General features: G+C 45.1%; 1 protein-coding gene and 1 pseudogene across 1 annotated transcript; one reads left to right on the top strand and one right to left on the bottom strand.

The window, feature by feature from the left end:
* Positions 1–10,197: 10,197 nt before the first annotated feature.
* Positions 10,198–10,315, top strand: LOC126428613 (5S ribosomal RNA; annotated as a pseudogene).
* A 31,695-nt stretch (positions 10,316–42,010) lies between these two features.
* On the bottom strand, positions 42,011–93,694 carry LOC126427931 (basic salivary proline-rich protein 2-like; the record flags this gene model as incomplete). Its single annotated transcript, XM_050089825.1, is given in 5 exon segments — positions 42,011–42,055; positions 49,319–49,492; positions 49,541–50,071; positions 52,727–53,251; positions 93,563–93,694. Coding segments are annotated over 5 exon segments (1,407 nt in total), but the record flags the coding sequence as incomplete, so codon positions are not given.
* Positions 93,695–144,179: the final 50,485 nt, after the last annotated feature.

Genomic DNA, 144,179 nt, shown 5'->3' with positions numbered 1-144,179 from the left:
ACCAGAGAAGTTGGTGATGTTCGACGCTGGAGCTTAGTCGACTTTCTGCCTTACCACAAAGGTGATCCACTGGGTTCAGGCCGGTACTCTGGGTAGGCCAGTCCCTTTCAGGGATGTCACTTGAAAGGGTACAGTACCGCCCGACATTGAAAATAGGTACGAAATACTTCATTATTTTTGTCAGAACAACACATTTTTTTTGTAAAATAACTCAATTTCAATTAATACAGCGAAGCCGGATACCAGTGTGGGAAAGAATGACAATTTATTTATTTAATTGATCACATGTGCACTCCCACAAAGTAAATCCCTACATCCAGTTTGGTGAGATCTGTGAAATGAATGAATGCATGGTCGTCTGCTAACCGCAGATAGTGAATGTGAATATATGATCATCTTTGAGTCGATCCTTTGGCCACCTTTGGTGGGACCAAAGAGATGAAATTTACCAGAGCTTTGAGCGTCTGAAATGTGGCTGACCAATACGGTAAGAAGGTGCTCCCCCCCACTTCGACAGAGGTGCGAGAGCACCTCGAGAACGGCCATATTTCAGCACTCTGCCGCTGGATCTTGTGCTGTTAAGACCTGTTTTAGTTGTGCTCCGTAATGACGAAAGAGTGGAGACATGGTATGCATGTGGAATGTTTAAGAGTAGTTTAAAATAATAATTTCTCTATTTCAGGAACTTTTGTGGGGAGAATTAAATGTCAGGCAGGTAATATTAATGGGATCGTAGTAATCTTCGGAAGTGACCAACGGTCGCAATGAAACCACTTGTAGCAATAAGTTGAAATACTTCCGTGTGCTTAAGTTAAGCTGAATTACTAGCGTGTGTACAATAAGTCGAAATATTTAAGAAATAGCGTGTGTACCATAAGTTGAAATATTTAAGAAATGGCGTGTGCAGGACTTGAAATTAGAGACGAGTACTTCCACGTGGTGAGTACTGTGTGAGTCTCAATCTGTGTATGAGACAAATGATAAAGAGAAGTACTCGTCCATGGTATCAGTTGAGGACTTGCGTGTGTGATGTTCTTAATGTTAAATTGTGTGATATGATTCCGTGTGACGCTGGATTTAAACTCTGAGAGAGAATCAAGGTGAGTCGGCCGTCTATCCAGCAACGCCACTTGGCTTGCATTGCACAGGAAGACGTGCATATATCTTCAGATTCACAGTAGGAAAGTAGAATTACAAAGTGGGGCAGTGTCGTGTGAAACTGGGATAAATATTAATTGAAGTGGGAAAGCTGAAAGTGATAGTGTTGTGACTATTTAGTGTTTTATATTTCTTATTGCAGTGTGATGTATGTCATGCAATTTGGGTATGTGTGGTTTGCATGGGAGAGTAGCAAGATAGTTTCAAAAGATTAGTGGGTTACGCTTGTTCCTTCGGTACCGCTCGGTCTGGAGGAAAGTTTAGTGATGATGATTGTGAGAGTCGAAGTGTGAGGTATAATAGAAGATCCACCATCCTATCCAGAAAGTGCACTGCAGCGTTAAAAATAATTACGAGACCATAATATAGAGATTCACCATTGTAAAGCCATGCCCACTGGGCGGAATTTCTCATGTGTTATTGTTGTAGGTTGTAGAATTTGTGTGTTTAGGTTAGAGAAATTATTGGAATAAATAAGATAGTGAAAAGAAAAAGATTGGTAGACTATTCCTTCGAATTGTGTGTTGTCATAATGTCCCGAATTTATAATGTGTGCGCCATTCATATTCAGTGCGGTGGCCACGTACTGACAAAAGCCGTTAAGTAAAAGACAAAAAGAAAATGTGGTATTGCCAGTGCGTAGTGTACAGTCAGAGTTCTGTAGATTATTGATAGTCAGATGCGTGTTTCCGTTGCGTATTAATCATATAGGAGGATAACTTGTAACTTAAATTGTGAGTACGAGAGTTCATGTTACTCGATAAAATTAAGAATGAATCCACTCGCTTGGCAGACCACTCATCTTGCAGGCCTGACTGCTTGATGCCACAGTATGAGCAAGGCATGTGGGTGCCTCTCACACTGTATGCATGCCACTGCCTCGATGATGCTGCTTTATGACAGGGTGCATTGTCATGCTTACAAAAAATCATAGCCTTCTACCTGGTGCTCTGTTGTACCCAGTGCACAATGATGTAAATTGTGTTCATATCGCCGGCCGGTATGGCCGAGCGGTTCTAGGCGTTTCAGTCTGGAACCGCGCGACCGCTACGGTCAGAGGTTCGAATCCTGCCTTGGGAATGGATGTGTGTGATGCCCTTAGGTTGGTTAGGTTTAAGTAATTCTAAGTTATAGGGGACTGGTGACCTCAGATGTTAAGTCCCATAGTGCTCAGAGCCATTTGAACCATTTTTTGTGTTCATATCCTTCGGCAATTAAGGTTTTCTTAAATACAACAAGGCGATCATACTCCTACCACGAGAAACGCCGTCAACTACATCCTCTGTACTTCACTGTAGGCGCAACAAATGACAGCAGGTAACGCTCTCCAGGCATTTTTCAAACGTGAGCCCTTCTGACTGCCACAGTGTGTAACGTGGTTCATCACTCGAAGTCACTCGTTTTAAATCACTCACTGCCCAGTGGCTTCACTCTTTACGGCATATCATTCGTGGCTTAGAAATGATTACAGAAATGTGGGGTTAACCCGGAGTTGTTCGAAAATGGCACACGATTCTTTTTAACTCCCTACGTACTGACATTGTGCTAGCTGGACGATTGTTGGTAGCATTTTGTAATTTGCGAGTACTTCGTTCCGCTGAATTCGTGTGAGTTTTTACAGCCACCCACCACAGTGCTCGACGTCCCCTGTCCGCTAGTACATAAATTCTGGCCGGTCTTTGTTTATCTGTATTTGTTCCTTCGCGTTTGCAATCACAATCACGTCATCAACAGTCAACCTGCCCAGATTTTAAGACGTGTTGAAATGTCTCTGATGGAGTCGTTACTCAGGTGACACCCAATGACTAGTTGACGTTCGAAGTCACTGAGCTCTCGTGACTAACCCATCTGCTGCTACTGCCTCTTCGCTGAAGACACAATACTGCCCCCTTCTTTTATACTGGCCAGTCCGCCTCCAAATCCGCATTACATAGGTTCATACTTTTGGTTGGATAGTATAGGGCCTGTCATAGGCTGTCATAGTTTCCTGTCGAGGAATAGTCGCACACTAACATCTTATGACGATTTATTACACAATACTACTGGTTTTCTCCGTCATGCATTGTGATCTTTCAACAGGAACCGAAGGAAGACGAAAAGAAAGACGATGGTTTAACGTCTAGCCGACGACGAGGTTGTTACTAGAAATATTGGGGAGGAAACAGGGCGTGACTTTTTCAAAGGAAGCATCGTGGAATTCGCCATAAGTCATTTATATTGGTTTTCTACTGGAGACATAAAGCTGGGTCCGAAACGTTGCTATCTAGAGCAGGGTTTCCCAAACTATGATCCGCGGAGCATTGGTGTTCCACAGGTACTGAATAAGAGCGTTGCTTTTCCTTTTTACCAAATTTTTACGGTTCTAATCACTTTTTTAAAAAGTTCGTTATGATTTTGGGGTTAGATTTAAAACTTAAAGTAATCACTTACTGAAACAAGTTTTTCTCAGTTTTTAAATTTTGTTAACGTTCAAAATAAACAAGTTATTACATCAAAGTATCAGGATTCTAAAGTGTTCATCACAGGTAAAGTGTGAGTATCCGTGCTTTAGATGTCCGTTCGACGCAGAGCTGTTGTGCAATAAACCATTTTCCGTGTTTGAGAGATTCACGTCCGCTTTGGAAAAGATGAGAAGTTTAACCTTCTATCCTGTTACTTCTCTCTGTACTACTACGGGTCAAATCGTGGAATGTCAAGAAAACATTACTCAACAGGCAGAGAAACTGAAATTATCTACTAGTTACTTCTTCTAGCTCGTTCTACCTTCACCCAGTTAGTTATTGCAACACCATTTTCTATGAAGACTCTCAGAGTGTCACACACTTTGTTTTCTAAGTTCGTTGTACAGAGTGTGAATACCGGTGGTCCCTGTGTGGTGCCTTGAGGTAAGACGTTTTTATTTACATGCATGTTCAGCCCTCGTTCACTGAAGCATTCTGATTCGGGCCGGAATCAGAACCTTACCGGTGCACATATACGTGAGAGGGAATTTTGAAACGATGGCAAATGCTAGCAGTGAGTAAAGCAGTTTTAGCAGTTGCGGAATTGTACAGGCACCAGGGTGGCCTGACTGAGTGCGCCAGACGTCAGTTATTAGCACATGCCCTTTCAGAGGAGAAGATGGATTGCTGAGGTGCTGTGGGTGGCACAGAACATGTTAACAGGACCCCAGCTGCGGCCGTGGAGTGGAAACGCGGTCAACACAGATCGCCCCAGGGCGGTGGCCGACCTGTATAATGTGGGCGCGTAGACAGCTCAGTTCTGACCGCAGGTACGCAACTGAGGCGTTTCTGCCACCAGAGCCGGCAGATGTGCTCTTTAACTTATTTATTTGTCTACTGAAGTAAGAGTGAAGAAACAAAAAGAAATGAACAACTGATTCGGTGACTTGAGATACCAATGATAAAGGTGGTAGCTACAATGGCCACAATCGTGGATAATAATGTTGGTGATGATTGAAGGCCTTAGCGCGATCGATAAAGTGATTCCTGTATCGCACCTACAGGAATCAATATTGATTCCTCAAACATCTTGTGAAACTGTTCTTTCTGTTTATCGATGAGATCCAGAGAGCCTAAAAAAAAAAATTGTTCAAATGGCTCTGAGCACTATGGGACTTAACTTCTAAAGTCATCAGTCCCCTAGAACTTAGAACTAAATAAACCTAACTAACCTAAGGACATCACACACATCCATGCCCGAGGCAGGATTCGAACCTGCGACTGTAGCGGTCGCGCAGTTCCAGACTGTAGCGCCTAGAACCGCTCGGCCACCACGGCCGGCCCAGAGGGCCTCAGATGACGATTCTAATACTTATGGGGTTAATTGGTCATTTTCTGACATGAAGTTTGTTTATTAAAAGACATTTATTCCAGCCAAATAACGCGGAATATGGAAACTGTAATGATGTGCAACTCCACTTGTGACAAATACTGCTTCGTGATCACGCCACATCGCTTATTACGAATCCAAACTTGAAGAAATATTCTATCCACTGATATGTGTAATCTTTATGCGTGTCTGACAGTTTTCATGACGTCGTCTTTTAAATCCGAGAAATGCTGATAAGCATCTCTACAGACCAGATGTCTTTTCTGCGAGTCGTCAGGCACATTTCCTTTTGCATTTCGGTAGATATTTGCAATTTAGTTTTTGCTTTGCACAGCAGCAATGAGCAGAAACACCTGCTGCTCCTTATGTCCTTCTTGACGCCCAGTGTCAGCAGAAAGCGTCCGATTGTTTATCACTACAAATATAAACATTTTAAATCGGAATTTTACGTGCCTATGAGGGAGAGTGCTCCCACACTAAGCGATGTGTATTGCCAGGAATAGTAAAACACGAATAATAGCACCAACCCAACAGCGACTGAGTAGCGCTGCTGCATGGCGGTAGCTGTGATATCTCTGCTGCAGTACTATCCCTGTTAACACACATTCCTAAAACAAATATCCGACTAGGCTAATATGGGACCGCTTTATCGAATGAGCAATTAAAATTCCATTTTAAACAACATTTTTTTTTTTTTTTTTTTGTAACGGAGTCGGCATTGGTCCTCGTATAGAAGACTCCAGCTAAACAGTGCAAAAAAGAAAATGCTAATATCTGCTGAAACACCAAATGATATGCGCCGACGGCTCATAGTACAGGCATTTTAGTCAAGTTTCCTTACACATGCAGAATACAGACATGGGCCACTTGTTTTACTCGAGCGTCCTTATGTAGATGTGGAACACTAATATTCCTCCCTTTTTTTGCGAACGATAAACAGCATAGAGCAGGAAGTGAAGGTAAGTGTTTAAGAATGACTTTTCATTCTACGAGGGTCGTTCAGTAAGGAATGCCCCAAATTTTTTTAAAAAGCCGTTAATATACATAGACAAACGTCTTTGTTGGTTCTTCACACTTGATGTTTGTTCTGTGCGCCGGTGAGGTTTCGAACCGCTGTGGAAGATGGCGGAGCTGTAGTACAGCGTCAAAATGGCGTCTACATACGATTCACGTTACAAGCACCGTCCTGTTACTGAATTCTTGTGTGCAGAAAAAGAAACCGGGGTGAATATCCATAAACGTTTGTGTGCAGTGTATGGCGAAGCTGCACTTGAGAGTAGTACAGTTGGGCGACGGATGAAGAAAGTTACGGCGACAGGAAATGCAGAAACAGAGCTCCACGATCAGCCACGCTCTGGACGCCTTGTCACAGCCACTGCTCCAGACACGCTGAATCGTGCGGATGGTATTATTCGTGCTGACCGGCGCATCACAACTCCACAATTTGGTCTACAGTTGGTGGTCAGCATCGGAAGTGGGTCTGCAATGATCGAGACTCTCGGATATTCAAAGCGTTTTGAGACCAACGGAGTGGCATTTCTGACACGGATCATTATGGGGGACGAAAGCTGGGTGCACCACTTTGCGCCGGAAACAAAGAGGCAGTCGATGGAGTGGAATCATGCTCATTCACCTCAAAAGAAGAAGTTCAGGACAACCCCTCTGCTGGAAAAGTCATGGTGACGGTCTGCCGGGACTGTGATGGCCCCATTCTCGTGGATGTGATGCCACGTGTGTAAACCATCAGTTCAGAGGCGTACGTGAAAACCCTGAATAAAATCAAGAACCGTTTGATAGGACAAGAATCCAGCAGAAATCTTGTTCCAACACGATAATGTAGGCCCACACACAAGTCTGTGAACCCAGGAACAAATCGCCAAATTGGGTCGGACACATTTGCCTCATCCATCCTACAGTCCAGATCTGGCACCCTCGGACTCCCATTTCTTTGCGCCGCTCCCACGCCTACCGGAAAAGATCTTTTACCAGCAGGGAATACATGCTCTTCCACAACGTTGGCGTACAGCTATAGAACGTGATGGAGACAACGTAGAAAAATAGGACATGGACAAGACATGTTGATGTATATTGTCACCAAATTATGACTCTTAACAACGAATAGGTACTGAGAAAAAAAAAGTGGAACATTGCTTATCGAACGACCATCGTATACTGAAGCGTTCACTGATTTGGAATTTAAAACTGTGTGTAAAACCAAGACTCGTAGCTGGGACCTTCGCTGGTTCGGGTGCAAGTGCTCTTGCGACGTAACCATTCAAGCACAATACACGACCCAACTCGCAACTCCATTTCCGGCAGTATCTCTCTTCTACCTGGTAGTGAACTGTCGTTGGATAGCTCAGTCGCTGGAGCAATTGCTCGTGGAACGGAAACATCTCACTTTCAAGAGCTGATTTAGCACACATTTTTAAGCAACCAGGAGGTATTAAGGAACTTGTTAGATGGGGAACACCAGTGTGTCCGGCGTTGGGCGCTTACCTGGCAGCCTGTTAGAGAACCGAGTGCGGTATACCGCGGCCCACGGGTCTAATCTGCAGCACCCAGGGCGCGTGAGGTCACACCTATTCGCTCAGTGCGCCAACGCCCGCTCTCCGGCTGGCGTGCGACGCTGCCCACAAAGGAGCACACTGGTTTACGATCCGACCGCGTTATCACGCGCGGGGCTGTCCGTTCTCCGGTCTCGCCACTCGCGAAACAGCTCTCTGGTAGCTTTCACCAGCGGCGAAGCCAGCCGCTGTCGCAGGCTGATAACATGTACAACCAGGCGGCCACTCGCTGTATCCGTTCTAGGGTCACTTGCCGTACAGCGAAGTGTGGTTATCATCATCATCATCATCATCATCGTCAGCCATTCGACATTGTTGGATAAAGGACTCTGTAAAACTTCTCCGTGTCTTATAACAGCTAAGATCACCTTCCAAAATACATTGCTTGACATAAAAAGTGAACCACCCAAAAGGGGAGGTGGGGGGATGAAATGAAACTTCACCGGTTGAGGGGTATGTAATGTTATTCCAGTGGTTACAGAATTGTATCAAATTTTCGAAGAAAGTGCCAGCATGAGCCCACTTATCGGTTAGACGTTGTACACCCTCTGGTAAGAATGAGTGCACTGATTAGGTTGGGAAGGGCGTCAAGAGCCGTTGTACCGTCTCCTGACGAAAGCTTCCCCTCAACTGATGTAATTATTTCAACACCCCTGTATCTTTTCTAGGCTTATTTACCCTACTGCAAAGTGGCGTCGTCAGCATCGTCATCCATTTGACATTCACTTTCGGGTAAACGTTCCCGCACGACTTTTCCGTGCCTTATACTGAGACTGAGTACATGTTCCGTTGTCAACACATAAAGGGATCTTTCTGGTCGATACCTCAAAACCACGCTGACAGTTCGTAGAAAACGTTCTATATGTGGTCGAACACTGTTCTGTTGAAAAATGGCACCACAATGCTGCCACATGAGAATTAACATTCGAGGACGCAGGATGTACATGACGTACTGCTTTGCTACCAGAGTTCCCGCAGTCTGTGGACCGAAGCCGTACTCAACAGCACCACACACCATGACGCCAGGAGTAAAAAACATCAGAAGAAGGGGATCTCTCCCCAAGTTGCTGCCAAACTCGATGATTATCCAAGGCAATGCAAAAACAGCAATTCATCACTCAACATAATGCGGCACCATCCGTTAGCAGTCTGAGCATTCCGATCACAGTACCACTACAAATGCAGACGTTATTTCTGTGGTGGTAAGGGCAGGCTACCCAATACATGTTATGTCGCTAGTTCGGCTGCTGCTAGTCTACGTCCAATAGTGCAGGATGACAGAGTATGCGGAGTCCATTACTTGTTCTCGGATGGTGGTCGCAGACGCGAAGGGTGACGATATGCTTGGTGCACAATGCGGCGATCTTCCATTCTGTTGGTCGGACGTGGTCGCCGTAACCTAGACGACAGGTAGGTCTGCCCTCGCATTTCCAAGCAATTCCCGCTAGGGACACTGTCACAAATCTGGATAGTTCAGAATTCCACCACCCGGCCAAACGGAGACCCATACTGGGACGCCTTTCAAACCCAGGTGCTGATAACGCTGTCTCACACGAGGATGTGACGTCTCCGTGTCTTCCACAGTGATCACACAACGTCTGACGCCTTTGACGTCCCTTATCCGGGTGTTACAAAAACTGTAGCCAATTTTTCACGAAATATTCCTGACGCATAGACGCATTAAATGTCTTATACTGACATGGGTCCGGAAGTGCTTCATTTCGATATTCAGCTCATTTTCTGCTTTTCATAATCACATTAACCATGGGAAACTCAGAAACACACCGTACCGGCATTACATGAAACGTTTCTTACATGAAATGTTCAAAATATCCTTTAGGCTGTTTCTCGCTGCAATGTACAGTAAATTTTAGTTTTTAGGTTCACCGTCAGTGTTTGTTGCTCCAATTGAACCCATGTAATGTTGACATGTGATTCAAGTCATTGCTCTTGTTGACATGATGTAACCTCATTGCTCTACTTGCTTCAAGCACGTAGCATCATCAGTTTAATGTCCACCAAGGACTTGATTGCGGCATAATGTAATGGAAGTTTACCCAAATGCATAGGTGGAAGATGCCCATTTGCTGTACAGATCAGCAAATGGTAATAACCGTGGCACTTAGCGTTTGTATCGGGACAAATTTCCAGAACGCCAGTGTCACCACAGGACGACGTTTACGGCGACTGATCGTCGTCTTAGGAAGCATGGGGCGCTTAAGCCTACTACTGGCTACTGGGGAAGACATAAAAGGATGAGCACGTCTCATCTGGAGGAGAAACTTTTTCGTGCAGTTGAAGTCATCCCTAGTGTCAGCGTAAGTGAAGTAGCTGCAACAATTAACGTCGACCACATAGCTGTCTGGAGAGTGCTACGTGAGAACCTGCTGTATCCCTACCGTGTACAGCGTGTGCAGACACTATCGGCAGCTGATTTTCCTGCAAGGGCACACTTCAGCGGGTACTTCTTTCAGAAACACTTCAGTTCTCACTTAAGGGCAGATGTGCCATTCACGGATGAAGCTTCGTTTCAAAGAGGATGATTGATGTGTTGAAGAGCTGCAGAAACTGAACTCTTAACACGGAAATAAAGTGTTTCCGGACTCACGTCTATATATTTTCTTCCTCTACTTGTGAGGATGCCAGCGGCCTTGCCGCAGTGGTAACACCGGTTCCCGCCAGATCACAGAAGCTAAGCGCTGTCGGGCTGGGCTAGCACTTGGATGGGTGACCATCCGGTCTGCCGAGCGCTGTTGGCAAGCGGGGTGCTCTCAGGCCTTGTGAGGCAAACTGAGGAGCTACTTGACTGACATACGGCCGGGAGAGCCGTGTGCTGACCACATGCCCCTCCATATCCGCATCCAGTGATGTCTGTGGGCTGAGGATGACACGACGGCCGGTCGGTAACGTTGGGACTTCCAAGGCCTGTTCGGACGGAGTTTAATTTAGTACTTATGAGGATGTTTCCTGAAAGTTTAGCCATACATTCTTATTACATCCTGTATTTCCTACCATGTGTGATGACTTGTATAAGCATGAAAAAAAAATGCACTCTGGTGGCCAATCTGTCATAGAAAATTGTAGTTTTAATAATTTATTAAGGGCATTCAAATGAAAACCGTACACTCGCCACAACGGGACCATGTAGTGGTTCCATTCAAAAGTAATCACCACAGGTGTTAAGACATTTATCCCCCTGGGAGGCGAGACAATCAATCATGTTTCGAAGAACACAGTCAGCAGCTGACGGATCCACAACCGCGCCCACTCCAGCACTCCCTCACCCGACTGCAACTGCATGTCTTTCTTCAGGTCGCCAAAACTGTGAAAATGACACGGAGAAAGATCCGCACTGTATGGAGTATGCTGCAGTGTTTCCTTCGTTTTCATTCGACTAACCCTCTTACGTACCTGCCGGTGGTGTGTACATGTATGAAGTTTAATTGACATCCTACCACGTCTTCTTGCTGCTTTATTTTTTTTGTCTGGCAGCGGCTGACAGAATTAGTAAATGTTCGTACACGAAGAAGCGGTTGTTGTTAAGTCATGGTGGACGACGGAACGATTTTCCTGACGTCGTTGTTGTTGTTGCTGCTGTTATGGTCTTCAGTCCGAAGGTCGGTTTCATGCAGTACTCCACTTTAGCCTATCCCGTCCCTCTTCGTCTCAGCTGAACTACTGCATCCTGCCTACTGCATTCAAGTCTTGGTCTCCCTCTCCAATTTTTACGACCTGGGCTTCCCTTCACTGCCAAATTTCTCATTTATGTCAGTTACTTGTAAGATTTGTAGCTTCCAGGTTGTAACATCGGTACACTTTTCATTTGTCCCTAATGGAAAATTCTTATTCCTACCGTATCGAACGGAGCCCGAAGATTGGTTTTACGACGTAACATATAACGAACCAATGTCCCACGCTGCCATATGTACGTAAACACGGTTTTTTTGTTTATTATTACGTCTGGAAAATGACGTGCAGAAAATCTTGACCCTGAACGCTGATACATGCTACAAAGCTATTCCGGACAGACAACACTGCACGTTGAATTTCATCTAGGGCTACCGCAGAACATACGCATGTCATACGACATTTCATTCGGGAGTCATCTATGTTCCCTTGTCGAGTTCTTGCTTCAGTTCCCCTACACATAAAAGTCCTGAGCAGTCAAGCTTGATGAGGTAAAAATATGCACCAATGGTCAGTAGAAAATCCACGCTAGCTGACACAAATGGGTAGGCTTCGAAATTGGTCCGTCAACGTATTGTCCAGGCGTAACAAGAAATGCATCGTTCGAACCTGTGATGTACTGACGGAATCGAGGTTGTAGTCATCAGTCGCCCCTCGATAGCTATGCCGGAAGTGGCCCGCGAAAGGCGACATTTAGGGTTCGAACCCCACTCCGGTACAAACTTGTAATCTGACTGGAAGTTTCAGAACGGCGCTGGACAACGAAAGATTCGTTCTCATTACAGTTATCGAGACTCTGGCTAAGGTACTTCTGTGCGATATCCTCTCTTCTAGGAGTGTTAGTGTAGTAAGATACATAGGAGAGTTCCTGTGAAGTTCGTAAAGCGGGAAAGAACGACTGACAGAATGGAAGTAGCGAGGGCGGGCGTGAATCTTGCCTTACGACCTAATGCTGACCATGACGACTTTGCTGAGGGTAAAGTGGCCTATATGAGGCCCAAAATATAAAAAAAAAACCAAAATAAAATAATCATCGGTAATAACCTTCCCGTAAAAGACTAAGTTCTGGGTTCCAATCCTGGTCTGATAAACAGTTATATTCTGCCAGTCTGTTTCGAAATGGCGCACAGGTCACTGCGGGGTGAATAATGGTTCTGGGATTTACTATTAAATGACCACACACAGAGCAAAACTTCCTCTCTCCTAAACTTCACTCAAGCCTAAAATTTCTTCAGTTCTTGCCACACTGTCTGACCTGCTCTATTTCTCTATTTTTCCAGTATTTCTTTATTTTATTGTGATTGTCTAAGTACTCCATATATTCTATTCATTCTTTATGTGTGCATCTTCTCTACAGCACAAGAAATTCTTCTTACCTCTGATATGCGATTTCCTGTTACAATTGTCAATTCTGTTTTCTGCTCTGATTGTGCATCATCCTCCACATGTAACGTAGGGTGTTTACAAATTATCTATGCAAAAGTAACCTTTAATTTTGAAAAGGGTAAATGACTTACAGAAATATTTGATGCAGCGCTGCCAGCTGTATTACCGCCTAACATTGTTAGTTGCCGACGTTCCCGTTAGGTGGCGTGCACGAATGAGTTATTCCAGCAGCCGTCACGGAGTCGTATAACGCGTGTAGCGCGTGCGCTGTCTTGTTTATAGCATCATGAATCCAAATCCGCTGCTAGAGTTCAGGTACAATCCAGGACTAAATATCGCAACCTGCGCCTCAGAAAGAAACTGCTATTAATTGGTACAATCGTTTCACCGAAACTGGTTCTGTATCACATAGGACGCCGGTGCAGGGTCTGACAGCAAAATCTGACACAGGAATTCAAAAAGTTCGGCAGTGTTATGTTCGTAGTCCGGTTATATAAAGCAGACGTGCCTGCTTGGAACTGAATAAGCGTAGTGTTACAGAGTGCAAGACATCATGGGAATGCCTGTCATTCAAACCCTACAAACTGTGACTATTGAAAGGTTTGAGAGAAAGTGGCAAAGAAAAAAACGAACTGAGATTTGTGTAGAAATGTTTAACAAAATGCAGACTGAAGATGATTTTCTTAATAAAACTGTGTTCTGTGACGAATCCACCTTCCATGCCTGCGGTAAAGTGACACCGCATAATGCTCGGATGTGAGGTGAGCAGAAACCACGCCACGTAATCAAACGCCTACGAGACTCGCCTGAGGTAAATGATTTTTTGGCGCTGTGAGTTGTAACAAGATTTATGGGCCGTTCCTTACGAGAGGATGGGGACAAAACTTTATTTTCCAGCAAGATGGCTCGCCGCCTCGTTATCATTAGGAAGTTGTCGTAGATCTCCGCAGCAGCGTGCTGTCTTGGATTGGACGTCGTGGAACAATAGCCTGGCCTCCACGAGCACCTGATTTAACCTCAATGAACTCCTGCCTTTGTGGTTACACTGAAGACAGAGTGTTTGTTGCTCCGCTTCCGGGAGACGTCGACGTGCTATGACAAAGGATTACACAAGCGATTGCCACCAGACATCAGGCCTTGCTTCACAGGATTTGCCGGCCGGAGGGGCCCAGCGGTTCTAGGCACTACAGTCTGCAACCGCGCGACCGCTACGGTCGCAGGTTCGAATCCTGCCTCGGGCATGGATTTGTGTGATGTCCTTAGGTTAGTTAGGTTTAAGTAGTTCTAAGTTCTAGGGGGACTGATGACCTCAGAAGTAAAGTCCCATAGTGCTCAAAGCCATTTGAACCATTTCACAGTATTTGGCAGGAAACTGGTTACAGATGGCACATTCATCGTGTAACAAAATGTAGACACATTGAACGTTTGTATATAAAACTTGAAGATCTACTGCATTCAGTGCTGTATCAAACATTTATGTACGTTATTTCCCTTTTTCAAAATTAAAGATTACCTTTTCATAATTGATTTATAAACGTCCTATGCCTCTTTCTTTAGCACCCTTGTATTTATTTTATTTTATTGCGAGTTTTAAATTTCTTAAAATTCTTCTAAAGGCTGTTAAATTGTTTTACCGCATGTACGTCTACTATTCTGATGATCATCCTTTGGTACTTCATCTTCACACACACGCAAGCTGTTTTTCGATGTTTTGTGTTAACGATTTCTCTAGTTTGTCCCTTGTAAGCCGAAAAACAGTTGGCGTGAAAATATTAGTGCTGTATAATATCCACAGATTAGTGCTTATCATGTACAGTTCTGGGAGGTTGGTCTTTATTTAGAAAGCATGCTAAACTACGAAGAACTGTATGAAATGTAATATGTTTTTCATTTGTTCTACACAGAGAGGATGGATGAAAAGGCGCCTGCAGTGTCTAGCTTGAGGTACGTCGCAGTTCCTCTCGAACGTCGCCGCGTGTTGCGGAGCCTTCACGAAGTTGCGGCATAGCACAGGCTGTGTGGCGCGAGGAGAACCTCAAGGCTGCGCGTTGTGTAAAAGGACGGCTTTGCGGCGGAGAGAGAGAGAGTGAGAGAGAGAGGGGGAGGAGAGAAACAGATGGGGGGCGAGAAAAGTGAGTGACAAAGTTATTCCGTGTGTGTGTGTGTGTGTGTGTGTGTGTCAGTGAGAGAGAAAGAGATACAAATTGACGGAGAGAGAGGAGGGGTAGGAGGAGAGGACAGTGTAGTTGGGGGGAGGTGAGGGAGGCGCAGAAAGAGAGGCGGCGAAATGTCAGGCTGCAAGGGCAGCGCCTGCCTTCGGCGCACCTGGGCCCACAGAGTCGCTACCGAAGTGAAGTGTCCGCGCGTGGGGTGTTCCGCAGCAAGTGTATACGCCACGAGTTATCTCGCTAACCACGCGGGTACGCGGTCGCAGGAAGACGAAGAAGCTGCGATGGCATCTGATTTATGGTGCAATATCTTAAGCTAAACAGACATCAGACTGTAACTTGACATGGCTCAGGTGAAGAAACTGCTCTTGCCAGCAAAGGTATCCTACACTGCCTTCCTACTTTGTTTCAGCTTCACATTTGAAGCAGATTTTCAGGTTATCTTGTCCAGGGGCGCTTTACAGGTCGTTTTATCACCCTACGAACAAAGTTACGGAACATTAAAAGGGAACAGAGTTTGTTTACGCGATTGACGTTGTCCACATACCTCGCTACATCCCATTATGAGTCTGATATAATGTGTGTGATGTGTAGGGTGTCTCAAGAGCAATTGTCGGTATTCAGGATATGACAAGAATGATCATTCGAAGCAAAGAAGTCCAGTACAGGAGCACTAAAGTGTATACCTTAAGAGCTATGAGCACTAATTCATTTTCGATGCAATGAAACAAGCCCTTTTTGCTTTCAGTATTTTGGGAGAAGGTAGTACGGAATAAAACAAGCAAAAATTGACCACAAAGCATCGGGTTTAAAATATACTGAAGAGCCAAAGAAACTGGTACTCCTGCTTAATATCGTGTAGGGCCCCGCGGGCGCGCAGAAGTGCTGCAACAAAAGTAGCAGGACTCGACTAATGTCTCAAGTAGTGCTGGACGGAATTGACACCAAGGATCCTGCAGAGCTGTCCATAAATCCGTAAGAGTACGAGGTGGTGGAGGTTTCTTCTGAGGCGCATGTTGCAAGACATTCCCGATATGCTCAATAATATTCATGTCTGGGGAGTTCATGGCCAGCGAAAGGGTTTAAACTCAGAAGAGTGTTCCTGGAGCCGCTCTGTGGCAATTCTGGACGTATGGAGTGTCGCATTGTCCTGCTGGAATTTCCCAAGTCCGTCGGAATGCACAATTGACATGAATGATGCAGGTAATTAGACAGGATACGTACGTACGCGTCACCTGTCAGACTATATCTAGACGGATCAGGTCTCCCATATCACATGAACTGCACACGCCCCACACCTTTACAGAACCTCAATCGGCTTAAACAGTCTCTTGCTGACATGCAGATTCCATGGATTCTGAGGGTGTCTCCTTAGCGGTACAAGTCGATCTGCTCGATACAAATTTAAATGAGACTCGTCCGACCCGGGAACATGTTTCCAGTCATCAACAGTCCAATGTCGGTGTTGACGGCCCCAGGCGAGGCATAAGTCTTTGTGTCGTGCAGTCATCGAGAGTATACCACCGGGCCTTGGAGTCCGAAAGCCCAAATTGATGATGTTTGATTCAATGGTTCGCACGCTGACACTTGTAGATGACACAGCACTGAAATCTGCAGCAATTTGAAGACTGGTTGCATTTCTGTCACGTTGAACGACTCTCTTCAGTTGTCGTTGGTCCCGTTTTTGGAGTATCTTTTCCGACCTCAGGGACATTTGAGATTTGGTGTTTTACCGGATTCCTGATACTCACGATAGACTCGTGAAATTGTCGTACGGGAAAATCCCCACTTCATCGCTACCTCATAGATGCTGTGTCCCATTACTCGTGCGCTGACTACAACACCACGTTCAAGTACACTTAAATCTTGCTAACCTGCCATTGTAGCGGCAGTAACCGATCTAACAACTGTGCCAGACACTTGTTGTCTTACATAGGTGCTGCCGACCGCAGCGCCGTATTCTGCCTGTTTACATATCTCTGTATTGGAATACGAATGTCTATACCGGTTTCTTTGGCGCTTCAGTGTGCATACCTTAAGAGCTATGAGCACTTGTTCACTAGAAGAAACCGAGCGAGGTGGGCTAGCACACTGGACTCGCATTCGGGAGGACGACGGTTCAATCCCGCGTCTGGCCGTCCTGGTTTAGGTTTTCCGTGATTTCCCTAAATCGCTCCAGGCAAATACCGGGATGGTTCCTTTGAAAAGGCACGGCCGGCTACCTTCCCTGTCCTTTCATAATCCGATGAGACTGATGACCTCGCTGTCTGGTTTCCTCCCCGAAACAACCCAACCCAACCCAGTAGAAGAAATGGGTTTGACACTAACGAAGATGAACTCGTTCTCGTCGCTCTTGAGGTATGCACTTTAGAGCCAAAGTTTACCTTTTTCTTCTTTTTTGGTCTATACTGCCATTTCCTGAAGAATGGAAAGCGAAGTGCCTGGAATAGAAGAGATTTGTTTCACAGTAGCGAAGGTTAAGAAATTCTCGTTGCTCTGAAGACATGCATTCTGCAGCCCATATTTACTGCACTTTCTCGCTTCGACTGATCGTTTCTGTTATATCCCTGAATATTGACAAATCTTCCTGGACACCCTGTATTAACCACAGCGAATAGTTATTGAAATAATCGCGCACTATTTGATCAAAAGTATTCGGACACTCTCATAATGTGGAATTGACGAGCAGATCTCACGAGAAGCGGACTCGTAAGTCACTGGAAGACGATGTTCGTCCTGGAGAGGGTCATCGTGTCATCACACCGGAAATGGTTGCGGAATTGAATGCTTTAGTGTAGGACAAACGCAGAATCATCATGGACGAGATTTATGGGTTACATGCTATTAGCGTGGGCACCGCCCACGCCATAATGCATCAACACTTGAACTTTCGAAAAATCTGTGCGCAGTGGGTTCCCCACCAACTGACAGCCGAACAGCGCAATACTCGGATGACGCTGTCTTTCAGTCATCTGCAACATTATCAAGACGAGGAATTCGGCTTTCTCTCACGTACTGCTACAGGTGACAAAACATGGTGTGACCATTTTGAACCGGAAAGCAAGCGTCAGAGCAAGCAGTGGAAACGTGCAAATTCAGCACTTCCAAGGAAATCAAAGGCCGTGCACACCAGTTCTGTTTAAGTCATGATGTCCTCCTTTTTTTACCACAAGGGGGCACTGCTTGTCGATTTCCTGGAACGGGGAACCACCATCAGTGTCCAGTGTTATTAAGCCATTTTAGAGAACCATAGACAAGCCATCAAGTCGAAACGCTGAGGCATGTTGTCCAATGGCGTTATCCTCCTGCGTGATAATGCCTGCCCACACACGGCCAATGCGGTGAAGAAGACATTGCAGGGGTTTCGGTGGGAAACGCTGGAACATCCACCTTACAGCACCGACCTTTCACCGTGTGACTTTCATGTGTTTGGATCTCTAAAACAAGCTATTCGCGGACATCGATTGGCAACGGACGACAAAGTGTGTGACTGGGTCCAGGCCTTGATCCGACAGCAGCCTACTAGCTTCTTCAAGGCTAGTGTCGCAATGGGTTAAATGTTTTGGCGACTATTTTTGAGTATATGTACTGTGTAGAAATACATTTTAGAGTTAATAAAATCGTTACCGTTACTGTATACTAGTTATCAGGTTTCATTTGAATGCCCCTTATACATAGTTTCCATGGGGAAGTTGGTCCTGCGTTAGATCGTCCTACCAAGGGTCCTGGGTTCATATCCCAACAATGAATTTTTTACTGTATTGTGCATGAAAATGTTATATGGTCTATTAATACTTACAGATGTGTGATGTAATTTTTCATTTATTCTACTTTTCCAACTGGTTATGTTTATTCTGTGTAACCACAAATGCAGTGGCTGCTTCATCACGAGTCCGACAGATCACCACACCTATCTACACAAAGGTAGTCTATATGTTTGCTACTTTCAAGTAACGAAGCAAAAGCAGACGGCCAAAAGAACACTGCTAAGAACTCCGAAAAATCCTTTTACATGCCAGGAGAATGTTGGCCCATGTAACAGTTCGACGCGTTGATAGTTAGAACAAATTGTCAGCAGTGGGGTTTGCACGCGAGACCTTTACCAAGACGACCTCAGCCTCTGACAAATCACCCACGCGAGGTACACGAAGCTGTCACCCACGGATAGCGTTTCCTGTGCTCTGTAGTTATGGGTTACTTTTAATTACCGTTAACGTATGTTCTACTGGGTGACAGCACATATCACGAACTAAATCGGCATTTTGGTTGATAATCCATCTATATACAACATTTGGTACCGATATGAGTGTCTAACATCTGGAGGTTTGGGTGTAAGCGACGCTTCACATGGTGGAAAGATCAGTGGACAGGGGATGACAGCAAACGAGTGACCTGCAGAGAGGAATCACGAGCTAAACTGTGGCAGTCTGATGGAAGGTTTCAACCTTCTCTAACGCCTTGAGAATGTAGTTGCAAGATGTTGCAACACATCCGCTGCCGCCGCGATCGAATTACCGCACGATATTCATCAGTGTGTTGCACCGTTTGATTTTTCGCTAATCTAGCGTCGTGCTACGGTATTGTTCCGCGGGGATTTTAACTTGTACCAGGACTACTATAGGCATACAGTATCGCTCAAAAGTTTTTTGCAGAGATAATAAATTTTGAAAACAAATTCTTTAGGAGAAGATTTAAATGAAAGAAGTTAATTTTCACATCTCTGCAATGTGAGTCACGAAGATATGCCCATATTTTGGTGTGTTATTCTACAAATTAGTTACGGAGTTACGGCTAATAAAAGTTTTTTTCTGAAATTTAGCTACTTCGCTAATATGAAGCCATTGGAAAACTACGAGGTTAAAGTGAAGCACGATTTCCATTTATTTTGTTGGTATTGGTCTGGTGAATCTAGTAAAACATGTCCCAGACGTGTATCTGCAGCAGTTTCGCACAACATCCAGACAACTAAACATTATTATACAAGTAAAACTGTGCTACACGTCTGTACCCACCCAGATCGCCCGATTTAACACCAATGGATTTTTGCGTATGGAGATGGATGATAGACATACTGTAGTTTATGAGGACAAAGTCAATGCACGTGAGGCATTACTTGATAGCATTGTCAAAGAAATAGACGAAATTAAGAACAACCCTGTGAAACTGAAACGACCAACAAAATCTGTTCATACACGTGCAGCTAAATGCATTTAACTCGGTGGAGACATAGTTGAACATTTATTGTAAATGTATTGGGAAACTGTGTGTACACTGTGCAACTTCCTTAACACTGAGATTGGTTTTTTCCGGTTTAACATGAATTCACGTATGCTATGGTATTGATAAAAGCAGATTTTCTGACACATTCATAGTTTCAGTTAACGTTAGTACCATCATTTTTCCAAAATTAATTGCTCTATAACTTCTATTGAAAACTTTGAGCAATCGTCTGGAACTAAAAAAAAAAAAAAAAAATTGGGCGAAGTAGCTAGTAGTTTAAAAATTCTTAGCACACTGCACTATGGCATTCCTATTTTTCGCACTTATAATAGGTTTTCGAGAAGGTCTACTGCCATTCAGATATAGATGGTAAGCTACGTTAAACTGTTGAAACATACATCTACATTTACGTGATTATTCTGCTGTTCACAATAAAGTGCCTGACAGAGGGTCCAATGGACCACCTTCAAGCTGTCTCTCTACCGTTCCACTCTCGAACGGCACGGGAAAAACGAGCACTTAAATTTTTCTGTGGATCCCTGATTTCTCTTATTTTATCGTAATGATGATTTCTCCTCAAGTAGGTGGGTGCCAACAGAATGCTTTCGCAATCGGGGGAGGAAACTGATGATTGAAATTTCATGAGAAGATCCCGTCGCAAGGAAAAACGCCTTTGTTTTAATAATTGCCACTCCAATGCACGTATCATGTTTGTGGCACTATCTCCCCTATTTCGCGATAATACAAAACGTGCTGCCCTTATTTGAACTTTTCCGATGTACTCCGTCAATCCTATCTGGCAATGATCCCACACCGCGCAGCAGTATTGTAAAAGAGGACAGTCTCCTTAGTAGGTCTGTTACGTCTTCTAAGTGTCCTGCCAATAAAACGCAGTCTTTGGTTAGCCTTACCCGTAACATTTTCTGTGTGTTCCTTCCAATTTAAGTTGTTCGTAATTGTAATACCAAGGTATTTAGTTGAATGTACGGCTTTTAGATTAGACTGATTTATCCTGTAGCCCACGTTTAACGGATCCTTTTTAGCACTCACGTGCATGACCTCACACTTTTCGTTATTTAATGTCCATTGCCAATTTTCGCACCATTCAGATATGTTTTCTAAATCGTCTTGCAATTTATTTTGATTTTCTGATGACTTTGTTAGTCGATAAACGACAGCGTCATATGCAAACAACCTAAGACGGCTACTCAGATTCTCTCCCAAATCGTTTATATAGATAAGGAACATAAACGACGTTACTGACCAGGGTGGCAAAATGGTTAAGAAACCGCAATCTCCTTCGGAGAAGTGGTGGTTCAAATCCCCGCCTGATGACTCAGATTTAGGTTTTTCGATGGTTTACCAAAATCGCTTAAGGCAAATGCGGGTATGGTTCCTTTGAATAGGACATGTTCCTTCACTCTACTTCCCCAAATGACCTTGTGCTTCGTCTCAGATCTTCATTCCTCTTAATGACATCGAGCTGACAAGAACGGATGTGACGAATTAAAAAGCAGGACTGTCCCTGAAGAAGAAGACAAAGCTCCGAAACGTGTCATGATTCTAGCCAGTGGTGAAGCGTAGTTTTCATTTCGACCAGGTACACTTATGTTCGTAGCACGGAGCTGCGCGTCCCTCATACTCTGAAGGCTGGATCGGGAGAGGAGGCCCATTAGTCGACCAGAACGCTGAGTTTACTTCCTCCTTGAGAGTATCTAGTCTTTAATGTACGAAACGGAAACGCTGGTAGCCAACATACATCAGCAACTGGCGCACTTCCTCATATTTCTGGAGGATTCGAGAAGACTTGATTTTCATCTATTTGAACAGCTTCTGTAAAACGAGTCCACCACATCGTTTCCTGCTTACAAAATTCGCTTACAATCAAATAAAAACAAACAAAAAACTCAAAACAGCACCTTCTATCAGGGAATAAAATATTATAATGATTTTCGCAAGGAAATGAAAGAGTTTCCTTAAATACATCTGTTCAAAAAGACAAAATGTTCTTCGTAAGCAATGCATACTACACAACTAAATGTTACTGGGAATACTTAGAGTAGTCGGTGATAATGAAAGAGTACAATTACAACAGCCTGTCTCATTTGAATACATGTTCACGGTTTATTGTCTTTACAAGAGAATCTCATGTCAAATCTAAAATGTATTGTATCGTCACTCTCCTGAGATCATCATCAAGCTTTTGACTAATCAGGGAGAGATGGTGAATCAGCCTTTCAAATTGACAGAAGAAAGAACAGGAAGACGAACTTGGAGCATTGTATTGTATTGTATTGTATTGTATTGTATTGAAATGGGGTCCTAGAATCGAAAGAGAGGATGGACAACACACACACCCATGTCCAAGGGAGAACTCGAACCTCCGACGGGGAGAGCCGCGCGGAGGATCCAGGGTTGTAGCTTAGAGAATAGTTGAATGTTGTTTCTCGAATAGCAAATGGTTCAAATGGCTCTTTGCACTATGGGACTTAACATGTGAGGTCATCAGTCCCCGAGAACCTAGAACTACTTACACCCAACTACTTACACCCAACTAACCTAAGGACATCACACACACCCATGCCCGAGGCAGGATTCGAACCTGCGACCGTAGCAGCAGCGCGGCTCCAGAATGAAGCGCCTAGAACCGCACGGCCACAACGGCCGGCTCTCGAATAGCATGAAGTTTGTGTAAACAGCATACTGGCATCTTCAAGGCCCAGATGTCATAATCGGGTGTCCCTAGTGTGTGTGGAGATCAAGAGCAAATCTATGTTTTATATTATAAGTCATCTGAAGGAAACCATTTATAGATGAAGTAACATTGTGTAGTAGGGTCAACCGTACGAGGCGATGCAGCTGTGAAGACACTGACCTAATATTCGGGAGCATGGAGTTCGTTCCGTCCAGCCATCTTGATTTGGGTTTTCCGTAGTTTCCCGAAATCACTACAAGTAAATGCTGCGTTGGTTCTTTCATCAAGGCGACGACCGAACACTTGTCGTAACTTCATGGATCATACTTGAACATTCTGTGTACCTATATATCCGGTTAATGACTTTCGTTGTATTGCCATGACAATTTCTACATCGTTGTGAGATGATCCTTGGACGAATAAAAATAAATAAGTAACATTATGTACGACTCTGGTACATGCTGTCCATCACCGGTTTTCGAACAATTTACTTAGATTACGGCAGCATGTCTGTTTGAAAACGATCTCTCGAATATTTGCGCGGTTTGTTGAGGTATCAATCGCCCAGAAAAGAGGAAGAAGGTACGTGATGGTAAAATTCTTAACAGTCGATCACACAGGGAAGCGGTTGGAGGGCTACAATGAGGGTTCCTGGTTTGTATCAGAGCTAAAAGAGGGAGGGAGAAAAAACGAACTTGACGATTATAGCTGAATCATTCGGTAAATTTAGTTGAGATTGCAAAGCTCTCTGAAGTCCTGCGTCTTGGACTCTCCAGACATTGGAGAGGGTCGGAGGAAGGTCGATAGCCGCGGTTCTTCACAAGAGCGGCTCTTGTAAAACGAAACGCGCCATCCGCGGCCCCAGGGACCGCCAGACAGCCCCTACTTTGCGATTAGCGCGATGCACCGACGCCCCGTCTTACTGGCTGGTCCTCGCGAGCTGAAACACAGCAGACCATGCATCGGAACCCCAGGCTCCAACAGACTCCAGTGCCCTCTCTTAGAAGTCTGCATCTGCGGTCTCTGCGAACGCTCACTCATTAATGGGTCCATACTCGGACGCCTTTTATTACACTTTCAAATGTTCTCAGGATATCCAGTATTTCAACCACAAGCTGACTGAGGAGGTAACCCTAAGTATACAAGGTCAGTGGCTGCTTTCGATGACGATGACACTGTAGCAAATGTTTCTACCTGAAAATATTTTTATCTGAACGTTGTCGTCACTTCTACGAAAAAAAAAGGAACGAACCCTTTCTTAAAGTTACGGGTCGTCTGTATAAACAAAGATCACGTCTCAAATAAAACTGATACCTACAGCGTGTGAAAAAGTGGTGTACGATCAATGAAACAAAACGCAGCAGCATACAACACAATCTCGTGACACTTATACGTTGTAAATGCGTGGCAACACGCTTCCTCTGAGACTAGTAACAAAGAAGTTGTCTCACTTCTTACTAAGCCACCGAGGCGTAGAATACACTTTGGAAAGAACAACTCCGCTGCCATACGTGTGGTAAAACCAAAAATCAGCATACCCTTTCATATATGTAACCTGGAAGTGAATCTGATGATCACTGTATGTATTTCACAAGATTTCCCATTCCAAAAAGGCTTCACTAGTGTAGTAATGTCAGAATTGGACCTCAAGTCACTCACCCTCCCTTTCCTCATATCAGGTAGTGGGGGAGTGAAGTTTCCCCTAGTTGTACTCTAGGCTTGTCGGATGAGCTGGTTGGAGCGTGTCTTTGGGATCCGAGGTCTGTCAAGAACCTGAACCATCATCTTCCACATAGAAGAAGCCCCTGTTTTAGGGTTACTAGGGTATTATAAAATTGAGCGAACTTCTGCAATACTGTGCTCTTGCACATTGTCACTTTCAGATTACTATTCTGGTGCAGTCCGCAGTCGACGAAGTGCGTGTGCCGTAGACAGGGGCTTTAGGTTCGCACTCAGAGTGTTGATGTCCCATCGGCACCCGGTCGGCGTTGTTGCAGTTTGGAATTGGTTGCCTGTTGTATTATTAGCGACCCTTCTGAGGCAATAGCTAGTTTCTAGAGGTGCTACACACGGTGATTAGTGGATAAGCTTAGACTCATACTAAAGAAGATGGCGCAATTGTAAGACACTGAATTCACATCCTTCAGGATGGGCATTTATATTTATGTGTTGGTGATTTCCCAAAATCACTTAAGACAGATGCCGGGGTGCTTCCTTCGAAATTGTGACGCCCGATCAGAGCTTGTGCTCCATCTCTGATGACTTCTCGTCGATGGCCTGATAAACCCGAATCTTCCTTTCTTCATTCGGCTACCAACAGTCTGTTTGACAGCTGACAGACAAATAAGCATTTTCCAGTACGCAGTGTTTTTCAGCCTAATTACATCTCAGGACAACCAAGCCCCCCAAATAAAGGGAAAAAAAACGTAAGTAGTACTTTTTCAGTGTCACGCCTTACTTCGTATGGACGATGAATAGCTGTTGTGGAGATAAGAATCCAGGATTTTCAAAATAATTGCTATTACGAATAACGTCGGAGAAATTCTATTAAGCAGGTGGTCATAATGTTTTCGCTAATTCTTTGAGCTTTTGTTACAGAACGTAGTACCAATACTGTAATCAGCAGCCCAAAATAGAGTACAGTTGCGGTCTCTATAACCTGGAAAAAGACTCACAAACTTTTTTCTGTATAAACAGTGTTTTCGAAAATGTGTAGCAAACAATAAATAATGAAGGGTATTCTGCCATCACAGCTTTCTGAAAAGAGAATACGAAGACAAAATTGCAGTGCAAGCTTAGAACTGGTTCAGCATATAACTGGTTCAGTGACAATCTACACAGACTACGAAGACAGCGCTATCTAAGACGCAGACAGAATCAACGAAGACGATATAGAACTGACACATTTCAAAAGCGTTAACCAACAACTCTACTATGCGAAAAAAATCGAAAAACACAACTCAGGAAGCTCGACGAAGAGATGATCTACAGTTTTGCTACTGGTGTTAGTGCTGGAAGACGCGCGCCGAAGCGATGAGTAGGAGAGAGAAGTGGACTAGTGGAGAGGGTAGTAGGGCCGGAGCGCCGCCGGAGCCAGTGGGCGGTGTTAGTGCTACGTGAGGCTACCGCGGTGTTAGTACGAGCCGAGAGAGAGAGTCAGAGGGCTTTACTTGAGTCGGAGCGCAGCCGCAGGTCCTGGATGACGGACTGGTGGTGGCGCAGGTACCTCTGCATGTCGTCCCTTGAGAAGCCGCGCGGCGTGTAATGCTCGCCCGCCGCCCACTGCGCGCTGCCTTTAGTTCCTCGCATACGTGGACCGAAAAACAAAAAGCAAATGAGTAACTGCTGCACACACACTGCCCCAGCAGAAGATGGCGTGCCCACAGCTCGCTGGACCGACACTAGGGGTTGGACAAAACAGCGTGAACAACCACTTTGTACGGTGCAGGGCCATCAGTGGCAACCGAGATCCTCCTGAGTATGGTTGGACATCAGGTAAACGTGGCCTCGGCCAGAAGGTTGCTTTCAACACCCTAGTGCTTCATTAGGCATAGTCCTTGCACGTCTTAGAACTCTGTAGTGACTTGCTCGGACCGTTATAGGCGGGCGCATACTTTAACGTGAACTTCGAAATGCACTGCAATTAGATATTTTTCACATTAAGAAGTCATTCTCAGAGTTGAAAGACGAGGCAAGGCACTGAAAATTCTATGACAGACCCAGGATCGAATCCAATACTTCTGGATTTGTAGTTTGTATTTTTTCCATGTATACACATCTATACACAAGCAGGGTGTCCTATTTGTCTTGGACACCCTAAAGAACTGTGACCAGATGCAAAATAGAAGAAATATTTCAAAACAATGTTTAGAGCCCAGAGGGACATTAATGAATGGCTTTCTTGTGTCGCTGTTCGTTACGAAGATGTGAACAGCTGTCTTTTTTAATAGTTCCCAACATTTTTCTACGTAGTCAACCTTTTCTCTCCAAGACCTGTTCAAAAAAAACTGTCGCAAACTATCATAAAGGTAAACATGCTGTTGTCAAAAACACAAAACTGAGTTTAACTATCCTGGATCAGCACACAGTGCTGGTATCCGGGGTAACGCAACTCATCCATGACGAGAAGAGAAAGCGCCAGAGTGCCCAGTGTTACACCCCGGCATTTTCCAGACTGCAGAAGGCAAGAATGAGCAAGTCAAAAGTGAAAATAATTCTGATTGTTTCCAGAATGAGATTTTCACTCTGCAGCGGAGTGTGCGCTGATATGAAACTTCCTGGCAGATTAAAACTGTGTGCCCGACCGAGACTTGAACTCGGGACCTTTGCCTTTCGCGGGCAAGTGCTCTACCAACTGAGCTACCGAAGCACGACTCACGCCCGGTACCCACAGCTTTACTTCTGCCAGTACCTCGTCTCCTACCTTCCAAACTTTACAGAAGCTCTCCTGCGAACCTTGCAGAACCTTGCCCGCGAAAGGCAAAGGTCCCGAGTTCGAGTCTCGGTCGGGCACACAGTTTTAATCTGCCAGGAAGTTTCAATTCTGATTGTCTTTGTCATCCACAGAGAGTTCATACTTGACTGGCGACGCTGTGCTCCATCACGACAAAAATCACAGCCTCACTGTTCTGCGCTGTGAGTTTCTGGCCAAGGACGAATTGGCGACGTTGCCAGTTCCTCTAGAATCCCGACTTGGCTTCGGCAGACTTATTTTCGTTTCCAAGGACTAAGACCGCCCTCAAAAAACACAGGCAATATGAACTGCCCTGACGACATGCCTGAACGAAGTTCCTGTCGAGGCCTTGCAGCATTCATAATGTGCCTGGGAAAAAGGCTGTAAAAAGTGTCGATGCGCGGTTGGTACACTCCGGAGATACCTAGCTATTTTTAAGTATACGCTGAATGAAAAATATTTTACAATACACGCAATACTTTATGAACACGCCCTACGGGGCACATTTCAAGCAGGTGAGGGAGGTATTCTCGAGCCGATTGTGTAGTACATGGATAGTACCGTGATACTCTACCTTCGTTTCTGACTGCTAAATGATATAGCATCCTGTTGCGCTATCGTGTGCGTCCGATTCTTCAAGACTATACAGAGTGCATCTGGGAAATCCTTGAGTGAGATTTGAGCCCAGCACTTACCAATCTTTGTGCACTGAGGATGGCGGTTGAAACGCCTTCCGTGTCTCGTGGAGTCTGTTCCACGAAACGTGTGAATAGGATGCTTCGCTCTCCTTCGGTTCAGTTTCGTAATGGTAGTCTATATTTCATCCTCATGATTATCATGTGAATAGATGCGTGGTAATTTTCGGTGCCATGTAAGAGAAAAGCTTATCAACTACCTTCCTCTGGGATGAAGGATCTGGTGGAAGCCACGACCTGAGTATCCAGACTATCAAGGCCATCCAGTTTATAACGCGAACTAATGCACTTCTACATTCGTCTGGTTTTATCAGTATACATAAACGAAGAGTGAGAAATATAACAGATAACCTGGACTGTACGTATCGCCATGATGTTCTCCATAAGTAAGGATCTTCAGTAGTCCGGGAGCAATTCACACGTAAATTCCTCGGATTTGCATTTTTTAATTGGTAGTGCAGGCTTTGTGCGATGTGCATCACTGGGGCAATAGCTCTGCGTTTGTCTAGGCTGCTAGTGGTTAATTAACTGTAGCGGGACCGTGAAAGTTTCATTTAACCAGTTCCTGTGGTGCTATTTTTGTTGGCAGTGTTTTGACAGGAGGCATGTCAAACTCAGGTTTTACTTCCGAGATGGTCCTCCTCGTATGAGAAATAACAATTCTGTGTGATATATTCTCTCTCTATCGATAAGTTTATATCTTTTTACTGTTGTATTTATCACGTGAACTTTGGCTTGATAGCAAATAAAGCAACATTAGTGCCCCTAGCGCTTTCTCTGCTGTAGCACCTAAGCCCAGCATCGACTGTTAGCCATCGCTGGAAGTCTGCAAGGTCCGTATTGGTAAGTCAGCATAACACCAGTACGACAAATGTCTGTGTAACAGGAACACCACGCAGGATGTTACAGAAGGAGGCAAAAGTAGGTACAACTTGAGTGTGTTGAAAATTAATCGAAACGATATTCCGGAAAGTACAAGTTTTTTTTCGAGGTGTTCTTACTGTGTTGTCCAACCCCTGTATAAACAATCATTTTTACGGAGATTTCAACACAGGAAAAGAATCGTAGGATCAGAGAAATACGTTTCGCATGCTATGGACGAGGCAAAATGCTAATAATTAAAAATGGAAAGGGGAGTTAGAGATAAACGCGCCGTCGATATGGAGGTTATTAGAGACTGACCTCTATCATAGTTGTCGAAGCTGGCCTGCCCTTGTAAAGTTGATTGCACAGTCTGCCTCAACCATTCTTAGCGAAATTCTTAGTACTTTGAATTAAATTGGTAGAGAGATTTCTATGTTATGTAGCATCATCAGAAGGTAAGGAGTCGTGCAACACCATGCAACCAGAGCAGTATTCACAGATTGTGAGATGGTTTGCTACCAGAGATAATGACGTCTATTTCTGGTGACCGTACGGATGCTCCCAGCAATCACTTACGTGAAGATCGAACTGCACTTCTTCGTCTGCGTCGAGCTGAACACAGCTGCAAAACCGCAGCAGGCTCAGCATTTGCTGCTCCGACGATGCGGGAAGAAGATCGGCTTTCCGTCAGTTTTAGATTGCTGTGAAGTCTTCGAATGGCAAACAACGAAGCGCGAGTGAACTCCAAGAAGTAGTTATGATCATTTGGCTTAAGCAGATTCAAGAATTTTGGTCTATTAACAAAAAACATATCGCCTACAAAACTGAACCTTACTTTATTTCTCGGTAAAAGTGGACTGACGCTGTCCACGAATATTCAGTTGCGTGCTGCTGTTCGTAACGGCTCGCAAGAAGTATGATGGTAAATGAACCCGACGAATCGTGCGTCTGATGCGCGTAACTAATCACACTGCTCGTTTGGAATTTTCTATGTCCTGTAAATGAAACTATCTGGTATTTTATGTCATTGGATCTCAAGTTAACCACGTCCTCGAAAACTGCATAAAAGTCGAATGTAAGTCACAGATGTAGATGACTGCAATGACGAACGTAGACCTCGGGCTACTCTACAGATCAGTCTGTTATTACAAGTTTTTCTGGTGTTCACATTCGTTGTCTATATCAATTCGCAACCAGTTTATTACATTGCAACGTAGCCTATACGTGGAACAAAGCTGAAGATCAACCCTTAACTACAATCATATTTTCGTGTTTCGGTTCGTTGCCTTCGCCAACGCACAACGAATTTGTCACATTAGAGTCTAACCCGGACCTCAGGTACGCCATAGATCAACCTGTTACGGCAATAATTTTTTGGTGTTCACATTCGTTGCCTTCGTCAACTCACAACAAAATAACCACATTCCAACCCAATCTAGTCCTCGGGTTCTTCGCCATCTCACAACGAATTTGTCACATTAGAGTCTAACCCGGACCTCAGGTACGCCATAGATCAACCTGTTACCGCAATAATTTTTTGGTGTTCACATTCGGTCCTTCGTCAACTCACAACAAAATAACCACATTCCAACCCAATCTAGTCCTCGGGTTCTTCGCCATCTCACAACGAATTTGTCACATTAGAGGCTAACCCGGACCTCAGGTACTCCACAGATCAACCTGTTACCAAAATAATTTTTTTGTGTTCACTTTCGTTGTCTTCGTCAACGTATAACAAAGTAATCACATTTCAACCCAACCTAGTACTAGGGTTACACTGCAGACCATCCTATTATCATAACCATTTTCTGCTGTGCCCGTTCGTTGGTTTCGCCTGCTCAGAATCACTTTCCCACCTTTCAACTTAGCTTAGACGTAGGGCTACATTACCGGTCAATCTGTCACCAACGTTTCTTGGATGATCAGTGGGAGAGGAGGAACAGTGCGGGCAGGGATAGGGGAGGGTGCGAAGGGAGGATCACATTCTAGCCGATAATTACGAATTTCAATGTGATTGCTGTTCGTTTCACTAACAACAATATAACCTATGCTACCAGGTCCCAACGTAACCACAACATCGGAAATCAATAACAACGACCCTAGCAATCCTGCCATTTTTCAAGAAACGTAGAATAAAACAAATAAAGATGAAAACCAATAAGCAACCTAAAAATCTACAATGGCCAGATCAATAATAATTAACCTTCTGCTCTCAACACCGAAATTACAAGTGATCAATTCGTGCCTTCCGCCGAAATAAATCATTAGTTCAGTGATTCTCATTGGGTACTGCATACACTTCTGATAAAAAGCGTTCGGATACCTGTGAGTGGACATCAGTGTAATGTGTGCCCTCCCTTCGCGATTACGTCGGCTTTAACACTACTCAACACACATTAAGTGAGGTGCTTGGATACCTATGGAGGAACGATAGACTGTTCGCTCTCAAGATCTGAAACCAGAGAGGTTAGTGGTGTTGGCCATTGGGGTTTAGAGCGAAGCCGATGTTGTAACTCAACCCAGAGGTATTCAGTAGGGTCGATGTCGGGACTCTGAACAAACCAGCCCATCTAAGGAATGCCATTGTCCACAAGGCATCACTTCACATATGCTGCTTTATGTCAGGATGCATTCTCATCCTGATACAATCATCGTCTCTGGACGTCTCTGAACTGACAACGATATCTGCCTGCAGAGAGCTACTGTCCAGTTTCTGTGTTTTTTGCTCCATTACATACGTGCAGCTTTAAGTACTGCTGTGGGCAATGCCCTTTTGCGAGATACTCGACCGCAAACTCTCGTTACATGTATGTGACTACGTAGGCTTTCCCGGCGTAATAAGTCTTGAAAGTCTTTTCGGGTTTGCTGCCGGATCCTAAAATCAACTTGACTCGATATTTCGGCGATCCAACTGTTCGCCATCTTCAGGGAATGCTGCTTCTGCTGATGAGTCCCGCTGAGAACTGACGCAAGATTGCAATTCGACGTCCTATATAGGCCACCGTTCAGTACACGGCGCATGCGCCGCCCATCACGGTTTCTGACTTCCAAAACAGGGAGGTGGCGCCGCCCTTAGTGAAACACTGCTGGCAACGATATATCGCAATCAAGGCCGCATCGAAGAACGTTCAGTTTTGATGCGAGATAATACCGGATTCCACGTTTTGCTAAGAGGAAACCCATTGTCCCTGTTGATTAAATTATCAGCCAACCTAATTTCTATCGCCTCTTTATACACACTATTCCAAAAACCGGAAATGTTGGCAATTACAACAGTTTCCTCAAATTTCATTTTATGTCTCTCATTCAGGCAGTGTTCTGCTACGGCCGATTTTTCCGGCTGTTGTAGCCTCGTGTGACGGCGATGTTCCACACACCTGTCATTCACTGTGCGAATAGAACGGCCAACGTAAGCTTTTCCACATTGACACGGGATTTTGTACACCCCGGGTTCCGCAGAGAGAGCAGCCATTCGTTCCCTTAAGAATGATGACGAAGTAGTAGTTTTACCAGCTGACAAGGGGAATGCCACGGTTGTAATGACGCGGGATGATTATGTCCTAAAAATGGATTTACTTCTGAACGACCCGGCGTACAGAAGGCTATCTAATGACCCCACAGAAAGGATCAAACGTAAGACACTTTCACTGCTGAAAAAGAGTTCGTTATCAGATGATTTACGTAAGAAACTTCATCCTGGTGCTGCCGTTCCGCCTAGGTTGTATGGTTTGCCTAAGTTGCATAAGGAAGGGGTTCCTCTACGCCCTATTGTTAGTAATTTGGGTGCACCGACCTATAACCTGGCAAAGTATTTATCATCTGCTCTCAGTCCATTTGTTGGCAAATGTGAACACCATATATCCAGTTCGGTGGATTTTATTCGACGATTGGGATCTTTGAAGTTGAGTCCTTCAGATCTGTTAATGAGTTTCGATGTGGTATCCCTATTTACACGAGTTCCTCTGGAAGAGTCCCTTAGTTTGATCAGTGAAAAACTGGATGAAGAGCAGGTGAAGCTTTGTCGTCATGTGCTGACCTCCACGTACTTTTTATTTAACGGTAACATTTTTGAACAGAATGACGGAGTGGCTATGGGTAGTCCTTTGTCACCCATAGTCGCCAATTTATTTATGGAGGATTTCGAGGCTATGGCACTGAGGACTTCAGCTTTGCAACCAACGTGCTTCTGGAGATACGTGGACGATACCTTCTTCGTATGGCCGCATGGACGTGATGCTCTTAACAGGTTTTTGGACCACTTCAACTGTCTTCATCCCCGTATCAAATTTACTATGGAGGTTGAAAATGATGGGATGCTTCCATTTTTAGACGTTATGGTTTATAAAAAACCAGATGGAACTTTGGGACACAGCGTTCACCGAAAGCCGACACACACAGATTTGTATCTGCACCCTAAGAGTTGTCATCCACCACACCAACGTAGTGGCGTCCTTAGGACTTTGGTACGGAGAGCATATGCCATTTCCGACGCAGACAGCTTAACCATAGAACTTGAGCATTTGATGACTGTTTTTAAGGAAAATGGATACACCGAGAAACAGATTCGTCGGGCTATGGAATTTGGACCGTCTCCGAAGAGGAACATAGATCTGTGGCCTTTCTTCCTTATGCTGGAGGCTTATCGTTTAAGATTGGACGAATTTTAAGGAGTTTTAACATTAAGAGTGTGTTCCGTCCACCCTCTAAGATTAGGGCTCTGCTCGGCTCTGTGAAGGATGATTTGGGACTTAAGAAACCCGGGGTGTACAAAATCCCGTGTCAATGTGGAAAAGCTTACGTTGGCCGTTCTATTCGCACAGTGAATGACAGGTGTGTGGAACATCGCCGTCACACGAGGCTACAACAGCCGGAAAAATCGGCCGTAGCAGAACACTGCCTGAATGAGAGACATAAAATGAAATTTGAGGAAACTGTTGTAATTGCCAACATTTCCGGTTTTTGGAATAGTGTGTATAAAGAGGCGATAGAAATTAGGTTGGCTGATAATTTAATCAACAGGGACAATGGGTTTCCTCTTAGCAAAACGTGGAATCCGGTATTATCTCGCATCAAAACTGAACGTTCTTCGATGCGGCCTTGATTGCGATATATCGTTGCCAGCAGTGTTTCACTAAGGGCGGCGCCACCTCCCTGTTTTGGAAGTCAGAAACCGTGATGGGCGGCGCATGCGCCGTGTACTGAACGGTGGCCTATATAGGACGTCGAATTGCAATCTTGCGTCAGTTCTCAGCGGGACTCATCAGCAGAAGCAGCATTCCCTGAAGATGGCGAACAGTTGGATCGCCGAAATACCGAGTCAAGTTGATTTTAGGATCCGGCAGCAAACCCGAAAAGACTTTCAAGTCTCGTTACATGTAGTTCCCTCCTCAGTGTTCGCTCGCCAACTGGTTCAGATGGACCTGTATTTAGTGACAGCAGCAGCTGCGGTTGAGTTTCAAATATTGCTGTTAATCCGTGTTGAGTGGCCACGACTGGAGTACTAACCCGTTTAGACAAGGTGGACGGTCCGCGATGATACACCAACAAATAGGGTAGCTTCATTCATAGTGTTGTAGTGGGCATGCCCACACACAGCAGTTCCTTCGTCACATTCTGTCACGTCGACACACTTTACTATATTGGCTCCACATAACCGACTGTTACACACAGAATACCTCACTACGATTAACGTCGACGATGGAGGGTCATACGCCAGCGTGGTATCAGTTCTGCACCGCCCACAGCCCTCCATGGTGACCAGTGTTCTCTGGAAATGGAATGGGTAATATTTTATCTCGTAAGTCCTGGAGCGTAAGTTTTAGAAAATTTGATTCTCGGTTTTTTCGGCGAACACTTCCCGTAATGCGGTAATGTATCGAAACAGCGCAGAATGGTTGCGATAGGTCAGCACGAACTGACGACAGGTTTGACGAACTGCACTGCGGCCGAACCGACGCACGGACATCTACAATCGCTCTTAATTGTGCACAGTTTAACGAGAATCTGTCTGTTATTACACGAGGCTGTTGCTGTCCAGGAAAGAGATTTACGTCCGTCTGGCGGCCGTAACTTCTTTGCAAAGTGAAAGTAGCCAGGCATTCACTTGTGTAAGACGCAGCGCGTATGTTACCGCCTCTGCGTGCGTGATTGATATTCAGTTTGTTAAGCGCTGTTGGTTGCAGTTCAGTTGCTGTACGGCGACTCACGCAGTGATTAAGTTTACAAACATGATTTTTTTTGGTGCAGATCGCTTGGGTCTGTTGACTTTATTTACAACAATGCCTCAGGCTTCGTAACTAAATAATGTGATACCTGACCACCATATATTTCAAAATCCTGTGTCACAGTGGACCATCTACACGAATCGCCGGCACCTAATAATCCGATAATGCGTGGGTGGATTCCTCGTGTCACAAAAATTCGCCACGGCGGATTAGCCGAGCGGTCTCAGGCGCTGCAGTCAAGGACTGTGCGGCTGGTCCCGGCGGAGGTACGAGTTCTCCCTCGGGCATGGGTGTGTGTGTGTTTGTCCTTAGGATAATTTAGGTTAAGTAGTGTGTAAGCTTAGGGACTGTTGACCTTATCAGTTAAGTCCCATAAGATTTCACACACATCCGAACATTTTGAACAAAAAATTCAGATAGTAGCTGTTTAGATTCTGTATCTCTTACATCAGCCGATGTATACAGCACTAATTTCTTCTTCTTTATTTATCGTGTTAAGACATATCGAGCCCTTTAATGTCCCCACCTATTCCTTGGGCCGTCAACACATCTTTCCCGTGTTTGGCCTGATTTTTTTTTCATTTCCTGCAGATGTTTATTCCATATCCTTCTGTTTTCTTGTAACTTTCCTTACACACTACTAACTAGTGGTTCTTTCCAAGTCTTCTAATTTCTGAGTATATAAGTCCTCTAATGTCCTTCGGTAGTTCTTAAAAATTTCGTATCAGAACTTTCATATGCTACCTTCCTTTCTTTTTTCGTAACCAGTGAATGAACGTGGCTACGTAGAAAGTAAAATAGGCAGATTTATAGCATGAAAATAGCATTCTGCCTTGAGCAAACAAAATGGCTCTGAGCACTATGAGACTTAACATCTGAGGTCATCAGTCCCCTAGACTTGGAACTACTTAAACCTAACTAACCTAAGGACATCACACACATCCATGGCCGAGGCAGGATTCGAACCTGCGACCGTAGCAGTCGCGCGGTTCCGGACTGATGCGCCTAGAACCGTTCGGCCACCGTGACCGGCTGAGCAAACAAAATTTCCTTCTTTGACACCAATGTATATCTCGGTGAAGTATCACCAGCAGTGGGTTTAGTTTACTTTCCTTAGATTAGAGACAAAATTCTATCACAATTTATAGAGTTATGGTACTTTAGTATTTATGTTCAAAATATTAACAAAAGTACCTTAGCATCATATACTGATGTTTGTGCAGGAGTCTGTCATCTGCAAAGCAGCTGATGGTTTCCTACAGTTGATCAACTTCCAGCCGGCCACTGTGGCCGAGCGGTTCTAGGCGCTTCAGTCTGGAACCGCGCGACCGCTGCGGTCGCAGGTTCGAATCCTGCCTCGGCATTGATGTGCGTGATGTCCTTAGGTTAGTGAGGTTTACGTAGTTCTAAGTCTAGGCGACTGATAACCTCAGATGTTAAGTCATAGTGCTTAGAGCCATTTGAACCATTTGAAACTCCTTTGCTGCCTGTCAGACGTTTTATGTTATGGGGCAAATGATGAAATCTTTTTGTTGCTGCACATTGAACTCTTATTTGGGCCAGTGACAGCCTTAATAATGGGTAATAAAGATCATTTTTTCCTCAAACTGTAATGAATTGCCGGCCGATGTGGCCGTGCGGTTCTGGGCGCTACAGTCTGGAACCGAGTGATCGCTACGGTCGCAGGTTCGAATCCTGTCTCGGGCATGGATGTGGTCCTTCGGTTAGTTATGTTTAATTAGTTCTAAGTTCTAGGCGACTGATGACCTCAGAAGTTAAGTCGCATAGTGCTCAGAGCCATTTGAACCATTTTTTGTGACGAATTTCATTAGGCAGTATACAGGGTGCGAATCACTGAACTATATGAAATAAAATCATCATAACTTCCGAACGGTTTGCGTTAGGACGTTCAAGCTGCAAGGTTGGCGGCAGGGCATGATGGGAATCAGTATGCGCAATGTTGTTCGGCTTTGCGACGAAGCCCACTTTCATTTGAATGGGTTTGTCAGTAGGCAAAATTGGCACATTTGGGGACTGAGAATCCGCATTTCGCGATCGAGAAGTCTCTTCGTCCTCAACGGTTGACTGTATGGTGAGCAACGTCCAGTCACGGAATAATCGGTGCCATATTCCTTGATGACACGATGACTACTGAACGGAACGTGAAGGTTTTGGAAGATGATTTCATCCCCATTATGCAAAGTGACCCTGATTTCGACAAGATGTGGTTCATGCAAGACGGAGCTCGGCACCATCGAAGCAGGAGAGTGATGTCCTGAAGGAGCACTTTGGGGACCGCATTCTGGCCCTGGGATACCCACAGGCCACTGTCATGGGCTTCGACTGGCCGCTATATTCTCCGGATCTGAACACATGCGACTCCTTTTTGTGGGGCTGAATTAAAGACAAGGTGTGCAGTAATAACCCCCAAACCATTGCTGAGCTGAAAACAGCCACTCAGGAGGTCATCGACAGCATCGATGTTTCGGCACTTTAGCGGGTCATTCAGAATATCGCCATTCGTCTGTGCCACATCACATAACCTAAGTCCGAAACAGTGACGTTTACAGGTTGAATAAAGTGTCTGCACGCCATAGTTCACAACTAATTAACGTTTTTTTTCTGATATAGTTCAATAACTGCCACTTGGTATGTGTTGTGAGAGTGTTGTCGAAGCGCCAGTCTCTTTGAAGACCTACCTAGGTGAATACCCTTTATTATTCTTATATTCGCTTTCGTGCAATCAGTACCTTCTTTCTGAGTGGTCCTAAGAGGCAAACAAAGCTATGCGTGGAGTGCAGCTCTTATGTATGACAAGTCTGGACAATGTGGAAGAAAGAAGTTAATCGTTTAGGAGACTTTAAAATACTCAGTCTCCGTACGTGCATCTTCCGACAGATCATGAGAAGACAGCAATTGTATTTTTATGTAGTAGGGATGACACCGTCAGTTATATTTAAAAGTCATACTTTATTTCCAATCGATTTCTCTTTTACATTATACCATCATCATACCCCTCTATGATACCGTAAATCATGTGGATATCGGCAGTTATCACTGCGCATCTCATGGAGAGTACAGAAAACTGAAGTTCGTCATACCTGTTGGTCTGTTTGGAAATCTGGGCGAAAGGAGTCACTGCTTTAGTTTGATGGATTGAGTTTCTTCGTCGATCTCATGGTATTACATTTTCACGGAGATATACTGAGTTTCAGCTTTATCTTCGAGAAGGCTAGAAACTGAAGTAATGAATTAAAATTGTGGCAAAGCGAGCCCTTAAACCCAGGTCTCCTCCTTACCAGCCAGGTATGTTATCCACTACATTCCCTGACACTGTGGCCAGCAGCGTTGCAGAGACTACCCTAATCCAGTGCGCTCTCTAACACAAACTTCGATTCACACCTTAGCCCATCTCGATTTCTCCCCTTCTCAAATCGTCAAGTTTTCAAGTTATATGCAGCACTTATTTCGATAAGTTTGCGTATAGCTTTAATGTGTGTCGTTCTGTTTGCTCAAGTTATCAACACGTAATGATACAGTAACGTTTCTTTTCTTTATTCATGGTAAACTATTGTACGAAGCAAGATAGTGAATGGTAAACTGTTGCTATCGTAGCAGGGCGCCAAATGGGAAAAGACCCTATTGTTAATAATCTTATCACATATATGAAGGTAGCATCTGTTCCCAAAAGTTCAAATACCATTGATGACCGTGCAGCTTCTCTAGAATGAAATAATAATTAAATCGACACCATAGCTGCACACAGGCGTTGGGGACATGTTGAAAATGTGTGCCCCGACCGGGGCTCGAACCCGGGATCTCCAGCTTACATGGCAGATGCTCTATCCATCTGAGTCACTGAGGGCACAGAGGATAGTGCGCCAACTTGTCCACACCACTTCATTCGTAGTGCGCCTAATAGATGTTTGCCCATCACACTCATTACTCGCATCAGAGTAATCTACCAGGTCCCGTACGAGTTGGGGCATGGCGTGTGCATTCGGTCGGGGCACGCATTTTCAGCATGCCCCCAATGATGCCTGTTTGCAGCTGGGGTGTCGATTTAATTATCATTACAATCTTATCACAATCTGCAAGCAACGTTGACCTCAGCACACAGCAACGCGTTACTGGAAACTGGGTACCCGGGAAACTAATGTGGATTCGTCGGAGGCGCGGAATAGTCACCATCGAACAGGAGACACTGCATAACCAGTCAGTGGATACTCTGAACTAGAATCAATTAATATTTCGTTGTAAAATAGTCACTGTTTGGAATTAATGTCACAAGAAAACATCACTAACTCCTCCTCATAATTCAAGGAGAAAAAAGCACACTTGCAAGACATCAGCCTCAGCATCGATACCGGGCGAAGATATGGGCCATTATTCTCATAAGATATGAAATGGAGCACCAAAGCCGTAATATCAAAGTATTTATCATTCAGACGACCAGTTTCAACTCTACATTAGCGTTATCTTCAGGTCCTACTATTAATTAAATTAGTAGTTCCAGTCACCGGCTCATTGCATGTGGTCTCAGTGGTGACTGTACACTCCTGATGAACAGCGATTCACGGTACCTAGTTATTGTATGGGTCGTTGAGCCAATTACGAAGTAATTATTTGGTTAACTGTAGCACCTGAAGACGACGCAAATGCAACGTTGAAACTAGTCGTCTGAATAATAAATACTTTGAGAATACGGCTGTGATGTTCCATTTCAATTACTGATATTATCAGCCACTGTCCCATGTCCACAAGAAGTATAGACTTTCAGAAATAATTCTCACAGTACGCACTTATGACCTCTCGACTGCACAGTTTTCAAGCAAAGCGCGCACCGATTGTTTGTCACAAGCTTCGCTCTATTGCAGCCGCTTTAACGTCCGAGCGCCAAGTACTGTGCAGCGAACTGAGTAGGAGGTTTGTGAAATACTGCTGTGGCCCTGGCCGCATGTTTTGTTCATTTAACTTATGCCAGAAATGTCTTTGTGCTGAACATTTTTGTGTTGCGATTTATAAATGCAGTGTAAATGAACGAAACGAATGAGTATAACATTAAAGAAGTAGCACCGCGCTATTTCATTATCAACACCTGTTGTGCGCTATTTTAAAGCTCGCAATGTTGAAGTACGCTTCACATGTAGGAGGTGCTCTGTTTTTCAGCATAATAAGCATCATAAAATTGTAAAACGAAAATAATTAACGTTATTTCATAATAATTGGGTTATAATAATTAGGTTTACTCATTTTGCTTATGAGGCTTATATATAGCTGCAGAATATCAGCACCAGAATATTGTTGAATAATGAATTAAAACTCAATGTGAACAGGCCTCGGAATACCCAACGGCACCGACCGACCGCCGTGTCGTTCTCATATTGGGGGTATCACTGGTTGCGGATACGGAGGGGTATGTGATCTGCACAGCTCTCTCCCGGCCGTTGTCAGTTTTCGAGACCTGTGCCGCTACTTCTCAGTCAAGTAGCTCCTCCATTGTCCTCACAAGGACTTACTACAACCCGGTTGACAACAGCGCTCGGCAGACCCAGACGGTCGCCCATCCAAGTGCTAGCCAAGCCCGACGGCGCTTAACTTCAGTGATTTGACGGGAACTGCAGTTACCACTGCGGCAAGGCCGTTGGCTATTGTTAACTAATACTGAACATATACGTTCGTGCAGTTGACGTACAGGGTGTCCATAAATTACATTTACAACTTAGGATTCAAAATGGTTCAAATGGCTCTGACCACTATGGGACTTAACTTCTGAGGTCATCAGTCCCATAGAACTTAGAACTACTTACACCTAAGTAACCTAAGGACACATCACACACGTCCATGCCCGAGGCAGGATTCGAACCTGCGACCGTAGCGGTCGCCGGTTCCAGACTGTAGCGCCTTGAACCGCTCGGCCAACGGCCGGCCAACTTAGGATTCCAATAACATTAAAACTACGCCATATATCAGCAAATGATTACCAACATGTGAAAAATAACTCAAAAAGCTTTTTTTACCTTCCGTGCGACGCAACTTAGATGCAGACTTGAACCTTAAAACATAATAAAATGTGGATGCTGTAACAGATGGTCCACTTCCATGGCCACTGATCTCACACCAGTAGACTTCTTCCTGTGGAGCTTTGTAAAGGATGCGGTGTACCGATCCAAGGACTTGCATTCTCATTGCCTTTAAACATGTAACCATGGAGATCGTGAGTAGTTAGTTCGTGGAGAGAAATTGAATTCCGACTGCTAAGGGTACACACATCGATGTGTACGAATGAGGAACCAAAACTTTGCGAAACATCGTATCACATGTTGATAACCATTTGTCAATATCTAGTATAGTTTTAAAGGTTCACTTGCAAGTCTTGGCCTAAGTTGTAAAGATTATTAATGAAAACCCTGTATTATGCACCGTACTCACATTACTTACCTATTTTCCTCGTAGAAAGACACGTGTTCTCGAACAAGATTTCATGACAGGTTTGAAAGATCTGTCGACCTACCGTCTCCTCTTAAAAAAAATGGTTCAAATGGCTCTAAGCACTATGGCACTTAAAATCTGAGGTCATCAGTACCCTAGACTTAGAACTACTTAAACCTAACTATCCTAAAGACATCACACACATGCATGCCCGAGGCAGGATTCGAACCTGCGACCGTAGCAGCAACGCTGTTCCTGACTGAAGCGCCTATAACTGCTCGGCCACAGCGGCCGGCCGTCTCCTCTTCCTTGGCCTTCAAGATCCCTCGTATGCATGTCATTCCGCTGTGCAGTACTTGGCTCTCAGGAAATATGTGGTTACGGTAGGTGAATGACAAACAAACGGTGCGCCCGGAATTTTAAAGCTGTAGTTTTGCGCGGGACCAATTGCTGGAGCTGATAACTTCTCCTTAAAATCTGACGTCGAGTTGGCGATATTTCTTTGTTAGACTGTCTTGCCGGAAATTTGCACCCGTCTATAGTAATTGTAGCTACTATCGATTATAACGCCTACAAAGATCGGTTGTACAGGGCGCAGTATGAGTAATATTATTGCAAACACATTCTCCGTTCGGTCCACAGCAGTCGGATTTTCCTTTATAAATTGACCTCACGTGAAACTGCGCTCGTTTTATTTTTAGTCTATATGCGCGGTGCGCTATTTTTAAATCGCCGCAGCAACCTATTACAATCTTTTACTTCTTGGGTTCGCATTTATTGTTCTGTTGTTAGTTAGCCGCGCCTTTGCGACGGAACATTTTTACTGCCATCAGATGACAATCTAGGTTTCCCGTTATACCTGTTATACTGGTAACGTAGTTTTCGATGAGGGTTTTTAATTAGACCTCTTAATACGGTGGCTCTACAGAGCCAAATTATAAGAACCAACTTAAACTTTTACTGCTGTTTATCTCTCGATATTTTTAAACAAAATTCTCCACTTTTTAAGAAATGGAACTAGAACAAATATTAAGCAACGAATACAGCAATTAAAAGCCAGCTTTTCTCTTGATTAGAAAGACTGTCTGCTTGTATGGTCGTCTACAGTAAATATTATAGACAATGTAAAAAGCTTAAAAGCCTGTTCACATGTATTTACGCTATCTGATCAAAAGTATCCCGATACTCCCATGTAATAAGGAATTGACTGCTAGATGTCAGGAGGCGCACTCTAGACCGTACAAAAGTAGCCGGGCAGTACTGTGTTGCCAGTAGAAAAGCAGCCCAGCTGAGAGGGTTCGTTAGGAGACATCAGTGACTTGGAACGTGGGCTAGTCACTGGATGTCACCTGAGTAACAAATCCATCAGGGATAATTCAACACTTCTGAAGCTGCCGAAGTCCACTGATCAGGATTGTCACGTTAAGTGAAACAACAAGTTTACTGTTACCAGTCACTGTTTATGTACCTCCACGACGCGTTTCAAAGGTTTAAACTTCCGTCATCAGGTGGACTTACATTTTTTTAGTATTACACATGTGTGTGTGTTATGGTTTTTTTTTTGGAGGAACTTGTGGCCAAAAGAAAAAAAAAATCCGTAACACAACACACACACACACACACACACACACACACACACACACAACACGTCATACTAACTAATGTAAATTCACCTGATGACGGAGGTTTAAAGCCTTTGAAACGCGTCTTGGAGATAAATAAACAGCGACTAGTAACAGTAAACTTGTTGTTTCATTTACTACCAATAACAGTCACGATGAAGCCTAATCTAAATTGTTTGCATTTGTGATTCAGAACCGCAAACGTGGAGGAACAGCCACAGCCATACCGAGACAAGGCAGAGCTCGTGTACGGACCGTCAGGGACCGTCGAGCGCTGGGGAGGGTGGTGGAAAAACTCGTATGAAACTTGCTCATGATTTCTGAAGTGCTGCTAGTAGTCCAGCGAGCACAATGACTGTGCGTAGGGAGTACAAGAATGCGGTATAGTGGGCGAGCAGGTCCGCATATCCTGTGTATTTCTGTGCATAATCGTAAGTGATGCTTCAAGTGGTGTGGATAGTGGAAGACTGGAAGCGAGTAATTTGGAGCGATGAATCTCGCTATACACTGCGGCAATCCAGTTTGACAAATGCCTGGAGAACGTTACCTGCTATCATGTGCAGTGCCAACAGTGAAGTACAGAGGGGGCTGTGTTACGGTAGGCGGGTGTTTGGGGGCGTTTTTCGTGCTCAGGTCGTGGTCCCTCTATTGCGCTTAAGAAAATGCCATATGCAAAAGAAGATGAACACATTTTATAGCACTGAATACGGGGTCGTTAACATAGCACGCAGCACCATGCACCACCACAGGCGTCGACTGGTCGACAACCCACTCCCGAGACGGCATATATCCCAGCGATTGTCACACCAGAAAGCTGCAGCGTTGGCGCCGCAGCAGACGGGGCAGTTAAAAGTCGTTTCGACTACCGGGAACGCAGCCCTCCAATCGTGTACTTCGTGCAGCATCGTCTGCTTCTAGCGAGTCCACTCCAGCCCGTCTCCAGTGAATGTTCTACCGGGACAAGAACTGTTTACTATCCAGCTTTAGCTTCCGCAATAGTTGTTGAACTTCAAGATCTGTTGCCTGAGCAGATTTGTAAAAAACTGAGTACTCGTCAACAAATATGTTTGTTCTTCTCACTAATCATTATCAGTGTTTCAGTGCTTTCCTCGTCCTCCTTTCATAGTGATCCACTCAGAGTACTATAACTATCTGAGGGTGGCAAAGAGTAAAATCTCCTCCTCTGATTGTATCAAAAGCACGGTGCAACACTGTATACTGCATACAGTACAGGAACAATTCTGAGACAATATTTTTTTGTATCACCATGACAACGCATCCTATCATAAAGCAGCGGCTGTGAGGCAATGGTTTGTGGACAATAAAATTCCTGAAATGGAGTTTCCTCCCCACAATCCCAACTTCAACCCAACGAAACACCATGAGACGATTTACAAGTCCGACTTCGCTCCACAGCCCAGCGTCCAGTATCACTCAGTTACCTCATCTGGTTTCGGCTGTTGACGGAGAGTGGACCGTCATTCCTCCACAGACATTCAGACGCCTTCTTCAAAGCGTCCCAAGCAGACCTCAAGCTGTAATAATGGCGAAGGAAGGACACATTCCATATTAATATCCTCTAATATGCGTCTCAATACTTTTGGTTGCATCCTGTTTTTAGTGCTACTTGAACTCTTAATTTTCCATCAATATTTCAACTTTCTCCGGGAAACAATCTCCCTCCGCCAAACGTCGTATAACTATCGAAGTATGGAAGTCAGTATAGACAGCCTCCTAAGTTTGACGGAGCACATTGAGAAAGTTCAAAGAAGAGAAGCACGTTTTATATTACCGCAAAATATGGGAGAGTTTGTCACGGACAAGATACAGGATTTGGGGTGGACATTGCGAGTTAACGAGCACAGCGTTCTCGTTTAAATATATGGCCGGAAGAGTCAGCCTACAAGAATTGTGAAACGAACCCCGTCGTCCATGGCCGCGTGCCACAAAGGCGAAAGCGGACAGTCCGTCTTTAGGCAGCTAGGAAGTGAAACGACAGAAAATTTTCCGTTGTGTGGTATCGCGGGACTTAGTCTCTGAGCGGTGAGCAGCCACGCACCTGGTGTGAACTTTTCCTGTAGGTAACTCGTATTTCGCGATGAGATTGTGAATGATCGAACTGTGTCAAATGGATATGCGCTCGAGTGTAACAATAACTCTAAATACGACCACTTTCACTATTAGTTTGCTTTCTGAATAAATACTATTCTAGCCAAATCGCAATTGTGTGGCCTACATTATTTGTGTCGTTCATTTAGTTCCCGATATTGTTATTACTGTTATTCTATGTTATGTTAACTTCATATTTCGCAAACGTGCCCTCAGCCAGACATTGTAACCAAAGGGTCACAAGTGTCTAATTTAGGGCGCGTAATGCGACACGTGCGGTTCAACCCCTAGACGAGTTTGAGCCAAGACATTTCGACGAAGAGGAATCACATGTGAGCCTGAACATCTTTGGGATGTTAGGTCGCAACATCATTAAAACAAAGCCGTTTTTCGTTACGGCGGAATCTTGTCACGAAATTTCGATCATCAACTTTCTCGTCCAAATGTGAACATATTGTGTTGACGCTGACCCACATAGGGAGGAACGATCATGACAAAAAAGTAAGGGAAATCAGAGCTCACACGGTAAGATATAGGTGTTCGTTTTTTCCTCGCGCTGTTCGAGAGTCGAATATCAGAGAATTATTGTGAAGGTGGTTCGATGAACCCTCTGCCAGGCACTTAAGTGTGATTTCTAGATGGAATTGATTAGTAGGAAGGGTTCGTAACCAGATGGGTTTCAAGTTCCACGGCAGAGGGAATCTCACTGCTTCCGTATATCAGCGCTGACAGCTGTGTGCATAATTATGTTATTATGAGGTGCGATCAAACCCTTAGACTGTAAAAGAAGCATGAGCAAGGTTCCGTCGACAATGACCACAGCGACGGCGCTACGTAGAGTACTAACGTACAGTAATGCAATTTACACGTTTATCTTGTACGACTCCACACTCTCAACTGTTTGAAATCTATTCCTGCCTACGTCATCACTTACGTATCTCAAATTGGTTACCGTTCTTTACAGTCTAAACGTAATATCCACAAGACAGGATAGTGTACCATGAGCCCCGCGTTGAGAGAGAGTTTCTCAGCAGCCTTTGTTGGTGTCCACGATTTTACAAACAATATCTACAAGGTGAAGCCAACAAAAGGTGCCACAGAAGAAATGCGAATAGCTGTTACTTTACTCGCTTGTACGTAACACGCAAACGAGCGCTATATTCACTTACAGTAGAAGTCCCGTTAAACAGCTGGAACAGACAACACATTTAGCGAGAGTTTTCTATCACTCATAAAATGCTGATTTATTGTTATGTTGTGAAACTAAAATTTCATACATCAAATCGCAAGGCAATAAACACAATCCAGTAGTCGCGACAATGTGACAATATGCTAATTTTGTTACGCTGATTCAAAAGACATCATTTACAGCCGCAATGTTTTATATTTTACGTACGACGTTCCTTAAAAGGAGCGGTGAATAAAAACAAACTTGCATCCGGGTGTCTGGTGACAGGCAACTGTGTGGAACACTAGGACAAACTCTGTTAAGAGCGGCAGAAATCACTTTTTATTCGCCCATGTAGCGATCATCCTTCCTGCTCATGAAAAATAATTACACGATGATGATAAATTTTTTACAATTTTTTTTAATAAACACTGCTACTCAGTTGCTGAACCACCCTTATATCTCACGTAGTATGTGTTTGTTTGATCGGAAGCCTTGACTTTAGTACTGATCGAGTGCTTGGGATCCCAAAGAATCCTGATAAAAGGAAGATGTCGAAGCAGTTCAGAGGCGTGTAGTTAAATTTGGTACCGGTAGGTTTGATCAACATACGAGTGTTACGGAAAACCTCTGTGGACTTCAACGGGAATCCCTGGAGAGAGGTCGACGTTGTTTTCGAGAATCACCGTTGAGAAGGTTAAGAGAGCCATCATTGGCAACTGAATGTAGAACGATCCGGCTGTCACCAACACAAGATGAGAGAAGCATCAAGGCAGTGGTTTGTCCCTTGCTACAGATGAGAGCGGAACAGAAAGTGCAGTGACTAGCAGAGGTACAAGGTACCCTCTACCATGCACTGTACAGTAGCTGAACAAAGGCATCAGGATACTTATTAGTGGACACTAATATGGAGTCCACTTTTCACTTTTATGATGGCCTGAAATGTGCTGGAGATACTTTCAATGAAGTGTCTATATGTTTATGGAGCAATAGCATCCCAGTCTTCCTCAAGAGGTGAAACCAGATATGACAGTGATGTAGGAGGGTATCCGAAATGTTCCTCTGCTGTACGCACTACACAATCCGGTAAAAAGTGTTCATATTCTTCCGCGTTTTCTTTAGCGCAGTAGAGGAATGACATCCTAACTTCAAAAAACAGCCCCATACTGTGACAGAACCTCCCCCAGCACTTCATTGATGGCACTACAAAGTATGGCAGGCGAGGTTCTCCAGGCGTTTGTCCAACTGAAACTCTCCCATCTGACTACGAGAGGGTATGACCTGATTCAGTTCACTCTTTTTCAGTCATCCATTGTCCACTGGCGTCTCTCTTTACCCCACCTGAAGCGCGGCTTAGCACCGACTGCAGAAATGTCTCGTTTTTGTGGAGGTGCTCGACCTCGCACACTAACTTTTTAACTTCCTACATAGTGTCACTGTCCTAGCTGAGCTGCTCTAAGGACTCTGAGTGATTCCTCCGTTGATTTCTTGCGATTTTTTATAGTCACCATCTCGTTCGTGCCTGTCCTTCAGTACATGACATCTGTCTCGTCTTTGGTTACCTGTGATTATTCATTAGGGCTCCCAGTTCATCAGCACATCACTATCGACAAGGGCTGCTTTAGAAGGACTTAAATGTCCCTGATGGCTTTGCTACTCAAGTGACATAAAATGACTAGTCCACATCGGAACCGCAGAGCTCTCCTGACCGATCTATTCCGCTGTTACTGTTTCACCTGCTGACAGCACAGTACTCCGTGCCCTCTTTTATGATGGAGGTCGACCTCTCGTGATGTTTAGTGGTCAAGTCTGTATTAGACAGGGTTGTCCGGATATATTTACCACATAGTTTACAGTGTGGACAAACACGGTATCGAAGGTTACTAAGATGAGATTCGGAATGTAAGGTGTGCAAAAAAATGTACTTACGGAGAGACTGACTTTCTTTTTTTTATTGTTTATTCCTCACAGTAAACATTTTGAAATTTTGTAAGATGTGTTACTTCATTCTACGCCTCCCTTAAACTTAAGCTCACACACATTCGCAGGTATTTAGGTGGTGCAATTTTTTTTTTAGCAGTTAGTACATCACAGTGTTCTGTTAAGAGACGCCTCTTCATTGGTTTCAGTGTGGGTGTTGCTGTTAATTTTTTGGATAACTTCCGATAAGGAGTTTCCGGTTTTGCTACCCGAGGGAGAGGAGTCTAACACAGGAAGGCTGACATGAAGACTTCAGGATCAGTATTCAGCGATGACAATCTCCAGACCGTGAGGTGATCCCTCTGCTAATATCACTCAGTGAAGCCTAAAGTGACGCCCGTCGTGCAGTACACAGTGCTGCGCTCGTAAGAAGGCAGGTGGTGGATTGCTGTGGCCAACAGCGTCATCCTGTCGCGTCTGCTTGCAGCGTACTCTTTAGGGGACAAGTATGGCATTCAGCTTTCATTCTCATTTTAGTTTAAGTATCGTGAAAGCACTGAGCATTATGGTGTTCATTATGGGTGGGATAAATCAAACACGATGAGTATTACGCAACTAGTAACAGCGATAGATTCCGGAGAAGGTAAGTTTATGCAAGGAAATTCAGAAGCAGCGACAGTGACCCAGTATGGCGAATACTAGATCACTGCATTCGCGTGGCGGAGCAGTGACAGTCGCTGCCGTTGGGGTTTTGTATCACTCGCTGAGACGTGAGCGACTAGGGCCCAACAGGTGCGTTGCTCCTTAACGCGGGTTGAACAATATGGTGGTTGCGTACGTCACAAAGCAGCGCGTGGTGGAGGACGCGCATCGAGGATGTGCGTAGCACCAATTCGCGGCATAGGCACTGCCGGGAGAACAGGGCACGCGCTTACAGTTACGTAGCTCTCACCAGAGCAGCTGGAGTGTGTGGCGTCGGACAGAGACGGAGACCACACTGGCGATACCGCGTTCTCCGTCTTTCTCTTACTCGTCCGCCTTCTTACTTGCACAGCACTGTAACTGACTGACGCACTGGTACGACCTCCTCGCCGTGACTGGAAATTGCGTGTTTTATACCGGCGGAGGCAGCCGCGTTGCGCCGGAGCGCGTCCTACCTGGGGGCGGGTACGGCGACGTGGGGACGGGGTCCGGCGCGCCGTACTGGCGCAGCCCGTAGCCGTCGTGGGAGGCGGCGGCCGCGGCGGCGGCGAAGCCCGCGTCCGCCATCGCGGCGGCGACGCGGCCGCGGTCCTCGGCCGAGTACTGGTGGTGGTGGTGGTGGTGGTGGTGCGGGTCGACGTGCGCCGCCGCCGCCCCCGGGTGGTGGCGCGAGCCGTACGCCGAGTAGTTGCACCACGACTGCGGCGAGAAGCCCTGGTGGCAGTCCTGCGCGCCGCCCCCGGAGCCCGCCCCCACCGCCGCCGAGTACTTGTACTCGGGCGTGTTGCCGCCGCCGGAGTTGGTGCCGCTGCCGCCGCTGCCCGCGCCGCCGCCGCCCCCGCCGCCGCCACCCCCGCCTCCCGCGCTGCCGCCCCCGGCGCCCGACGACGCCACGTTGGCCGGCGACCAGAAGCTGAGTGCCGCGGCCGCCGCTACTGCGTTGGCCGCCATCGAGGTGGAGGAAGTGGACGACGAAGACTTGGAGGAGCGGACGCTGCCCGCGCCGCCGCCGCCCCCGGAACCCGCGCCGCCTCCGCCGCTGCCCGCGCCGGGCTCCGCTGCCAGGTTATAGTAGGTGGGCGGGGGCGGTGGGTAGTGCTGCTCGAACGAGTCGTACGCCGACCACGGCTGGCCCCCCGCGCCTCCTCCGGAGCCCTGCGACACAGCGCTCTGTCAGCCAGCGCCCTCGCAACCGTGCACACCAGACAAGGTACGAAGGGATAAACGAGGGTCGTCCAGGAATAAAGAACATACGAGGAAGACCCAAAGTGACGTACAATAATTTTACTACCAAAAAGTTTAATACGTAGCAAACCAAAATATGTTACAAATGAATTTACATCTTTTTTACCTAGTTCTCTACCACCCTTCCCAACCGATTTCTCCTATCGTGATACCAGTTTCAGTATGCCCTATTCGTAGAAGTCCGTTAAGTTGAACGTGGCCAACCGCGACCTGCTGATCCCACTTCCACATCCGTCTCAAAGCGTTAGCTAGCCAGGAACTTCTTCGTGGGATCAAACACATGAAAGTTTGTGGTGCAAGGCCCGGTCTGCATGAATGGAGCACCTCTCACCAAAATTTGGCGATTTGGCACGAATAGCAGCAACGACAGGTGGGCGTATATAATCATATGAACAGCATTAGACTGAGTGATCATTCAGAAGGACACGGCAGTGTCGGTAAGAGCATGGTAACGTGACGTAAGGTTGAGATCGACCACACTTGACCACAAGGGAGAATCACTGTACTGCACACCAAGCACAATACATCATAACCGTAGCCCCTGCAGACCAGCACCTGCCGTAATGGCCACTCTGCAGCGTTCTGTGTCATCCCGCACCATTGCTCAGAGACTGGCAGCAGCCAGACTAGGGAATTACCGTCCATTCCGCAGGCTGCCGTCAACACCACCCTACAGACAGCTGAGTTTAGAGTGGTACTCAGATCGGAAAGCAACGACTGCTGATGAATGGCGGAGCATTGTGTTCAGCGTTTCTGTACCACCCCGAATGGCCATCGTCGGCGGTGTGGCAGCGATTGGGAAGATGTGGCATTCTTACAGTGGTTTGGAATGGCGCAGTGGCATTATCCCAAGCGTCATGGTGTCGAGCGAATCGGTTAACACGTAGAAGCAGACCCTATAGGCGGCGCTGCACGCATCCTGGCGCACCTTTCAGCGCTTCTGTGCATAGTCGGTGGATTGGGCATGCACCAACGCCTTTAAATGGCCTCATAGCCAGAAATGCAGCGGATGCAATGGGGAGGCCATGCTGTCGGATCTCACTGAGCAGTCCATTGAACGTAAAATGTTGCAATAAGGGACTGTCATATGATACACACAAAATGGGGTGGTACCCCGTCGTGCATAAACTACAGTGGTTGTCTTTGTGCAAGGGTAACGTACTCCAATAGCGCTGGTGTTTCATTCCACATTAACCATGGTATGTAGCTCCTGTTCATCTGTCTGGTAAAGCGTTGTCATTAATTTCCTCACATAAATTTATACTTAAGGGCTCCTGATGCTTCATATCCATGATTGCTCGAGGATTTGAGTCTGCCTGCACGTACGTATCGTAGTAATCTGCTATCTCATCCGTTCTGTATCCTGCCTACATCACCGAATACTAAACATTACTCGTCACAAGTAAAACAATCTATATGTACAAGGGTATTGGCTTCCAGGCACGTAATTATAGGAAATTGTCTTCTAGTTTTGACCAATACTACCTCGTTTAGGGACATGCGACACTTCTTTTAAACACCCTGTATATTACATGGAATAGTTTCACTTTTTGGACCAAACAGCGTAAGTAATAGGACAGTAAAGAGTCAAATGGATGAGGTGATAGGAAAATTCACAGTAGCATCCACATGTTCTCAACAGACAAACTGAGTCTCTGTATGTATTTAGATTCCGGATAGTGCAAGTGATGTGAGGTTGAGGCTAGTGAGAGGCTCAGAGGATGGGTGTGTTTGGAGTATAAGTAGTCCAAATAATGGGAAATTCAGAGCAGTACCTACAAGTTCTAAAGAGCCAGATGGAGAGTTTACCTATTTGGAGTCACGACAGTCAATGTAATGTGTCAGATGAGGAACTGTACCTATTTTGAGACCAAGTAGTCGAAGTAATTGGGTGCTTTTGAACAGAATAGACAATTTCTGAATGCCTCAGGGAAAGAATTGTTTCCATTTGGAGTTCAGATTGTCTAGACGATGAGTTAATCGCAGGAGCATCCACAGGTTCTGCACAGCTGATCTGAAGGGTTGTAGCCTGAGCAGCTTCTACGATTTCTGGATGGTGCAGATGAAGAGTTGTTTCTATTTGAAGTTCAGATAACACAAGTGATGGGCAAATCAGATGTTCATCAACAGGTTTTGCACAGCTCAGTTCAAGGACTGTTTTTATGCAGAGTCCAAACAGTCGAAGTGACGACTGATTCACAGCAAGGTCAATAGCCATAATGACGATCTGTTTTATCCTGGAGTGCAGATATTCGAAATGATGGACGCTTCAGAGTTTAGCGCATCGGTTCTGAATGGCCCAGATGCGAGTCTGTTTGAGTTTGCAGTCTGAATGGTGCAAGTGATAGGTGATTCCGCATGTTCTGAAAGGTCTAGATGAAGAGCTGAGTTCGTTGTCCCATCCGAGTAATGATCAAATGAAAGGAGCACCCACAGGATCCGAATGGCCCAGACGTGGGTCTCCCTCAGTTTGGGGTCCTGATGGTCCAAACAATGAGTGGTTCAGACTAGCATCAAAGGACTCTTCCTGCATCGGATGCGGGGTCGACATTGGGAAGGCCCGGACGAGGGGCGACTGACCTGCGAGTGGCGGATGACGCCAGCGCCGGCGAGCGCCGCGGCGCCCGCGCCGTTGCCGCCGGCGAGCCCGGGCGGCGCGGCGCCGCCGAGGCCCACGTCTGGCGGGCAGTCGGCGTACGTCAGCCGCTTGGCCGGGATGTGCAGCGGGCCGGCCGACGTCGTCGTGCTGCCGGTGTTGGCGGGCGTGGCCTCGACGCTGGCGTCGCTGTGCGGCGGCGGCGGCGCCTGCTGCGGGGGCGGCGTCTGCTGCGGCTGCGGGGGCGGCGCGAGGGCGCCCGGGGGCGCGCCGGCGGAGGCGGCGGGCGTGCTGCTGCCGCTGGCGCTGCCGCTGCTCGTCGAGGTGGCGCTCGTCGGGCCGCCGCCGGTCGTGGGAGCCTGCGGGGGCGGCGCCGGGGGGCTGCCGGGCGTCGCGGCGGTCCTGCTGGGCGGCGGCGCCTGCGCCTGCTGCGGGGGCGGCGGCTGCTGCTGCTGCTGCGGGGGCGGCGGGGGCCCGGACGGTGGGGGCGGCGTCGCCTGGACTATCACCTGCAACACAGCGGGGAGCTTGCTGACTTTCTGGCAACACCGGAGGCGAGCAAGAGGCCGACTGCTGCACTTCTCGCTCGAGACACCAGTCGCGGGAGATGGGTTTGATCAGAGCGGCCCAAGTATTAACAGCAGTGGTTAACTTCTTCTGGCTAGTGAAAGAACGAGAGACTTGATGTTCTTGCAGGACGCTTGTAAGTAGGCTGTTTAGGTTTTCTTATTGGTAACGCCACGTAGCGCTCTGTATGAAAATCACTGGCTGTGCTGTGTGCAGTCTGTGGCTAGTTCGCATTGTTGTCTGCCATTGTAGTGTTGGGCAGTTGGCTGTTAACAGCGCGTAGCATTGCGCAGTTGGAGGTGAGCCACCATCAGTGGTGGATGTGGGGAGAGAGATGGCGGAATTTTGAGAGCGGATGATCTGGATGTGTGTCCATCAGAGACAGTGAATTTGTAAGACTGGATGTCATGAACTGATATATGTATTATGACTTTTGAACACTATTAAGGTAAATACAGTTTGTTCTCTATCAAAATCTTTCATTTGCTAACTATGCCTATCAGTAGTTAGTGCCTTCAGTAGTTTGAATCTTTTATTTAGCTGGCAGTATTGGCGCTCGCTGTATTGCAGTAGTTCGAGTAACGAAGATTTTTGTGAGGTAAGTGATTTGTGAAAGGTATAGGTTAATGTTAGTCAGGGCCATTCTTTTGTAGGGATTATTGAAAGTCCGATTGCGTTGCGCTAAAAATATTGTGTATCTGTTTAAGCACAGTCATTTATAATTTTTCTAAGGGGACGCTTCACGCTTACTAAACCAGTAGGGTAGGTCATGTTCAGTTATAAAAATAATGTGATAACCAATATTCATGCCGGCACAAACACACACACACACACACACACACACACACACACACACACACACACACACACACACACCTAATCATATCAGATGATTAGCCTTTACACAATTATTGTTGGTCGTTTGTTAACATCAATTTGCTTCAATATTTTTTGTAACTCTTCCAGTTGCATACTCTCTCTCCCTTTCCTTGTGTTTTTCTCGTCATAGGGGAGATTTTCGTCCTCTAAAAAAATTTATTTCATTGCCTACTTTGCAGTCAAACGCCCTCCCTGTTGCCATACAAGTCAGTTAAACTAAGGATGGGTCGTTGTGAATCGCATAAACTTTGTTCTGTGTTTTTGGATAGAACTTTCACAGACGGAACTGAGAAACTGTCTCAAAGCCAAACTCAGGCATTGGTAACTCTTGCATTTTCATAAACACTGCCAAGAAACGGTAAGGATCTAGGAAATAAGGTTCGACGTAGACGCATCTTGGCAAACGCAAGTACATACCGGCGCTGGTCTGTAAATAGTTCAGAGTTGCAGCAGTGATCAGCGTGCATGAACTCTGTGACCAACTTCCCTATGTATCAGGTCAGTGTGGATAACGGTAGTTCAAAGCATTAGATCGTTATCGAACTTTGTGAAGGGTCAGAAAGAATGCCTCGTGCTCGTGTGAGATGACGTAACCAGTAACTGACAGAGTTCCAAAGAGACGTAATTGTGGGTCTGCAATTGGCTGGGTGGTTATACGCGTATTTTGCAAAAATCCAGGCATGTGTGGTGTCTGATTGTGTCTGTGGCCCAACTGGATTGGGAACATAAAGAAACCTTGTGAGGCACTGCACAGAGATGTTAGGCTCAACATCACATTACGTGACATTCTACTTCGGCGCCGCAGGTGAATGGATATCTGCTACTGAATCTATCCTATCATCCTTTATAGTTGTTCTTAAATCACTTTTCTCTTTTATATTTTCCTATTTTAAAGCTGATGTATCTTGTAATAGATTTATAAGTATAATACTGCTGCGATTTACAGAAAAAAAGAGGACAAAGGATCTCCACGAGGACTCACCTCAATGTGGTGTTGCACAGGCAACAGAGCCCCAACTCTGTAGCGTAAGAGCTTCACTATGAGGGTCTACCATACTGTGCTCCTAGCACATCGTAAGTTCTTCATCTGCGCCTTCCATCTAGCAACAAATAATGGACTTACTGGCATCCCGAATCATTGCTCGGAGACCAGCTGAAGCAGAGCTGTGGATCACCAACGAATAAGTATGCGACCGTTGACACAACAACGTCGGCTTCAAAAAAAATGGTTCAAATGGCTCTGAGCACTATGGGACTTAACAGCTATGGTCATCAGTCCCGTAGAACTTAGAACTACTTAAACCTAACTAACCTAAGGACAGCACACAACACTCTGTCATCACGACAACGTCGGCTGCTGGCTTTATTGTGGTGTAATACTTGGTCGAGTAACGTCTGGTTCCTGCACTGCATTGGATGTTCACCGTCTAAGAGTATGTGGGTACCAAGGGGACGGGGCGAAGTATGCCAGTTGTTTTGCAGATCTACACTGGTGTTACCTCTAGAGCCAGGACGTAGGGCGCAGTCACTGACTACATCAAGTCACCTATGGCAGTGATTAAGGAAGCTCACGGCACAACATTACTTCACAGACATCCAGCGCCCTCTCACGAGACGCCATCCTCGTCAACAGGACAACGCTCACCCTCAGAAGGCTCACGACGCTACGTCCATCCTGGGTGATGTTCAGATGCTCCCTTGGCCACCACAATCGCTCGATCTGTCCGCAAAAGAACATCTGTGGGGCTAGTTCTGACGTCAAATCGATCGCAGTGCCAATATCCACCATATCGAAACCCGGTTACAAAGTTTCGGCCCAACAACTGCGTTGTGAGTGTCTTCCCAAACAAATCATTGCACGTATTCTGGCCCAAGTGGGTCCAGGAACTTGCCACTGAGAAGGACCCAGAAGCGGGCTCCTATTGCCCATTTTGTAGTTGATGTCTTCAATTTTTAATCAATGAAATAAAGGCAACATAACCACTAAAGCGTGAAATTTTGCGTCACTTCCTCATCTTTTTATAGGCTGGCATATCTTTTTTGGTTTTTAGAGGCTGGATATAGCTCTGAAGTTATTCAAGATCCTGTACGTTACGTAACATGAAGTAAAAAATATTTTAGTTTAGTTGATACTGTATCAAATGTGTTACACTGCGGAGCAGTACACGTAAAAGAGATTGTGATTTAAATCAAAATGCAGCAATAAAGTACAAAATGGATACATTAACGTCGTCACAAATATCCCGTCACAAACAGTGTCGTCAGCACGTAATAAGGTTGTACTGTACGTTCAGCCACTTGCTAGCTGCATCACACACAAAGGCACCGGTGGTACTTGGTGAGTAGTTCCGTATTTCACCTATTTTACATTCATGGATCTCCGTCAAGAGATCGATTGCACATTTGGTGGACTTGCGTGACCAGAATACACTAAAAAAAAGCATAAGATTGCGTTTAACGTCCCGTCGACATCGAGGTCGTCGGAGACGGAGCACTAGCTCGGATTGTGTCAAGGTTGGAGCAGGAAATCGGCCGTTCCCTTTCAAAGGGACCATCCAGGCAGTTACCTGCAGTGATTTAGGAAGATCACGGAAAACAAAAATCTCTATGGCTGGACACGGATTTGAGCCGTCGTTCTCCCAAATGTGAATCCATTGTGATAACCACTGCCCCACCTCGCTCGATCCCGGAACACACTGCCTTGTGGAGTGTGTGGTGCAGGCAGCTGAGACACAGTCACATGAGACCCCAAGATTCTGAAACAAATAGGCCGATCTCAACACACCTGGTGAGAAATTATCGACCGCACTACGCAAGGAGTACACATCAACTTGCCCACGCAGAGTAACACTGCTGAGAACTCAAAATGACAAAACCAACGCAGACAGCGACTCCGTCTGCCTCTCGTAAACACACAAGAAAACAGCACAACACAAACCAAATAAACACCTGTTACACATTACACGAATGTAGAATACAGCGGTGTCCAAACTAATTGGGACAAGACGAATAAACTTTAACTGTGCACACTTACTACTGTATGTATAATACAGTTAGTTGCTCAGTAAATATTAAAAACTATATGTGTCCTCCATGTGCTTTTAATGAGCTTCCGAAAACGTCGTAGCATAGATCCGACCAGCCTAAAGCAAATGTTTCATAGCCTGTCATCATGTAACCACAATTTGACCACATTTACTAACATGCATTGTTTTGCTGAAGAGTCAATTTTATCAAGACGCCTCTACGCAATACTTCATAAATTGTCCATAGAATTTAAGTCTGATGAACTACTAGGCCACTGAAGTACATAATATTATTTTCTCTACTAAACGTCTTGACGTCTTTAGAAGTGTGATACGGGGCCAAATCATGGTGAAACGTTGCTCAACCATCAGCAACGGTCTGTACGAATGGCACAAACCTCCAAATAAGAATTTCCATACATTTAGTGTAAATCATCATGCTAGCAACTGGAGCAAGAGGCACAGGTTCACAAGCAGTGAAAAAACGTTAAAGCATGTTTTGGGAAGGGTATTTTACAGTCTGTTCAAGAAGCTCAACTCTAATTGCCTCATAAGTGCTTGGCCTGACAAGCACTGCTCTGTAACCCTGAACAATAAAATGTGACTCATCATTGAAAATTACACGTTTCCTGTTACTGAAAAGTCCAATATTTCTATATTTTGGTCCATACTAACCATCTTTTTTCATGTCAGGTGTTAACAACCGCTTTCGTGAATTATACCATACCTTTGAAGGGCCAGTTTGACCCCCAGTAGCCATTAAATCTCTCTGAAGGTCCTTACTTGTGAGGATGAATTCTACTGTTTCTATATAGGGTTTTGTCAGTTTTGGGGTTAGTTTTTCGTTTCCGTACACATCTGTCTTTTCTCTTTGGACACAATGAGCCCGTATCACTATATGCTCTGAGAAGTCCAGGTTTTCCCCATACCAACAACAGAGGCAAAGTCTCTTATAGTCACAGATCTGTGTGTTCTTGAAGAGCAATTGTTTTTTGGCTGCTTAGGCGAAATATCAATTTTAACAAAAACACGAAGTTCTTGTGGCGAGAACATGGAAGTAACACACACTGTTGATACAAACAAGCGCTCAGTTGAACTGGAAGGGACGTACAATGGTTGTTCATAGTCAAGGCCACAGTAGTCGGCCAAGAGTCCAATAATTGGGTGCATAAAATTTGTTACAGTTAATCATTTTCAGTTCCTTGTAAAATGAGTTTTTCGCAATTAACTTGCACACTGTTATCTTATCATACTGACGTTAGGCCACAACGAAAACGTAATAAGTAGAAAGCCTAGCTTGTCGGACCTCATCTCCCGCTGGCAGGACACTTGTTTGATCCGCGGTATCTTATTAATATACGATCAAATGTGTCAGAAATATCGCAACATTGCCCGCTATTCCTTACAAGTTAGTGAAAAGCGAACCTCGATAAACGCAGTTAGCTATTAAAACTGCAAACAAAGACCGGCAGTTGACAGCGAAATTTTAGTTCTAGCACTTGTATAGTGCATTTACCTAGAATACATGATTAAATTTATATGAGATCTTGTGTAATACAGAGTGAGGAATTTAGTACACAGTGCTGCCACCTCTGCGAGCGGCAGTCCGGAACTGGCCATGGATGAGAGATACGGATATGTTTATGTGAAAGTTTGTCAACAAAAAATCGTTCAAATGGTTCTGAGCACTATGGGATTTAACATCTATGGTCATCAGTCTCATAGAACTTAGAACTACTTAAACCTAACTAACCTAAGGACATAACACAACACCCAGTCATCACGAAGCAGAGAAAATCCCTGACCCCGCCGGCAATCGAACCCGGGAACCCGGGCGCGGGAAGCGAGAACGCTACCGCACGACCACGAGCTGCGGACGAAAGTTACTCAACCCTAGCGGCTTTCGAGAGTTGCATGCTGGTGTTTTGGCAACCCATGACTAGATCTTCTCAATGGGTGATGCAGTTGGAGAACGTGCTGGCCAGGGCAACAGCTGTACATCCTCTGTATCGCGTTAGATCAGAACAGTAACGGCAACATGTGGTCTTGGCTAATCTGGATGAAAGACAGTGTCATAGCGAGTTCAAAAATAGGGCGCTCCACATGTGATCGTGACACCAAAACATCACTCCCGCTGCTGGACACGTAGGACGATGAAGAATGCCGTCTGGCCACGTTAGTATTCCTCGGAGCCTCCACTCACCGATACATACATGTTGTATTCTCCGCCTTTGTTCGTCGCCAACGTGCAGTAACCACTCACATATCGCACGTAGAGGGGGGTATAAAGCGCATTGGGGAGATGCAGAGAACAGTGGAGTCGTTGTCGTAATGTGAAAACGGAGCAGTTTACCTGACTTCTATAAAGGGAATGACCTGGGCTTTCAGGTCAAGGATGGAACCATCTGCGAAACTGCTCCGTTTGTGAACTTCGCGTGCTGTCGTGGTAAACGTATATCGTGCATGGCAAAACGGCGCCGTCCAAAACGGTCCCAGAGCCAACTGCTGTTCACCGCTGGCGATGGATGACACAGGTGAAGGACGAGTGCGGAGAATACACGTGCAACTGTTGTGCAACTGACCGCCAAGATGAACCACGAGTCTACCAATGGTGCCTGCTCGATGACCGTTCAGCGAACGTTGCTGCATGTGGGACTCCGAAGCAGCCGGCTCGTTCACGCAACCATGCTGACTGCTGTCCATCAGTGACGAAGACTGGCATTTGCACGTCACTACTGCCAATGGATGTCCACTGAGTGGTGAAAAGTAGCCCTTTCTGGTAAATCACATTTCAAGCTCCGTCGAACAGACGACCGTTGGCGCTTACGGCGTGAAGCGTCTGAAACCAAACACTCTGCAATCGCTATGGGCTGGGGAATGTTGTTTTCGTTGAATTCCCTGAGTGACATTGACATTCTGAACGGCAAAGTACAGGGTGTCCGAAAAGACTTTCCCTGAATAAATAAATTGATAACTCAGGCTAGGAGTAAGATACAAATATGAAACTTGTTTCGAACTGTTTACAACTATCAAAGTTGTTTTTCTGTTTTAGGTTCACAGTACGTAGGTAGTCGATGAGGTGCATTGCCCAAGAAGCCATGTTAACCAATCAGGAGAAGGCACAGTGTGTCCTGTGGTACCATGAGACACGATCACCACCCACAGTGCAGAGACACTTCCAGACAACATTTGGAAGGAATCCACCTGACGTCAAGAGCATTAAAGCCTGGTTGCTGACCTTCCAAGGTCTGGTCGACCAAGAACCTCAGCAGACAGGGTGGAAGCTGTAAGGCAGTCTTATGTACGAAGTCCGAAGAAATCGGTGCGCAGGACCTCACGTGAATTACAGATGCCAAAAAGCTCTCTCCATGACATTTTACACAAACGTTTATTTTTTCGTGCATACAAAGTGCAAATCGTTCAGGCCTTGTTGCCCAATGACAGTACACGTCGATATGACTTTGCGGTCGAAATGCTATCGCTTATTGAGGACGATGATGGTTATCTCTGACGAATTGCCTTTTCCGACGAAGCAACCTTCTTTGTCAGTGGAGTAGTGAATCACCATAATGTGCGCATATGGGGTTCACAACCCCTGGCGAGGTCATGGAGTGCACCAGAGGCTGTCCAAAGGTGAATTTTTGGTGCGCGCTATTGCACGATCGAAATATAGGGCCATTCTTCTTCGCTGAGGCTACCGTCACATCTGCAGTGTATCTGGACATGTTGCAACTGTATGCTGTTCCTCAGCTGCTTCAGTATCACCCCAATGTCTTGTTTCAGCAAGACGGTGCACCGCCTCATTGGGGTTTGGACGTCCGTGCCTATCTCGATATGACCTTTCCTGGGCGATGGATTGGTCGTGATGGGCCAACGGTTTGGCCTCCACGCTCTCCTTACATAACACCATTAGACTTCTTTTTATCGAGCGAGGTGGCGCAGTGGTTAGACACTGGACTCGCATTCGGGAGGACGACGGTTCAATCCCGCGTCCGGCCATCCTGATTTAGGTTTTCCGTGATTTCCCTAAATCGCTCCAGGCAAATGCAGGGATGGTTCCTTTCAAAGGGCACGGCCGACTTCCTTCCCCGTCCTTCACTAATCCGATGAGACCGATGACCTCGCTGTCTGGTCTTCTTCCCCGAAACAACCAACCAACCAACTTCTTTTCATGGGGTTATGTCAAGGACGAGGTCTACCGAATACGTGTACCAGATCTTGAAACCCTGCGGCAACGGATAACCACAGTCGTTGAATCGATCCCTCCAGTGATGTTGGCTAATGTGTGGACGGAAATTGAATATCGCCTAGATGTGCTACGTGCTACCAAGGGTGCTCAAGTGGCAGTTTACTGATGTGTGAAAAAAAGTTTGTAAACAATTAGAGACTAGTTTCATATTTGTATCTTACTTCTAGCATGAGTTATCAATTTATGTAATCAGGGAAAGACTTTTCGGACACCCCGTATGTATCTGTCCTGTCCTTGGGGCCATGTTCACCCCTACACGCAGGTTGTTTCTCCTCTTCATGATTGTATATACCAGCAGGATAATGCAGCGTGTCAGACAGCTCGCCGTGTACGTATGTGGTTCGAAAAGCACCAGAATGAGTTTCCCGTGCTTCCCTGGCCACCAAATTCCCTGGATCTGTGGGACCACCGTAATCGGGCTGTTGGTGGCGAGAAACGAAGGGCAGCTGGCCAAGGCACTGTAGTCGCCATGTCTCCACAACCGTGTCGGTACCTCGCAGGATATCACTGCCTGGCCCTCCCTGCTGCGAAATGTCGTTTGTCACGTGTTCGCATTAATGTGAGTGGATAGTGCACTAACGATCCACGTAGCATCGGGGCTCAGCAGGTAAGTATACACGGTGTGAGTGTTGTCGCTGGGCGCATCACTGCCGGAGCGCCTCTCTCTGCTGCCGCAACAAAGATCGTGCTACTACAGACTTCTTCACACAGTGCGTGTGGATATTTGTAGTGCTGCAAAGAAATCTACTTACTGACTCAAGCTACGTGGCGCAGCAGTATGACCCTGCGTGGCTGACTGAACAATACGACAGTAAAGACGCTGCATTGGGTTAGTACCACTTTCCTGAACTCATCGATTTCATATCTGCCTAACGGTCACAGAATCCCGAAAAATGCGAGTAGCGATACCGCTGAATGACAAATCGCAGTGTCAATAAGCTACGATCCCTCACTATCGAATTTCGAAACGAGCTTGTGGAAATTTTTCCAACTTACACGAGACAGAACACGGCCTTCTACCAAATAACCAAATTCAAATGCGATTTTTGAATGAGAAGACACTTGTCTAATCTCTCCCCACATACAGAATGCAGGTGGCGCCCCTCCTGCCTACACTGAGGTGACAAAAGGCATGGGACACCTCCGAATATCGTGTCGCATCTCCTATTGCCCGGCGTAGTGCAGCAGCTCAACGTGGCAAGGATTCAACAAGAGCCGGCTGCGGTGGCCGAGCGGTTCTAGACGCTACAGTCTGGAACCGCGCGACCGCTACGGTCGCAGGTTCGAATCCTGCCTCGGGCATGGATGTGTGTGATGTCGTTAGGTTAGTTAGGTTTAAGCAGTTCTAAGTTGTAGTGGACTGATGACCCCAGCAGTTGTCCCATAGTGCTCAGAGCCATTGAACAAGACTTTGGAAGTCATCTGCAGAAATTCTGAGTCATGCTGCTTCCACAGGCGCCCGTCAGTGCGAAAGTGTCCCACAAATGTTAGATGGGATTCCTGTCGGGTGATCTGGGTCGCCAAACCATTCGATCGAACTGTCCAGAAAGTTCTTCAAACCAATCGCGGGCAATAGTGGCCCGCTGACACGGCGCTCTGTCACCCATAATATTCCATCGTTATTTGGGAACAAGAAGCCAATGAAAGACTGAAAATGGTATCCTAGTAGCAGAACATGACCATCTACAGTCAGTGATCGGTTCAGCTGGACCAGAGGGCCCAAACCATCCCATCGAAACACACTCCAAGCCATTATGGAGCCACCACCGGCTTGCATAGTGCTTTTTTGACAACTCGGGTCCACCGCTTCGTGGGATCTGCGCCACATTCGAACCATAGCATCAGCTCTTACCAGCTGAAATCGCGACTGCCAAAGGTTCTACATTCGCCTAGGGTCCAATGGATATAGTCACGAGCCCAGGAGAGGTGCTATAAGCGATAAGTTTCCTTTAATTTCCGTCTATGGTCACAATTTTGTTCTGTTTGACAGATTACCGGTTTCGGTCTTTAATGACCATCATCATATCTGTCTCATAAAATCAAAGTCCTAATTCACTGCAACCATAGTGGCATAGTCAACTATTAAATGCATTTAATAGTTGACTATGCCACTATGGCTGCAGTGCATTAGGACTTTGATTTTATGATGGTCTGTCAAACAGAATAAAATTGTGACCATAGACGGAAATTAAAGGAAACTTATTACATATACGGGTCACTGTGTTTTTTCCCGACGCTGTCGCAGCTTGTGAAGCTATAAGCGATGTCGTGCTGATAGCAAAGGCACTAGCGTAGGTCGTTTGCTGCCATAGACCATTAACGTCAAATTTTGCGCTCTGTCCTAACGGATACGTTAAGACAGTGCACTGCAGTTATTCCATGCAGTGTTGCTTGTCTGTTAGCACCGACAGATCTACGCAAACGCCGGTGTTCTCGGCCGCTGCGTTGTCCGTGGTGAGGGGTATTGCCTGGCTTGGTGTTCTCGGCACACTCTTGACTCCGGGGATCTTGGTTCAAATGGTTCAAATGGCTCTGAGCACTATGGGACTTAACTGCTGAGGTCATCAATCCCTTAGAACTACTTAAACCTAGCTAATCTAAGCACATCACACACATGCATGCCCGAGGCAGCATTCGAACCTGCGACCGTAGCGGTCGCGTGGTTCCAGACTGAAGTGCTTAGAACCGCTCAGCCACACCGGCCGACGGGGATCTTGGGATATTGCATTCAGTAACGAGTTTAGAAGTGGAATGTCTCACGCATCCAGCTCCAGCTACCATTCCGTGTTCAAAGTCTGTTAATTCTCACCGTGTGGCCACAATCATCAGAAACCTTTTCACATGAATCGCCCTGAGTACAAACGAGAGCTCCGCCATTGCATTGCCGTTTTGTACCACCATCTGTATATGCGCATATCGTTATACCAATTCTTTAGTTCCCTCAGTGTAATGCAACGCCTCATCAGTTCAGGCATACGCGGGTCATACCAACAGCGATGGTTTATTCGGAACAGACTAGCAGAACTCGTCTTCCAGCAAAGTTAAAGACTTATTCCTTGGTATCATGTTCTTTGAAACTTATTGTATGGTCCAGAATTATGTGGAAGAATCTGGTTTTGTGTGCACCTTCGCTCAAAATGGTTCAAATGGCTCTGAGCACTATGGGAAATAACATCTGAGGTCATCAGTCCCCTAGAACTTAGAACTACGTAAACCTAACCTAAGGACATCACACACATCCATGCCCGAGGCAGGATTCGAACCTGCGACTGTAGCGGTCACGCGGTTCCACACTGAAGCGCCTAGAACCGCTCGTCCACCACGGCCGGCCACCTTCGCTCATTTGCGGAAATTACGAAGAGGTTTCACTTATTAATTCTGTGACAAAATCGCCTCCTAATGTTTAAAACTGATAATCAACGCTTTCGTGACAATATACTGAGTACCGCAGTCAACAACTACTGGAATAAACCCTCAGACGATTTGTAAAATTTTAGCGATCGTGGATCCTCCGAGTCTGTTCACTATTTATTTTCCGTTTCTACATCTACAGTACATAAGTGATCTTACTGTGTGCGGCGGTGGATATTTCTGGTTCCACTATTATCTCTCCCTGTTCCATTCGAGAATAGTGCATGGGAACAATGAAGTCGGAAACCTCTGTCTAAACTCTAATTTCGCTGATTATATCGTTGTCGTAATTTCGTGAGACGTATATTGGAGGGAGCGATACGTTGTCCGCCTCTTCATGGCAAATACCATATCTTCCAGTAAGCCTCGCCGTAAAGCACAACGCCTTTCTCGAAGCACCTGCCACTAGAATTCGTTAAGCATATCCTTAATGCTCTCGCGCTCACTAAAATGATATCCCATCGACATTGTAGAACATCTCTTCGTGCCCCTCAGGTCTTACACCGACGGGAAACCCGCAAATGCATCAGACACAAACGATCAACTCTGGGACCTGATGACGCAAGGTAAAAGCACAGATAGCTTATACGCACGGGTCGTGTGTCGCAACGCGACGTCACTGTTTTTTTTTTTTGTGGGCTGTCCTACGTTTGACCCCTCTTGACTCTGTATACTCATGTTTTTCAACCACCTGTTTCTCCTTCCTCCTCTTTCGTTTCTCTATTTCAGTTCCGAAGATGACACTGTGATGCAATCCTGTCTTGCCAGCAACCACACACACGTTGGCAGTTCCAATGTTGAACTCTGCACTACTTTCTATTTATGTGCCTGTTCCGCATTCTTAGCTGCGTTAACGGACCGAAGTTACGAGCAGACCATACGCGTTTTATCACTCTCCAAACAGCCGCATCCTTGGCAGAGGTCGCTAACGCAGGCCTGTGTGGTGGCGCTCGACTCGGAAGTAAGGCGGTTCGAATCCTGGTGGTGAATGAAATGTTCACTGTCAGTATTTGGTCGGCAAGGGAGGGACAGATGGTCACGTAAAGTTATCGATCACCGGACTTACTGCCAGTGCCCTGTGTTAAATTACAGACGTCTCGGCTGTGTCTCATGAAGCGATGGCAGGTGACATTGTTGATGGTGATCCACCAATCTGTCGGGAACGTTAAGTCCTGCGGCCCACTTAGTGTTATTCGAGGGGGGAGGAGAGGGGGGGGGGGGGTAGGCTATGTGGTGGCATCAGGTATCACCCGCTCTCTTCTCTCATCATCATACAATACAAACATACCACTACACCATATACGCATCCAGTCCACTAACCTGCGTTCCTCAGCTGCACATGTGACACAAGTCTGATGTATCCGCGAGGAAAAAGGCCAATGTGTGCGGAGGAAGTATTCCCTTTCTAATAGCCGGCTGAACTTACCCGTGGTATTTCCTATCAACTTCGTCCGAAAAGACCTCGGAAGGTTCAACCGGTACCGACCGACCGTCGCGTCATCCTCAGCCGATACGAGTCACCAGATGTGGATATGGAAGGCCACGTGCCCAGCACACTATTGTCAGTTCTCGTCACCGTGGCCACTAATTCTCAATCAAGTAGCTCCGCAATTGGCGTCACAAGGGCTACGCACGTCCCGCTTGCCAATAGCGCTTGGTAGAACCGGACTGTCAGCCATCCAAGTGCTAGCCAAGCCCGATAGAGCTTCACTTCGGTGATGCCACGGGTTCTCGTATTACCACTTTGGCAAGGCCGTTGGCACTCTCACAATACGGAAATTCAAAGAATTCAGTTGCAAGACGACCATACATAGGGTGTTTCCGTTATTATGATACAAATTTTACGAATGATGGAGGACATTGAGCGAATCGCTTTTAAACAGGGAACTCCGGTAAATGATTGAGTCGGAAGTTATGAAGCATGGCTAGTGCAGTGGAATACGTGAACGCACAAGTCGTTATTCGCATAATTTTTTTCTTATTTACGTGAGAGCTAACGAAGTAGGGCGGTGAAAGCCAACCAATGCAGACCTGTATTATGAGATGTATAGACAGGAAACTCGATTGAAGATCGTTTTAGACGAGAGACTTTCTGTTCAAAATGCGCTACTCTTGGAAGATGCGCGTCAGGCAGCCGCGTGTAAATCAGTTGCCAGTCACGTCGGGAGTTGATAACTGACGTCGTGTGATGAACTGACTGTGCGAAGTGAGGAGCTGTAAATTCCAGTGTGTGCTGAAGACGCCGAACGCGTAAGAACAGGCGACTGGGAAGTTGTGTGTTTACAGAGGAAGTTAACCTATTCTGGCCGAGCTCACTCCTTATGTAGTATGGTTCTTGGGCTTTTGTGTCTCCTTAATCATTATTTATTGCTCCATGTATCGTCTTAGCACCTTGCAAAGTTCGCGTGACGACTTAGTATATTTCCTAGTAGTGTCCTCCCCTCAAGAGAGACAAAATATCTGACGGTAAAAAATTATTTACGTTTTACAGTACATAGACTAAGAAACAAGCTAGACAGTGCGTAAACAACAACGGAGATAGATAAAATTTTAGTGAAAATTGTTTGAACAGTCAAAAAGTCACATTTATTGAACGAGTAAAGTAGTTTTCAATTTTTTTGGCATTTACAATGAAAACAAGATACAAAGGATAAAGCATTTTAAATACTGTGTAATATATTTCTAGATATACATTTTCTCGAGCAAGTAAATTGCTAATGCTTTCCTTATTTTTCAGTTCTCAGCAGTGTGGAGAGCTTACAGTACGACCTCTTTCAAGAATATCCAATATTAACTTTTCTCTTTCATTAATAAAATCTGTTTTCATTCATAGTTTCTTATCTTGTTACTACATTGCCACTTTTTATAAGAAGGGCGGTATCTTGTAACCTCAGTTTCTCCTTTCTGGCACCGAGCTGCACAGCGGACAGTTCTCACAACACAGGCAACTTCGGCGCTGGCATCTAAAGGAAAACGGCCAGTCGAGACAGACGAGGCACAGTAGAGGAACAGAACGCCAGGGGCTCTGGAGTAGACGCACTTGCCACGCGCTTTCGATTGAGACAAAAACGTCGCTTGCGTTAAAGGTGCTTAGGGAAATGCAGATAATAGCATGCATGATATGTATGCGTTATCCCAATACGAAGGAGCCGCACTATGGGAGCAAACTGTTTAGGTCATCCATCCATAGGCTTACGAACTACTTAATCTAACTTAAACTAACTTGTGCTAAGGACAACACACACACCCACGCCCGAGGGAGGACTCGAACCTCCGACGGGGGGAGCCGCGCGAACCGTGAGAGACGCCTGAGACCGCACGGGTACCTCGCGCGGTGAGCCGCAGTTCACTTTACGCACCTCGCTGATGATCGGCGGAGTCACATGTCCCCCCGAAAAGCAGGTCCTTTCCGTAGCCACTGCGTTTACTTAATCTGACCCCACTCGATATTTTTCTTGTTGAGTCATGCCAATAGCGTTTCGAGAGAGACGTTTATCGACAAAAAACAGGATCTTGTGTTAAGAATCCTCGCTCTCGAACAACACGAGTGTGATTCAAACCGTTCCGACAGAATTTTCCGCAGTGTTGCCGTGAATTCACTGAGGCCGGGAACGCAGTTTAGAACAAGTGGCGCAAAAGCATTACCTTGTGCAAACTGTGGATATAAATGAATTTATTGCACAAACGTATGTACTTCGATTTTCTATCGTCAGCAGACAAACGGTAAATTTCCAATTTTCTCTTTCCTGCTTATGTCTTTTGACTCAGTCGCTCTCCGACCAGGGTTTCCTAACATCATCATCTACACTGATCAACCAAAGCATTATGACCATCTGCTTAGTATCTTGTTGGTTCATCTTTGGAACGCAATACATCACCAATCCTGACAATCATTTATCCATCCGGGTGTAAGCAGGTTTGCGGAGGTATCTCGCACCAGATGTCTAGGGCAAGTCATGTAATACCCTTAAAAACAAAAAAATGGCTCTGAGCACTATGGGACTTAACATCTTGCGTGATCAATCCCCTAGAACTTAGAACTACTTAAACCTAACGAAACTAAGGACATCACACACATCCATGCCCGAGGCAGGATTCGAACCTGCGACCGTAGCAGTCCCGCAGTTTCGGAGTGCAGCGCCTAGAACCGCACGGCCACCGCGGCCGGCCCTTAAAAACAGCCCGATGATTTGCGAACGCGCTGATGGCTCCGTATAGCGACTCCGTTGGGTTGAATCATACGCACATCAGTCGAATTTGGTGGCCAAGACATCGACGTGACTTCACTATCATGCTCCTCAAACCATTGTAGCACAATTACGGTTTCGAGTCACGGACAATTATCCTGCTGAAAGATAACATCACCGTCGCGAAAGACATCGAACATGAAGGTATTCACGTGATCCTTAGCTGACAAGTTCTCTTCCACTACTAACACAGGTCACATGCAAACGCGGGACAATGTCCCCCGTAGCACGGTGCTGCTCCCATCAGCCTGCGTGGCGCGGAGCATGCTTCGAACCGACGTCCACCTGGATGACGGGATTTGTGGAGACGACCATCCACCTGGTGTAGCAAAAACGTCATTCATCCGCCCAGGTGAAACATTTCTGTTGATCTTTGGTCCAGTTCCGATGTTGCCACACCCACTGCATACGTAATTGACTGTGTAGTTGGGTCAACATATGAACACGCAGAGGTGTCTGCTGCGGAGCCCAATGGTCAACAATGTGCACTGAATGGTGTCGTCGGAAACATACGTGCGTGCACCTGGATTGTGCTCTTTCGATAGGGACGCCTCAAATCGCCGTCCACCTTACTTTACAGAGCAGAAAGGCATCCGAACCTCACGTTCTGTGAAGAGTCGTGGACGTCCAGCCACTTAGCTCCTGGTGGTAGTTTCACTGCCCCTCTACCACTTTCCGTAGATGCTCTGACTGCAGCACGCGAACATTCCACCAGCTTCGGCGTTGTAGAGATACTCGTTCACAGGCTCCGAATGATAATAATAATCTATCCTTTGTCACAGTCGCTTAAGTGGATTTCCTCATTGTCGGCTCGCATCTTCACTGGAATGACTCCCCATCGGTCTCTTCTCCGCTTACATACTTTTTTTTTTTTACCTCGTCACGTGTCCACGACGCCACCAGGCGCCATTCAACAGCGCGGTGGGTAGTGGTCATAATGTTTCCGCTGATAACTGTATCAAATGTTTATTTGATCATTATCTAAACACAGTGCAGATTGTCGTAGTGATTAACGTAGCTACTAAAATACTAGAAGGCAGATGGCAGGGTACAAAGGATGAAATAAATGACGGAACCTGATCACTTGGTATCGCAGGTAGTAGAGTTAGAATACAGTTAGACAGCCAACACTAAAGAAAAGGGATTGTGTCCTTCATACTTCTTGTAGACCTGTCTTGAAGTCACTTTAATGATTCCAGGGAAATGCAGTCCGTTTGAACTGCCTGCATTTCTTCGTTCATTGAGAGTACACATCAGTATTCTGAATTATTCATTCGCTATTACATATGAAACTGTCTTCGAGGTCTAATAGTTAACGCTGATGGCAAGCATCGCGGAAGTCCATCGTCTAGTTGCCGGTGACCACCTCATAATTATCTGTGTCGGAATGTCGTCTACTCAGTCTCTCCAATGAAAAGATGCTACATAAAATAAGTTGCGAAAAATAAAACACAAGTCAGCGAAAACATGCCAAGTCGGAATGTTTGCACCAGATTCGGCGTACAAAACGTTTATTAATTTTTACTCCTACTTACGACTGGATGAACGCGTGTACATGTACGTGTCTGTGTGTGCGTGTGCGTGTGCGTGTGCGTGTGTGTGTGTGTGTGTGTGTGTGTGTGTGTGTGTGTGTGTGTGGTCGCTGGACACGTTTCCAGAAAATTTGAACGATAATTTTGATGTTGTTTATATTTCTTATGCATGGAATACTAAAGACTAAAATGCTCATAGTGTTTGTGCACGGATCGCTAAAACGTTGTGGTTTAGCCCACGGTGGGAAGACTTGTGATGGACTGCCTAAGAAGCTATGAAAAGTGGCAATTTCTAGTTTTATGACAAATGACGATTAAATTAAAACTGCACAGTCCTCCGGTATGTTATTCTATTTGGATCCGTTAGATAACCCAGCGTTTCGTTTCTTTCTGTGAAAATATCTTCAAGGAAGGAGTTCTGTAGCACACGATGACATATCACCGACGGCCATAAAAGTTTGCATTTCCAAAACGACCATTTAAATTGGCTCTCAGATCCTAATATAGTGAACCAATAAGTAGTACATAACGATGCCTGTAAATAAACTCTGAAGAAAGGGCCTTCCTTTCCAGAATGGTTCAAATGGCTCTGAGCACTATGGGACTTAACATCTCAGGTCATCAGTCCCCCTAGAACTTAGAACTAATTAAACCTAACTAACCTAAGGACTTCACACACATCCATGCCCGAGGCAGGATTCAAACCTGCGACAGTAGCGGTTGCGCGGTTCCAGCTGAAGCACCTAGAACCGCTCGGTGAATCCGGCCGGCGCCTTCCTTCCACCCCGTTCCAGAATTGAGCCAAGGAAAAAATCCCTGTCAGTACCGAGAAAGAAACCTGAGGTCTCCACATTGCAGTGAGACACACGTTCCCTTCAGCTCCGGAAGCAGATGACGAAATCCTGCTAACGAAGAAAATCCCATTCAACAGGAAACGAAAACTAATAGAGACTACGAGGTGAAGTTTTCGCCGACAGACGCAGAAACATCATGAAAACTGATGACAGTGAGCCCGAAAGGGACTCTGAGATAAAATTTGGAACGCTGATCTCTTCAGAAGATTGAATTCATTAGCACAAAGACTTAATAGTCACCATACAATCAGTATGCACAGGTCTCTCCTGTTTGGCTTACCGCTGTTGTAGCTCAGTGGTCACAGTATCTGGTTGCTATGCTAGGACCCGGGTTCGATTCACAGTACTGCCAGGGACGTTTCCTTAGTAGGAGGACTCGAATTCCAACTGAAGTGTTACTTGAACGAGAAGTAGCGGATCCTAGATCTAGATAGCCGACAATGGCCCCGAGATGATCGCTTGCCCCTCCATACAGTCCAAATGACGCCAATGATGGAGAATGAGATGGTGGTCGGTTTCCCGATTGGCCTGTATGGATCACAACGCGGTACGTCATTTGCGTTGCCTGTATGGGCGACTGTGCGGTCCTTGTCGCCTCTCGTTATATTTTGCTGTGGCTCTAGGGGTGATAGGGGCTTCAATGATGGCAAGATGCTGTGCATCAGTTCACTCTATCGCAGACAGACCATGGGTCCCTGCCGCACCTCTGGGGTCGTGTAGGGATCAGGTATCGAATGTGACGCCATGTCACGTTGTAACGATCATCCCTAAATAGCCCTATACTTTAATTACACCGACGAGGCAACACACGATAAACACCTGCTTAATAGCGCGTTGGTTCAACTTTACAAGGCGGAGCACAGTGATTTTTGGTGGCATGGATTCTGTAAGTCTTCGGTAGTTTCCTGGAGATATATGGCAACAAATTTCTACGCAGAGATCATGCAGTTGCCGTAAATTACCGCCAAACTATCTCTTGGGCCCGGAACAGGCACTCGATTGTTTTGCAGATGTGATCCATCGGGTTCATAACTGGCGAAACTGGAGGTCACGACACCAATGTTAATTCACACCCAAGTTCCTCACCGCTGTGGCCAGATTCTGTGCTTGTGAAATTGATATTTGGCCGGCCGGATGGCCTAGCGGTTCTAGGCGCTACAGTCTGGAACCGTGCGACCGCTACAGTCACAGGTTCGCATCCTGCCTCTGTCATGGATGTGTGTGATGTCCTTAGGTTAGTTAGGTTTAAGTAGTTCTAAGTTCTAGGGGACTGATGACCTCAGAAGTTAAGTCCCATAGTGCTCAGATCCAAAGTGATATTTAATCCTGCTGGAAAGTGCCAACACTTATCCTACTGCAAATGTCATTGCGAAAGGCATCAGGCATCACGGAATACCTACTATGCGTAATTATCATGCAGTTAGCAGCTGTCCTCTATATCATAATACTTCCCTCACAGGCCCGCGTCATTGTGCAGTGCATTTTTCAAGCAGCCGATCATATGGATACCGCCGAATCCAGATGGGACCGTAGACCTTGTCTAATGAGAGACCTGATTCATCCGATCAGATGACACGTTTCCACTGATCCAAGATCAAATGTCGATGATTCCATGTCCACTATAGTTGTGACTGACGATGCTTTTGGGTCAGCATTGGAGCACATAGGTTCGTCCGCTGCGGAACCAGATGTTCAACATTGTGTTCCGAAACACTTATGGCTGCATCAGCATTGTACTCTGCGGACAGATCTGCCACATATCGACCCCTATACTGCTTTTCTCAGCAGGCAAGTCTCTGACTTCGAAGTTCTGCGATGGGTTATGGATATCCAACATCTGGCCGCCTACCCGAGGTTTCACCGTCCTTCATTAACTTTCCATATATACTCACGATTGTAGCACACGAGCAGTCGATCATCTTCACCGTTTACCGAGATGCTCGTTCTGAGTTTCCGGAGCTCAACAGTTTGTCACAGTCACTTACATTAGAGGATTTTCCCTTTTTGCGAAGTTCCTCCACATGGTACTTCCCGTCTGGTGCCTGTCTAGTGTGACGACGACGGCTTCTCTGTGGGACGATTTGGACTTGCAGCTGTTGTAATTGAGTTGATTTCTTCCGCGGTCATGGTATACCGAGACATCTGATGAGTATGATGGCTCGCATGCGTCATTTCGTTGCTCAATTTTCAGCCATGTTTAGGGCAGTTTGCACACGTCCCGCAACCAGGTTTCTGTTTGTCAACGCGTAGCAAAGTACTGCGTACTGTACTGTCTGTGCAGGGAGAGCAGCAAGGATGACAGAAGTGTGCAGGTTGGATTCATTTCTCTGCCCAAGGCGGCGCAGGTGGAGAGCGACGACGACCGTGTTGACATTTGCAGCTGGACGCGCTCATTCTGAATTCCCGGCGGCGACGCGACGCCCACGCGCCCGGCCGGCCGCGGAAACGACGCCAAGGCCGCGGCGCTCGTCCCAAAAGGCGGAGGTAAGTATAGGCCGGCGCGGTGACTCAGTGCGCCGAGCCTCTGCGGCAGCCCACTCTGCATGGTGCTGTCCATCTCCCTGCTACCTGTCGTACCAGTCCTAACCGCCGGCCACTGAAATCCCGTCACTATGAGGACGGTATGCAAAAAACTTCAAATTAGCATTAAGTGGACTAAACCTACTGACCAAAAGTATCTGGACGCCCCTATGCAATGCGGAATTGACTATTACACGTCGCTAGAGTCAGATTCAAAATCAAATGGCTCTGAGCACTATGGGACTTAACTTCTGAGGTCATCAATCCCCTAGAACTTAGAACTACTTAAACCTAACTAACCTAAGGACATCATACACATCCATGCCCGAGGCAGGATTCGAACCTGCGACCGTAGCGGTCGCGCGGTTCCAGACTGTAGCGCCTAGAACCGCTCGGCCACTCTGGCCGGCGCTAGAGGCAGACCCACTAGTATAAAACAAGGCAGGGAATGTTGTAGCATAAGACAAGGCAGGGGGTACTGTATTGTCAATAACCATAGGTGGAAACATCAGCGGCCAAAGACATTACTAGGTAGGTCATAACCACCTATGGCAAGCTAACATACACCCACAAGCGACAAACGTCGGCAAGCCACTGCACATCAGTAATTTTGACTGGATGTGCCAGCTGCTATTAAAGCCGACCAACAGGGAGACCGGTAAGCTCGCACACTGACGCACAAAAAAATCGCTAAAATCACCCTACACTGTGAATCTGATATATGACTTATCGGACGCAAAACGATGATAAACCTAACTGTTACAGATATGCTGACGTTGACCGAGAAATCAACACCGGCACCCAGTGGAAGTCAAAGGTATCGACCTGCATGATACCCACTACTAACAAAGCCAACCCTTGCATGACCTGCCGCAGGTAGCAAGAAAACCTCTACTGGTCTTACAACCCGACCGAACCATCGCACAGGTTTTTTTTCCCTTGGCTCTTGCCTTATTCCCTCCGCCCTTCAAACCGCTACCCTGAGTTCAACTTCCGACCCAGTCTATCTCCAGATGACCGCGTATTAATGGTTAACCTTAACCAGACGAACGCAAACATCGCAGTACCCACATCCTGAAGGAGCTCACTCTAGTGAAAACTGACCGTTTTGCAGAGATGGCAGTAAACCTTTTGTGTTGGCCATCATGCCGGTGTGGGCGTGGAGGGGCTTCTTCTCTATTTTTTTCTTTTGTATTGTTAGTAAAGAAGCAATAACTGCAGAATGGGTGTGACTTCGAACGTGGGCAAGTGACTGGATGTCACCTGAGTAACAGATCCATCAGCGACATTCCAGCCCTTCTTAACCTGGCCTTGTCGTCTGCTAGTGAGGTGACTGTGAAGTGGAAGCGCGAAATAGTAACCACAGCCAAATCGAGACCATACAGACTGCGCGTATAGACAGATGGTATCTGTCGAACATAGGGGAGAGCAGTTGTTAAAAATTGCACTAATTCAGCGGGATAAATCACCCGTGAGTTCCAAATTGCTGCCAGTAGCCCAGTTAGCACAGTGACTGTCTGAAGGGAAGAAAGAACAGCGTGTAGTTGTCGATCAGCTCCTCGTAAGACACACATTCCTGCAATCAGAGCTACGCTTGAGGTAAAGAGCCACACCACGGGACAATGAATGGCTGGAAACGAGTGATGTGGAGTATGCATCACGACACACCCTGTGCCAATCCGATGGAAGGGTTAGGGTTTGGCAAATGCCTATAGAACATTTCCTGCCGTCATGCAAAACAGCAACAGTGAAGTACAGAGGAGCTGGTTTTACAGTCTGCGGATGTTTTTTGTTATTAGCTTGCGGTCCCTTCGTTATGCACAAGAAAACACAATTTTCGGAGCGATACGAATAGTTCATACCAACTTGTGTACAGCGTACAGTAAAGGAACGGTGCGGAGACGATGATAGTGTGTGTCAGCACGACAACGCAACCTGTCATGAAGCAGCGTCTTTGAGAACGGTGGTTTGTGGACTTGCCTGCCTAGATCCAGATTTGAACACAGTGGAACTCCTTTAGGATGGGCTAGAACATGGACTTCAGTTCAGATCCCCGCGTCCAACATCACTACCTTCCCTGGTTTTGGCTCTTGAAGAAAAACGGGTTGCCATTCCTCCCAGTGTTTCAGACCCCTTATTGAAAATGTCACAAGCAGAGTTCAAGACGTCATACATCGAAAGAATGGAGACACCCCAAATTAATGTCCACTACTAGTTGTCCGCAAACGTTTTATCAGATAGTGCATTAGCAAAGATTACACAACGGGTTTCTCATTCAGAAATAGCATTTGAGTATTGTTCTTTGATGATCGTGTTACGCCACGTGAAACAAGAAGACACGTATCCCAGCATGTGTAGGAAATCGACGAGTGTAAGATCGTGGCCCATTAAGACTGCAGCATACCGTCCCGAGATATCGATGCTCGCAGTGGTTAGGATCACACTATTGTCATGCGAATACGAAATCGATTAGCTTAGGAGAGCCATACGCAGCATCTGAATGGCCTACGAGACTAGCGCTCGAGAGGACATATTCCTCACTCAGTTGTGGAGGATTGTAGTGCCGCGTCGCTTACCTAGAGTCACGAAATAAGCCTGTTTGCAGCATAACAGTTATCCAGACTGGCAGTGTGACGACGTATGGAACAAAACAGACTCTCAGTGCGACAGCTATTGTTCTGGGTTCCTTTAATGCAGCAGTAAAGGATGCCGCGCTGACGGTAGCGCAGCCAAGGAGAAAACTGGACACTTTAGTGACATAACGTTGACTTTTCAGACAAGTCCGAGTACTGAAGATAGCATGGCAAAGGACGTATCGCTGAGTGGTGGCTCCTAGCATAACTAACTTTGCTAGGCCGCAGTCATTGTCGTTGCGAAGGCCCAGCACCTGGCATGATGCTATAGGGTTCCAGTGGGTAGACAACCCGATCATCCGATCTGCATGATCGATACATCGGACTGCATGCGTTGCGCCTCTGAAGTGTTAATGAAGATGGCTGTGCTCCATCTTCGACTTCTCCGTCAACGCAAGACGGCATTTGATTCGTGCTGTCAGTACAGAGGAACTACGGCTGTTCCCGAGGCCAGAGCGTCCATCAGATCTCTCACTCACTGAAAACGTCTGGTCATGGCTCACCGAGAGACTTTCACGTTAATAATTGACAAATACTACAATTAATAAACTCCGCACACAACCGAGAAAGTATTGAATGGCATACCACTCAGTGTACAGCCGAGTTAGGACTGTTGTTGCTGGCTGTGTACTAAATTTTTGACTCCAGGTGTATCCCTAAATCATCTTCATATTTTCTCATATCTTCCTCCTACTGAATTGCACACACACACACACACACACACACACACACACACACACACACACACACATACACACAAAGTGATGTGATAGCGATACGCACATACACGGATGGGAGTAGTACCGCGTACACAAGGTATAAAAGGGCAGTGCATTGGCAGAGCTATTTGTACTCAGGTCATTCGTGTGAAAAGGTTTCCGACGTAATTATGGCTGCACGACGAGAATTAACAGACTTTGAACTCGTAATGGTAGTTTGGCTTGACACATGGGACATTACATTTCGGAAATCGTTAGGAAATTCAATATTCCCAGATCCACAGTGTCAAAAGAATGCCGAGAATACCAAATTTCAGGCATTATCTCTCATCACCAAGGACAACGCAGTGGCCGATGGCCGTCGCCTAACGACCGAGAGCAGCGACGTTCGCGTAAAGTCGTCAGTGCTTACAGACAAGCATCACTGCTTCACATAACCGCAGAAATTAATGTAGGACGTACGACGAACCGCAATTTGGCACTGATGGGCTATGGTAGCAGACGACCGACGCAAGAGCCTTCGCTAACAGCACGACATCTTCTGCAACGCCTCGCCTGGACTCGTCACCACGTCGGTTGGACCCAGGACGATTGGAGAAGCGTGGGCTGGTCAGATGAGTCTCGATTTCAGCTGATTATAGGGCTAGAATGTAGGGCAGACACCACGAAGCCGTGGACCCAATTTGGCAACAAGGCACAAGGCTGGTAGTGGCTCTCTAATGGTATGTGCTGTGTTTACATGAAATGGACTCTGTCCTAGGTTCAACTGAACCTATGTTTGACTAGAAATGGTTATGTTTCGGGTACTTAGAGACCATTGGCCGCCACTTACGGACTTCATATTCCCAAGCAAAGATGGAATTTTTATGAATGACATTGGACCATGTCAGCAGGCCACTACTGTTCACAGTTGGTTTGAAGAACGTTCTGGACAGTTCGAGGGAATGATTTGGCTACTATGATCACCAGACATGAATCGCATCGAACATTTATGGGACATAATTGAGAACTCACTTCGTGCACAAAGTTCTGCACTAGCTAATGTATCGCAATTATGGATGGCTATAGTTGCAGCACGACTCAGTATTCCAGCGGGTTACTTCCAACCTGTTGAGTCCATGTTGCTGCACTATGCCAGGCAAAAGGAGGTCCGACACCATATTAGGTGGTTTTCCATGGCTTCTGTCACCAGAGTGTACATGCTGCATAAGTGAAATTTCGTTATCTGTTATCCTTCTTGATGCTGCAGCTTTAATCACCAGACTTCGTGGCGCGTAGCTTTGGACGTTGCACGTGTCACCAACAGTCAAGACAGTATCGTATCGCTATTGAGCCTATGAATCTGTAGGCTACATATCTCTATATCTATACTTCGTATAGCCGTGTTACTGTGTGTAGGGGAGAACACTTGCGACGCCACTACCTTCCCCTCCCCCCCCCCCCGCCCCCTCCCCACAGTTACCACTCTATTCGTGAAAGATGCGTGGGAAGAATGACAGTCGGGCCGGCCGAAGTGGCCGTGCGGTTAAAGGCGCTGCAGTCTGGAACCGCAAGACCGCTACGGTCGCAGGTTCGAATCCTGCCTCGGGCATGGATGTTTGTGATGTCCTTAGGTTAGTTAGGTTTAACTAGTTCTAAGTTGTAGGGGACTAATGACCTCAGCAGTTGAGTCCCATAGTGCTCAGAGCCATGTTTGAATGACAGTCGGTAAGCCTCCGTGTGAGCTCTAATTCCTTTCATCTGCTTCCTCGTGACTCTTTCGCGAAACCCATAAAGGACAAGCAAAGCCGCGCGGGGTTAGCCGAGCGGTCTTCGGCGCTGCAGTCAAGCAAGGGTTTGTGCGGCTGGTGGAGGTTCGAGTCCTCCCTCGGGGATGGATGTGTGTGTTTGTCCTTAGGATAACTTAGGTTAAGTAGTGTGTAAGCTTAGGGACTGATAACCTTAGCAGTTAAGTCCCATAAGATTTCACACACATTTGAACATTTTTTTGAACAAGCAAAAAGTTACCTGTCTATTTTTGGAAGGGCACTTTCAAAATTTTGGCAGTAAACTTATTCATGACGCATTATGCCCCCTTTTTGGCGTCTGTCACTGGAAATTTTCCAGCCATCCTGCTTCGTAAGGGTCTCATGCTGACGAGCAGTACACACCAGTACGTGGAACGATTGTTCGGTAAAGAGCTTCTTTCGTGGATGAACTACTTTCCAATGGGATGTGTGGTGTCACCGCCAGACACCACACTTGCTAGGTGGTAGCCTTTAAATCGGCCGCGGTCCATTAGTATACGCCGGACCCGCGTGTCGCCACTGTCAGTAATTGCAGACCGAGCGCCACCACACGGCAGGTCTAGAGAGACGTCCTAGCACTCGCCCCAGTTGTACAGCCGACGTTCATAGCAATGGTTCACTGACAAATACGCTCTCATTTGCCGAGACGATAGTTAGCATAGCCTTCAGCTACATTTGCTACGACCTAGCAAGGCGTCGTATTCAATTGATAATTAATATTATGAAGCATGTACCGTAACGAGAGATGTTCTACAATTGTGGATTAAAGTTAAGTATTGCACCATCTACGTACTTTATTTGCAATTCTCAAGATATTGTCTGTTCCAGACCTCACGCCAGTCAGCGTGTAATTAAACGCGTGCATTTCGGCCTCCTCTAGAAACACAGTGTTGGCTCTTCTGCCTACACTACAGGATGTTTCCACTAAATCGTCAATCTGGCCTACTTACATGAAACGTATTTGCAGTTGCGAATACGACACCGTCATGTATGTAAGACAATGACGACAATGAAAATTTGTGCCGGGCCCGGACTCGAACCCGGATTTCGCGCTGTATTCGAGAGGCTGCCTTAACCGCTTCGGCTGTCGATGCACGGCTCACGGCTAGACCCGGACTTCCATGCATCGGCGTTCCTGCGTCACAACCTGTACTCCCACACACACTACGTATTTCCTGTACAGGAGAGGACAGTTTAATTTAATGTTGCTGTCTGATAGCCGGCCGCGGTGGCCGTGCGGTTCTGGGCGCTTCAGTCCGGAACCGCGCGACTGCTACGGCCGCAGGCTCGAATCCTGCCACGGGCATCGATGTGTGTGAAGTCCTTAGGTTAGTTAGGTTTAAGTAGTTCTAAGTTCTAGGGCACTGATGACCTCAGATGTTAAGTCCCATAGTGCTCAGAGCCATTTGGGCTGTCTGGTATCGGTGGATAAATGCGTACTGCAGTGCCTGTGTTGTTAAGAATAACGATACAACGGCCCTTCGGAGATGCCTTCTTTTCCGAAGAAACATTACCAGCACAGGCAAGCCACCTATCGTCTAAGATCATGGATACAAGATAACGTTGTCATCATTTCTTAGCCCTTCGAATTTGAGACCCGCCAGTGTACATACGACGTAATTGTAGTCTAACATATCTGTGTACAAAAAGTAAGAGAATTACAAATGACTGTTAGGAGACACCTTCCACTGAAAACACCAACACTACAACAGTCGGAGAGAAAATCCGCTAGGTACGCTCGGCAAGGGCGGCTGTGGCGGGCAGGAATGCGTCTGCCAAGGACGAAACTAAGCACCGCTCATTCCCGTTTTGATTGAGACTTGGTTGCCGTTGTGCTGTCATTCCGCTAGCCCGTGTCCGTGTAGAGTTCACAAGAAATGGGAATTTTATGGTACATAGTCTCTCTTCCCTAGCATTTACCCCATCCTAAAGAGCCCGTTATTTCCGTGATATGGCACATTTATTTTAACTTTTGTGGAAGTTTACCTGTTCTTCTTCCTTGTTTGACCTTCAGTATAAATTGAGATCATGATCAGTTTTGGCTCTGAAAAGGGCAGTTTTCCTGAATCTTTTGAAGACGTTGAAGTCCACCCGACAGATGCACTGAGAGGGTTGAATGACTATTACTCTGTCAGCTTCGACCAAAGCCAGTTAAAAGTCAAGTGTGTGAGTTTCATCTCAGGCACATCAGGCACGTGACAAATTTAATATCGCGTGGCAAGGAATACAATTAATAAACATGCGCCGCACAAAATACCTGTTGGTCACTCTGGATCGTACTCCGAAGTACAAGTTGCATTGCAAGAATAAAACATGAAGGTGGAAGCCAGAAACGTTATCCTTCGCAAAGCCACTGGTAGCAAGTGAGACTCTCGATTACAAACACTGAGAAGGATGACACCAGCGACACGTTGCAGTGCTGCAGAATATGCGTGCCCAGACTGGTAGAGTTCTGCCAGGCAAAGGCGCTGTACAATACGCGGTACCGGCTTATTACAGTTTTTTAATCTACACTATCAGCTTGCCGGCGTAGCTCCGACAATTATTACTCATGAAGTAGCTGCCGACGTGGAGAAAGAAATGAAATGATCGTGTGGCATTGATGGCCAGGAGCCCGAACCTGGGAAGTTCGGCCCGCTGAGGTGTAAATACTTTCAGTTGTCGACACACTGGGCGACTTGCATGTCGATGATGATGAGATGATGAAGACAACACAACCCAACGCACGGCAGTCAGACGCACTGACCACTCAGATAAGGGTACGGACAACGTGGAGAGAACAAATAAAGATAATAACGAACTCATCCGTTACACGGGCGCGTTCCAGAAGCCATAAGATTGAGGTTTGGAGGAAGCGTCCTTAAGACCACATCAGTCTTGCAGACGACAGCAGCTGAAGCAGGGAGACAATTGTGGATTTCTCAACTTGAGAATAATTCTACCAGGCTCCTTTCTTCAGGAACCCTACCACTTGGACTTTAAGAGAAATGGATCGTGTGGAGGCCTCTCAACCGTTTTGGTTCTCGAGTTGCAAGATCAAAGAGTCCAGAAATGGAACTTCCCTATGGATACCACCAACTGTGACTATGGAGAGCCACAGACCATGGAGTAGCTGCAGGAATGTCAACTGCGCCCTGCGTCTTGCACGGAAGATGATCTACTTGTGACTATGACTAAAACTAAAGTTGGAATATTTTAATCAGCAATAGTGGGGTTGGGTTGTTTGGGGGAGGAGACCAGACAGCAAGGTCATCGGTCTCATCGGATTAGGGAAGGATGAGGAAGGATGTCGGCCGTGCCCTTTGAAAGGAACCATCCCGGCATTTGCCTGGAGTGATTTAGGGAAATCACGGAAAACCTAAATCAGAATGGCCGGAAGCAGGATTGAACCGTCGTCCTCCCGAATGCGAGTCCAGTGTGCTAACCACTGCGCCACCTCGCTCGGTAATCAGCAATAGTGTAACTTGTTTTTTCTTTCTTTCATTTGCTTTTAATGATACCAACAGCGTATTGTACTTGTTTCTGACTCGAATTAATAATTAAAAAAATAAATGCTCTGTCTGTCGCCAGTCATGAGAGACGTCACGTGGACCATGTGTCCGAGAATCACGTAAACGTTATTGGATGTTGTCGTATTTTAACTGTTGGTACACCGTGTTTCCTGAGGCAAGGACTGGGGACCAGCCCAGCATTTGCGTAAACGAGAGCGGAAAATCCCCTAAAAACCCAAACTCAGGTAATTTCTGCACTGAGGAGGCGTACCATTATCATTGCCAGCTTAATGGCACGTTGGTCAATTCGCGGCGCGGAAAATAATGGCGATTGTGCGTGGCATGGATTCGGGAAGTCCTTGATAGATTTCTGGAGTTATGTGGAACAGGTCACGCAAGTGACATATATTACGAGCCGGCGGGTCGTGGCCCGCAGAGCTTGGAGCCGATGGCGTCGTAGAGGTGTTCCAGCAGGTTCATGTCAGGCGAATGTGGTGGTCAAGAGATCAACGTAAGTTCACTGCGTGCCCCACATACCAGTGTAGCACGAGTTTAGCCTTGTGACACGGACAGTTATCCTACTGGAAGTTACCATAGCCGTCGGGAAAGACAGAACAACAGACCAACTGTCTCGCGTATTGCATTCTGGTCAGGAACACCTCTCTGTTTATTTTCGGTAGTACTCTTCTCCTATATTCACAGTTCTCCTGCGTACCAAGCGCGGCCAGCACTGATGGAAGAAATGATGTAGCGGAGAGAAGTAACAACGGAAATGAAGTTTTGAGGGCCGGTCGTGGGTCTTGTATTGTTAGCTCAGTCGGTCGAACACTTGCCTGGTTTCTTTGGGTAACGCAAACGTCTCAGGTTCGATTTCCAGTGCGCATACAGTTTTAATGAAGATGATGATGTTTTAAGTCTGAGACCGCTAACCAGCATGGTCATCAGCGCCCCACAGTTTTAATCCGCCAAAAAGTTTCCAATAAGCGCATCATACTCACTGCACTGTTAAATTGTATTTTGGACCTAGCAATTTGTTTGGACTAAATTCAATTTCAGAAAAGATAATTTATTCTTTTACTTCGTTTTCAAGCAACAATATGCTAAAATTCGGGGACAGCTACGATTTCAATAAAGTGAAGTATCATATGTTTCTGTGCTTCTGTTGATTGTTAACACGTAGCGTTGATGACAACTCGTGATTGAGCTTAGGAACTGACAACGGTTGTTCCCTTTCGGAAGGATTGTAACGAGGTTCGTTGCCAATCGTGATGGTAAGTCAACTGTTACTCGAAGGATACGTAGCGGCTCCGGTGGCGAAAGCTGACAGTAACAGCTAGGAACATGGCGTGCTATCCAGGCTTCTTACAGGCTGAGATCCTGTGACGTCACTGGTAACGTGTGGCGTGTTGGTAAGACGCTAGACCTTCGTTGCTGACAACGGTGGCTCGAATCGCCGACAGATCATCTGGATCTAAGTTTTTCCGTTGTTTACCCACATCATTGAAGGTAAATTCTGGGATAATTCCTTTGAAAATGAGTCGGCCGGCCGGAGTGGTCGAGCGGTTCTAGGCGCTACAGGAGCCGCGCAGGTTCGAATCCTGCCTCGGACATGGACGTGTGTGATGTCCTTAGGTTAGTTAGGTTTAAGTAGCTCTAAGTTCTAGGGGACTGATGACCACAGCAGTAAAGTTCCATAGTGCTCAGAGCCATTTGAACCACTTTGAAAATGAGTCGGCTTGAAGCGAACAGAATGATTTAATACCGATCAATGTAATTCCACATTACTGAACTCCCTTGACATTGCAAAATGGAATATCAATTACTCTGTGTGTATATTAGACATAAACATACCTTGAAAAAGACTTTCAGTAGAGAGTCAATGATGGAATGTACAAGAGAACGTGCTGGTGGCAGAAAACCAAATTCCTCCTGAAAAGGGCATGAAGCCCCAACAGTACCGACCGGCCGCCGTGTCATCCTCAGCCGATAGACGTCACTGGATGCGAATATGGAGAGACATGTGATCAGCACACCACTATCCCGGCCGTATGTCAGTTTCTGAGACCGGAGCCGCTACTTCTCAATCAAATAGCTCCTCAGTTTGCGTCACAGGGGTTGAGTGCACCCTGCTTGCCAACACCCATCCAGCCCGACAGCGCTTCGGTGATTTGAGGGTAACCGGTGTTACCACTGCGGCAAGGCCATTAGCTGCTGGTGGCAGAAGATAAGATGTTATACATCGTGGCTACGTGATTAAGAATATAATGTAGTAACCTTACCCAAGGACGTTTGTAGAGTTGGTGTTGTTTACAATTTGACAAAATGTCGTATATATTCTGCCACTCCCGTTCGACATCTCGCTTTCTTAGAGTCGGTCACTCACAAGAATGTAGGCTGGTTGCTTGACTTGGGGAAGGAGGCCAAACAGCGAGGTCGTCGGCCCCATCGTGTCCTTTCAAAGGCACCAAACCGGCATTTGCCTGAAGCGATTTAGGGAAATCACGAAAAACCTAAATTAGGACTGCCGGATGAGGGTCTCAACTGTCGTTCTTCTGAATGCGAGCCCATTGCGCTAAACCACTGCGCTGTCTTGCGCTCGGTCCAGAATAATGCTCGCAGAGTAAAGGTTTAGGGCATAGTTGTGTGTGTGTGTGTGTGTGTGTGTGTGTGTGTTTTTCCATTGCATCACTGGCCACAGGACTATGACCTCGAGTACGTGGGTCGACAGTCACTAAGTGCCGATTGAGTTGACTATAAGAATGATAAATTGCGATTATTGAGAAGGAATGAATGAAGGAAGGAAGGAAGATCAGGGTTTAACGTCCCGTCGACATCCAAGTCATTAGAGACGGAACACAAGCTCGGAATGTTTCAAGGATGGGGAAGTAAATGGGCCGTGCCCTTTCAAAGGAATGGTCCCACCGTTGTCGTAGAGTAATTTAGGCGAATCACGGAAAACAACTCAGGATGGCCTGAAGCGGATTTGAAACGTTGTCCTCCCGAATGCGAGTCTAGTGTGCTAACCACAGCGCCTCCTAAATCGGTGCAATTGAGAAGCTGGACTGATCTTGTCGTGGAGAGGATAAAAAGAGCTTAAGCAGAATGGTAGTGTCGGGAGTCGAACCCAAAGCTCTCCCGTGGACTCTTCATGTTGAAAAGTGTTGCTTACTTCATGCACTGACAGAGTAGAATACAGAATGCGCAACCTTCTAACTGAGTATAAGGCAAACGAAAACGATATAAACTAAACGATTAATGAATGGGAAGTATTAGTCAAGATACAGACATGTTAAGAATACAGATGCACTAGAAAAAGTTTGAGTCGATAACAAGTAATTGTAAACTGTGAGAGAATTTCGGTGGGTAATTTGCTTTTCATTACTGAAGTAGTTCGATGATGAAAAATGTTTGTATAGGAACGAGAGCAAGTGGAGTATCTATGAGTAGAAGAGGTTTTGAAACGGAGCAAGTGCTAGGTCTGGTAACAGCAAGATCAATTTCTGTGGCATTGAGAAAGAGATTCATCACGTGTTTTGTGCGAAGTGTATCATCGTGTGGCTGTGAAACTTTTGTAGTGAAAAAGAATGGGATAATATACTATGACAATTTTGAAACTTGGTTATGGAGAAAAATCGTTAAAGTTAAACAGACTGACAGAATAAGGCATGACGCAGTGCTTGTAGGGGTATGAGGGTAAAGAAAACTACTGGAAATTATAAGAGTGCCAGAAACATCATGGATGGGACATTACGACGAAGTCCCCTGCAACGAAAAAGTTACTGAAAGTAAGATCACCGGGAAAAATGGGGAGGAAAGAGGTGGCTTAGAATGATGGATAGCATTAAAAATGAAGTTAGCAGCAAATCAAGGAAGAAACAAATGAGAGGCGAAAGTGGAAGGCGGATATAAAAATGAAGAAGGAAGCTGGCTACATTGCAGACAGTTATAGCGGGAATTACACCCATACAGTATGGCATTTCCAACATTGTAGGCATGAGCTGGGCGCCACGCAAAAAATTAAACACTCCTTTTTTTGGTTCTGGTTTGCGCTGACTCAGTAAACCGGTAGCTTGTCGGGATTCTTGCGCAACAAACACCACAGATTACGAGCCAACCGTTACGAAATGTCTCAGCTGTTTATCTCTGATCTGAAGCAAACAAATTCACCTCCCGTGATTCTACAGCAGCCGTCGCTTGCTTATTTTTCGGAGGACATTGATCCTGTAACGCTCCGTTTAGCATTCCAGAACCCCTGCGCACACAGGAGAAAAATAATGAAAGAACACACACACACAAACTACAGTGATGTAGTACAAGGTTCGTGAAGAATGGTCTGAGGGTGCCCACAAAGTTGTTGAGGTTTGCGAGAATATCAGTCTGCAAGACAGACATCGCACCTTAGTGGTTTGTTCCAACATTGTCTCAGTCGTTAACGAGCGATATTACGTCTTCCAGAAAATCTGCATACCCGATTTTCTTCCGTGTTAGCCACAAGCCATTCATTCTCGAACTCGTGACCCCATAGTTGTTGGGGAACGCTCACTTGGATTTCGAAGGGATTTCAGTGTGGTGTTAAGATTGGCAACTCGTATTAAATTCTCAGGAACGTAAAGCTGTGCACTTTACGAAACGAAAATACGTATTATACTATGAATACAATGTCCGTGAGCCACAACTGACATCGGTCAGCTTAAATAAATTTCCTGGTTTAGCAATTTGAATGGATCTGAAATGGAAGGGTCACATTCGCTCGTTAGTAGGTGAAGCAAGTGGTAGACCTCCTTTCATTGGTTTGACACTAGGGAAATGTAATCAGTCTACAAATGAGGCCGTTTATAAAACACTCATGCGACCCATCCTAGGACACAAACAGGACAACTTGGAGGTATTTAACATATATTTAGTGCAGCACGAATGGCCACAGGTTTGTTTGAACCATGGAAGAGCGTAACGGGGGTACCGAAGAAACTGGACCGCTAGACGCTTGAAGATAGGCGCAAACTACCCGGGCAAAACCTGTTTACGAAGTTTCAAGAATTAGATTTGAGTGACGAATCTAGGAGTGTACTACAACCCTGCAGGTATCCATAATACAGCGTCCACATATAGGTTTAAGCGATGATTCTTCCAGCACTCCAGCACTCCGCACGGGAAGGAACACAAACATCGGTTACAGTGGAAAGTACCCTCTACCATGCACTTCACGGTGCTTTGTAGCCTATGTGCATAGTTTATGGAGATGAGCTACGTCGGATGGGAGTGACAGACAGACCGGAGCATCAGAGTTTTGACGACTCTTAAGAGGCTGTATCGAAATCTGATTCGTGGCGAGATTTTCCAATTATGTTACAGATAACAGACATTCTAGTCGGGTGTTATGAAAGTTCGTGAGACCTATTCAAACGAGCAGACAGCACACTTGGCAGAGAGTATTGTTATTTAAGGACAAAAAACGCAAAATCAGATGCGATAAAGTGTAGTGGAATGGAGAAGAACGTCAGTGGAAGTAGTGAAAGTGTATTTCTATCTGGGAAGTTATATTGCACAGGTTGGCCGAAGCATGGACAATAACGGGAGAAGATTGATGCAGATGTAGAAAGCTTTCTTCTATAAAAGAACTCTAGGGCTAACAGATATTGATATCAAATTAGCAACAAGTTCCTGAGAGTATGTGTCTGCAGACTATCGAAAATCCACAGAAAAACGAACCGGAAGCATCTGAATTGTTGTGCTAAGGATGTTTTATTTAACGGATGAAGTAAGAACTAAGCAAGAAGCTTATGGAAGATTGTTGCCAGAGGAAGCAACAGGCCAGTGGGACATCTGTTATATTACTTTGGCAGGCTGGTGAGGTAGAAGTGAAAAATATAAGAAGCACACCAAGACTATAATACGGAAAACTGATTAAAGAGGATATTGAATAAAGTAGTTACGAAGATATGAAAAGGTTAACACAAGACACAAAAAGACGGAGGGAAACATCATGATTAAGGAACAGTTACACCACACGCTTAAATGAAGCTACATTCGAACTAGAAATAGAAGTGGTTACGGGGAAATAAGCGTTCGTTATTTCGTCTGCCTACCTTCGGGAGTAGAAAGGAGTGGAGGGGGCAGTAGGAGTACAGGTACAGCTAACGCAAATGACTGCCAACAGTGGGGAGGCATAATCAGCCGTTTTGAAACTCAAATATAAATGCTGGAGATACTGAAATAGATTTTTCAAACTTTGGCAATTATAAAGGACCCGACATTTGGCTCTAATGGTGACTTCAGTTTATCCGGTTTCTCGCTGGCGTTGCACGATACCTGTGACTGTCCCTCTTAAGAAACTTCCACTTTTTGCTTCAGTCACCTCTGAGAACTAGTTGACACAATGCTTTTTGGTGAAGTACCGCAGTTTTTCAGGTATTTATGTAATTAACACATTAATTTATCTTCTAGTTACACTTTCCTACCAGACGCCATGTTTTCGCTGTCTATCGTTGTTTACGTTAGTTGGGAAAATATGGTCCCAGACCGAGATACGAGATGTTTTTGTTCATGTTAGTGTACTCACTGTGGCAGGGATGGGCCGAATACTCCCACGATAATTAAATACTATTTTTGTCACGAACTTAATAAATCGATCAATCCATAATGGTGATTTAAATTATTTTTTTATTCAGTTGTGCTTCAGGTATGTACAATACAAGATAAGTTAATGTAGTGCCAACTAGTTCTGTGAAAGAGTGGGAAATTTTCTGATATTTTCTAACGCCATGTTTCAATAATTTCTTTATCTGCTGAGGCAATGAACCAACTGTCTTATTTTATATGGAAGTTTCCACTGTTTTCAACAGCGTATGAAACCCTCTGGCAAGAGGACATTTGTACGTCTTGTTACGGTTTCGACGTGAAACTCTTTGTTATAAAGAGTCGGTTACCATCTGGAATATGAAGGTCACAGCTGCCAACACATCGGCATGTTTCAGTTTATTACCCAATGTTTACGTGGCAACTGAAGGAAGACTCTGTCGTTCCAGCACCCTTGGCCTTCATACACACAAAGGATTTTTTTTAAAGGTTCTGTGCAACACTACATCGTAAGTTGTTCGAGTTCCAGTGAGACACACAGTTCAAATCTGTCAAGAAGAGTTCAGATACCCTCGCATCCACTTTTCAACGTCTCTCAACCGTCATTAAAAAGTATGTAGCTGTGTTCAAAAATACATAACTGCTTTAGTATCTCCGTTGCTAAAAATTTTACGCTTGTTAATCACACAACAAAAGTCTCTAGACTTAATTATCCCTCTTCCTTTTTTCACTAGCATTAAGATTTCTGAAAACATTGTGGGTGCACACCTCAGCTGACAGATTTCATGTGTAGGTATCATCAACTTTATATTATACCAACAGCAGTACGTACAGGCGTATATAAACAGTCTCTCTTAATGAAATTCTCTCATGAATATTAATAAGACAGCCCTGCCGGTGTATTGATACCCATTTAGTACGACCGGTTTCGATCGACAGAACGTCATCATGTAACCTTCAGTTCAACAAAACATAAATGAGCATAAAACCTATAGTAAGCTATTCGTATAAATGGCATGCAACCCCCCTTGTCCACAATTTTCTTACGCAATCTCCAAATAGCTGTGGCAGTATCATGATATCATGACTTAAATACTCTTCCTAGCTATCGATGGAGTGTTTGTATGATCTTCATGTTCCAAAATTTCTCTTACATCTTACGTAAGATAAATTAGACTTCGTAAGTCAGGATACTGGCACGACTCTGTGGAGATCACTTAGAAACCTCTTGGCGGTGTGAATTTCATGTCATTTATACGTACAACTTAGTATAGTTTACATTATAATTTTTGATTGGTACAACTGCAGGTAACCCAATGCTGTTCTGTTGAAGGCCGCCGATCGTGACATAATAAATGTGTACCGATACAGCTGTGTTGGTTTCCTATTAATATTAACAATTAGCTGTGGAGTTCAAGATGATCAAGATTACCCTTTCTCATAAATGAAACAAGAAAAGTATTACACAGGTAAACTGTTAGGTTTTGTAGTTGCTATTCATATTTTTTGTACTTGTTATGTTAATATAATTCAATTAATTGACACGTGTGTGGTACTTTGCAACTCAGACAAAAGTGCTACGAAGTGGGCAAGAAAAATATGTAAGTCTACTATCTATGTTTAGCGAACGCATGAAAGAATAAGAACAAAAAGCACTTCCGCTACTCCTCCATATTGAAATATGATGCAAAAGTATATAAAATTCACAACGCGAAGGACTCTGCCCTGCTTTATGCTGGTTTTACTGAATGTGTAATCATACACCAGACACTCTTACCCGAAAGGAGTACTACCAAGTTAACCTGACGGTTGCGTCGGCACTTTTGAACTAGTTGTGCCAAACTGTGTGAAAAAAAGAACGTAAGGAGAACAGTCACGATCATATGTACACGAGAACTACCCCAGGGTATGTACGTATACATCGAAAAACATAGTGTATTTTTAATGAAGCCAGTTGTGACTCGTTATGTATGTCAGTTTCGTAACTGATACTCCGGTTGGAAAGTGTGAATTAAGATCCAGACTGAATCTTTCATTCTGCAACCAAGTGCGCGCTATTTTGAGATTTCCCAGCTTATTAAAACTATGTACCGGCACGGGATTCGAACCCGGATGCCTGTGTACTATCACCGACTCAGTTGCCTAGTAGGTAAGGCTCACGGCTCGCCCTCATTGCTTCAATTTTTGCAGTAACCTCTCCTCCCCCCCCCTCCCCCTTACTTTGCAAAGTTCATTCTTGGATAGCGCAATAGCTCTAGGTTAGAATCAGCCTGTGGGGTGGGTCGCAAGCTGTGCTAGGCTAGATCTGTAAGTAAAAGATTTCGAGGCCTGGTGCGGCACACTGATTTCTTCTGTGATGGAGTTTCAGCCACGCAATAAGTTAGTGTTGAATGAAAAGATGCTTTAATAATTTTTTTCCTTTAGAATTTGATGTGAGTGAAGAAAAGCGGCGTCATGATAACTCCTTGATCACGTTTTCCAGTGCTGATTACTTTTTCAATAAAGGATAAAGCCATGTTCAACTCTAAGGTTAGTTTGGGAACAAGGGAGGTTTACTTGGCATCGACCTAGTGGTGGTGGTAATGCCCGTGTCCTCCTTTGAAGTTTGACTTCAATTTCCAAGTCAGTTATGCTGTGATACACGAGAACAAATACATATCATGAGGTAAAATGATTAGGACGAAAAGTCGTGTTCTTACATTTACGTTAGCCCACTTGCGTCCTCTTAGCTCTTCCGGGCACGTTACGCTGGGTCATCTGGAAGGCCAACAAATAGACGGCGGCCACAGAAGCAGTGCTGTATACTTTTGGACACCAAAGGAGTCGAACGGTAGTGTGACGTATCTAAGGAGTGGCAACTAGACAAAAGTAAATGTAAGCCATGGATTTTCATTCTAATCATTATATTTCCTGACTATCATGTGAGCCCAGGACATTTTGTCCAGGTGGCATATTTAATGACTGTTGTTTAGCTTATTAGTTTGCACCTCTTTAATGGTTTAGAAATGAACAGCCAGATGAGGAAAGCGAGACCTTCGTAGTGTTTCTAAGTGTGTTTTCACTGTCTTAAGGAGGTCATACCCTTAATAGATATAACGATAGCCTTAACAACAGCTAATCCATCACATAGCTAATACTGAATATCTCTATGTAGCAGGGTTGACACATTCAGTTGTATTTATAAATCTTAATTTATTTGCAGTCGCTTTCCGTGTTATATCACACCACCTTCAGGCACCTCTATGATATCAGGTGATCATATGGGTATATCGTAAACATCGTTCTACATCACACAGAGCATAAAGAAGAAGAAGAAAAACAAAACGATGTCCGCTAAGCTTCTTTTCTGCTATGGTATGGACAAGGAATCAAATCAACAAGTCTTATTAATGAGATGCCTCCGTTTACACCACAGCAGCAAAGGACTTTCAGGATAGTGGACTTTGCATCCTCTACCCTATAAAGGTAAAGCCGTGATCAACCCGTAGGTCGGTTTGAATAGTACAGAGCTTTGTTAATCGTAGTCTTTTTGGACGTCATATGCCGCTGCCTCTTTCGTCCGACCTTTGAACTGAGTTAGACACTAGTTATATGGAGACCTACTCGTACAGTTTACTGTGGATTCCTAATCACGACGCAACTTGGCATTTTTCACATCAACAACTTTTGCCAGATGAGTAACAAGTGAAAATTGGCCAATAAAAATAATGCGTCTGGTCGAGAACCGAACCCAAGGTCTTCGCCTCCAAAGTTTGGCGCCTTACCACTGAGCCAACTGTACAAACTGTATCCCACTGACTGCCCGCTATCCACGAGATCACTTGGCATCGTGGAGAGGCCCGAAGCAGGTTAACGTGTTCTGAGTGAGAAGGACCTGGGTTCAATTTCCGGTACTGCCAGGGATTCTTCCAGTAGCGGTACGACTGAAACAGGGTGCAATCAGGTTCGTGATGTCAACTATGAGGAGCTGGCAACGGCCGGTAGGGCGGTGTGCTGACGTCACGCCCCACCATAGCGCATCACAATGGCGCCACTGGCACAGGACGACACGGCGGTCGGTCGAATAGGAATGTAGTTAACGGAGAGTTCGCTTTTTTGTAACACATGAAATAAGATAAATAATTACAGCTGAAGGCGAAATCCGTATTACATAAAGGTACAGTGACAGCTGTCGTCCCACAGTCTGTTCGAAGACGGATTTACGGAGAATATTTAAATAACCTACAGTTCCGTGTGGACTACGAACCACGGGGAGATCCATTTGTTTAGTTTCGATTTTAAGGGTGTTTGGACAGCCTTGGGGGCGGCAGAGACGGCGGCGAGTCTCACCTGGTGCGGGGGCGGCGGTGGGCTGTCCTCGTAGAGGCTGCCGTTCATCATGGCCCACCACGTGACGCCGGCGCCGCCGCTGCCGTTGCTGTTGCTGCCTCCGTTGCCGGGCGGCGCCGGGGGCGAGGACATGGGCGCCGCCGCCACCGCCAGCGACGGCGACAGCACGCCGCCCGCCCCCGGGGGCGGCACGGCGGCCGCGGGGGCGGTCGAGGCGGTCGCGTCCACGTAGTGGCCGCCGTAGTGTGCGCCGGCGGCGGAGACCACAGGGCCTCCGCCCCCGGCGCCCGGCACCACGCCGCCGCCGCCGCCCCCGCCGCCGCCGTGGTGGTTCAGGTGATTGAAGTGGTGGTAGGCGGCCGCATGGTGGTGGTGGTGGTTGAAGTGGTTGATATGGTGGTGGTGGTTGATGTGATGGTGGTGGTGATTGAGGTGGTGGGGGTGGACGTCGTAGAGGGCGCCGCCCCCGCCGGCGTCCACGTCGGCCACGGACAAAATCGCGGCGGCCGTCGGGGACGAGCGGTTCGGCTTGATCTCCCACAGCTTGGCAGCTCAGCGGCGGCGGCGGGGGCGGCGTCCCGGCGCCGCGGGGGCGCGCATAGCCCGCGAGGTTGGCACCCCTGGCTGTCTCCTTTGCGCGTGCTCTGATCGATACCCGGCCGTCGATCTATGCTATCCTAGGGTCCGTCTCAGACGTATCCTGTTCCACTCCGCACCGATTCCATTCCCAGTCTCTCCTCACCAGGTAAATGCTAAGCAGCACAGCAAATTTCAGTATTCACTCCCGAGACCTGCTGAGCTGTCCCGTCTATAACTGGAGTCTACATGTAAACACGCTGTCTCCCGGCAGTTTTTCCAGACCAAATCACACCGCTCTGGAGAGCGCCGATTGGTGTGCCGCTGCTCGGACAACACTGCTAGCACGCGGGACTTAATTGGGAGCCGGTTCGAGCGCGAGCGGTCGGTGCCTCAGCAGCGAGTTTGGCGCCGCGAGGTTGGCAGCGACGCCGCGCAGCGCGCACGCAGGTGCGCAGGTGGTGGGGGCAGTGAGGGGCGGCGTCGGGGGGCGGCGGCCGGAGGCGTCGGCGCGGCAGACGCGCGCCGCCGTCCCAGGCGGAAGGGTCGCCTCTGGGCGGCGAGTTGAGCTTGCCGATGCAGCAGACTAATAAAACAGCACCGCACTCCCGTACTGTCAATAAACCCACCAGCAGTCGCACCGAAGTCAGCAGCACGTCTCCGTCACACTAATGCCATTAGCCAACATGGAAGCAGTCTTTGTAGTCAATGTTTTTGTACTATTCACTTCAGAAGATACGAGATGTACACTGTCGAAAAGCACACAACAAGTGACAAGGAGAGGATATCACTGTTGTTACATAGCAATTACTTCTAATGCGCTCCTATTCGCCCTTCGGTGTCCCCTCCTCTCTCCTGTCACCGCCAGTAGCTCGCGCACAGCTTCTCAGACAGACGGCGGAGGAAAGCTCAGTCCGTCAGAGCCGTAAACGGAGCGACAAAAAATCCCCCCTCGCAGGAGCTGTTCTGATCGACCGACCCGTTTTCTCCTCAGACGGCTGCCGCGTAAATCAGCCGGCAGACGACGTGGCGTCCGCACTGTGCGATGACGTCACCGCCCGCCGAAGAGGGAGCAGCGCGTGGAACGACGATGCGTAGGGGGAGCGGCGGTCGTCTCTCTGCGACCTCGAGGGAGGCCGGTCTTAATAGCTCCCGCTCCCCGACGGCGAATAAAACAGCTGATCGCAGCGGGGAGAGTTCCCGCGCGCTCTCTGATATATGGGTCACAGTCGCCCTCCTCACAGCTGACCTTTTTTTTTCTCTCTCTCCCGCCGAACCGTATCAGCTGGCGCGCTAGCTGTCAAAACGGGAAAGTTATTTTATTTCTCGGGCGCCAGCCACGCTCCAACGGACACAGTCACAGACGACAAATTTCCAAAAACGAGTGACGACGGATTCGATTCGTGACACCAGCTCCCGGCAGTAAAAACTCTCGCCGGAGCAGTTTGTTTACGCTGATTAATGACACACGTGCTCGGTCGACAAGACAGGTTGAGCTCTACGAAGTGTTGCGGTCGTAAAAAAAAACAGTTCGAAATAATCCTTAACTGTTCTCGCAGTGCTATTCACGCAGAGTGTCACGATGATTGATAACTTCCACTTGTTGGCGTGCTACGCTACACTGCTGTCTCGCTACGAACCGCGGGAGGGTATTTCTTTGGTACTGCGCGCACACACACACACGACACTGTTCTAGAGAGCAGCTCCCCCTGTTGTTCGGTGCTGCCGTAGAGTCTGGTGTCACTCGGAGGCGAGGATGGCGTCTCGTCACGGATCGAGCGCAGCTCCCGGTTGTCTCGGAAACCTCGTGCGCAGTGAGTGGTTATCGGAGATTGCGACAGGTGCTGTGCCGCGGGTGGTGTAACATTCAGACGGGCTCGATAGCTGCCGTTGGAATGTAGTGAGAGACGCGGGTGTCGTCGAGGCGTTCGGTACGGCGGAGTGGCCCGATGTGCAGACGCCGTGGCTGGTGTATCGCGGCCGACGCGCGGGCAGGCTGAGTGGTGGGTCGCGGACGCCCTCTGCCTGCCGACTGAAGACGCGGCGGCCAGCTCGGCCCACAGACGGCGCCGGCGGCGACGCGCGCGCCGCCGAGCGGCGGTCCGCCCAACCAGCCGCTACCGCCGCCGCCGCCGCCGACTCCAACTGCGGACGCTGCGGGCCCGAGAGCGGCGCTCGGAGGCGGCAGTCCTCCGTGCCTCGCCTCTCACCTCACACTTCGAGGGTACCCAGACATACACTAAAAGATCGCACCTCCAAGGAATTATCTGAACGCATCAGAAATCGGTAAATAAGACTAACATGTACTACAGATAAACAAATGATTTCAGTTTCAGAAAAACTGAATGATTTTTTTTGAAGGGATAGAGCTCCACGACTTCACCAAGTCAATAATGGGTTGGCCCACCTCTGGCCCTCATGCAAGCAAGTATTCGGAGACAGAGTTGTTAGATGTCCTCCTGAGGGATCCAATCGGCGCGTCAGATCGTCATATCCTGTGATGGTTGGAGGGTTGTGCCCATAATGATCCAAGCGTTCTTAACAGGCGAGAGTGCGGTGTCCTTGCTGGCCAAGGTAGAGTCTACATCTACATCTACATCCATACTCCGCAAGCCACCTGACGGTGTGTGGCGGAGGGTACCTTGAGTACCTCTATCGCTTCTCCCTTCTATTCCAGTCTCGTATTGTTCGTGGAAAGAAGGATTGTCGGTATGCCTCTGCGTGGACTCTAATCTCTCTGATTTTATCCTCATGGTCTCTTCGCGAGATATACGTAGGAGGGAGCAATATACTGCTTGACTCTTCGGTGAAGGTATGTTCTCGAAACTTTGACAAAAGCCCGTATCGAGCTACTGAGCGTCTCTCCTGCAGAGTCTTCCACTGGAGTTTATCTATCAACTCCGTAACGCTTTCACCATTACTAAATGACCCTGTCACGAAGCGCGCTGCTCTCCGTTGGATCTTTTCTATCTCTTCTATCAATCCTATCTGGTACGGATACCACACTGCTGAGCAGTAGTCAAGCAGCGGGCGAACAAGCGTACTGTAACCTACTTCCTTTGTTTTCGAATTGCATTTCCTAAGGATTCTTCCAATGAATCTGTCTGGCATCTGCTTTACCGACGATCAACTTTATATGATCATTCCATTTTAAATCACTCCTAATGCGTACTGCCAGATAATTTATGGCATTAACTGCTTCCAGTTGCTGACCTCTATATTGTAGCTAAATGATAAGGGATCTTTCTTTCTACGTATTCACAGCTCATTACACTTGTCTACATTGAGATTCAATTGCCATTCCCTGCACCATGCGTCAATTCGCTGCAGATCCTCCTGCATTTCAGTACAATTTTCCATTGTTACAACCTCTCGATACACTACAGCATCATCCGCAAAAAGCCTCAGTGAACTTCCCATGTCATCCACAAGGTCATTTATGCATATACTGAATAGCAACGGTCCTACGACACTCCCCTGCGGCACACCTGAAATCACTCTTACTTCGGAAGACTTCTCTCCATTGAGAATGACTTGCTGCGTTCTGTTATCTAGGAACTCTTCAATCCAATCACACAATTAGTCTGATAGTCCATATGGTCTTACTTTGTTCATTTCGGTCAGGCAAGAAGACGAGCAGTGGATACTCTCGCCGTGTGCGGGCAGGCATTATCTTGCTGAAATGTAAGCCCAAGATGGCTTCCCATGGAGGGCAAGAAAACGGAGCGTAGAATAACGTCCACGTACCGCTGTCCTGTAAGGGTTCCGCGGATGACCATCAAAGGAAACCTGCTATGAACGGATATGGCAACCCAGTCTATCACCCCCGGTTGCTGGGGGGTTGATGAACGACATTCGGCTTGGTATCGCACTGCTGTCCGGGGCGTCTCGAGACATGTCTTTGGCCTCGATTATCATTGACTGGAGCAGAATTGTCTTCATTTATGGGCCACACCCCCCCCCCTTTCCCAATGAACTCGATGAAAACCGAAGAATTTGATACGATATCCCCCAGGAGGACATCCAACAACTCTGTCAGTCAGTGCCAAGCCGAATAACTGCTTGGAGAAGGGCCAGGGGTAGACCGCAGCTCAGTTTCTGGAGCTCATTCTCTCGAATAACTCATTCAATTTTTAGGAAATTTTAATCACTGCTTGTCTTACACGTACAACACATCTACGATTTCCGTCCCACTCGGATAGTTCCTTGGAGGTGCGTTTTCTTTCTTTTTTTGGGTTATAGCGTATTTCCTAGTACGTGCTTACTCCGACACAATAGCACTGTTTAAAGAGGTTTCGGGCTTGTAGTCCGTCGTCATTGACTTCACCTCACGATATTACAGCAAGGTATCTATCAGCGGCCTTCAGGTGAGCCATCGAGATCTGACGGAGACGTTTTTAGTGGTTATTTCAATTCACTCGAAGATACAGGCTGATTGCGGAAGTCGCACTTCAACCAAATACAAAATGGTTCAAATGGCTCTGAGCACTATGGGACATAACGTCTGAGGCCATCAGTCCCCTAGAACTTAGAACTACCTAAACATAACTAACCTAAGGACACCACACACATCCATGCCCGAGGCAGGATTCGAACATGCGACCGTAGCGGTTGTGCGGTTCCAGACTGTAGCGCCTAGAACCACTCGGTCACCCAGGCCGGCCACCCAAATACACTGGAGTGCAAAACGTAAGGATGAAAGTAAGCTGCGCATGATGTGTCACTTTTGAGTAACGTAGCTCGATGTGACTTGGACCAGACATGGAAAGAACCGCTATAGTAAAGTAGAGTACAGTACACAAAGTAACAATGAGGCGAACAGAAATTGCAGTTTTATTCAAAGACAGTAATTACACAAAGTCACCATGATTTATTATGGTCCTCTGGACATTGCAAAAGGCGAGACATGCATCTTAAGGGGTCATGTATGTAAAATTGGTCAAAAGTTGAAACCTCTTCTGCTACCAGAGAATTCTGTAGCATCCAGAATGAGATTTTCACTCTGGAGCGGAATGTGCGCTGATATAAAACTTCCTGGCAGATTAAAACTATGTGCCGGAAGTTTCATATCAGCGCACACTCCGCTGCAGAGTGAAAATCTCATTCTGGAAACATCCCCCTGGCTGTGGCTCAGCCATGTCTCCGCAATATCCTTTCTTTCAGGAGTGCTAGTCGTGCATGGTTCGCAGGAGAGCTTCTGTAAAGTTTGGAAGGAAGGAGACGAGATACTGGCAGAAGTTAAGCTGTGAGGACGGGGCGTGAGTCGTGCTGGGATAACTCAGATGGTAGAGCACTTGCCCGCGAAAGGCAAAGGTCCCGAGTTCCACTCTCGGTCCGGCACACAGTTTTAATCTGCCAGAAGTTTCAGTTCTGTAGCATGTTAGAAATATTACCTCCAATTTACGTTGTTCAGTGCTTGCTACAAATGATGTAAATGTGTTCTTACTTCAATCCTGTTTTCTACACGACCGTGTCTTTATTTACGATATTTTATTATTTACAGAAAACAGAGAAGACTTCTGTAGAGTATATAAGACTGTGAATCCATTTACGATTCGATTAAGTACGTGATGGAACGCAAAAGGCGAACGAAATATTTAGTAATCTCAACTAAAATGGATGTAATATGACACATTTGGCAAACTATTGTTGTTAAAATTTACTCACATGATGCTTGTCTGGTGTTCAGTGGTGGTAACAATGGAAGAAACAAGGCCTTTGTGAGACTAGGATTTGATGTAAGTTGCTTCACTGAAAACCTATTGGAAAAGATCGATGATATGTGTATTCCTAGATCAGACCAGAAGAAAAGAGCTATATGAAGACCAAAAAGAGCAAATTATGGTTATGGCGAACAATTGGGGTACTTGTCTCTGGCATAAATGCTAGTAAAATCTTTTTTCTATATTTATCGCACCATTCATTTTTCAGCATATGAGGCACATTTTGTGCTGAGTGATTGCATATAAAATGTGGAACGTTTGAAACGTCCCCTTAGAAAAATTGTACAAGACTGTGCTTAAACTGACATACAATATTTTTAGCGCAACGCAATCTGACTTTCAAAAATCCCTACAAAAGAATGGCCCTGACTAACATTAACCTATACGTTTCACAAATCGCTTACCTCACAAAAATCTTGGTTACTCGAACTACTGCAATACAGCAGGCGCCACTACTGCCAGCTAAATAAAAAATTCAAACTACGGAAGGCACTAACTACTGATAGGGATAGTTAGCAAATGAAAGATTTTAATAGAGAACAAAAAATGTATTTACCTTAATAGTCATGAAAAGTCATAATATATATAGCAATTCATGACATCCAGTCTTACAAATTTCAAAACTCCGCCATTTCTCTCCCCACATCCACCACTGCTGGCGGTTCACCTCCAACTGCTCAACGCTACGCGCTGTTCACATCCATCTGCCCAACACTACAATGGTAGACAACAATGCAAACTAGCCACTGACTGCACAAAGCACAGACAGTGATTTTTCATACAGAGCGCTACGTGGCGTTACCAACAAGAAAACCTAAACAGCCTACTTACATAGCCCCCATGCTCCCCACAAAAAATTTTACAAATTGTTTTGGGCAGTGGCCAATACAGATTTGAAAAAAAATTTCATAAATACAATAACAAAGATACCAAATGCACACACTTATTGATACAATGTTGGTCAAAAGCTAAAATTGTCTCACAGCCCATAAAGGCAGTTCTGATCATACATCACAGTAAAATTGCAGTGTTTTTCTCAAAGTCTCAGCAGCAAAGGAAAATGCACACAGAAGTAGTGGATTTCCATGCAGTCTTGAAGAACTAGTGTTGTCCTTCCAAAGGAAAGACAGTGCTGACTCTTGACATGCAGACAGGTAATGGTCCACAACAGAGGAAACCCACAGCAGAGTCATTCGAAGTTTTGAAGAATATTGGTAGGTGGGTCATCACAGAGCAGACCCACGGTAGTCCTGTTAGAGATTACGGTATTGGTGGGCTATCAGAGGTGCAGACCCACTGCAGTCCTTGTAGAAATAATGGCATTGTTGGGTAATCAAGGGTGCAGACCCACTGCAGTCCTTGTAGAGATGGCCAGCAGCCATCTGCTGTGACTGTGCAGGTGCACAATCACCATCGAAGAGTCTTGCGGACAATATAGCAAGTCCATGAACCACCACTTGTGCAATCACAATTTTTTTTATAAGAATACAATAACAAAGGTACAAAATACATCATTAAAACATAATAATACAGATAACATTTGTAGCAATACAGGCTTTACAAAACAATAGAAATAAACACATACATCAGTGTTACAGGAATTATGACGTAAGTAAATACATAAAAGATCAGAATAACATTTGAAACATCAACTTCACACATGAGCATTAAAACAAAACAGAATAAATAATGTCTAAGCATCTTTATAAAGTAAATAACATAGTATTAGAAAAATCCTACAACATAACTCTCATCAGCTAAACACATAAAGACAGGAAAAACACAAATACAATAGGGTACACAAAAACATAGTGGGATAACACAAGGAAAGAACAGGGTTTGTTTTACTGCAGTATTTTGCAAACAAATTTCACAGGTCGAGATTTTGCGTTGCAAATGTGTAGAAACAAACTCCTATGAACATAACAGTGTTCAAAAAGTTTTCGTCGGCATTGTGATACATTCACGCATTTACACACATTTCATAACTCTTAAAGTACGGTTCTTGGTTTCCAACATCCTTTTCCATAAATCAGAGTCCCTAACCACTACTCATTATTCCTTACCTTATTACACATATACATATTCGTCGACACTTCTTCAATATTTCATCTTAATAAACCCGTAGCATAATCAAATTCCTCATATAGCATCAGCTTATTGATCACAAACATACCTCAACAGCGTAATACACATCGTCGTCGTAAAAATAACATCATAACACCTCAGTCAAATTTCAAAAAAGGGGTAGCTTTCTGCAATAATGTCAAAACCTAAAAAAAATTCTCTGCTCATTTCAATAGTGTCATCTACCTCAAACGTACTTTAAAATCATGCTCCCTTACCAAATACATCATTCAAAGCTCTCATAGTATCACAATGGTTCCGAAAAAATATGAACAGTTCACAAAGTACAGACAAAATACAATTTCATAAGTGTGAAGTTACCCAACTGTGTAATTGCGTAGACATGTGTCACTGATGTAGTAAAAAAAATGTTTATCTCTCAGTTAAATTATCAGATAGCTGTATAATTTGTGTGTTAGAGAAATATGATACCGATGTGTAAAGTTGTATAAGCAAATACCATATTAGCTAGGGCTCCTTCTGCTTGCCATACACATTGTACACAAAATAAGCGTGTACCCCCCTGAGGATTAATGAATAATACCCTCAGGTGTTACAGATTACAGCAATGGAATGAAATGTATCACAGAAAACCATTGTATCATTGTACTTCAAATATCTTTAAAAATAAATGTTTTAAGTACAAAATTAATCACTGAAATACGTGTACTGTAGCGCTAAACTGTGCGTCTTATTGTAAGATAATCTCTGTGGAAATGTCGTAGTTATCATCCTCCGAAAGCTAAGTTCCGCAAAAGTCAATGTACTTACCTCATGATAAACAAAAGTGAAATGCTTTGCATATAGATATCTTAGTTATTGCGCTTATTGCCGTGATGAAGAAAGTACTGTGCTGTAACGTATTGTTGTGCTACGGAAAAGGTTGTCTCATTGTAGCTATACCACAAAAGTTAGTACTTAAACATGTTTTACTTTCCAGAAAAATTCAGAAAAACTTGCAGATATGAAACAGAAACACCGCAAAAGCAACATTGTAAATTGTCACTCATTAGTAGCGACGTGATAAAATCGTGTATCTGTCACATAAACTAACCACTGTGTCATCTGGTATCTCACAGAAAGTACTTTAAATCCAGAATGTATTTTCAAGTAAACCAGAATTTTGCATCAAAATCTCATTAGCAGTACCGGTACATGTTCTAAGTATGTGAGCCTTACAGACGTTACGTAATCGCACAACTAACAAGCATGAATGTACACACACAATAACACTGTGTCGTCTGTTTACAATAACAATGCATTCGTAATTTCTGTTTAAATAAGTTCTCTTGGTTCTTGACTGGATATTTAACTTCAAACATTGTTGCATGTTAACAGATTCTAAGTCTGACAATGCATACTAGTAATGTAAAGTGAAAAGTTTTATGGCAAAGACAAAGTTAAAAAGCGGATTATCTTTCAATAAACGGTTCTACATGTGAAATGTGGTGTAAACCTTTAATCTTCCTAGTACGCAGAGTTTCAGCTTCAGTGGAATTATCGTGTGTTATATGATATTTCGGTAAAGTATGCTCAAATTTTTCTCGAGGTTAGCCTCTATGTTATTTTTCTCTGAGCCAGCCGGCGCACGTGGCTGCCTGCGGTGCAAGTTATTGTCAGCTATCTCTTTGTTGGCGTGCGTCGTTATAGGGATTAGGAGACCTAACTTCTACAAATTCACCTTGCCCAGAGGGCCCAGCCCTTTTTATATCCCGCCAGTTCTGATGAAATTCAGGTCTGTCGTTATGATTATATCGTCTGTCGTAATGTCGGTAGTTCCTGTAGTTTCTTTCTTGTCGGTTAAGTGGTGGAGAAATTCTCCCTGAATTATCACTGCACAGTGGACCGTTGTGTCTGAAGTTATTCTGTCTCCCGTGATAATAATAGTTCTGGTTGCCAAATTGTCTATGATTGTCTCTGTCATATTCATTACTACGGAAATGCGATCTTTCTCTGTAACTATTACTCTGCCAGTGGTTGTCATACGGGTGGTGTCTGTTTTGGTCACGATTTACGTTGTATGAATAGACTTTTCGCGTGCAGTTATTGTTTCTGTCGTCACGGAATTGTGACGGATGTGACCTGTAGTGATTGTTTTCCTGTTTTCGCATCCCGCGATTGTCAGTGCCAATTTCTAATTCTTGTGAGAGTCCCTGAAAAGCTTCGATATCGTCTCTGCAACGCCTTGCCTAAATAATATTTCTTAAATGTTCAGGTAGTTTGATTAAGCAAATGCGGATCAGTTCTGAGGGGCTGTGTGGGTTTGACAGGTACTGATTCTCGTGCAACATTACTTCAAAATATTTCACAAGACTGGAAAATTCAGATGGTTCGAAATGTTTCATCATTATGATGCTATGTTTCACTCGGTCAGGTGTAGCTTGAGACCAATATGCTGAGAGGAAGGCATGATAAAATTCTCCTTCACTGTGACAATCGTGAATGACCGATCGCATTCTTTCAGCTGGTTGATTCTCTAAGTAGCCACACATAAATTCTAATCTGTGCTCTGATGGAGCCACGCTTGTGGATGAATGTCGTTGCCAGAATTCTTAAATGTTTTGAATTTACGTGTAGTAATAAACAGCTTATAGTCAAAATCATCATGTCGGCGAGTCGCACAACGCTCATTGTTACGTTGTTTCGGCGGTTCCATCTCAAAATTCAATGCGCCTTGCCAATTTCTTTCATAATTTCCGAAGTGTCCTGTGTTATTATTTTGTGGTTGTTCCATATTTCTATGTCCCTCTTCCCGTACTGGAGCGCGAGTGTCCCCTGAAATATGTAATTCTTGTATTACTTGTGCCAACTGATCTTGTACTTCCCGGATTTCTCTTTTGTACAGTGTATTGATTTGATTTTGATTTTGTTTGAATTTTCGAATTTGTTCATACTCTTCAGCGTCAGTAAAGGCTACAGGTCTTGTGTCATTCAGATCATCATCTACCTTTGCAGATAAGTTAGTGAACTGATCCGAAAGTTCGGCTACTTTCTCCGATAGTGTACTTATTTCCTCAGTGTGTTTTTCTGAACCAAGTTTCAGAGTGTCCATTTGTGTTGAAATCGTATCTACTGTGTTCTTTAAGTTTTCCTGAGTTTTTGCAAGTAGCGTAACGGAATCGGAAGATGCAACTGAGTCAGTTTTAGCCCACAAGGTCTCATGATTTTCATGAACAATGGTTTGCAGTTCTTTTACGGCTGCTTCGTGATTCTGTAATGCATTTTGATGCCGCGAAAAAATAGGTTGAAAATGCTCACAAACTTGTGTTTTTACGTCATTAAAGACTTTTCGATTCAATGTTATGTAACTCAGTAGTTAAATCTTCACGTGTTTGTTCAAGTGTGGTGTCTAACTTTTGAAGCTTTTGCTGTGTTTGTCTCTGATTTTGTTCCATTGTGTCTAAGGTTTGAAGATTTTGTTCCATTGTGTCTAACTTTTGAAGCTTTTGTCCCATTTGTTGCATTAATTGTAATAAGAATGCACTGGTGTCTGAAACATGTTCCTCAGTGCTATTCGGCAATGCATTTGAATCACCAATATTCGCATTTTGAAAAGCAGAAAATGTGTCTTGGCTTATTTGAGAAAACGGCGAGGACGCAAAACCTGAATCTACAGTATTTGCAAGATTGTGTCCTGTCATTTCGGATTCCTGAGGCAAGCTTACAAGTTGTTACAGAGTCTGTACACAATACAACAAAACTTCCTGTGTTACGAAATGTGCTCTCAAATTTATTTAAATTTTTGTGAAATTAATATGTATCATACAAATACAATTAAAAATTGTTGCGGGAGTTCGAGAGTGATATTAAACAACTGGTACACCGATTTGTTTATCTAATTATTAAGAATAGCCAACACATTTTGAAACTGGTATGTAAATTATCTGAGAAAATGTTCCTCTTATGACAGTACGTATTTCAAAACCATCCTATATCGTTCTGATCAAATTATTTTTGCAAAAATTTGAAAAAATCCAGAATGTAGCCAATAATGTAATGACGACATGTGCAAAATTAGATTCAGTTATCTCTCAGACACTAAAAGTTACGTTAGCTTCTATGTACCTGTGTATTTTCTCATTCGTCCCGCCGGCCGCGGTGGTCTAGCGGTTCTAGGCGCTCAGTCCGGAACCGCGCGACTGCTACGGTCGCAGGTTCGAATCCTGCCTCGGGCATGGATGTGTGTGATGTCCTTAGGTTAGTTAGGTTTAAGTAGTTCTAAGTTCTAGGGGACTGATGACCAAAGATGTTAAGTCCCATAGTGCTCAGAGCCATTTGACCCAATCTCATTCGTCCCCTCTTAGAAGAGTGTGTTATCACCGCGAATGGCAGTGCATTCTCTACAACGTGCTGCCATGCTGGCCATGACGCTGGTATGGAGTTGTTGTGGTAGGGACACCCATACCTCCTCCAGCACCACTGGACGCTCGTTGGGGCGTGTGGACGTTCTGCATTACGTCTCTCCAAAGTCTTCCACACCTGCTCGATGGCGCTGAAGTCGGGTAACGGGCAGGCCAATCCACTCGCCGAATATACTGTCGTTCCAGTAGCTCCTCCACTTGCACTGTCCTATGCGGTCGGGCATTGTCATCCATAAAAATGAAGTCCGGGACGAAGGCACTCATAAAAAGACGCCCATGCAGAAGGACGGCGACCGGTGGCTGTACCGTGTTCAATGATTTAGAGGCCAGTGCGCCCGTGTAACACTAGGCTTCATCACTACACCTGCACCACCAAAACGATAACGTTCGGCAGTACTGGACGTACCCTCATATGGAGAGAGGTGGGAACCCGTAATGCACCCTGGCTTGGTGGAATAGGTACTCTGAGTTCTGGAATTGTTCTGATCCGTCCTTACAGCGCTGGTGCAGCCCAGTGGCCCCTAGAGCAATTTCATTGGAACATTTTCGATCACCAGCCATACACTTACTGATACTATTACTCTTACTGATAAATCAGATATGCGTACAGTATTTAACAATCATTTTCTGAGCACTGCTGGTGAATTAGATAAAGATTTGGTTTCTACAGATAAGGGGGAGGTTGAGTCAGTAATTAAATCACGGAAGACTAAGGACTCTCATGGATATAATGGAGTGCCTACCAGAATATTAAAGTACTGTGCTGCACATGTTAGCCCTGTATTTGTAATCTTTTCTTTAGGATGATTAAAGTACTCAGTAGTAAAGCCGCTTTATTAAATGGGAGAAAGAGATAATGTAGACAATTTTAGACCTATTTCTGTGCCATCAGTGTATGCTGAAGTTATAGAAAAGGTTATGTATGGTGTAAGTAGGCTGTTTATGTTTTCTTATTGGCAACTTTACGTAGCGCTCTATATTAAAATCACTGGCTGTGCTGTGTGCAGTCTGTGGCTAGTTTGCATTGTTGTCTGCCATTGTAGTGTTGGGCAGCTGGATGTAAACAGCGTGTAGCGTTGAGCAGTTGGAGGTGAACCGCCAGCAGTGGTGGATGTGGGGAGAGAAATGGCGGAGTTTTGAAATTAGTAAGACTGGATGTCATGAACTGCTATATATATTATGACTTTTGATGACTATTAAGGTAAATACATTGTTTGTTCTCTATTAAAATCTTTCATTTTCTAACTATGCCTATCAGTAGTTAGTGCCTTCCGTAGTTTGAATCTTTTATTTAGCTGGCAGTAGTGGCGCTCGCTGTATTGCAGTAGTTCGAGTAACGAAGATTTTTGTGAGATAAGTGATGTGATTTGTGAAACGTATAGGTTAATGTTAGTCAGGGCCATTCTTTTGTAGGGATTTTTGAAAGTCAGATTGCGTTGCGCTAAAAATATTGTGTGTCAGTTTAAGCACAGTCATGTATGATTTTTGGAAGGGGACGTTTCATATGTCGACCCTTAGCCGAGGATACCTCACTGGAATCTTCTGATTTTGTTTTTGTAGTTTGTGTAATTAATGTAGCTATTGTTTATTGCTAGCGCGAAATCATAGAGAGAATTTCCTTTGTAGTTGTAGTTTTCGTTCTTGTACAGTAAAACAGTTGTGGCATGCATGTAGATTTGCACCTAGTATTTCGCAGCTGCACTTGCAATTAACTAGATATTATTTTCAGTGCTATGTTAATGTGTTCTCTTATTTTTGCTCTTCAAATTGTGCGTTTCTGTGTTGTCGTGTGAAATATTGTGACAATAATGGCGTGTGAAAAACGTAATACTAGGCTCCAAAGTAAACTGAGAAATGACAGTGAAGACGAAAGCAGTGTGTTAGCGTCACCGTGTGATGAATTAACCAATGTTCAAAGTAGTAATTTGGTAATTGTGCACAGGGAAATGGAGCGGGCTGCAAAAAATGGTTTAGGCAGTGAAACAATTAGTGAACAGGGAAGCATTATCGATCGATCGGTCGGCAACAGCCTGCCTCAGGAATCCGAAATGACAGAACACAATCTTGCAAATACTGTAGATTCAAGTTTTGCGTCCTCACCGTTTTCTCAAATAAGTCAAGACACATTTTCTGCTTGTCAAACTGTGAATGTTGCCGGTGCAAATGAACTGCCGAAAAGCATAGAGGAACAGATTCCAGACACTAATACATTATTACTGCAATTAATGCAACAAAGAAAACGAAATCAGGTACAAACAAAGCAAAAGCTTCAAAAGTTAGACACAATGGAACAAAATCTTCAAAAGTTAGACACAAGGGAACCACACCAGAGACAAACACAGCAACAGTTAGACACAATGGAACAAAATCAGAGACAAACACAGCAAAAGCTTCAAAAGTTAGACACCACACTTGAACAAACACGTGAAGATTTAACTACTGAGTTACATAACATTGAATCGAAATGTCAAAAAGTCTGTAATGACGTAAAAACACAAATTTGTGAGCATTTTCAACCTATTTTTTCGCGGCATGAAAATGCATTACAGAATCACGAAGCAGCCATAAAAGAACTGCAAACTATTGCTCATGAAAATCATGAGACCTTGCAAGCTAAAATTGACTCAGTTGCATCTACCAATTCGGTTACGCAACTTGCAAAAACTCAAGAAAACTGAAAGGACACAGTAGATACGATTTCAACACAAATGGACACTCTGAAACTTGGTTCAGAAAAACACACTGAGGAAATAAGTACACTATCGGATAAAGTAGCCGAACTTTCGGATCAGTTCACTAACTTATCTGCAAAGGTAGATGATGATCTGAATGACACAAGACCTGTAGCCTTTACTGATGCTGAAGAGTATGAACAAATTCGAAAATTCAAACAAAATCAAAATCAAATCAATACACTGTACAAAAGAGAAATCCGAGAAGTACAAGATCAGTTGGCACAAGTAATACAAGAATTACATATTTCAGAGGACACTCGCGTTCCAGTACGGGAAGAGGGACATAGAAATACGGAACAACCACAAAATAATAACACAGGACACTTCGGAAATTATGAAAGAAATTGGCAAGGCGCATTGAATTTTGAGATGGAACCGCCGAAACAATGTAACAATGAGCGTTGTGCGACTCGCCGACATGATGATTTTGACTATAAGCTGTTTATTACTACACGTAAATTCAAAACATTTAAGAATTCCGGCAACGACATTCATCCACAAGCGTGGCTTCATCAATTCTCTCATTGTTTTCCTCCCAACGGGTCATTGCAGCACAGATTAGAATTTATGTGTGGCTACTTAGAGAATGAACCAGCTGTAAGAATGCGATCGGTCATTCACGATTGTCACAGTGAAGGAGAATTTTATCATGCCTTCCTCTCAGCATATTGGTCTCAAGCTACACAAGACCGAGTAAAACATAGCATCATAATGATGAAACATTTCGAACAATCTGAATTCTCCAGTCTTGTGAAATATTTTGAAGAAATTTTGCATAAGAATCAGTACCTGTCAAACCCATACAGCCCCTCAGAACTCATCCGCATTTGCTTAATCAAATTACCTGAACATTTGCGACATATTATTTTGGCAGGACGTTGCAAAGACGACATCGAAGCTTTGAAGGGACTCTTACAAGAATTAGAAATTGACACTGACAATCGCGGAACGCGTAAATAGGAACACACCAACTACAGGTCACATCCGTCGCATTTCCGCGATGAAAGAAATAATAACTGGAGACGACAAGGCTATTCTCACAACACAAATCGTGACCAAAACAGACACCACCCATATGACAACCGTTGGCAGAATAGTAATAATTACAGGGAAAGATCACCTCTCCGCGGTAGTGACTATCACAGAGACACTCAGACAAACAGACAATATGGGAACCAAAATAATTATTACCAAGGGAGACAGAATAACTTTAGACGCAACGGTCCAGCGCGCAGTTACTATTCAGGGAGAATTTCTCCACCACGTGACCGACAAAGAAACTATGGAATCTACCGACATGACGACAGACGATATGATCGTAACGACAGACCTGAATTGCATCTGAACTGGCAGGATTTAAACAGCGCAGGGCCATCTCGACAAGGTGAATTTGTAGAAGTTAGGTCTCCAAATCCCAATAACGACGCGCGCCAACAAACAGACAATAGGCAATGACTAATACCGCTGGCAGCCACAAAACGTACTTCTGAAACTGACGACGCAGCTGCCGTAGCTAGTAATTACGTAAAAATGGAAGACATTAGGGACATCTTACTCCAGGAACATGACGTAAAACATAACAACATTGCATATCCTGTGATTCACATTACAGTAAATGACGTAAAATTTACGGCAGTACTTGACTCTGGCAGTCCCATTTCTGCTATAAAATTTTTCACTTTACATTACTAGTATGCTTTGTCAGACTTAGAATCTGTTAACATGCAACAATGTTTTGAAGTTCACTATCCAGTCTAGAACCTAGGGAACATATTTAGACAGTATTTACGAGTGCATTGTTATAGTGAACAGACGACACAGTGTTATTGTGTGTGTACATGCTTGCTTGTTAGTTGCACGATTACGTAACGACTATAAGGCTGACATACTTAGAACATGTACCGGTACTGCTAATGAGATTTTAATGCAACATTTTGGTTTGCTTGAAAATACATTCTAGATTTAAAGTACTTTCTGAGAGATACCAGATGACACAGTGGTTAGTTTATTTGGCAGATTCACGATTATATCGCGACGCTACTAATATGTGACACAATTTACATTGTTGCTTTTGCGGTGCATCTGTTTTATATCTGAACAGTTTTTCTGTATTATTCTGGAAAGTAAAAGATGTTTTAGTAGTAACTTATGTGGTATAGCTACAATGAGACAGCCTTTACCATAGCACAACAATACGTTACGTTATAGTACTCTCTTGGTAACAGTAAGGTACGTAATAACTACGATATCTATACGCAAAGCATTTCACTTTTGTTTATGATGAGGTAAGTACATTGACTTCAGCAGAACTTTGCTTACAGAGGACGATAACTACGACACTTCCACAGAATTACCTTACAGCAAGACGCACATTTAGCGCTACAGGACACACATTTGAGGGATTAATTTTGTACTTAAGCCATTTATTTTTAAAGATTTTTGAATTACAAAGAAAGTTTTCCGTGATACATTTCATTCCATTGCTGTAATCTGTAACACCTGAGGGTATAATTACATTAATCCTCAGGGGGGTACACGCTTATTTTGTGTACCATGTGTACGCCAAGCACAAGGAGCCCTAGCTAATATGGTATTTCCTTATACAACTTTACAAATCGGTACCATATTTCTCTAACACATAAATTACACGGCTATCTGATCAGTTAACTGGGAGAGACAAACATTTTTTTTTACTACGTCATTGACAGATGTTTACGCAATTACAAAAAAAATGGTTCAAATGGCTCTGAGCACTATGGGACTCAACTGCTGAGGTCATTAGTCCCCTAGAACTTAGAACTAGTTAAACCTAACTAACCTAAGGACACCACACACATCCATGCCCGAGGTAGAATTCGAACCTGCGACTGTAGCGGTCTCGCGGTTCCAGACTGCAGCGCCAGAACCGCGCGGTCACTTCGGCCGGCCTACGCAATTACACAGTTGGATAACTTCACACTTATGAAATTGTATTTTGTCTGTACTTTGTGAACTGTTCATATTTTTTTCAGAACCATTGTGATACTATGAGAGCTTTGAATGATGTATTTGGTATGGGGTCATGATTTTTCAAGTATGTTGGAGGTAGATGACACTATTGAAATGAGCAGAGAATTTTTTTTAGGTTTTGACATTATTGCAGAAAGCTACGCCTTTTTTGAGATTTGACGGAGGTGTTATGATGTTATTTTTACAACGACGATGTGTATTATGCTGTTGAGGTATGTTTATGATCAATAAGCTGATGCTATATGAGGAATATGATTATGCCACGTATTTATTATGATGAAATATTGAAGAAGTGTCAACAAATATGTATATGTGTAATAAGGTAAGGAATAATGAGTAGTGGTTAGGGACTCTGACTTGTGAAAAAGGATGTTGGAAACCAAGAATCGTACTTTAAGAGTTATGAAATGTGTGTAAATGCGTGAATGTATCACAATGTCGACGGATATTTTTGGACACTGTTATATTTATAGGATTTTGTTTCTACAGATTTGCAACGCAAATTCTCGAACTGTGAAATTTTTATATGAGACTGTCACTGTAGTGCAAACTGGTGTCATAAATATTTCAGTAAGAAAGTTAAGTGACCACCTTCACATAATGAGTCGTGGGCACCCAGCTGCACTACAGTCGCCTGGAAAAAAGCATTAGTGTGTGCGTTTCAGAGGCACAGGTGGAGAAAAAAAAGGGGCCATTAACCTCGCTATTGACATTCCTTTGTAGAAAGCATCGCAAATACGACGCACTCAAACTAGAAAACATATGATTACACTGTGGATCTCTTAATTTATGATATTTACTGAAATGCCTAATGAAATGATGAGAAACATTTTACATTTATTGTCTTTCTAGTTGAGAGATTCTTTTGCCTTTGGAGACGCCATTTGCCTGGTGAATGACGTTTCATGCCTTGCTCTATATAGGCTATATATATTTGCTCATTTCGTTTAATATCTAGTTTCTAGCTGCACTGCAGCATTGGTTATTATAAAATTTAATAGAATTACTAATATCACTATTTTCTGTCTACAGACCCAGGAAAGAATACATTTATGATGTACTTTCTTAGAAACGGGAGCACAAATAGACATTTCCCTTCACAGGAACTGCATAAATAATTTTTTAAACGATTTGGTAACTTGTCTGCTACAGTAACTTATCATGATGCATCACTCTAGTAATAAGATGTGACATAGGCATTAGACATGGCCATCATTACTGTAATATTATTTTTGCTTGAGCTATGTCATGTTTAGATATAAGTTATTGCATTTGCTGCTGAAGTTTGCCAGGCATAGTGCTACTAAATTTCACTTTACATTACCCTGTTAAGCCAGTTTTACTACCGATTTATTTTTCTTGTTTGCTGCTCATTGCCTTATATTAGTTGTAATATTGCTGCTTGCTTTGCCAATTTGCGTAGATTTAAGTTAGCTTAAGATAGGGTAGGCTATATAAGAGAACAAGTTGTGATGAATTGGAAGAAATGCATTGAGAAGCTATAAGAAAATGGTTTGACCAAAAAAGTATTTTGAAAGAGGATATGAACAAAAAAGTGGGGTTTAGAGACAACAGGCTTATGTAGGATTCTCTTGGAAATAAATGATGAGGTAAGATAATGGAAAATAAATAATGAGGTAAGAAATATGTGAACATATAAATACAGATGCTTGGATAGGATGTTTTGGTGGAAACAAATGTTGAAATAAGATGAAAGATCTATGGAATGAAGTTTTGGGTTGGACTGCAGTACCAATGTTACACTGAAAACAAACCCTGCCCTTTCCTCTTGTGTTATCCCACTATGTGTTTGTGTACCCTTGGGTATGTGTGTTCTTCCTGTCTTTATGTGTTTATCTGATAAGAGTTACATTGTAGAATTTTTCTAATAATATGTTATTTTCTTTGTAAAGATGTTTAGACATTATTTATTCTGTTCTGGTTTAATTCTCATATGTGAAGTTGATGTTTCGAAAGTTATTCTGATCTTTTATGTTTGTACTCATGTCATAATTCCTGTAACACTTATGTATATTTTATTTCGATTCTTTTGTAAAGCTTGTACTACAAATGTTATCTGTATTGTTATTTTCTTTAATGATGTATTTTGTACCCGTGTAATTGTATTCTTATGTTATAAAACTGTAATTGACACCAGTTCATCGTATTATTAACTTGTAAGTTCCATTTCACTGCACACGTTTCTGTTGGTCATAGTATATGGACAATATGTAAGAAGTAGGAACTGTTAGTGTTTGCACGTGTGTTCATAATTCAGCAAGGGACTCGTTAACAGCATTGCTGGTTCTAAGGACAATTCCAAAAACTTTGTGAGTGCACAAGTAGTGGTTATGGACTTGCTATATTGTCCGCAAGACTCTTTGATGGTGATTGTGCACCTACACAGTCGCAGCAGATGGCTGCTGACCATCTCTACAAGGACTTCAGTGGGTCTACACCTTTGATGATCCATCAATACCATTATTTCTACAAGGACTGCAGTGGGTCTGCACCTTTGGTGGCCCACCAATACCATACTCTCTACTAAGACTATAGTGGGTCTGCTCTGTGATGACCTACCTACCAATATTCTTCAAAACGTCGAATGACTCTGCTGTGGGTTTCCTCTGTTGTGGCCCATGACCTGTCTGCATGTCGAGAGTCAGCACTGTCTTTCCGTTGGAAGGACAACACTACTTCTTCAAGACTACATGGAAATCCACTACTTCCGCGTTCATTTTCTTTTACTGCTCAGACTTTGAGAAAAACACTGCAATTTTACTGTGATGAATGATCAGGACTGTCTTTATAGACTGTGAGAAAATTTTAGCTTTTGACCAACATTGTATCAATAAGTGTCTGCGTTTGATATCTTTGTTATTGTAATTATGAAAAATTTTATCAAATCATTATTGGCCACTGCCCAAAACAATTTGTAAAATTTTTTGTGGGGAGCATGGGGGCTATGTACGTAGGCTGTTTATGTTTTCTTATTGGCAACTTTACATAGCGCTCTGTATGAAAATCACTGGCTGTGCTGTGTGCAGTCTGTGGCTAGTTTGCATTGTTGTCTACCATTGTAGTGTTGGGCAGATGGATGTGAACAGCGCGTAGCGTTGAGCAGTTGGAGGTGAACCGCCAGCAGTGGTGGATGTGGGGAGAGAAATGGCGGAGTTTTGAAATTAGTAAGACTGGATGTCATGAACTGCTATATATATTATGACTTTTGATGACTATTAAGGTAAATAAATTGTTTGTCCTCTATTAAAATCTTTCATTTGCTAACTATACCTATCAGTAGTTAGTGCCTTCCGTAGTTTGAATCTTTTATTTAGCTGGCAGTAGTGGCGCTCGCTGTATTGCAGTAGTTCGAGTAACGAAGATTTTTGTGAGATAAGTGATTTGATTTGTGAAACGTATAGGTTAATGTTAGTCAGGGCCATTCTTTTGTAGGGATTTTTGAAAGTCAGATTGCGTTGCGCTAAAAATATTGTGTGTCAGTTTAAACACAGTCATGTACAATTTTTCTGAGGGGACGTTTCATAATGAAAGCATAATTGACCATTTTATACCACACAATTTGCTGTTAAATGTACAATTCGGCTTTAGAAGTCGCTTAACGACTTGAAAATGCTATATTATCCTTTCTCTGTAAGGTCCTGGATGGGTTAAACAAAAGGTTTCGAAAGCTAGGTAGGCAGATTCTTATTTAACTAAGACGTTTGATTGTGTTGATCACAAAATACTGCTCTAGAAGTTGCACCATTACGGAATATGGGGAGCAGCTCACATTTGGTTCACCTCTTACTTTTGCAACAGACATCAGGTCATTATTCAGTGTTGAGAATGGCTGGGATGTGGTATCTGAGTGGGGTACGGTCAAATCGGGAGTGCCCAGGGATCAGTGTCGGGGCCAGTCCTGTTCATTATTTACATGAATTATGTACCCTCTAGTATAACAGGTAACTCTATTTCTGTTTGCTGATGACACTAGCTTCGTAGTAAATGACGGTGTGTGCAACATTGGCTCGGTTTCAAATTGTGCAATTCATGACATTAGTTCATGGCCTGTACAAAAAAAAACCTAGCGCTAAATCACTGTAAGACTCAGTTTTTACAGGTTCCAACACATAATTCAACAAAAATCGACGTTTTAATTTCACAGAATGGGCATACGATTACTGAAACTGAACAGTTCAAATTTCTAGGTGTTCAGATAGATGGTAAACTGTCGTGGAAAGCCCACGTTCAGGATCTTGTTCAAAGACTTAATGCTGCCATTTTACTATTCGAATGGTATCTGAAGTAATTGTTCGACACGAAAATCAGTCTACTTTGCTTATTTTCATTCGCTTATGTCGTATGGTATTATACTTTGGTGTAACCCTTCCCATTGTAAAAGGATATTTTGGGCTCAGAAACGGGCGGTTCGAGTAATAAGTGGTGTAAGTTCGCGAACCTCTTGTCGACCCCTGTACACTAGTCTGGATATTTTGACATTGGCCTCTCAATATTTATATTCTTTGCCGACATTTCTTGTTAACAATAGCAGCCTATTCCCAAGAATAAACAGCTTTCACTCAGTTAGTACTCGGCAGAAATCAAACCTGCATTTGGACCGGACTTCCTTAACTCTTGTGCAGAAACGTGTGTAGTATACTGCTGCATCCATTTTCAATAAGCTATCACAAGAATACAAAAATATGAGCAGTAATCCACGAGCTTTCAAACTGAAACTGAAGAATTTCCTCATGGGTCACTCCTTCTATTCTGTCGAGGAATTCCTTAAAAAATTAGGCTGATTCTTACGCTGTATTGTTGATCGCGTTTACTTAAACTTATGGTTTGACTTTTTTCGGGTTCATAAACATTTTATTTTTATCTGTTATTACTCTTACATTGTAATTTCATGTACTGGCACATTCGATGACCTTGGAGATTTGCTCCTTAATGTGGTCCTTCGAAACTTGACGTGTAAATAAATAAATAAATAAACAGTCCCAACCTAGCGTCGTCGAGTGACTTCTACCTTTTTCCCTGAACTGAAAAAGTGACTAAGAGGGCAGCGCTTCCAAATTAATGAGGAGCTTCAGGACAACTTCAAAACTCGTTTCAGTTCATTGGCGACAAAATTTTATGATGTCGTATTGCAAAGTTTTTCCACAAGTACATCAGATGCCTCAATGTCGAAAAGTAACCGTATATATACACTCCCGGAAATTGAAATAAGAACACCGTGAATTCATTGTCCCAGGAAGGGGAAACTTTATTGACACATTCCTGGGGTCAGATACATCACATGATCACACTGACAGAACCACAGGCACATAGACACAGGCAACAGAGCATGCACAATGTCGGCACTAGTACAGTGTATATCCACCTTTCGCAGCAATGCAGGCTGCTATTCTCCCATGGAGACGATCGTAGAGATGCTGGATGTAGTCCTGTGGAACGGCTTGCCATGCCATTTCCACCTGGCGCCTCAGTTGGACCAGCGTTCGTGCTGGACGTGCAGACCGCGTGAGACGACGCTTCATCCAGTCCCAAACATGCTCAATGGGGGACAGATCCGGAGATCTTGCTGGCCAGGGTAGTTGACGTACACCTTCTAGAGCACGTTGGGTGGCACGGGATACATGCGGACGTGCATTGTCCTGTTGGAACAGCAAATTCCCTTGCCGGTCTAGGAATGGTAGAACGATGGGTTCGATGACGGTTTGGATGTACCGTGCACTATTCAGTGTCCCCTCGACGATCACCAGTGGTGTACGGCCAGTGTAGGAGATCGCTCCCCACACCATGATGCCGGGTGTTGGCCCTGTGTGCCTCGGTCGTATGCAGTCCTGATTGTGGCGCTCACCTGCACGGCGCCAAACACGCATACGACCATCATTGGCACCAAGGCAGAAGCGACTCTCATCGCTGAAGACGACACGTCTCCATTCGTCCCTCCATTCACGCCTGTCGCGACACCACTGGAGGCGGGCTGCACGATGTTGGGGCGTGAGCGGAAGACGGCCTAACGGTGTGCGGGACCGTAGCCCAGCTTCATGGAGACGGTTGCGAATGGTCCTCGCCGATACCCCAGGAGCAACAGTGTCCCTAATTTGCTGGGAAGTGGCGGTGCGGTCCCCTACGGCACTGCGTAGGATCCTACGGTCTTGGCGTGCATCCGTGCGTCGCTGCGGTCCGGTCCCAGGTCGACGGGGACGTGCACCTTCCGCCGACCACTGGCGACAACATCGATGTACTGTGGAGACCTCACGCCCCACGTGTTGAGCAATTCGGCGGTACGTCCACCCGGCCTCCCGCATGCCCACTGTACGCCCTCGCTCAAAGTCCGTCAGCTGCACATACGGTTCACGTCCACGCTGTCGAGGCATGCTACCAGTGTTAAAGACTGCGATGGAGCTCCGTATGCCACGGCAAACTGGCTGACACTGACGGCGGCGGTGCACAAATGCTGCGCAGCTAGCGCCATTCGACGGCCAACACCGCGGTTCCTGGTGTGTCCGCTGTGCCGTGCGTGTGATCATTGCTTGTACAGCCCTCTCGCAGTGTCCGGAGCAAGTATGGTGGGTCTGACACACCGGTGTCAATGTGTTCTTTTTTCCATTTCCAGGAGTGTATGTAACTTTTAATAAAAAAATATTATACGCACTTGTCTTTTAGTTTGAAAAAAGATAACTCTCGTAAAAATGCATATAAACTCCAGTAGCTTACATTAAGACGCCTCTTATATGCTGCACGTGAATTTTTTATTTTATTTACACACGCAGACGCGCTTCGCCTTTTTAACAAGGAGTTTCCAGGTGGTGTCAGTAAAACTTCTAATTCATTATTTGGAAATCATGTAGTTTTCTCTCAAGTGCAAATTCCGAAGAAAGTCTCCAAAATGTTTAAATGTGTGTGAATTCCTACGGGACCCAACTGCTTAGGTCATCGATTCCTAGACTTACACACTACTTAAACTAACGTAAACTAACTTATGCTCTGAATCGGGTCAGAGAATCGTTCACATCCCGTGATAGTGTCCCACATTGTCACTGATTTCAGAGGACCTGGGCGGCTGCATAGACACCCTGTTCTCAACGTATTGTCCTGCAACCAAAGTGACACGCTTTGAAAATGGAAGTGTGGTGCATTATCCTACTGAAAGTACAGATTAACTGCAGAATGTCGTAGTAGAGGTTCAGACAGTAAGTACATTTGCCCTTCGCCACTGTCAGACGATGGCAGACGTATCAGGAACCGGCTTTCATTGCGTATAAACATCCCTCCATCAGAATAACTCCACCACCTGTCTGAAGTGGACTCTATGGCAACCAGGATGTAGCGCCTCATATTGTTTTCGAAGTAACCATCACCACCACTGGCGTATACCAACGCGCAACGTGACTCACTGGTAGACTTTTTCCTACGTTTCGTACGTCTGCTGGCTGTGTTCGTGCGTTTGTGCTTACCTCTATGTCCTGCGACGTATGTTGGTGATTGCTGTGCAACATAGAGAGGAGGTTGTTGAGAATAATGTTGTTGCTCAACAGTAGTTGCCCGGAAATTAACTGACAGGGATGCTGGTGCTCTGTGGCCCTTCTTCCACCGTTAAATATATGAAATAATCAGCTTGTTCTCATTCGCGACAGCTGACACGGAATGCGGTAGCTGTCCCCGAATAGCCGTACAGTGGTACGCTCTTGGGACACCGGTACGTAATACTGCCAGTGTCAGCACGACCTCGGAGATGAAGTGTTAACTTGCCGGAACACAAACGATATTTTCGCGACCGAATGCGATGATATTATGCTTGTTGCAAATAATGCGCATGACTGTCATACTACCTGCTGTTTCGCAGTCGTCTAGCGTGTGGAGCTCTTCCTTTCACCACGATGTCTCCAATATACAAGTAGAAGAATGTTCTCTCTTTTTAGAAAATTGGCTACTGTCTGTCTTCAGTCTCGATGGATGATAGTTTTGGCTGATTCCCCAAGACATCGTACTCAATAATTTTAGGTAACATGTTTTGGAGATTTGACAGCGATCTATTACAGATTATCAATCAATCACAATAATCATTTATTTAAAAATGATAACGGGTTTCGGCCTTTATGCTGGCCATCTTAAGATCTAACGCACTGTAAAGGTATCAGAAGTACCAAATTAAATAGGGGAGTCAGAAAATAACGTGCGACAAAATAAAGAAAAGGGAGACCAATAAGAGTTGATTCAAATGGTTCAAATGGCTCTGAGCACTATGGGACTTAACATCTGTGGTCATCAGTCCCCTAGAACTTAGAACTACTTAAACCTAACTAACCTAAGGACATCACAAACATCCATGCCCGAGGCAGGATTCGAACCTGCGACCGTAGCGGTCACGCGGTTCCAAACTGAAGCGCCTAGAACCGCTCGGCCACACCGGCCGGCACCAATATGAGTTAAAATAAAGTAGCATTTACCCAAATAGCTGCAGTGGGCGGCTCACGGGACAGTTGCGTGAAATCACAATCGCTTACTGCTGCTGCCGGCTAATCTGACACGGGTTAAATAGAGTGGAAAGCGCGCGCTTACGCAGCATGACGTAAGCCTCAGTCAGTGGGCAATGACTTTCGTAAGATGAGTTCAAATGAACTAATAAAATGCTAAAGAAAATATAAAAAATTGTATAACACCACACGAAAAGTAGCTTGCAACTAATTATATTAGTTCGTTGGTAGTAATCGTGTAAACTAAGAACATGTCAAATTAAAAGAGCCAATGGTAATAGATTGCCACGTGGCGGCACTGGTTGAAAATTTCAGTGATGCTGATTCGATAGATACGTCTGCGTCAAGATGATCGCTCATAGGAGGACGACATATATGCTGAGACGATGGCGAGTGGTTATCGATGTGCACCGGCAAGCATGAAGCAGTAAGGCACTGCAGACTGTATTGGGGCAGTATGTTGATATGTTGTCGCTGGCACCAGTACATTTGTTGAATGTTCATAAAAGAAGCCAAAACGTTAATCATTTACATATGATATTATAAACTAAAACTAAACTCCGTCCGAACAGGCCATGAAGGCCCAACAGTACCGACCGACCGCCGTGTCATCCTCAGCCCACAGTCGTCACTGGATGCGGATACGGAGGGGCATGTGATCAGCACACCGCTCTCCCGGTCCTATGTCAGTTTCCGAGACCGGAGCCGCTACTTCTCAATCAAGTAGATCCTCAGTTTGCCTCACAAGAACTGAGTGCACCTCGTTTGCCTACAGTGCTCGGCAGATCTGAGGGTCTCCCATCCAAATGCTAGCCCAGCCCGACAGAGCTTACCTTCGGTGATCTGACGGGAACCGGTACATATGACATTATAGGACGAAAAATAAATAGTAGTAAAAGCTGTAGCACGATAATGAGCAATTTTTACGCGAAAGCAGTGAATAAATGATTATTGCTACAGACTGTTTTAGTAACTGATGATCTTACTCAAAATTTCTAAACTGTGGCATTGGTGGCCACTAAAACATCTGTGTTTCAACGATATTATCTGCACATACGGAAATCTACACCTCGCAACAAAATTAAATGATGACTTTTTCGAAACCCCACAATTATCTCCCTTTCTGAGGCATAGGTTTGAAATTTGGCTCCTTCCCCTGTGATAGCACAAAACCGTGGCGCTCTGCGACCTTACCCTCTAGCTCGGCGACGATTTGAACAGCAAGGATTTAACACATGCGAAAGAAAGGACACAGCTCAGAATTTCATGTGAGCTAAAAGTCCGGTTAATAATGTCACATAGGTACCTAATTCATCTCTCTTCCGCTACCAGCGGCCGTGCCACACGATGGTTAAGGCATCACACCCCCTCTTACCCACATTTCACACCTCCTTTTAGTGCCTCTGCGATGACGGTCAGAACCGTGACATCCAGCGTTGAAATCAAGTGGTTTCCTTGTGGGAGGTCGAGGAGAACATTTCAGGCACACTGCCGTTCATAACGACCCAATTCCACTGAACGAGGTGGCGCAGTGGTTAGTACACTAGACTCGCATACAGGAGAAGGACGATTCAGACTCGCGTCCGGTCATCCTGATTTAGGTTTTCCGTGATTTCCCCAAATCGCTGCCGGCCGGAGTGGCCGCGCGGTTCTAGGCGATACAGTCTGGAGCCGCGCGACCGCTCTGGTCGCAGGTTCGAATCCTGCCTCTGGCATGGATGTGTGTGATGTCCTTAGGGTAGTTAGGTTTAAGTAGTTCTAAGTTCTAGGGGACTGATGACCTCAGAAGTTAAGTCCCATAGTGCTCAGAGCCATTTGAACCAACCTAAATCGCTTCGGGCAAATATCGGGATGGTTCTTTGAAAGGGCACGGCTAGCTTCCATCCCCACCCTTCGCTAATCCGATGGAACCGATGACCCCCCTGTCTGGACCCAAATCAACAAACCAATTATTCCATTTGGGCGTTGGTTTGCTGTTGAAGACGATAGTATTGTGTGATGAACGACAGGACGAGGTTCTTGACAATGTTCGACTCAGCGGCCACCTCCTGGGCGTTCCAACCTTACTGTAAGGAGACTGTGGATCTGCAACCCAACTGAATGTTCAAAAATGGTTCAAATGGTTCTGAGCACTATGGGACTCAACTGCTGTGGTCATCAGTCCCCTAGAACTTAGAACTACTTAAACCTAACTAACCTAAGGACATCACACACACCCATGCCCGAGGCAGGATTCGAACCTGCGACCGTAGCAGCAGCGCGGCTCCTAACTGGAGCGCCTAGAACCGCACGGCCACCGCGGCCGGCAACTGAATGTGATCTGAACCCTCTGGACTGTAATGCAACCTGTAATGCAACCTCAATTTTTGCTCTGTTATACAGGGTGGAACCACTAGGGTTCGTTGAAAACTATTCGACTGAATTTGAACGTGATCAGAAGTAGCAAACACCCTCCCTGCCACCAGCCTACTCTTGTTTCTATATCTCTCCAGTGCATAGACATAAATAGAACAGAGCACTGACACTAATTATTTTACTTTCATACTATTTTCCAGAATGTGTTTTCCAGTGACAGACTAAACTGAGCCGCATCCCTAGGTTTAGCGTTGCTTGGAAGATCACATCACTTGTGAGCTCTGTGGAAGCCAACGGATGTGAATGTGAAACGTTAGGTCTGGTGCACAGTGATACGTAGCGTAGTCCGAGGTCTAGGTTTAGTTGAAAGATCACAGCTTTGTAAGCTCTACGAAGACGTGTGACAAGAGAACTTATAATTGGTTCTGTGGCACGTATTTTATGCATTAGAGATTTCTGCATTTTGCTAAAATCGCGGGTCGAAGCAAATGCCACAGAACTTGTGTTCGAGAGGACGGTAGTTTAAAATAGGTTCAAATTTAGGTTTTTCCTTATTTCCCTAAATCACTCAAGGCAATTTCAAATAGTTCCTTTGAAAGGGCACTGCTTATTACCTTCCCCACCCTTTCGCAAACAGAGCCTGTGCACCGTGTTCGTCGTCGGTGGTTTGTTTGTTAAACCCAATTATTCCTCTCTCCTCCCTTTTGTTTCTAGTGACTAGTTGATGACCTTAAAGTCAAACGATCTAGGTCCTTGCATTTGTTTGAGCGCATTACATTACGTTTAGTTGTGTTTAAAGCTCGTTTCAGGCGATGATCATCGGCAGACGTCGTTTCATTTCAAAACGAATTTCTAACGATGTTATCTCCCTTTACACAACAGTTCCTACATCTGTTTTAACTGAGGGCTCCGTCGACTTAATGACTGTGGCTTTTCCGATACTTTTTTCTTGATGTCTCAGGTACCATGACACCGCCCATTAGTTTGGCACCGTGGTATTTCCGATCAGGCTCCCCCACTATTGTGGCTTCCTTTGACGGTCGGAAATGCCACAGCTAAAATATTTGTGGTCGCGAAGTCCACGGTCAGTGGCACTGTCGTTATTCTGTTCGCCACACTTAAAATGTTTGTGTACATAGCAATCATCTGCGCTAACAATACAAATTTTGGTTTTTAAATTCAAACTATTTCCTTTGCTGAAAATATATCTAGTTACGTTCCAGACGCCTTTCACATTTTAATCTGGATTCATATAAGTTCCTAGCGGGGAAGTCTGAATAATTACATCAAGAGACTCAAGGGGAAGACTATGTACCGAAATATCACGAAGCTAAACAACTTGAACAGAGGAAAAAGCGTAGGTAGAAATACTGGACCCGTTCCACTCGACGAGAAGTCTCTGGTAGCACCTGATAAAGATAACGAATCTCGTTGTTGAAATTTCGTACAAGAACAACGCTGATACCCGGCAGAATGCCCGACATTTCAAGATGAAATTATATAGTTTTTCTTTTATGTAAGGTACTCACCGATTAGAGAACAGTTTAAGCCACAATTGGTACGTTAATAGTTTGTTAGTTACAAGTACCGGAATCTGCGTTTCTTCTCACCTGACCATAGATCAGAGATCGCACTGTGACTGAACTTACAATACATCGGCGTATTTTCACGTTTAGTACGTATACTGCTATGGAAGGCCATTTGTCTGGCACTGACTGCAGTTTTCTTACGAGAGCTTTGTGTGTCTGTGTGTGTAATTTCTTGTTGTAACTAGTGAACAAGCGTCCTAACACTTCAAAACATCAAACTATATACAACGCAAAAAGTAATGCCTTTTTACTTTATCATTCCCGTTTTTTTTATTACCGTACCAATGAACATAAAAAATAACTATGTTCCGCCTTCAATAGAACTGACTTTTTCACTCTTAAAAAATGTTTTTCAATTAAAGTGTCTCATCTGTTAGCGTCCTTATTGGATATGGATCTGAACATGACCTGTAGTCATGGTCGAAAGTAGTAATTCGAACGAATGTAAATAATTACCCAAAATATGTCGGTCTTTCCTTGTTGCATTAAAAGTGGTCACACTGCTCTCAAATAGAATGTCTTCTATCCGCCACAGTTGAATTCCAAACAGCGTCCTTCAACAGAGAAGGAATCAGGCAAAGTAGTTTGATAACATAGATTAACTGACAGGGAGACAAGTGAAGTGATATTTGAAAGCAATCGTTTTCGATCTTATAAAATTTCCATTTAATTTCAAGTAATACTGGTACATCTATAATTTTATATGATGTGTTTATTGATTATATTACTGTAGTGAGTGTTCAAGAAAAGATCTTCAGGAATTTACTAGTGGTTCCTTAAATCAATACAAGTAAAAACGATCAAATGAATATATGTCCTGAAATACTTCAGTAATCATATATTCACCCCATTTCGCTTTTGAAGTCTATGGGTATCAAATTGAAACTGTTGTATTGTTATTTGATCGGTGTTGCTACTTTACCTGTTCTTAACGAGAATAAATGTAGCTAGGAGTATTATTGTCACCAGCAGGCTGTCTTTGACACTGCTTCACAGAGTGGGTTCAGTTAAAAGCATTTCTTCCATCTCTATCGCTGTCGTCCTAGTAACATTTCGACGGTGTTGTGGATTTCCGTCACAAGCTCTACAATTAGATCATTGCGTGGTCCGAAATCTTCCCGTCGCCCATTCCACTTTCATATCCAACACGAACATGGTCTTTTACGATTTCTCCTTGTCACTACAAGTACAGCTGCAGCCAGACGCTCCTACATCGCCACCAATTACTTTACGAACAGGACTACGACAGAAAAATTTCTCGGAGAGTGATCTCTCAGCCCTCACAGACTCTCTCACCCTGTTGTGTGTAATCGCTTCCGACATCCGCTCTCTGAAAACACTCACACACTCACAGAAAGTACTCTCAAGCAACTATCAGACAGGAACTACCAGAGAACAGTCTCCACTAGGGTAAACAGATGTGCGAGTACTATCTGAAAGCACCAAACGATCTGAGAACACGTATATCTCAGCCCTTAATTTGTAACGAGGCACAGGAGATCAAGGATCTCCCAAGCCAAAATATCTCTAAACAACCTACGAAATTTTATTGATGGAGCACAGACAGAAAGGTTCTCGTTTCTATGGAGTTTCTGTTAGGTGTCACCACAAATGAGGTCCGGCGGCTCTTTCCAACGCTCACGTCACCGACAACAGAAGAAAGTCATGCTTCTCCGCGCTTCTGTATTGTATACAGCTGCACAGTCTTCTCTCAGTAACAGCAGACGTAGGCGACAATATGCAAGAGAATGGGTTGGAGAGAATGCAAGCTGGGAGTGCTTGTTTCGCAACTGTCAGCAACAGCTGCCGACTGTAAGAGCCGCCGGTAAGGGAAAAAAATACGTATGCTATGTAAAGAATAAAGTCGAGGGGCGTACGGAGTGAGGTGACGTGCGGAAAGGAATTGCACTCGCGTTACAGGTTACGGCAACTTGAAAAAGAGAGGCGGGAGAGGGTGAGGTATAAGCGCGTATGATAAACCCCTACCCTCGAAAATTTCTCTCCTTCATACAGCCTCCATGTTACCACAGACGGCGTGTCACTGATCTCGTTTGTACAAAGACTGCAGTACACGCGAAGGCCGGCCTTCGTGGCCGAGAGGTTCTAGGCGCTTCAGTCCGGAACCGCGCTGGTACTACGGCCGCAGGTTCGAATCCTGCCTCGGGCATGGATGTGTGTGATGACCTTAGGTTAGTTAGGTTTAAGTAGTTCTAAGTCTAGGGGACTGATGACCACAGATGTTAAGTCCCATAGTGCTCAGAGCCACTTGAACCACTTTTGAACACGCGAAGCGCTTATTTGCTTCCACTGCCCTGAGTTCAACAACCTGCAGTCTTCTATAGTTACTGTCTCCTGCACGAAAACAGCACGCAGGTAGTGAATCCGTTATTTGGAGGTTTTAATAAACTCTTAGGTAGGAACTGATATTGTATGTGGTTCAAATGGCTCTGAGCACTATGGGACTTAACATCTGAGGTCATCAGTCCCTTAGAACTTAGAACTACTTAAACCTAACTAACCCAAGAACATCACACACATCCATGTCCGAAGCAGGATTCGAACCTCCGACCGTAGCGGTCGCGCGGCGCCAGACTGGGGCGACTAGAACCACTCGGCCACACCGGCCGGCGATATTGTATAAATAAATAAATCTTCATTTATTATGTTTATATGGGATGCCACTCGTTTTTCTACCAGAATACGAGAGTGAGCCGTGGTCGGCTCGCGTTAATGCCGTTTTTTTTCCTTTTGGGCCTTTTGTCACCATCGACTGGCGTCTTATTCCTCCCCTAGTTACTACCTGAACGAGTTGCTCACTTGCCCCCGTCAGTGGCAGCAGCAGCGTTTATCGATACTGGTACTGCTGTAACTTCTTTGGTGTGGCAGTTACGTTTCCGTGCCATGGTGTGTGTGGCAGTCGGTCGGCTGCGGCGGAGCAGCGAGGAAGTCTCTGCAGCGGTGTGTGATCAGGCCGGGGCCGTTGGCGGCGTGCACGCGCAGTCGGAGTTGTGTGGCACTGGCTGCGAGATCTGCTCAGTTCGTCGCCCACCGCACTTGCATACTGGAGTTGAGTAAGCACTGAACCTGTCATAAAAGCTCAATCCTTGTGACATCTCTTTGTTGATCGCTGGTTGTTGCATCCCGGGCTGTCCCCGCAAGCAGCAACGTGATGGTGTGTTGGAGTCGGCAAATTTTGCAGCTATCTCCCGGTATGGTGTTTAACCTTTGAGATGATTGTTATTTATTAGTGGAGTGCACCAGCGGTATCTTGTGCCTTGTAACCATCAACGTTCCGGTTACCTGCCCTGGTCGTTAGCGTAGTTTGTGGCAGTGTTTTTCCTCGCCGTGTTGATGCTGTCCAGCACAGCGTCTAGATCGAGAGCTGTTATCCTTTTCCCTTTGCGTGTTTATTGTGCCTTGACTGTGTTTATACCCCAATTATTAAGACATAATCCTGCTGCGATCCTCACTGGTACTTTGTGTTGTCATGCTGTTGGTCGGGTGGAAGGGAATAGATTAGGCGGTTGGTTGGTTCGTCATCTGTCTGTAGGTCGTGCTTCAACCCGATTGTTTAGTGTTACGCTTGGCTGTCTGTCTCACCTAAACTGTGGTTAGAGTCTCCTCCCCAGGCCGACCTATGGAACACTTCTGAGCACCACTGTTTGCTTTTTGTGATTGTCATTTTATTTGGTCACAGGTACTGTGCCAGGCCATCAGCTGTGTATTTGTATGTTTAGTATATGGCCTTCAGTCGAACTTCATAACAAGTTTAACATTAGGCCTTCAGCCGTGTTTCATTGAAAATTCTTGTTCAAAAAATGGTTCAAATGGCTCTGAGCACTATGGCACTTAACTGCTGAGGTCATCAGTCCTCTAGAACTTAGAACTACTTAAACCAAACTAACCTAAGGACAGCACACACATCAATGCCCGTGGCAGGATTCGAACCTGCGACCTTAGCGGTCGCGCGGTTCCAGAGTGAAGTACCTAGAACCGCTCGGCCGCACCGGCCGGCTGTAAGGCCTTCAGCCGTTACTCTAAATCCTGATGTTTTAAAAGAAATCATTTAAACTTATTGAGGAGAAGTTACTTGGGTCCTCAGCAGTGAATAGATCTAGTTGTTTTAAAGAGAAAACTGTGCATTGGTTTGAGGAATTGTTTGAGGGACTGATGACCTCAGATGTTGAGTCCCATAGTGCTCAGAGCCATTGAGGAGTTTGAGGAGTTGTGTGTGTTCTTGTATAACAAACAGTAACTGACCTGGGCCCCTTTCCACAACCTGATCCACTCTGTCCTGCGAAACCAGATTTTAGAGAAACTTCTCAGTTATTAGTATATTCCACTTTGAGAGTCTCACATAGTTTCCAATATTCACACTTTAATGAACTGCGTACTCGCGTAATTACAATCAAATTATTCTCAGTTATACATTAAAATAACCAGAGACTACCAATGAAGTCCTTAACCGATACCTACTATACAAAAGAACATGTCTGTTTTCCGAGACTGCCGAACCAGCTCTGATTTACAAAGTAGATGTTTCCAGAATGAGATTTTCACTCTGCAGCGGAGTGTGCGCTGATATGAAACTTCCTGGCAGATTAAAACTGTGTGCCCGACCGAGACTCGAACTCGGGACCTTTGCCTTTCGCGGGCAAGTGCTCTACCAACTGAGCTACCGAAGCACGACTCACGTCCGGTACTCACAGCTCTACTTCTGCCAGTACCTCGTCTCCTGCGCAGGAGAGCTTCTGTAAAGTTTGGAAGGTAGGAGACGAGGTACTGGCAGAAGTAGAGCTGTGAGTACCGGACGTGAGTCGTGCTTCGGTAGCTCAGTTGGTAGAGCACTTGCCCGCGAAAGGCAAAGGTCCCGAGTTAGAGTCTCGGTCGGGCACACAGTTTTAATCTGCCAGGAAGTTTCAAAGTAGATGTTGCTAATTAAGGCTTAACTCCTATCTACAGCGGCAGACAACAAGTCCGTCCTCTGAGACTGCCGAATTAGCTCTCACATTTACAAACCAGATATTGCTAATTAAGTCTTTACTTATACCGACCGCGGCAGACAACATGTCTGTCCTTCGAGTCTGCCGGACCATCTCTGATCTTACAGCCGATCGATTTCGCCCGCCATCCAAGTTTTGACGGTCCGAAGATCGCCAAAGTGCTTCGTCTGTCTTTTCTTTTAGCAGCTGTTTATTATTCTGCTGGTAATTAACACTTTCGCAATTATAATGAAATGATGACCTGCTATTGAGAGATGCTTTTACATGAAATTTAAGTAAATACACTGTTTAGTTTTTCTAGTATTAATGGCAGAATTTTATCGTTTTGGCGCGATACTTCCGAACGCAGCAGCCGATCGCGAAGAAGCAGCACAACTTAGGCGGTCTTTCTCACGATACGTGTGCAGGACAAACCATCTGTCACCGGTAGCTCACAAGACACAGTCAGCTTGTCACTGCTGCCTTCTCAACAGAGAAGAGCTTCTTGTAGCCGAATATGATGGCTGTAAAGCCAGGAATACAACAAAGTTCGCGTCTTGGTGATCAGTCCGCATTTTGTTTTTACATCCTGTTTCAGTTCTCCCCTCGATGGTCGGATGGGTTTTTGGGTAGAAAAAAGCTGATTTCCTCACTTCGCCGGCCGCTGCTTCGTATATACGAGGGTACATCCGAAAGTGTTTATCATTGCCGGTCAAGCAACTTTTATCAAATGCTGTACTACACTTCAAAGTGACGCGATACATGACAATACTTTTTAACACAGTTGTCAAGTCTCTGGAAACAACGGCCGGAAGGTTGTACAGATCGTTCAGTTCTTCGACGATAGACATTCCTTGATGAGATAGCCATTCGAGAACAGTTGTGTGGAAGTCCTCTTTCAGAAAATTTGCGATTCTTCGGTTTCCTGGACGTAGTCATCTGTGGTTGACGGCCTCGAGAAAAGTGTTGTCACCATTTCACTACTGCTGGAGGCGACACTTTTACGGTGAATCTATGCGTTACTTAGACGTTTTATCCACAAGAATCGTCCTGTCCCACATACTTTAACTTTGGATTATGTTTCCAGTTGCCGCGTCATTTCAGTCGTGTACTGTGACGCACATGTGATGCTTACCATAGCAGATCTATGTCTACAAGGAACCCGGAATATGGACTTTCTTTTGACAATGCACCACTATTGCTGTACAATGGTCTTTGCGTGGTACGACATCTGTAACTTAATGTCTGAAATTCGCCTGTAGTACTGTTTAGCTTGTAGTACGCCAGTGCCGTATTACAATCTTTCGCTGTTGTTCCATAGCAAACAACGACCTGCATGCAGTCAGATACGCCACTTGAACAATGATTTTCGTCCTGTCAAACCCAGCATGTTATAATTAATGGGGAAATTTCGTCAGAAACGCAAAAACCGCTCGGCGCACCCCAAAGTAGTTTGGTAGAGCCGCTACTGTTCATATATAAACAACATTATAATAATAAATGAAAAGCACCAGTTTGCTTTTGTTCTACAATATTACTTTTATTGCTAACCGGTTTTCGGCTTACAAGGCCATCTTCAGACATTATTGTAGAACAAAAAGCAAACTGGTGCTTTTCATTTATTATTATAATGTTGTTCTACTAAGAACCGACGGAAGATTCTGTTAATAACATAAGAGATGATTACTTCTAAACAAACAGAAGTAGTTGTGTGCTCCAAGGACACGGAAGAAGCGAAAAGTAGAAAGAGTTGACGAAATAAAATAAAACAAGCAATATCATACAAATATTTCCGAAGAAAGACAACTGAAGATCGCAAAAGCAGCGAAGGCATCGTGGTTTAGAGAAACGAGAAATTGAATAGAAAATTAAATACTGTTATAAAAAGTGGCTTTAAATACACTTATTTATGTAAAAAGCATGAAATTTAAGAATACATAAAGCAAATTTATTTCTCGAAGCTAAGCTCCCCTTCTGCGCAAATATTCCTGAAATGTCTTAGACAAAGTGTGCGTCGCTCGGAGTAACATTTCCCACAACGCTCTCATGAGGCGACACTTTCCATTAACAATTAATATCGTCAGAGGATTCTAGCTCACTGAGATGGCGTTTCCAGTGTAATACAGGTGCCATTACGAGAAACATACTCTTCTCTTTTAATCTGGAACGTCAGCTGGGTCCTTTTTAACAATATGAAGTGAATTAGATTTTTTTGTGGATAATGGAACTTGGGCTGCATTAGCACTCAGCAGCGTGCCTAACTATCAGTTTATCAGCTCTACGATTGTGTTGTATTCTATCTGAGTAAAGAATCGCTTTGTGTGTTGCGTTCGAGAGAGCTGCAGGCAGGTTGATGAACGAGTGCTAAACGCCGGTAGACTCGCGAGTACTACTAATGCACGATGAGACGTCGTAAGCATTTCACCACGTATAGAGGGAGAGTTGAAGATGATAAGTGCGTGGTCTAAAGATTGTCAGCAGACCTCCAATACAAAAAACAAAAACAAAAACAAAAAATTAAATAAAAATTTATGTAACGAGGGAAAAGGGAAGTACGAATTCTCTGTCGTTTGACTATACAATCGAGGAATGGAATAGGTCACAAGCGTAAAAGGTTAGTAGTACAGACCTACACCTCTGACGTCCGTTGTTGTGGAATTTTGGAACCCTTGGAACAGAGGTGCACTCCTTGCGCTGCTGGGTTTCGCAGTTATATGAAAACCGCAGCGGCGGAGAAAAGTAGAAAAACATTTCAGAAGCGAATGCAGCTTTTGAGGTGTAATTACTGTTTTTATTTTCACAGCGTGTTCTCGTAACGGCTGTGAACAGACGGTGGCCACTTTGCAAGTCACTCTGTAATTGCCCGCCATAACGGGGCATCTCACCGCAGCATCTTCCCTCCGCGCTGTAACCGCCTCCACCGAGAGAAGTGAATCGAGAAAACTCGGAAAGAGGAGACACCCCGTACGCCACAGCGTTTGCATCGTCACGGCTACCATGCGACAACTGCGTTGGAAAGAATTGGTAATCTGGCAGACGGAATAAAGAGCAGAAAACGAAGGGCTACTCTTCATTTCCGAAAGGCATTCCACACAGTAAAATGGTAACAGTGTTACGTATACTGTCTGCTGAAAAATATCCGGACATCTACTAGTAGACACTAACGCGGAGTGTGTCCACCCTTCGACTTAACGACGGCTTGAGCTATGTTGCGGACGCTATCAATGAGTTGCCTGAATGTCTGTGAAGGAATGGCAGCGCAGTCTTCCTCAAGAACTGAAACCAGAGAAAGCAGTGATATTAGAGGCTGGAATCTCATCTCAAAACTGTTCCATTGGGTTCACACGTGAAGCTTTCAATGACCAGTTCTCAGTCTGTTTAGGTTACACGAACATCCTCAGACAATTTCCGGCGTTACACAGTCCACTTCAGAAAAGTTATTGACCACGAACAGTTGCCCCAAAACTGCTGCTTCATGACAGGGAGAATTGTAATGTTGCAACTATCATCATCTCCGAACTGTTCCTACAGTATTCGCAGTACACAATGGTGTGAAATGTTTCATGTCCTTCCGTTCCTAGCGTTTTCTTAAGCGCAATAAAAGGACCAGACTCTAACCACGAGAAACATCCCCCAAACCTTCCATCTGATTGTCAGACGACACAGCGTGACTCATCGCTCCAAATCACTCGTTTCCTGTCATTCGCTATACAGTTTCATGGCTGAATGACATTTTCACTCTGCAGAGGAGTGTGCGCTGATATGAAACTTCCTGGCAGATTAAAACTGTGTGCCGGATCGAGACTCGAACTCGGGACTTTTGCCTTTCGCGGGCAAGTGCTCTACCAACTGAGCTACCCAAGCACGACTCACGCCCGGCCCTCACGGCTTTACTTCTGCCAGTACCTCGTCTCCTACTTTCCAAACTTTACAGAACCTTGCGGAACTAGCACTCCTGAAAGAAAGGATATTGCAGAGACATGGCTTAGCCACAGCCTAGGGGATGTTTCCAGAATGAGATGGTTTGGAAAGTAGGAGACGAGGTACTGGCAGAAGTAAAGCTGTGAGGAGGGGACGTGAATCGTGCTTGGGTAGCTCAGTCGGTAGAGCACTTGCCCTCGAAAGGCAAAGGCCCCGAGTTCGAGTCTCCGTCCGGCACACAGTTTTAATCTGCCAAGAAGTTTCAGTTTCATTACTATTTATACCAATTCATGCATCGCTTAGCGCCGGCCACAAAAAACGTGTGGCTTATGAGGAGCCGCTCAACCATTCCTTTTAACACCGTACGCACAGTCATTGTGCTAGTTGCACTGCTTATAGCACTTTGGAATTCACAAGTGATTCCTTCCAGTAAATTGATACAACTGTTTACAATCACACTTAACATCCAACACCGACAGTACCTCAGCTACTACTTGCGACAGCTTGATTCATCACCAGTATTTCCCAGCCATCCCGCAGTATTGCCTTGTATCGCAAGTACAATTTCAGTAATGTCTACGCTAACACTATAGCGGTCATACATTGCTGTCATTACCGGCCGCGCAAAGTGGCCGCGCGGTCAAAGGCGTCATGTCACGGACTGCACGGACCCTCCCACCGGAGGTTCGAGTCCTCCCTGTGGCATGAGTGTTTGTGTTGTTATTAGCGTAAGTTAGTTTAGGTATTGTGTATGTCTAGTTTCAAATGTTTCAAATGGCTCTCAGCACTATGGGACTTAATATCTGAGGTCATCAGTACCCTATAACTTAGAACTACTTAAAACTAACTAACCTAAGGACATCACACACATCCATGCCCGAGGCAGGATTCGAACCTGCGACCGTAGCGGTCCAGACTGAAGCGCCTAGAACCGGTCGGCCACCAGAGGCCGGCTGTACGTCTAGGGACCGATGACCTCAGTTGTTTGGTCCCTTAGGAATTCACACACATTTGAACATTTGTCATTACCGCAAAATACAGCACCTGTAAACGCACCTTAAGGGACATGACTTTTGTCTCATCTCTGTGTGTGTGTCTGTGTGTGTGTGTGTGTGTGTGTGAGAGAGAGAGAGAGAGAGAGAGAGAGAGAGAGAGAGAGAGAGAGAGAGAGAGATAGAGAGAGAGAGAGAGAACGCTGCGGCGGCGTGGATTCTATCGGCCAGTCCGCGTGCAGCAAACAAACACCCACGCACCGTACGTATACAGAGGCAGTGGGCTCGCAGTAAACACAGCATCGCTTCGGTGGTTGGCTGAATCCTCTCAGCTTCTGCACTGCGCCGTTTTTTCCCCACGTTAGCTGGTCTGAAACCTTACTGTCGCATACTACCACATCTAAACGGAGCGAAAGACGGAACGCGCCAAACTACTCCTATAGAAAATATCGTTTCGCAAAACGCGAGTTGGAGAGACTATGACGTGTTCTACAGCACAGGAGATAATCAGATGAAGATCTCATTTCCAAACTAATGAATCTACATTTCGGAACAATAGAGAATGCCTAAAAAAGTGTTGGTCAAAATTGGAAGAAAAAATTCCTATAATTATATCTCCGGAAACCAATACTTGTCATTTGAATTGTTTTATTTGTGACAGATGGATACTTCACCAGGCAGATAAATAGGTGTTGTGTATCTCCAATTTCTGAATTGGGGGACGTTACGTCTGCCGGAAGAGAACGACTGTGATTTATTCACAACGGAGCACCGAATCTATTTTCTACGCATCGTTCAACAGAACTCCTCCGTAACGTTTCTTGGGCGATGGACTGATCGGGGAGATCCGTTAGCATAGACTCCCCTTTCATCAGACCTGACTCCGTTGGATTTCTGGCTCTGAGGACAAAAAAAGGGCTCTGAGCACTATGGGACTTAACATCTGAGGTCATCAGTCCCCTAGACTTAGAACTACTTAAACCTAACTAACCTAAGGACATCACACACATCCATGCCCGAGGCAGGATTCGAACCTGCGACCGTAGCAGACGAGCGGTTCGGGACTGTAGCGCCTAGAACCGCTCGGCCACCGCGGCTGGCTCGCTGTGAGGACATTTAAAGGATACATAGAGAGGTTACAGGATCGTGTGAGCAGTGCATGTGACGCAATAGGAACGGAGCCAGATGTATTCTAAGCACTGGGTTATTCACTGCGAAGAACGCACGAAGGATGTGTCAGGATGCCGGCTAACCACATGCGTCAATGCCTACAGGCTCTGCTTCCCCGTCAGCGACAGATGGCATTGCTTTCCCGGTATACGATCACAGGAACTTTTCTTCCGGTTCTGACCATAAATACCTCCTGTAGGAATATTTGACTTTGTTTTAAACAGTCTTTGTCCCGTTTGTAGTATCAAAACGGCTACATGTACACTCCTGGAAATTGAAATAAGAACACCGTGAATTCATTGTCCCAGGAAGGGGAAACTTTATTGACACATTCCTGGGGTCAGATACATCACATGATCACACTGACAGAACCACAGGCACATAGACACAGGCAACAGAGCATGCACAATGTCGGCACTAGTACAGTGTATATCCACCTTTCGCAGCAATGCAGGCTGCTATTCTCCCATGGAGACAACTGTAGATGTGCTGGATGTAGTCCTGTGGAACGGCTTGCCATGCCATTTCCACCTGGCGCCTCAGTTGGACCAGCGTTCGTGCTGGACGTGCAGACCGCGTGAGACGACGCTTCATCCAGTCCCAAACATGCTCAATGGGGGACAGATCCGGAGATCTTGCTGGCCAGGGTATTTGACGTACACCTTCTAGAGCACGTTGGGTGGCACGGGATACATGCGGACGTGCATTGTCCTGTTGGAACAGCAAGTTCCCTTGCCAGTCTAGGAATGGTAGAACGATGGGTTCGATGACGGTTTGGATGTACCGTGCACTATTCAGTGTCCCCTCGACGATCACCAGTGGTGTACGGCCAGTGTAGGAGATCGCTCCCCACACCATGATGCCGGGTGTTGGCCCTGTGTGCCTCGGTCGTATGCAGTCCTGATTGTGGCGCTCACCTGCACGGCGCCAAACACGCATACGACCATCATTGGCACCAAGGCAGAAGCGACTCTCATTGCTGAAGACGACACGTCTCCATTCGTCCCTCCATTCACGCCTGTCGCGACACCACTGGAGGCGGGCTGCACGATGTTGGGGCGTGAGCGGAAGACGGCCTAACGGTGTGCGGGACCGTAGCCCAGCTTCATGGAGACGGTTGCGAATGGTCCTCGCCGATACCCCAGGAGCAACAGTGTCCCTAATTTGCTGGGAAGTGGCGGTGCGGTCCCCTACGGCACTGCGTAGGATCCTACGGTCTTGGCGTGCATCCGTGCGTCGCTGCGGTCCGGTCCCAGGTCGACGGGCACGTGCACCTTCCGCCGACCACTGGCGACAACATCGATGTACTGTGGAGACCTCACGCCCCACGTGTTGAGCAATTCGGCGGTACGTCCACCCGGCCTCCCGCATGCCCACTATACGCCCTCGCTCAAAGTCCGTCAACTGCACTTACGGTTCACGTCCACGCTGTCGCGGCATGCTACCAGTGTTAAAGACTGCGATGGAGCTCCGTATGCCACGGCAAACTGGCTGACACTGACGGCGGCGGTGCACAAATGCTGCGCAGCTAGCGCCATTCGACGGCCAACACCGCGGTTCCTGGTGTGTCCGCTGTGCCGTGCGTGTGATCATTGCTTGTACAGCCCTCTCGCAGTGTCCGGAGCAAGTATGGTGGGTCTGACACACCGGTGTCAATGTGTTCTTTTTTCCATTTCCAGGAGTGTATGAGTAACGCTACTTGCTCTTTTGTTTTCAAAGTGGCGCGTAACTGATAAAAATGGTATCGAAAAGTCATCGTCTTTTCCAAAGTTGCTCATATACTTCCAGCCTGCTATATTTCCGTACATCAAACAGGAACATTTTGCTGAGTCACGGACTTTGCACATTGTATGGTTGCTACACTTTATTGTTGACTGCGTGTCAAGACTGCAGACATCGAGCAGGTGTTTACATGCTGATATCCGTACGGAGGTTTTGGATTTTGTGTAATGCGGTCACATTTGAAAAAGACTTATAGAAAATATCGAATCTATATACCAGATGGATGTTACGTAATGAATACGAATGGCAGAAGAATAAAGTGGGGAGATATGAGAATGATAAGAGTCAACTAGCTCTAGCTCGTAAACACTATGCAAGCACATTGCGGAGATTAAAATAGCTTTCATGCAGCATCTTACATTTATAAACGTAAGCTTCACTGGAACAGTTGTGTTACAAATGCTGTGCTGGTGTAGAAAATTGGGACCGAGCACAATCAGTGGCTAAAGTTATCAGTGACACATTTCGTGCGTGCACGCTGTAGGAATACTCTGCCTGCCAAATGAAAGACAGAAGACATGGTCAGATGTCAACCTAACTTCCTACACGATTCATCATCCGCGATTATGTAAGAGTTACAGCTGAAATTTTCTGTGACGGTTGTAACGACCACCTGTCACATGATCGTAGTTCGTGTTCAGTGTTGTTATCAGGCCCGGTAGTGTGGATAAGGGGGCGTGAACAGTGTCATACTTTGGATGATTACTGTGAAGAAGAACACGGAGTTGTCACGTAACTGTGCGAGGCAGCGTTATCAGCACTTGATAGAATTAGTAGGTTGTGAAGCTTTTCAAATCGGCTGTTAGTGATTGATAAGTGGGACTGCGAATGAACTACCACAACTAAACCAAGACCAGGCAGACACACACACGGAAAGAGGCCGTCGAACATTGCGGAGGGTGGTTCTAAACATAATCATAAAATCAGTGGAAAGAATTAGTCTAGAGTTCCAAAGTGCTACAACCAGTACACATAGCACAACGACCGTGTGTAGGGAGTTGAAAGGAATGGGGTACAATGATCGATCAGCCGCTCACAAAACGAACAATTCTGTACTCAAAGATAAGTGAGGATTGATGTGCTATAAGGAGCGACGCTACTGTACGTTCATGACTGGAAACGAGTGATTTGGAAGGAAGAATAACGCTATAACCTTTCAGAATCCGATAGAAGGGTTAGGCTTGCCGAACGGCTGCAAAATGTTATCCGCTATCATGTGTGGCTTCAACAGTGAAGTACACTGAAACGCCAAACGGAACTGGTATAGGCAAGATATGCCGCGCGGGATTAGCCGAGCGGTCTGAGGCGCTGCAATCATGGACTGTGCGGCTGATCCCGGCGGAGGTTCGAGTCCTCCCTCGGGCATGGGTGTGTATGTTTGTCCTTAGGATAATTTAGATTAAGTAGTGTGTAAGCTTAGGGACTGATGACCTTAGCAGTTAAGTCCCATAAGATTTCACACACATTTTTTTGAACAGAGATATGTAAACAGGCAGAGCACGACGCTGCGTCGGCAACGCCTACATAATGCAACAAGTGTCTGGCGCAGCTGTTATATCAGTTACTGCTGCTACAATGGAACGTTATCGAGATTTAGGTGAGTTTTAACGTGGGGTTATGGTCGGCGCACAAGCGATGGGACACAGCATCTCCGACGTAGCGATGAAGTGGGAATTTTCCCGTATGACCATTTTACGAGTGTACCGTGAATATCAAGAAATCCGGTAAAACATCAAATCTCCGATATCGCCGCGGCCGGTGAAGGATCCCGCAAGAACGAGATCAACGACGACTGAAGAGAATCGTTCGACGTGACAGAAGAGCAACCGTTCCACAAGTTGCAGCAAATTTCAATGCTGGGCCACCAACAAGAGTCAGCGTGCGAACCATTCAACGAAACATCATCGATATAGGCTTTCGGAGCGAAGGCCCACTCGTGTACCCTTGATGACTGCACGACACAAAGCCTTACGCCTCGCCTGGACTCTTGACGATTGGAAACTTGTTGCCTGGCCGGACGAGTCTCGTTTCAAATGGTATCGAGCGGATGGACGTGTATGGGTATGGAGAAAACCTCATGAATCTATGGACCCTGCATGTCAGCAGATAACTGTTCAAGATGGTGGAAACTATATAATATTGTGGGGCGTTTGTAGTTCGAGTGATGTGGGAAACCTAATACGTCTAGAGACGACTCTGACAGGTGACACGTACGTATGCATCATGTTTGATCAGCTGCATCCATTGATGTCCTTTGTGCGCTCCTGCGGTCTTGGTCAATTCCAGCAGGACAGTGCGACAACCAGGCGTCCAAAATTGCTGTAGAGTGGCTCCAGGAATACTCTTCTGAGTTTAAGCTCTTCCGCTGACCACCAAACTTCCCCGACATGAACATTATTGAGCGTATCTGGGACGCCTTGCAATGTGCGGTTCAGAAGACATTTCGTCCCCTTCGTAGTCCTAACGGATTTTCGGACAGCCCTGTAGGATTCATGGAGTCAATTCCCTACAGCACTACTTCAGGCATTAGTAGAGTCCGTGCCACATAGTGTTGCGGCACTGCTGTGTGCTCGCGTGGGCAGCTGTACCAGTTTCTTTGGCTCTTCAGTGTACAATGAAGTACTGTTACGGCATGGCGGTGTTTATCGTGGTTATGGTGCGGTCCCTTAATTACTTCTAAGAAAACGTTAAATGTGGAAAGATATGAACCCACTGTACAGCAGCAGTGTGTACTGCGTACAGCAGAGGAACGTTTATCAGCATGACAATGTATTGTATCATAAAATAGCACCTCTGTAGCAAAGGATTGTGGACAATAACATTCCTAAAGTTGACTGCCTGCAACAGTCTCGGCCTCATTCCAACTAGATACCTTTGGGATGAGTTAAAACGTAGTCTTCGTTGCAGAACCCAGCGTCCTACATCACTACCTCATCTGGTTTCGACTGTCGAGGAAGAATGGTCTACCTTTCCTCCACAGAAACACACTCCTCACTGAAATGTCCATAGCAGAGCTGAAGCCATCAAAAAGGCGAAGGATGGACATATCACTTGTTAATATCCACTAATAGGTGTACCGTTTCTATTCATCAGATAGTGTACATACACGAGGAAGTTCACGCTAGATGGAAAGCGTTTCTTACAAATACTAAACTCTGAAGGATATGTTTTCAAATGTCAGACGTACCTCACTTCTTTGTTGCGGTGTCTACTGAGAGCCCACTCTCCAGGCTAGTACGTTATCGTGGAGCTTCACCCACCCGCATCGCCGTTACCAAAGAGCGAAAGCCAACATTTTTCTCGGGAGTTCCCACGTTACACGTTACAATGCCTTCTGCTAAGGAATACTTGGAAAACTAAAGGAATATTTGCGAGAGGACAAGACGAGAAACACGACGTCCGAACTACATTTAATTCACTTCACGTGAAGCGACGACAGATTAACACTTAATCATTCTTAGGAAGAAGTCTATGCTGTTTTACTTCATTGCACAGACCAATTAGATTAAAGCTGTCCTTTCTTCTTAAATCGTTCCATTTCTGCAGTGCACACCAACTCCAAGTAACTTTCACCACAATGAGAATAACCTAACTTCCCACCTACAGCGTAAGATACATGTCATTTTAAACATGATGAGTCGTCTGATTAACGTGTCGGTTCGATACAATCAACGGTGCTGTCTGTCCTCGCTGAATAGCATTATTAACACTGGTCGTTTGCGTTTTTACTCTAATATACGACTTAACTCGTATTTTCACAGTTTTGGACAGAATGTGATTAACATACAGGATGTATCATAATTAATGGCGTAAACGCATAAGTTGGAAGTACACGATACTAGAAGCAAAAAAGTCTCAGTAAACATAGGGTCGAAAATGCATACATTAAGAGCTACGAGCAAGTTTTCATCTTCGATACCGTGAGACAAATCTCTTCTACTGCAAGTTCTTTGCTTTCCATATTTTGAGAAGTGGTAGTATAGACTAAAGCAAGAAAAAAAGTCCATTAAACACGTGCTCTAAAATGCATTCCTTAAGAACTATGAGCACTTTGCTACTTTGAAACACAGCTCTTCTAATGATCAAGTGCTCGTAACTTTTAAGTTATGCGTTTTAGAGCATATGTTTGCTGGTTATTTTTTTCCTATTTTTGTCACTCTCCAAAATACGGAAGGCAAAAGAGCTTGCAGTAGAAGAGATTTGTTTCACAGTATCGAAGATGAAAAATTGCTCCTAGCTCTTAAGGTATGCATTTTCGACCCTATGTTTCGTGAAACTTTTTTGCTTCTAGTATCGTGTACTTTCAACTGTCTGTGTTTACGCCATTAATTATGATACACCCTGTAAACTGCAAACGCGAAATGCTCTATAGCACTCCCCTGATGTCACCCTAAAAAATCTCCGACATCAACCAGTTTCGTCACATGAAGTCCGACTATTGAAGTCTGTCTGTAACGAAACTCTTGCTTGGAAATTTTTGGTATTTGACTGGGCACCGGGTGGATGAAATAACATGTTTTACTTTCCCGCTACAATCACTGAAACATAATAGTGCTAATTTATTCCCCCCCCCCCCCTCTTTCCATCCTCAAATACATCTTCCTCTGTCCCCAAACTCACCATGATGCCTCAGGATGTGCTCTATGTGCCGATCCCTTCCTTTAATCGAGTTGTACTAAAAATTTCTACTGTCCCCAATTCAACTGATTCGCTCTTCATTACTTATTTTACCTACCTATCTAACCTTCATCACTGATCTGCAACATCACGTATCAACGCTTTGTGTTCCTTATTTGTCTGAACTGGTTGTCTACCATGTTTCACTACCGTACGAGGCTGCACTCGGAACATCTTTGGAAAAGATTTACAAAGTAGTAAACTTATATTTACCAAGCCGCTACGCTACTTTTAGTGTCTTACTTCCTTTTCTAATTCTCTCAACATCGTCTAACTCAGGTCTATAACATTCCCTAACACTCGATTTACTTGTTTTGACAATCATCTTAAAACGTTTTTACAAGACACTTTCCATTCCGTTTAACAGATGTGATTCTTTGTTTTCTGACAGAATTACAGTGTCATGAGAAGATCAGGGTAAATATTCTTGAACCACATTAAATAAAATCGTCATAACTTCTGAACGGTTTGCCTTAGGCCGTTAAAACTGCACGGTTGGCCATGATGGGAATTAATATGGTTTGTTTTTGCGACGAAGCCCATTTTCATTTTGACGATTTCGTCAATAAGCAAAACTGGCGCATTTGGTGGACTGAGAATCCGCATTTCGCCATCGAGAAGTCTCTTCATCCTCAACGGGTGACTGTGTGGTGTGCAATGTCCAGTCACGGAATAATCGGTGCGATATCCATTGGTGGCATATTGACTATTGAACGGTACGTGAAGGTTTTGAACGATGATTTCACTCCCATTATGCAAAGTGACCCTAACCCTGTGGATCGTGCAAGACGAAGCTCGACCACAACGAAGCAGGACAGTGTTTGATGTCCTGAAGGAGCACTTTGTGGACCGCACTCTGGCTCTGGGCCTCGATTGGCAGCCATATTCTCCGGACCTGAACACATGCGACTCCTTTTTGTGGGGTTGTATTAAAGACAACGTGTACAGCAATAACCCCAAAACCATTGCTGAGCTGAAAATAGCCATTCAGGACGTCATCAAGAGCATCGATCTTCCGACACTTCAGCGGGTCATGCAGAATTTCGCTATTCGTCTGCGTCACAACATCGCCAATGATGGCTGGCATGCGGAACATGTCATAACCTAAACCAAATTTCTGTAATGAGGTTACATGTTGAATAAAGTATGTGCACGGCGTACTTTGTAAGTAAGTTACGTTTTTTTCATATAGATCAATAATTGTTACCAATGTTGAACATGTGACATCGCCAGATGACGTAACTCGCCACACGTGCAGCGGTTGGGCTTCAATGTGAAAAAAAAAGTTCAAATGGCTCTGAGCACTATGGGATTTAACATCTGAGGTTATCAGTCCCCTAGAACTTAGAACTACTTAAACCTAACTAACCTAAGGACATCACACACATCCATACCCGAGGCAGGATTCGAGCCTGCGACCGTAGCAGTCGCGCGGTTCCGGACTGAAGCGCCTAGAACCGCTCGGTCACCGCGGCCGGCTGCAATGTGAAAGGATGATTGAGCAATGCATTTGAGCAAAAGCTGCAAATTTCTAACACCTTTTGTAAATTTGATCCGTTGTAAAAATTACAAGATTATTGTCTCATTGTAACCAAGTACAAGCAGTTCCTTTTTGCCCTTCTTTTTTTCTTTAAAGAGATCATTTAGTAAAGATAACGTACGTCATTTGCAGGTAACGAAGCAGTTTGGAAGTTTACACTCATTTACGTGTGACACCACAGAACAGGCTTTTTTTTTTTTGTACTGTACTTTGCAATAAAGCAGCGGAAACCGCGAGACCGGTGTACAGAATAATTAATCTTACCTCATTGTAAACAATAATTGTCTGACTCAATGAAAAAGTACTGCGTGCCAGACGCACGACTCGAACCCAGAGACCCATTCACTGAAGTTACGCAAATGGGCTGTGAGCCACTCTGACGTGAAAACCTGACTGCTATTGGGATGAACAGGTGTAACAGGACTGATTATGCTCAACTGTTAATAATGTGGCGAGGTGGTGATGTCACACGTTCAATATTTTTCATCCACCTTTGGGGCGTTTCTCGACATCTGTGACTCCATGTGTACTGTATTAAATTACTTGTCTCAGCGTCATTTACGTCGCTTCGGAGGTTTTTAAACATTAATGA

The sequence above is a fragment of the Schistocerca serialis genome, chromosome 12, assembly GCF_023864345.2.
Source record: "Schistocerca serialis cubense isolate TAMUIC-IGC-003099 chromosome 12, iqSchSeri2.2, whole genome shotgun sequence".
Classification (NCBI taxonomy): domain Eukaryota; kingdom Metazoa; phylum Arthropoda; class Insecta; order Orthoptera; family Acrididae; genus Schistocerca; species Schistocerca serialis.
Note: the sequence above shows the minus strand (reverse complement) of the source record. Positions and strands in the feature narration are given on the sequence as shown.